We start from the raw sequence: 138462 nt of genomic DNA, 5'->3' as shown, positions 1-138462 counted from the left end.
CCCGTATCTTCCTCATTGCGCTTAGCCCTTGCAGCGGTAGACACCTCAGGCAGATAGAGAGATGCCGCATGAGGGCCGGGAGACAGGAGCGGAGAGGAGGAACGGGGAACCAGGAGGAGTCAAAGAAGGCATTTACTGCCGTTCCTCGGACTTACACTTGTATATATGATGCGTAGCTTTACATCCCTCGATCAGTAACTCCACCAAACCGCATTAATGGATCTTCAATTCTTTTGCTTGCGTGCAGAGAATTGAAGGAGGCGAATAGAACAACAGGGACCCGACAACAAAAGGGTTATTGTATCGATTCCATTCCCGTTCCATTCTCTTCATCACAACAAAAGCCTGGGGACATTAAATTCCAGCTTGCAGGCGACAAGGGCTATAAGGCTGAGAAGCATAGGGTTTTGCTTGTGGGGGGAGGTCATCAGGGAGTTGAAGAGGAGACAGAGGAGGAGCAAAGAGAGCCCTTGAGCTTGTTCGTGTAAGGAGGGACAAAGCCACTGCAGGAGAGGATGCTTTCGAGTTCTGCAATCGTTGTTTCTCTTCCTGAGTGTACTGCTTTCGGCAACAACGATATTATTCCCAACGGTGGTAACTATACTGTCGGTGAACGTAATGCGCAACTCGGCGTTACGTTTACAACACTGAATCCTAAGCTAAATCTCACCGGCGGTGAACGGACTTCTCGGCCCGCCATTCATACTGACCGCATCGCACCATCATCAGTTCGAACGCGTCCTCCGAGAGTTTCCCTCCATCGCTTCGTCTTCTCTCCACCCCACAAACCCTAGCTTTTTCGCCGATTCCCTCATTCCTCTTATGCCCTGCTTCCGATCCCTCTTCCGCCACTGGAACCCAAATCCATCCCCAGGGTAAAATTCGCTCATGGCAGCAGCCCTTCTCGCCCATCGCCGCCTGAATGGAGGCCCCCCTTCCTCAGGTTTCTTGATCTCGATTTCCTTGTGCAATATGCGTGATGAATACTTGGAATCTAGCGATGGTCAATCAGATCGTCGTTGGGTAACCGTTGTAGTATCCCGATTTTCTTGTCTCTGTTGCCGCCACTGTCGCTCGTCGGCAGATGCCACCAATGTACCCATCCGAAGACGATGATGGGTTCAACTGTGGTGTTGGGTGGGCTTAGAAGTGCATCATTAGTGTGAAGAAGCACAAATCGATTGTATATGCTCACCGATCACTGCCTTAGGAGGAGGTCTCCGTTTGTGATTCGCGTGAGAGGGTGAATATGGTATTAGATGTAATGGTTTTCCATTTTAACTTAAAATTCGTGATGCAATAGATAGAAAAAACCCAGAAGCGTACTTGGAGACGGAAGATGATCTTCTGTACCTTTAGTAGTGGACACACCAATTTCAGCACTCTAATGAGGCAGCGACTGTCTAATTTGATGTATGCTGAATCGAGATCTACTTTTTCAGGGTTCTCAAAATCACTGGCAATGAATTTATCTGAGTCAGAATCAGGAAACGGTTCTTACTCATAGCTTTTACAATAATTCTGAAAACAACAGTATGTACTTATTCACCGTGTAAATCCCATGATAAATTATATATATTAGGAAGGAGTCAGAATTAGTTTTCTTCCCAAACCGACCACCAAAAGTGTGTAGATCAAAACCGATACTCTAACTGGTCTCATCAACTGCTTATTTGCACATGAATGTTCTGGTGTGGATTGCAACTATTTTGGTCCTTACAATATTTATAATTGTCATCTAGTATTTCACTTTTAATCACCATGGCAATGTTGCAACTATCTTGTGGTATGATTTATGCTGCTCATATTGTCTTTAACTTCAGGACCATAATAGCCTTGGAAATAGTTAACATAGCTCCAATAACTATGGAAACAAGTTTTATACACTATAGATGCTTTCTTCCAAAATAAACTTTATTGTTATCCATATTTTTTCAGGTGGCAGGAATAGTGTCCTTTCGGGAGACAACTTATTACATCAGTGAAGGAAAAAACTAAAATTTATCATATTAGTTCTTCTCTTCACCTATAGAAACTTCAGCTTTCCATGTCATGTTTAGTTATCAACCAAAAAATCTATGACTAACATACCCTCTCTATTTTTTTTTCAGTTTTCATGTAATTTTGATGCTTTTAAGTCAAAATGCTTTAGTCGTAATGAGAATTATCTGAGGGCATCAATCTTCTGCTAAGGCAAGCAAGTCTTCTCTTACAATGAGCCAGATGGTTAGCAAATTGATTGGCAACAGAGAAGAATAAGTAGGATAATATTTATGTATGTTTCCAAGTTCAATTAATATTCATGGGCATTGATCTAAATTGGTGTTTCAGAAAGCTTGTGAGCATAAGTTGGCATGACTTCAGCTTGTACTTTACCGTAACTTTAAGAGAACTTATAACTTTTTAATCAAGTGATAGAGATTTGCTTTATGGAAGAAACGAGTTATATACGAGATGTCTTCTTTTAGGTCCAGTTAGCAGCATGTTTATTAAAAGAAGTACACTAAAGTATTTTCTCAACTTGTTACTAAGGGCAAATGCATTTGTCCTATTGCCTTTTGGTTAATGCATACACAGTCAGAAAGGATTTTTTGTGTATCATAGCCTCTGAATTGATTTAATTGTGTAATTTCTCTTTTTTTCCATGGTTGTAAACTGCCTATGTGAACTTTGATTTTAAGTTTATGTATTATTACAAGTATCATAAACTCTTGGTTTTGTGGTAGTTATATCCGGTTATCCCATTGCCCTATGCACTTAGCTTTAGGTAACTGATTAATAATCATCATGTTTTAGTTATCACAGCTTTTTAGATGTTCTACTAAGCTTCACTTTCATGCAACCAGTGATTTTCTTTTTTTCAGAATAACAGGACAGAGAAGAAACAGCAAGATCATTAATTTACATGGCTGTATCTTGCGGATTTCATCAGCTGGATGGGAGGCTGTCTTTGCAATTCCTTAGTCACCAAATATTGGTGAGTGAATATTGATTACCTAAATTTAATAAAACTAATGTTGAGCATGCTTACATGGATAAATATCAAAAGTTTGACGCATCTACACATTTCGGAGTAGTAAAAAAACCACTGCAGAAGTTTGCGTGAAAGATATTTACTATTTCATAACTTCGATGAATATGTGTTTAAATAAATGCAATGTCTCTTATTTCTAATATACTAGATTGGTGAATAAACAGGATGGATAGGCAATTGTTTAGAGTTCCCTTTTATCTTTGTACTTGGGACTAATATTATGTTTTTGCTGGTTTTTTATGAGTATATTATGTACTCTATCTATCAAGTTCATCACTGTCTTTCACTTGCTGTTTTCCTGAATCCACAACTTTTTGAAACAATAGAAACGCTGTCTAGGAGAAGGAGCTCTTTTAGGGCCAACTTTTGTTGGTGCATTTCCCTGCTGCTTTACTGAGGGATTCTTCAGGTAGCGACTCTTCCATATAGCATTAGCACAGACATCGAGTGTTTTCATGTGGGCTTTAGTTTACTTTGATTGACAGTGCAAGACATCTTCTCCAGTTCAGGTATGCTGTATACACAATTTCTTAGTGGGCGTTACACTAGAGACACTCTCAAGCTTGCTTTCTCTGCACGAAGAAGAAATGACGACTTTAAGGATTTTCTACGCTAACTATAGCATTCTGCGATGATTTGGTGCAGCTATTTGTGGACTAATTTACAAAAGAATTCAAATTTTGGTTATTCTCAGGCATCATATTTAAGTTTCACCAGTTACATGATAATGTCAAAACCAATCAATAAAACCTATGGACGGGATAACCAGGCTTCAAATCGTCATCCTAAGAATTAAGGCTTAGGCATGGTTAGATGCCAAATTCTTCAGCTATTTGCATGAGTAATTATCTTCTCTTAGCTAGATTTCAAATTATGTTCTTGCACTGTGTTGTTTGCTGCTTGATGATGACTGTTTTCACGCAAATAGGAACAAAAACTAAATCGATACAAAGTAAAACGTTTGTGTTATAATTTACCTTAAATCTCATAGTGGTATCAATTTAGATCGAGTATCTTGACTATTAACAAACAACTGATGGATGCAGACAAAATGAACGAAAGAATGGATCTGGTCGTGTTTCTGGTATCCTCTTCAAGCTATGGAGCACTCCGGAGGCAGGCCCTGAGGAAACCGCTTGACGTCGTTGCAGTAGTTGTAGATCATGTAGTTCTTCTGCACCCATCTCATCCTCGCATGGCTCGCGGAATCCAGCTCTTGGTTCCACCAGCCACTTTTGGCGGAGTCGCAGCGTGACCTACCGGAAGCCGGAACACATGCGTCGGCGTTGAAGTTTCTGTAAGAGGCAACGAAGGGTGCCTTCGTCCAGTCGGTCTTGACGAGCCCGCCTCTGGTGGCCCAATCATCGGCGTTCCAGAGGCTGGAGTAGATCCTCATGGGTTGGTTCTTGGGGAAGGCAACGCCCCTCGATTCCAGGTTCTTGAAGTCTCTGATAGGAGTTCCATCGACCATGAAGCTGAAACCATCATAGACAAAACCATGGTAAGATACGATTTCTACCCCGCTCGTGGTTAAGTTCATACTTACGCACATACAACTCGACTACTTACATGATGTGCCCTGGGTTCCAGAGGATGGAGTAGGTGTGGAACTGCTTGGTGGGATCAAACCAGAGCTTGAACTGCATCTCCCTGTTCCCCTTCCCCTGTGCGAACACATTGGTGTGCAGAGTGTACGGGTCTCCGCTGAGGTTCCCCAGAAACTCGAAGTCGATCTCATCATGAGCCGGTCCTTCGGAAGATAGCTGCAAGGACGAACCATATAGCTCAAGACATCAGCTTCCCACAACTACAGCCACGAAGAGATGAGAGAATCAAATGCACAGCGAACTCACGTAGTAGGCGGTGACAGTGCCGGCGGAGTTCCCGGGGACGAGCTTGATCTGCATGTCGATCTTGCCGAAGAGGTACTCATCCTTGGACTGGAAGCCGGCGCCCGAGGCCTTGTCGAGGGAGAGCGTGAGGAGCTGGCCATTGTCGAGGAACTTGGCATGGCCCTCGCCCCAGGTGATGTCAAAGTTCTGGTGGAAGCCAGCCGAGGCAATGGCCACCATGGAGGAAACCAGCAACAAAAACCTTAATGCCATGGCGCGTGACGGCAGAGGAGATGGAGGAGAAGACGAGGTCGGTAATGGAAGATGTGATGAGAGTGAGGAAGACGGGATGGGGTTGGGGCCGTTATATAGGAGAGGAGATGGCAGAAGCTTTTGGGGGCGGTTCTATCTTCTAATTAACAATCTATGGGTTGGCGTTGTGCTGGAGACACGGGGTGGCGGACGCGGCTATCATACTGTTGTTTTCAGAGGTGGAGCGGCCTCGGAGGAAGGCGCCGACCGGCTTTCCTTTCGAGTTTGGCCGGCCAGCTTGTGATGATAGTGCACCAAATCGGGCGGCTCCTCCTCCGACTGATTGCCACCGACCAGGTGGCCTCACCAGGTACGACGCGATCCTCACGCAACTCTTTTTTTTTATTTGCATTACACCGAAGCCCCATTAATACGTTGCCCGCCTGTCCACGTTCGACGTGAAAGCATGCGGGCCCCCCCATTCGTTCGTTCCTATAATCACAAACGGCCGGGTGAGGCGAAAGGTTGACGGTTAGATGGGTGGGGGAAAACTTCGTGGCGTGTTACAGGGTGAGCGAATGGAGGGTCTCTCCACGTGACGGTGTGGGTGGGCTTTACAGCTGTTCTTAGATTGTCCTCAGAGATGGACTTTGACAAGCACGCGTTGTCGTAGTGTCGTTGTCTGTGACTGGGAAGCGACGAGCCCGGATCCCTCGCGAGAAAAGAATTGCCTCCATATAGAGGAAATGTTAGTACGTTGCCACGTATCCAATGACCGTAATTGTTATTTCCTATCGAAAAAAAGTTATCTGGTCAACCATCAAGCAACTAAGTCAGTCAAACCGTCGGATTTTACTAGTATAAATTATTTTATATATTAAAATATGTTAAAAAATTTATAACAAAGAAACCGTTGTACAGTTCCTCATCTTCATAGAATGAATTGGAGAAACTTGATGATTATAAGATAAAAGTTAAACCTTTTTGCGTTGAAGGACAATAGTATGTACTGTGAATTAACGAGAGGAAAGAAATGTGATGATGAGAAAACAGAATTATTATGAAAAGAACAGGGATGAGAGAGAGTGGGAGAACAAGAAAAAACAACAATAAAGAAAGCATAAACTAGGAAAGAAGATGTAACAAGGGTAGGGAAAAAAGAAAATGATTGAAGATAATTACAGTTATATATATGAGTCACTACTGGCAAAAGAAGGTATATATAGAGTAATTATTGAGGCATTAATGGAAAATATATATAAGGTATATAAAATAAAAAAAAAGTTTCCAAAAGATGTTTTTATTGCCAAAGAAATAGAACTCAAGTTTAATTTTGAGCTTCGTGATAAGGTGATCATCTTGTGTTATTTTAGGTTTCTTCACAAAGATCGACCTTAAATTGTTTGTTTTTATTTTTATGTATAAGATCCAATTCTTTAGAACCTATATCACCTTTAACTGATCCACCAAGCACCTCTAGATGCGGGATTTTAGTTTTCAGGTGGCCAGGAACACTTGATAGCTATCCCCTAATATAGAAAGTAGTCAACTGTTACGTGTAGCCCTTCTCTCGTATGTGACTTAACTCGCAATTCAAATGGTGAGTTTGCCGACACCAGAGAGAGGTTATGCATTAGTGAGTTCCACAGTTTGTTTAATAAGATCCATATTATGCTAGATTCAATTCAGTAAGTCAACAAGGACAATAAGAGAGTACCGGAGTCTAGCGTTAGGAGTTCAAGAAACAAAGGGCGGGCTTCGGTATTGAAAGAGAGTTAAGCCAAAAGATCCATGGAGGGCAATGGATCCAGTGAGCTCTTAATCCCCCACTAGGAGATTTGTTGATAATATATTGATCAAAACCTTATTTTTCCTAGGTGTTTTTTCGATTTCCTGCTCCGTCTTCCCACATCCAAGACACTCCACCAGCGTATGCTCCCACGTCCTGCAGACCATACGGGCTGAACCCGTGTCTGTGTGGATGACATGGCCCAGGGAACTAGTCGAGAGTGGGCCAGCCCTAATCAAGACATAAACGGGGGCTAGGCTTTGAGTGGCCCAACATCCACATCAGCTGCGAACCACCTACGGAATTCTTGTCTACAGTTGTTTCCTTACCATCATCAAGTCCGAATCATGGGACACTTAAATGTAGCATCAACAAAAAGAAAACACCTTACGAACTGGAAACCCATGTATGCTGTGTTCCCGTCACATAAGCCGCAGCCGAACACGACAAGTCACCGCCATGAGTTGTCCAAAAGTTAGCAGTTGAAATAACTCTTGCAGCCAGTACGACCTTACCCTGGTACTTTCAATCAATCAACTTGTTAAGGTGTATAAATGCAAAACACTGCAACAATAAAGAGTTCTGCTGTTTGGTCTCACCGCGGACGTGACGCATCACTTCACTCGATGATTGAAAACTAAACGTATATGTTTGTACATGTACGAATTAAATGCTTCGGGAACTATGATGCGCTAATTTACGTCGGCACAACGCTGCACCGACGGATAACGCCTCACGCGTACGACCTACTTACTCGCATGGTTTCGTACGGGATTTTTATGTCGAGCATCGGAGGCGCATCCGAGACTTCATAATTATTTTCCTTCGCAGGATAGCCGTCGTGGTGACATGCGATACAGTGACAATTTTGTTCCTTTATCATCAGCCTCAGTCCGTCCTTAGAAAGCTGTGTATCCCTCTCTCTGATTGAAGAGAGCTTATGACATCTACAGTATGCAGATTGTTTATGCCTTGTCTTTCTGGGATTAATTAATTCTATCACCTTGGAAAAGGTGGCCCCGTCGGTTCTTACTTTGTCTCTCTCCATGCTCTGCCAACTCCAGAACCGACCCGAGTTGATCTAATGATCTGCCGATTTCCCATCTTACTTTGATTTGGCTTGATCTTAACACCTTGCACTTTTGCACGTAGCATGCTGTGGCGTTGACAGAGGCAGCAATCACCGGGGAAGTATGGGATTCCTTGCCACTGTTTCCGTTCATCATCCTGTGCACAGATGAATGAAATGAACCCTCAGCTCGGATCAAGTCATGATTCATTTTTCTTTCCTTCACTTCCATCCACATTTCACAAATCTGTATTTAATTGTCCAATCTGATTGATGAATGGACCGGGTCGAAGTATGAACCGGATCGGAGTGACGCGGGTCTAAGGACAAAAGCAGTTATCCCATCATAGACCCGAACCCTTCAACGCCGTTTCCGTGCTCGAAACACGGGCCAAGTCCTGCTCCCCTCCCAGATGGCAGATTCCCGACATTAGTGGTGCGCTCACCGGTTTCCCAGTGCTACACCAGCCCGCCCTGCCACGAGCGCTTCGAGTGGCGACGCGTCGGTCCCATACTCTCACCATCGGTATACGAAAGCAAGACGGGACCCATTCAGTTATGAGATTGAGTAGCTGATGCCTTTGTCGTCCTTTGTTCCTCGTTCTCTCTCCTCACCCACGGAGTCAGTCCCGTCACCGGCCTTGCTAGATATAACTCCATCCGTCCTCGCCTCCCCTCGAAGCCGAGGGAGATCATGACGCTCCACCACCGCCAATTGGCACTCGTCTCCCACCTACAACCTCGTCTCCTCCTCGAGGCAGCGGGTGATGACGCCGGCGCCGCCCCTAGCCCCTGGCCCTCTGCCCGGCCTTCCTCCTTCGCTGTCCCGCTCCGTCCTGGCATCGCTATCATCGTCGGAGTCGTTACTATCATCTTTTGCCTTACCTTCCTCCTCCTCCTCTACGCCCGGCATTGCAAGCTCAGCACCGCCTCCTATGGCAGGGGCCGCAGCGCCACCGGGGGGCCCCTGACCTCCGCATCTGAGAGGCGGCATTCCGGGGTGGATCACGCGGTGGTGGAGTCGCTCCCAGTCTTCCGGTTCGGATCGCTGCAGGGGCAGAAGGAGGGCCTGGAGTGCGCGGTGTGCTTGAGCCGGTTCGAGCCCGCAGAGGTGCTCCGTTTGCTGCCCAAGTGCCGCCACAGCTTCCACGTCGAGTGCGTCGACACATGGCTCGACGCCCACTCCACCTGCCCGCTCTGCCGCGTCCGCGTGGACCCAGAGGACGTCCTCCTCTTTCCTCTACAGGAACCGGAGCCGCACGGCGGCGGGGAGAAGGCCGAGGTCAAGGGGCGCGGTGATGCGACCGCCACGGCCGTGCCGAACCCATTCGGGCGCAGGATCTCCGGGCGGCACTCCTCGGCCGGAGAGAGGACGAGCGAGCCGCTCGAGATCGTGGTGCACCCAGCCGAACCGAGACGGAGGCGCTCGGTGGATTGCCCCGGCTGCGCCACCGCCGCCCATGCCCCGACGGTTCGGAAGGACGCGCTCCTCCTGGCGGAGGCGGCGGAGGACAGCGAGGCATTCGAGTGGCGGCACAGCCATCGCATCGTGGTTTCGGACGCCGACGTGCGCGTGGACCGATGGAGCGACCTCCGACCGACGGATATGCTTTTCCTGCGGAGGGAGATGATCATCACGGAGGGCGGACGGTTCTCAGCGTCCAAGGCGGTTCGCGCCCTGTCGTCTCCTGCCGCCGTTGTCGACGAGGAGTTAGACGCTTCCAGATGCGCGTCGGGGATCGCGGGGGTGGGCCGGGTGCCCAGCTGCGGGGCGACCGGCGGGGCGAGGCGGTTGGCGGAGGAGGAGCGGACGCTGAGACGGTGGCTGGGCTTCGTGGCCATGCGGACGGCGGTGCGGTGGCTGTGGAAGCGGGAGAGCGGGAACCGCGTCGAAACCTAAATCAACGATGGCACTCTTGGATATACCCTTATTTACGGACGGATGCGACGGACATTCCCGTTAAGTGGGCGGCCCGCGAAGCACCAGATAGAGAGTGGGGCGCAGAGATGCGGTGTCACGTGAGCCATGGGTGGCGACGCGGTCATTGTAACTCGAGTCACGGGACTCGCATGTATGCTGGGTGGACTACGGGAGCGTCTCGAGTCCTCGTGATGGCGGACGGGGCGTCTCGGACGGCGGTGATACGTCGCTCGGAGGGAACGAGATCGGACGGCCAAGGATATGGCTACGTGGGGTTTTGTCCACCTTGCTGTGGTAGTTAGATGTGAGTGGTGTAACAGATGGCGGTGGATACGCAAGTGCTTCGTGTTAGATCGCCTGCGACCGGAGAAGAGGCTTGTGACCAGTGACATAATTGGTTTTAAGATAATTTATCACTATAAAAGGATTAATCCAATACATAAAAGAGCTATCAACATACATAATGATGAAGATTTCTTTAATGAATAAAAATGTTTAGTTTCATATCGGTTGAATATCAAGGAAAATATTCACATCGATTGATTGATTGAATAGTAAGAGAAATAAAATGAGCATCAAAGTCATATGAGAATATGCTTTGAGTAGAAAAACAAAATATTTAGAGGTGGTTGTGGGGTCCATCTAAATTGAATAATTTCTTATCAACCATCGCATGGACCAATAAAGATAAATAAGGATTGATTAAATGGCATTTCAAGTAGGGATCAAGTGATCTTGACTTTCCTATAAGCACTTAAGAGCAGGAAATTAAGGACTTAGAAACATTAGAATTATCTATCTTAGAGGTGTTTTTTGAGGTCCATCTCTATAGGGCAAAATCATAAGGGATCTTATCCCAAAGGGCCAAAACTATATGGGGTTCACTCAAAATAATTTTTTTTTTAAAAGTCTTTGTGCTTAGACTAATAAAGATAAATGATGACTAATCATATTTCAATAGACTTACCATTTATTGTTTGGGCAAATAGTATGATAGTCATATATAAGTTAGGGGCAATTAATTGTCTACGATCTCCTCGGAGTCCCATTAATTTAGCTAAATGCAACATGGAGCTCTTCGATTGGTCTACTAAAGACAACCATAAAGAAATTATCATGATCATTATAAATCGAATCAAATCAGATTAAATGCTATAATCACTATGGTAACTTTCATAAAACTAAAGTGATCATAGTGGATCATGAGAAGATCCAAACTATCACAATGCATGTTACTATGGTCGAAATCCAAAGTAATAAAAATAAATAATAGATATGACACATCAAACGATGAGATCGATGATAATGAATCACACGGAGTGTATTTGAATTCCTATAGTGCTCGCTACGCAAGTTAGAATCAAAGTGACAAATGGCACAAGTGGCGTATGGAATAATAAGGCATGGTAACTCGATTATAATATGATTGAATCTAATCATAAAACATCACTAGATGATGTGCCAAACCCGACCATGAAGTATCCTTCAACAACGATGTAATCAAATCTAGTGGAGTAACGCTTGATGATTATACGATCTAATTTGGCTATATAGTGTCTTCTGACAATGATGCAATTAAATTTAGCTATGAAATAGCTATCAACGATGAGAGGATTGAATTTGATCAAAAAGCATTCTTCGACAATAGGGTGATCGAATTCAGCCATAAAGTGGGCTATGATGATGATGTCATCAAATTGGATCACGAAGCATCGCTCGATAATTATGTGATCAAATTAGCTACTAAGCATTCTCCGATGACAATGTAATCAAGTTCAACTCTAATAATAATATAGTTAAGTTTGACCACAAAGCATGGTTGAACAATAATATTATTGAATTTGGCCATAAAGTACCCAACGATAATAATATGATTTAATCTAACTATAAAGAGTTGCTCAATATGACATAGTCAAAGTTGACCATCAAGCATCTTTTGAATGATCCAAAACTAATAAATCTAGATAGGGAACAAATGACACAGTTAAATAATCCATTGAATAAGATATCATATTTGGATCCGTTTATGTTGAAATACAATGAGTAGTATAAGGGGATTCAACATGTAGGTAACCCAATGACATGTTATTAGTTGAATATCTTGTCAACGTGGCATGTTTGCTAGATCACTATCATACAGGGATGATGACTCTGATATTGGCATGGAGGTCTACTCGCCCTTACACAATGAGTGATAGTCTTCATCATCGTGAGTCGTTACCTCATGATTATAACATTTGACTTAGTGTATGACTCCATGGTTTAATAATGATCGATCATTCCACATAATTATTCCATTAGTTAATTTTCATCACCAATGGTTACTAGTACGTTATAAACAAACTCACCAGCTATGTCTATAGGGCAATAGCCTCGAGCATCTATTTTACAAGGTCATCTATCAAGTTTCATTGTCTTCCTGACACTCAACATATGATAGGCTAAGACATTGAACATAGATTTGATTCAAGCGCTTACATACAAAATAAAATCTAACTTATTCATATTGAATGATTTTTTTAACATTATATACACAGAGTGTTATAGTCCTTTGTGTCAGTGACTCAAAAATCGATACGGTTTAGTTCAATCTCGATCGTGCGAGGGCATCAAATTTGGTGAGAGAGATGGTCTTTTGGATTCCTCCTAAAAGGAGGATAACACTATTCATGATCTCTTACTACACTTATGAGAGAGATGATCTTTTGGATTCATCCTAAAAGGAGGACAATAGTTTTCATGATCTCTCACTACAATGCTGAGAGAGATGGTCTTTTAGATTCACCCTAAAAGGAGGATAACACCATCTCTTACTACACTGATGAGAAAGATGATCTTTTGGATTCATCCTAAGAGGACAACACCGTGATACATCTCAGAACAGATTTCACATCAAGACTAAAATTTACATCCTGTTTGCATGTGAGCTGCATCTTCATTGAATGAAGCCCCTCTGGAGGACGGGAGTGGATATCACGTGCAAATGTGTTCTGAAAGCCCACAGCCAAACTATTAAACAGCTCTTATGAGCTCATCAACATGATCTATATATATAAATAGTTCTGACACCGGCAGAAACCCCAACAAACATGCAGAACACAACAAGGAGGCAACACAAACACATCATCATCTCTCAGATTAGGCCATCAGGAGTCGAGACCCAGATTCTTCCTAGTCTTTTCCACAAACAGGTCCTTGGACTTGATCCGCCCCGGCAGGCACCCGATCACCGTGCCGAACGGGAACTGCCCCACGCCTTCTTTTCGACCCAGAGACACAATGGTCGTGGCAGAAGCGGCCTTATACTTCACCAGTTTGCTCTCCTTCCCTCCCTTCATCAGCAGCTGCAAGTTCTTCGACACCACCGCAGAATGTTTTTGAGCAATGTATCCTTCTTTGATCTCCTGCAAATGAAAACCACACATACATTACCAAAGAGAGAAGGTTTTTATCATGCGCTGTCTCGATGAGATAAATAATCCGTTAACCGAATTAGCCTGGAACTAAATCGAAATATTATAATCTACATCTACTGAGGCATTTCTTCTTCACTAATTCATCTTTCTTGTCAATATAATTGAGAGTGAGTTCATTCTAAGAAGACTACGACTTACAGGAACATCGGTGATGTCTCCAATGGCAAAGATGTTGCTTCGACCTCTGACCCTGAAGCACTCATCAACCATCAACCTGCCTTTCTCGTTCAAGCAATCCTTGAGAACAGAATTCTGAAGCCATGATGATCCCAGTGGCTTGCCAATACAGACAAAATGGCAATCAGCTGCAATCTTTTCTCCGGCTGAAGTCATGTATGCTCCATCAGCTTCTGAAATGGAGTTCAAGTCAACTGACTGCCCTAAGAGCACATCTACTTTCTTCGATGTCAGCCAATGCAATGCCTTTTTAGAAGCTTTGGGCCCTAGGAATTCCAGCAGCCTTGACCCTTTGTGGACTATGGTCACCTTCTTCTCTGGATAGTCAACTGCAATCTCTCCAGCAAGTTCAACACCAGTTGGACCCCCTCCAACAATTAAAATAGACTGGGAATATTTTATCTTCTGGCTGTCTGAATATAAAACAAAAGGTAGCCATCAATAGAGTGCAACACGACACGATTGCTGTATAATACTAAATATGTCATTATCTCATCGGATCTAGATACAGGAAAGAAGTCCAGGATAAAGACATGTATACTTCTAACTCTTTGCAAGAGAATGTATCACAGATAATTAACATGTATTGTTTTTCTAACTCAAACAGAACAGTGTGTGCAGATCTCAAGTAGGGAAATGATCATCAAAATAGTTGAAAACCTGAAACCTATGTTGTACTCAACTGCCTTTTTATGCAAAGAAGACACTGAAATGGAAACGAATTGACACACATAATCCGTTCTGACATGACTTCTGAAGCCAGAGAGGAAACTACAAATTTGTGAACATCTAAAAGTTGCAGATCATGTGCTAATTACCCAGGACTTAGATCTTGCAAGTATAACTGAAGTGTCAAAATGTTACCAGTGTGGATCTTTCGAGGTCAACAGAAGCAATTAAGCATAGTGTATGTCTCTATGAGCAGTGCAAGATAATTGATTCCATCAGTATCCATAACCAAACCTGTTGGCTAAAGATGCAGATCTAAGGTAAATAAACAGACATAAAGCTGAGATGATAAGTATATATCTATTAAGCTATATGTATCTAATAAATAATCAAATGGCAATATCAACTGGTTGTTCTGGTTTTAACAAAGAACTTTGCTAATTGCTTTTACTCAGGATGACCAAATATTGGTAAAGCCAATGTTTAGCTACTTCAAATGTTTGAATCAGATAAAACATGATAAGGAAAATTTCAGTTATCTATCAGCACGAAGAAACATAACACTGAAACATAAAGATAGTTCCAATTTTGTCCTGAAACTTCACACTGCAGACAAGGAAAGAATGCTGAATGCTTACCTTGTTCAAACTGCTCAAGCCTGCGATCTCTGCTTTTAGGAGTTGAGTATGCATGACCAGTGGCAATTACAAGATAATCAAAAGTAATTGAATCTCCATCTGCTGTCAACACCTGGTCTTCAGTGATACCGACTGCTGAAGATGTTATAATTCTTGCATTACTAAGGTAATCAGTGTGTTTAATCAGTGTTCTGCCAGAAAATGAAGGCTCCACCATTGATCTTAATTCTGTCCAGGGCATCTCAAAATATTCCTTCCTGATATCATAGGTCAAAGGAAACATATAAGGAAAGCACAAACAGCTAGAGAATTTATTGGATGATTGGAACAAGCAGCATCCAAATATGAGAGATGCATCGATACACCTATTTTGGATGATTGAAAAGAAACATTTTTATTCATGAAGAGACCTACAAATGCGGTGGTTAGAAGAGATGAAATGATTAATATTAGTGGTACGATGAGATATAGAAAAAGACCTAAAAAAACTTTGTTAGAAACTGTAAATAGAAACTTAAGTATTCTAAATTTAACTAAACATATAGATTTTTGCATATCTCAATTACGACAAAAGATCCATGTAGCAGACCCAAATAGTTGAAACTAACAGTTTTGATGTTGTTGTATCATAATGTCACCTAAATCTTTTATGCATAAGATTCTTCATAACATGAGGATGTCATGGCCTTTTTTGGGGTCTTGTTTGGTTAGGCGATGATGATTAAACAATTACAGGCATTCAACTATAGGAGTCATTACATAAGCCACCTAAAATAAGTATCAATGAAAATTCACTTGTATGCCTAGCAAATTTCACATGAGAAGGTCAAGACATTTTTTTGGTCCTATTTGGTTAGTCGATTATGATCAAACAACTAAAGGCGTGCAACCAAAGGAATCATTGCTCAAGTCCCTACAATACCCAAGAACCCTAAAATTTGCAATTGTAAGGAAATAATTTCCTAAAGTACTAAACAGAATTTACTTGCATGCATATCAAATTCCAATATCGTCGTGTTTATTTCTTGTATTGTCTTATATACTTAGGCGATGGTGATGATCGAACAATTACAAGCACGCTAACAAAAGAGTCAGCGGTTATGTCCCTGAAATACATAAAAACCCTAACATTTGCAATTGTGAGGATACAAACTTCAATAGCGTCATCCCACATTCACTTGAACGCTAAGCATATTTTTAGGACACCATCTACTTGGTGAATCTATACCCCACAAAGAGCACACCGCTCAACCGAAAACCCCCCTTTCCGGTAAAATTTACATCAAAATCGTTCCAATCCAGAAAAAGGGAGATAAGGTGGGATATAAACACCATCAAAAAGAGTGATCTCCACAAGTAGAATAGCTCGTCGCCAAGACGAAATCTAACCGAGCAACCAGGGAAAAGAAGGCGCAGGGTGGAGAGAAGACAAGGAGGAGGGAGAGAAACATACGAGTCGATGACGACAACGTCGGCGACAAACTGCAAAGGCTTCGCGAGGAACGCCCCGGCGACTCCTCCACCGACCACAACCACCCTGCTCCTGGAGCTCACATCGCCTGCGACTCCTCCCATGGCTGCTGCCTTCCAAGTCGTCGAGTTGGAGCCTCGAGGCTGCCTCCCGCTTCTATTTATATGAATATATTCATTGCCGTTACGGGTTGGCGCCCGCTACAGAGTGGATTAGTATATGCGGTTGTTTGCATGTAAACATATATGCAACCGTCTTGATCCACCGTTGATTGTGACGGGAACAGATCTTGATCGTCTAAAAGTATGACCGCGTAGGATGTATTACGATGGAGATGATTCGGGAGGACGGGAGGACGGGAGGAGAAGTGCCTTGTTCTGCAAGACGTTGCACGAATCAGACGGCCGGAGTCAAGCGTTGGCGGCTTCTAAGACAGGAGGCCCCACCGCGTGTTCCGAACCTTGGGTCTTGAATTTTACTCGAGCAATCGAAGAATAAATAGAAGAAAGTTGGTGGATTTTCAAACGGAAAGGATTGGATTATTAATCGAGATTCTCCCATTTGAAACTGCCCATCGCAATCATCTAGAACTTCTTGACTTGTCGCATTAACGGAGGGTTGGGATACGAGGATGTAGAAATGGAGGATGGAGAATTAATTGGAAGCTTCAAATTTGCTACCCAACCGCTGACGGCTTGACCAATAAAGTAGGGAGATAATGCTTGGCATCTAAGAAAGAAAAAGGAGATGTTGGTCCACGTCATGACTTCCATTAGATTGTGGCATCACGACGATATTACTATAATAAAACGACTTTGAATATGTCCGTGTTTTGATGAGGAGTAAAAAGATTAATGTACATTTCAGAGTGGTGAATGTAGCCGGGAGAATTTAGGTGTCACGATTACAAGATTAATTACAACTCGCTTTAACTTGAGGGCTTTCCCTCATCTAGGCTTTTTTCCACCTACAGCCTCCTCTGTTACCGGCTATCCTGGTCTTTAGTCGACCATTGTTTCCACCGTCGCGAAAAGGAGGGCAAGATGCATGCTTCAATATTTGTATTCCATCAATCCCATGATCCAAGTTAAGATGTAGAGATTGATTAACAAATGAGCTTTAGATTTGAAAACTGCATATGAACCACTTCCAAATTTGATATTATCATATTATATATCCCCCCTCTACTCCCTGGTGACATTTCGGTTAGTGTCAACAACTCTTTTATTGAACATATCAAGAAATATTTGTATCCATGTTAGATACGGACACTTGCTAAATATATAATAGCCATGTATATCTAAACTTTAAGCCAACAAGATTGATGAAACTGCATCAATCAGCAACTCAGAGGGTGCCAAAGGCCTTCTTATCACAAGACTCAAAAATTTTGATTTTATGACAGTATACAGAAGCAAAGCACAAGTCAGACTTATTGAGCATTCTACAATCCCCGTTGTATGTTTTGAAACATATCCAGCATTACCCTATCACAGGTCTGCTTGAGCCCACCTTACATACAAAAGACAGGTGGAAAAAAAAAAGAAAAAAAAAAGAGATGAACAAAGATTTTAACTTACCGCCAACAGACAGGGCAGAGCTTGACAGAGCTTTAACTTGATGCCAAGCATCCGACAAAGAAGTGTGCCTGCAAATCTGATAATTACAAAGATGCACCATGTCAGCGAGCATGTAGACCAGATCTATTGTTTCTTATGAGGGAGAACTGGCAAAGACAAACTAGGTTATAAAAACATTTTTCAAAGGTCATGATTATAATAGCATACCAAATATACGAAAATTACAGGAATACATAAACCTCACGAGAAAGAATATCCTAAAAGATATGGGATGCTATCAAGCTAAAACTAAAAAATATTCCTTAAACCAATAATTTCAACATAATTATTGTTGATAAATGATATAAACAAGGTCTGATTAAGAGAGTTTGATATCTCAGTTATAACAAATGACCCATAGGAGAACGCATAAAGAGCAGACAAACAAGGTTAAATGAAAACTTGTTCTTACACAATCCATGCTATAATTAGTCGTGTGGCTCAACTAAAGTAGCACTAGACGACAACAAAAACAAGGCATAAGGTCCCAGCCACTAGGTGTAGAATGCATGGCTATTTCACTTCCATTGAGCTCAGTCGAGGGGGTATCTTTGTGAATCAACTCAAGTAGATGATATACTATAGTTGCAAGTTACAGTAGTAAGCTTGTGTGTTCTAACCATAGATGTCACAAATGTCTACAATCTTTGCACTAATCCTTAAAACAAATTAAGATTCAATCAAACAACTATGAGTAAGGTCCTATCACATTAAGTGATGATCGTCTATACTCTATAGTACTCCTAGCACCTCAAAACTGAATTACCCAGATCCTGTATACACTACCATCAGTGTCCATACTTATACCTCTTTGTGCATGATAAATGATAAAAGCTACAGATTGAAAAGCTTACCATAAAGCATAATGGTTTTCATCCTTGAAGCACCCTTTGAGGATCCAGCTGCCCACTGCGGTAACTGGAAGGAACAGTAGATAGCTCCAGCCTTCCCTTCCATTCCTCGCCAGGTTTCAGAGTGATGGGCTTCTCAATAGCTGCAGCCTCCACACATAGCACATGCTTGTATTCATCATCGCCAAAATCCGCCATGGATTTGGCCTTCTTCTCCCAAGGATTCCATACCACTGACAAAAAAAAAAACAATAATATGTTAGTAAAATAGCCAGGTCATAGGATCCAAAAGGTTAGCTTCTTTTATTAAAACACCATCAAAGAAAGCTACAATAAAGAGACAGCAAAGGACAATGTGAACTTGCCTGCATCTGGAAGCCCATCTTTCCGCAAGACAAAGGTTCGTTTTTTTTCATGATCTAGAATTGCTATTTTGCTCGGTGTCCCCAAATAGATCTTGTCCACCTGTCATAAAGATAATTTAGCATCAAAATGGTTATGAATCAACAAATGATCATCTCATGTACTTACTTCAGACTCAAAAGTAATTGCATCTCCTTGTTCTGTGAAACGTTCCTTGGCTTTTAGGTTGTCAAGGTAATCAAGCGTCTCCAGCCCTTCAACTCGAACTTCACTGAAATATTCGTTTGATGTTGAAGCACAAAAAAAATTTTGGTAACAGCACAAAATTATAAAAAATTGCATCCTCCATTATTTAAAAATGATATATTTCATCAACCAATAAAATTCACAAGACATTTCAGATGTTCTCGATATCAGAGAAAATGTCACTAAAATATCAGCAGCATAGCACAAGAACATTTAAAGCTAAGCAGATACCAGTGAGTTATATTACCTGATATCAGAAACAGAAAAATAAGTGTGGTAGGCAAATGTGAAGGAGAATGGCTTTCCATCAGTATTTCTAATGCGTGACGTCAGCATTAGATCTCCTCCAGGCCCTAGTGTAATCCTTAAACGGAATTCATAACTGCACAAAAAGAAGATATGAGCATCAAAGTTTTCAGGAGTCATCCAAGCTTAAAAGTTTACTAAAGATTTATTGCAATGATAAAAATATAAATAAACAAAAGACCTTGCTATACATCATTACAGCTCAAATAGAATAAATAATTGGTGCCAATACTTATTTTACCTATGAGGCCATAACTTAAGATCATCTTCACTAGGTTTAAAGATCAAATCAATGAAAGCTTTATTGGAGCTAACTGTAGGAAAAGGAGGAGGATCAGAATCGATACTCCAAAGCCTATTCCTTGCAAAGCCATGCTGTTCAAGATTTCCATGGCTCCCAAACTGCATATTTATTACATTGAGTGAGAAATGTAATAGATCCAAAAATAAAAAGATATAATAACTATAGTCAAAAGAACGTCATACTTGAGGAAAGCATATCGGAATGCCTCCGCGTATAGCTTTTGGAGGCTTGAAAATGGCCTAGAAGAAAAACAAAAAACAAATATGACAGCCCATGTGATCATGAAGAAGATGAAAACACATCAGTTACACATGTTAAAATGATAAAGTAAGATAATAAAACTCAGTGACCACTTTTGAATTAAGAAAAAAGGATTTACGAAAGTAATTGATGCACCTTGATCACAAATCATTAATTGTAGAAAGTAGAAACAAGATGAGAAAGATTGACAGTGGACAAGCAACTAGCTATAGCAAGTAAAAGAAGACAAGGAACCCGAGCCAGACTAACTAAATATAATCATCCTCATATCTAGAAATTGTAATAGATAGATCCTACTATCATGCTTTAGTGATTATCATGATGTTCTCGAAGTTCTATTCACAAGTCTTATATAAGTGACATATGACTTACATAACGGATGATGAGAATAAGTCAGAATTTTCATCCATGTTTTGCAATCAAACAGTGATCTGGCATAGTATCAAACACTGCCAAATGAGTTTCAAATATATAGAACAGCAAAAAGTGAGCTAGTTGTTATGGACTTGAAACAGAATTTACGTATGAAATAAGGTCCCAGATTTATTAGAATATGATGCTGGATATTACAGATTCAAGACAAGTTCTGTCAAAACCTGATGTTGACTGAGCAGCCAGCAATCAACAGAACAACAAACCATAATGTCGCAAATCTTTTTCCATCATTGAGCTCTGAACAGAGCAAAATCCTTAAGCAATGAACAAAACCATGAATAACTTTTTTTCCAAATATCTGAAAATCATTTTAGAAACTTGTAATTCAAGCTACAATTGAAGATCCTGTTTCCAAAGAGAATTAAGATCCTTCAATGACATCCCTAGGTCTAAGTAAATTGAGTAGTTCACTTTACATATGTATACCTTGTTACAAAGGTCATGGATGCAAACGCAAGATCAGCCTCAAATGGGCACTGAGATCAGAACAATTATTGTAAGCAAACCCTTGACTCATTTTTTAATCACAAACAACCAATGCCTACAGCCTCTTTGTGGTATCAACGAAAACAAAAAAGAAAAGTGAGCAAGAGGATGGCTACTTAACATGTTCCGAGATAATTATTAACTATCTAAGAGCTTAAAATAAGTTCATATAAATTTCAACATGGCCCCAATTGTACAACACTAAAGTTAGGAAAACAATTACTTCCTAAAATAGGTGAAATTTACACAAACAAAAAACACAAACTGGGTAAAACTTATTGAGACACTTCAATCTAGCATCTGGTAACCAAACAGATTAGCTGCTGCAATCGAATTCCATGAGCCTGTTTCGCTGGATGCAAGTGGTAAAAATTTATAGGACTATAGTTTCATAAAGTGATGATTGGCAAACAGTAGCTTCCAAGACAATGACTTCCAAGTGCTTGTAAATGTAGAAGCCACAAGAAATGAACTTGTTCTGGTGGCATTTAAATATTTGTTTCAATGTAAGCAGAACCAAGAATTCAGGTTAGTATTGGGATGGTCAAATGAAATTCAGTTAGCTTTTGGGACATGAGAGTTAACTTCATGAGTTGAACAATGTGACACAACTAGTAAGGTCCATTAAGATTGCTATGAAGTGGATGGATTAAGGTTGTGTTAGTTTGCATAACATCTTGTTTGGTCTGATCCAACAAGACCAAGCAAGACCTTCGAATGAGAATTCCTATAAATTTGGAGGCCCAGGGGACAAAATTTGTAACATAGGAAATAGAGTTTCATGCTTCTAGCTGACTTAGACAAGCATTATGAAGTAACAGCCTTTATGCTAACTGGAACCAAAAAATCCTGCAAGGTGCATTCATTACAAGAAAAGAGGTTTAAACTTGATATATACCTCATCTCATTTGTTAAATCAAAAATAAGGAAATATTTTTTAATGATCTAAATTAATATACTCTAGATTGCTGGTATGTTCTTTTGTTATTGCTTAGCATCCTTTTCTTTATTTTTTTCTTTAGTATTATAAAAAGCAAATGGATGGTCGAGGATCTAGCCTTATTGCTCTATTATTTAACAACCTGGAATCCCATTAGAGACACTAGTCCATCATGTGAGAGCACCATAAGCAAATGAAAGCTTGCAGAATAGGTTATTTTTCCAGCTCCTAGTTCACAGGTTGGAAGGTAATTATTTAACCATATTCTAGGCATAAATATGCTTATATATAAGTTTACCATTGCTCAACTGAGAGGTCTAACCAACTTTATGACTAAACTCCTATCAAACACTGAAAATATAGTTCTGATACCTTAGTGCTGAGAAAGAGCAACTCCTCCCCATGGTCATTTTTCCAAGAAGTCACATGACCACCATACAAATACACCTGCAAGAAACAGGATGATGTAAATTGCATAACGATAATAAAAAACTAATATCACTATTAATTTGCTATGTAAAGCAATCAATAACCACCGTATTCCTCCCTTGGAAGTTACAATGTATCAACCACTACTGTTAGTGAAAAGGCTCATCCGGTGCATGTTAGTGAACCAGATGTTTCCCAAGTAACTTATTCCAGTTGTCTGCTAAGAAGAAGTAGAAGAAGTAGAGAGGAGCAAGTTCCAAAGACTATAGGATGGCCACGTGACAAGGAAATAAGCATGGAGAAATTTGGTCATATGACAGATGACCACCATGAGTACACGGATTAAATGATGGTCATGCATGGATCAAGGATCAAGACTGGAAAAACAGCACTAGCCAACCTACACCTTCCAAGTCCTTTTGCCACTTCCTCCTACATGTTGTGAATGAGAAAATTGAGGAACAACCATCCAACTTTACCAGGACAAACACTAGAAGAATAAAATCTCACAGAGACTTATTCTCCACCCTTTTTCTTGTCTTTGTTTGGCACAACACAACAAATAAAGTCATTACAAAGTGTTTTGTGTGACTTTTTTAGGGAAAAAAAATCAAAATGCAACTCTAGCTGTGGTAGAACAAAATATATCTGGCAAAACATAAATAATATAGACTTGCTGCAATCAACATCAACTGAATAGAGTCTGATGATTTATTTGTCCAACTGTCCCATTCAAGAAATCCCATTGCTAATAAATTAGCATTATTTTTATGAGTCAAATGTGAGGACGTCAAAGACTGCCAAGCAGCTAGTGTTGGCTCGACCAAGTTATCAAAGAGAGGAAAAAACTGAAGGTCATTAAACTGCAGAAACCCACTAATATGTAACAGATTCAGAACAATGCATAAAACAATGATGAAAAATTGTCTAACTAGCAGAACATGGGATCAGGACTAGTAGTAGTAAATTATGCCTATTTCTATCGAAAGTAGAAAGGAACATAGCATGGATGGAGAGAAATTATTCACAATAAAAAGGACAAGTGGCCAAACATGATCAAAAGGAAGATGGAAGGACAGACGAGGTTGCCTCAAATAAAGTTCTCATGACATCATAAGTTGCATCCCTATGAAACTAGTGATACATTAGCAAGGGTCGCAAGCAAGGAAGACTTCATGATCATGTACCAAAAAGACCAGTTCATTAGAATTTACCACTAATCTGCAAAACCTGTATTTCTGTTTTTGTATACATATCTCTGAAATAGGTGCATGATATATACCTTACTAAATTGATTTTGTACTAGTGCCAATCGAAGCAAGGAATCAAACTATGCTATAGGCCATTGCACAGGGGGATGCATACTGGTCCACCCCTGTCCTGGTAAGCAGACCTGGGTGTACCACTTGATTTCATATAATCACATGAAAGACAATATTTATTTAAATTAATATGCACTAAGAACCAAAGATTAGCTTTCTAGTCTCTATCTTACACAACAAGTAATTAGGCTAGAAACGTTGTACCAATCTCTATCTTGTAAACAAATGAGCAGGCAAAAAAAAATTTGTACCAAGAGTACTTGAAAATTATAAAGGCAGTGTAGGTCAATTTCAGACAGGCTAGCCGAGTGCACAAGGTTTTCGCTAATGCAGGGTTTGGAGAAAGGTCAACATAAGCATTCTTACTCTTTGTTTTCATGACTCAAACAATGACATTTTGGGTTGTTACACCCCAAGTATTATACAAATGCCACAACTCGGGGAATAACAACACCCATATGGTGTCATCAATGCAATTAATATAAAATTTATTACATTGTCTTCAAACTTATTTAATTCAAATGTTCAACATTATTCAATGGATTGGCAATTCGGAAGCTAACAAAATAAATATAATCATGGACTACCTGCTCAGAGATGATGTTCCTCCTACTATTGTACACTAATTTCCCAAGTCTCTAAAAGATTTTGTAACAACGTAGCACTGAATGAGATTATGATGTTCCTCCCGCTATTGTATGCTTATATCTCGTGTGTCTGGAAAATTTTGTAACACCACCTCTGAACAACATTTCAATTATGCTAAGAGTTGTTGCAAAATTTTTTGAGAGGCATAAGAGGGCAACAACACAGGAACATCACAAGTGCGCTCAATTCAAGTACCTCTGCAATTTAGAATTATATATATTTTGTTAGCTTACAGAACTACTATTGAGTAATATTAAACATCTCAATAGAATATGTTTGAAAATAATGTAATAATTTATATATTAATTGTGTGATGATGTCGTTTGGATTTTGTTATTTCTTGAGTTTTGACATTTGTGATATACTTGGGGCATAACAATTTTTATGGTAGCAGAAAGCATCATAAGGAGCTCGAGTAGAAATGGGCTATCCAATAATCAGTGGACAAAACTAGAAGACACATCATAACGTGAAGTCATCGCTAGTCTAGGCCTCACTTGCTCATATTAGGATTTGATTTTATATTAGATTTGTCCTTGACAAAGATGTCAAGCCATTAAGTAGGAAAGATTTTAATTCTCTAATTTAGTCCAACATCTGGGAGAAGATATAAATGGAAGAACTCCAGTTTCACTTCCAACATCAAAATGATGATGATTATAGAGCTAAAGATAGAAATGCATTCATCATGTTCCAGAAATACTTGAGATACCTCTATGAGGTCAAGGAGCAGATCCACCAAAGCTAAAAATGCAAAAAAAAATTGCAGTTACCAATTAATATAAAGAGAGTTGGTGATTTAACGGTAGCAAAACCAATGATGTTTGCGGCAGACTTTGGCAAAAATAAACAGCCTAAGAAATTTTAAGGTCTCATGAACATCATCCAACAGCAAGTATCACATCTCATTAAACAATTATTCAGACAAAATCAGAACAACTTCACTCAGTGTAGAAAGAAGTTACCTGAACATCACAATTGCATGAGAGGGTGATAGGCACAGACAAATTTGATCCACAAATATTTTACTAGCAGACTACCGCAATGGCCTAAAATTGTAAATCATATGGCCCCTTCTAGTATTTCTCAGAACTGTGCATGCACTACAATTAGTTCCTAGAAAAGAATTTAAGGTAAATTGTATCCTCATGGAAAAGCCTCCTATCTGTGGTGCATAATTCACTCAGCAAATCTCAAAATCTAGTTTCCTGACATATCCCAGATGGACTTCCTGCACTATATTTTATAGAGAGGACAGTTTTCGCCTGCTTCCAGATGACAAACCACCTTAGGCAACATTATCCTTCTAACTTACCAAGACAAGCAAATTTGAAAAAGAAGACAGTATTATCAGAAAGTATCTCTGTATATAATCTTCTTGCAACGCTTTGGAAAGATAGATGATGAATCATGTCAAGATTGTCTACAAGAGAACTAAAAATTGCTTTCGAGAAATAAGATTTCACGAGGTGTTTCTGAAGAGAAGAACCAAACACGAAATGCATCACCACCACCATTACAATATAATTACACCTCTAGTTAATATTTATAAATTGGATGATCTAATCCGCTAAACAAGACAGCTGCAAAACCCCGCAAAATTACTAGTATCACTGGATCACCAACAGAGCTTGCATGTAAATGTCTACGTGCACATAAAAACACGGGCAGTGTGTCCGACTTCTCAAGCAACTGCGTTATCCAAAACTAGTTTCCTGAGATCGGCAGGAATTGACCGAGTCCTTAGAGATCCAGATCATTCCAATCAAATCAATTGACCAAAGAAAAGTTCACAAACGGCAAAAAAGGCATCAGATCCAGCACTATCGAATCGGATCCAACCAGCGCACAAAGAACCCAGAGGCAACGATCTCGAATCGAATTCGTCTCGCAAATTTCAACAGCAACACGAACCAAAAAAAGAGCGACTACCAAAAAAGAAGAGGGAGATGAATCGGACCTCGGCCGAGCTCCCGCGGACCTCCCTGAGCACGACCTTCTCGAGGCCATTCACGCCTTTGCAGAACTCTACCGGTGGCTTCTCGCCCGACATCGGCCAAATCCCATAACCCGAAACCCTAACGCCTTCTCCTTCGATCGATCTCCCGCGTGCTTCCTTCCTGTCTCGTCCTCCTCCTCCAAGCCCTCGAGGAAGCGATACTGGCGATGGCTTCTTCGGTATCAGCAAGAGAGGTGGGGAATGATCGGGGAGAGAATTTATAGGCAGGAGAGAGAGCGTGGGTCAGGTCAGATGTGCCTCCTCTTCTTGCAGCGGGGCCGTTACGGTGAGGCACCGATAACTTTATCTTAAAGGACTCACACGATGAGTGTTATGCGGGACTAACGCCGACCGCCCATGTGCTTCGGGGCACGCTTGGAGGGCGGTGCCGCTGGCTCGCATGTGATGTACACGGGCGCCTCGGGGAGATCGATGTGGTGGTTATGCCTCGAATACTACGGCCCCGGAACCCATACCAGATTACCGGGCCCCGCGGGACCCACGTACAAAGCGTGTGGGATTTGTGGAAAGGGGCAAAAAATAAATAAATAAATAAATAAATTGATTTTGAGCAATTATTATATTTCTTCGTGGAGTGATTCGGGTTCTGTCTGGTTGTTACTGTAGTCGTGGTCCAAATCGAGAGGGCTGGTCTGGTGCGACCCACGGAATCGGGCGCGCACAGCGAATCGAGCTCGATTGGTCTGGTCAGCGCGGCCCAGCTCATTAGCTTAGCCCGTTGGATCATCCATTGTGGCTTCGCTCGTTGACCCAGTAATTGCGGCTCAGCCCGTCGGACAAAGGTCTTCAATCTTAGCTTTGCAAGGACCCTTTCATATCTCCATCTCTATCTCTTCAACCTTTTCATCTTTATTATCGTCTTCCTTGAAAAGCCCCTCGAAATATAATATGGTCTATTTTGTGCTTTGGTCGATTGCTTCTATAGCCATCCCTCATCTTTTATCTGTATTCCCAGTCTCTATCATGACAAGCACCTAACTTGGACAATAGCCTCTCCACATTGAGCATTGATGAACAGTGATTCTTGGATAAATCTTTGGGTGGATAAGACTTTTACCTCATCCAAACATTTTGTTTGATCCATAAGACATGCCCATGTTTAACTGTAGGAGTTCTAGGATGCAGTGTTCCTGCCAATGGGAGCAAAGAAAACAGAGAGCTCTCGGAGTTTTTCGAAGAGAACAAGAAGGGAAACTGCTTGTCTTCTCCATCAATGACATGAGGATGAGTCCTTTTGTTGCTTGTCATCCATGTATGGGATGTGGATGGACAGAGAACAACATCAGGCAGCTCTCCCAGCTTTTGCTGCATGAACACAGGGAATAGTTGGTGAGATAATGTTGGTGGGTGGTGAGTCAATTACATCACCATGGATTGGCTTGTGGAAAAGCTTCCTAGCAGTCTGTACTCAGCTTGTTGCCAATGCCAGCAGCTGTTGGCTTCGCACTGTCCCACTGCAATTGGGATGTACTGTTAGTAGACATCAGATTGCTCATCAAGAGTTCAACATTGCTGTGCTCATTTTCACAGCTTTACCTGATCATATTAGAATCTCTGCTGAACAACAAGGACAAGATTTGGTTGAGAAGACAGATTCTCGGGAAAAGATCTATGAAACCCCAATAGCAACAAAATCATCTGAGGAATAAGATTTATTTGAATGACAAAAAATTCATGTACGAAAATGATGTTTAAGAGAGATGATCTTCTGTATCTCAAGATCTTACTAAAATGAAAATATAGAGAGAGAAAAAAAAAACATTTTTTGCAATACAATTTTTGGATCGACTCGAAAGACAATTTTATTCCTTGTATTTGATTATTCTCACGCGTTGAAGGATTTGATTTTTGTTTACAGAAATCAATAAGATTATTTTTATATTATATTTTATTGTTGATCTTTGAATTTTAGAGCTGAGGTATTGTTCTCCTCCTCAACATTCTATAGAAAAAAAGCTCATTATCCATCTACCTAACATAGAATAGGATTCGTTGTATGGATGGAATTGACTGTGGAAAAGCATTGTCATGCACATTACTTTATATAAAGCAGATCATACTTATCCCAAACATACGACTATAGAATTTTTCTTCCTTTTTCTTTCACTTATGAACTACATATTTATTGTTGCTTTACAGGTCCTTTCCAATGACCTGATAAGAACCATGTAGATGTGGAGGGTGTAGGAAATGGCAGAGAGGACAAAGAATGTGTGATGCTCGGATGCTCTTCTTGAATCATCATTCACCTTTGGCGCATGCCCTGTATGGGACCATGAGCTCAGTGCTTGATTGAAGTCTCAGATTCAACACTTGAGTCCCTGTGAAATGTTGCTACTGCTAGTGGACAAAGCAAAGCATTTGATATCAATGCAGACCAAGTACCAGAGTGCGATGCTGTATCATGCCCACATGCCTTGTCTTATCCCATCAGGGGAACATGTTAGAGCTTCTGTTGGTTCCACAGATGCACTGATCATGGAGGAATCAGGGATCATTCAATTTAGCTTCGTTCTGCGGTAAAATATGTTGGTAGATCTGCTGCTTGAATCGTCTCCTTCCTGAATAAAAGGGAAGCGTACAGTCCATCAACGACAGGGTAAGATATATTAAGATGCACAGCTTGATTCTTTGTTCTGGAGTCAGAGCACCAGCTCTCCACCACCCATTTAGATTCTGCCTCGTGAGAACACGAGAGGCTTTGGGTTTCTTTAAGAGTCGAGAGACTTGGATGACAGATGTGTTGTGTTCTGTCGGCTTTCGGAGGAAAGTGGAAGGAAGTGTTGCTCCACTTCTTCTTCTTCTTGTTCATCTTTGCTCTCCTACACCTCTTTTATTGGCATCCATTTAACGGTGTCGAAAGTTGAAGCCTTTCTTTGGTAAAAGCTAAGTTTTACTGTGCAGGAGGGCTTCCATGTCAATCCAACAAAAGGAATCCAATCGCTGGGATCGATTAAAGAAGTGCACCTATCTTAGTGGATGATCACGCGACTTAGCTGTGTGAATGAAATGGGAGGAAACATGGGTATCTCAAGACTTCTAAAAGGACAGGAATAAGAACATGAAATGATTGCATTTGGTTCAGAGAGAGAGAGAGAGAGAGAGAAGGATAAGCCCACCTTAGCATCTCTGAATCTTTCCTACACATGCTTGCGTAGACAAGTGAGATTGGGATCATTTTATAATGTTGTTCTGATTGCCAACTCCTTTAGATCCTCCTGCCTTGTGGATATGACACAAAACAGTGCTCGGTCGCAGAGTAGGCTTTTCACCTTCTTTCTCTCTTCTTCCCCGACCACCACAACCTGCTGAGCTCCCATCTTGCAAGCAACTGCCACGGTGATGGCATCGTCATCGGAATGAGTAGAGGAGGTGATAGGAGAGATGGCTGAAGGCTTCATCGGGTAGTGGAATTGCAGCTTGCAGGTGAAATCTGTCTTCCAAGTGTTCTCCGCTTACATTTTTTATGCTTGAAATCTTACAAGGCAGTATGGATGCACAACGAATGACTAACATTTGACTGGAAATCGCTCGACATCCATCCTCTGACCTGTGTTTGCACCTCCACTTTCAGCTTGATGAGTCTGACACCAATGTTCTTCTTGCCATTCTGCATAATTTAGTTCTCTTGAATTCTCCGAGGAAAGTTGACATGCACTCGTCGTCATCTTTCGTGTTCTTTTTACCTTCCTTTCAATCACATCAGTTTAATGGTTTTCCCTGGATTGCTCACATCTGTGTGCTATTTATAAGCTTCTGTTGTATGATCTTCTCTTTTTAGTCTCTCTGGAGGGAGGTTGTAAGCCTAATTTCCAAGAACAGGATCATCTTTTCTTTAATCTTGAAACATCAGCATCGAGATGCCAAGGCAAGATTTTGGAAAGATGATGAGCCAGAAACAAGATAAGAACAGAGGATTTGGCTCATCAATGACTCCTTGTTATAAGATCTCATGATTCCTTCATGAGATATATAAATCTGTCAAATTGGTCTCCGGATAGCAATCTCTCTCTCTGTCTCTCTCTCGATCGATCGATCGACTTGATGCAGTTGTTTATCCAACATCACCATAAGGCGATGATAATGGAATTACAAGTTCTAAGAACCTTATTATATGTCAGCCTAATGGACTGATGTTTTCAGGTTCATCTCTTTACTGCAAACCTTTTGTCTATATGCTCTTGATTCCACAGGAATGGGCACAAAGCTGCATCAGATCAATAGCCTCTTCACCACCTTGCAGCGGCAGAACTCCATCGTAGTCTCTGACAACAGACCACCGAAGGCAACAATGTGTGCTTGGTGAAGTGGTAGATGGAGAGACTCGCTGAATGCGACAGCAGAGATGCTGTCAGGAATACGATGTTGAAGCATGAAGAAATCTTCAAGCAACAGGTAGAAGCACTCCCTGTTCACTGCAAACGATCTCAAGAGTACTCATTTAGATTGGATGCATGCAGGTGTACGAACTCCATCGCCTGTACAAAGATCAGAAGCTGCGGATGGCTGAGCTGCGAAACAACGAGTTCACGGATACCGGGAGCAGAATCTGGAGCAGTGCCTCTTCCACCTCCAACACCAGCTATAATTTGCAGCTGTGTGCAGCTCGATCGAACGCAGAAGGCAGAGCGCATGTCAAGGGATTCGATCTCGAACAGCCAGCCGAAGAGTGCAGTTCAAAGGGAGCAACGAGCATCGACGAGGAGACCACAGTGGATGAAGTTGAGTTGACACTCAGCATAGGATGCACTGCAGAGACGAAAAAGAAGAAGAAGACGAAGAAGAAGAAGAAGAAGAAGAAGAAACGAGCACATTGGATGGACCCAAGAAATGCTTACACGCGCTGCTGCTCGGAAGCAGCTCCAAGTGGAGGAATCGGGTGACTCCTCCTCTGCTGGTTCTTCTTCCTTCTCTTCTGTCATCGGGAACTGAAGTGATCCGATGATCACAGTGCATGAGCTTCCCATCTAACACATTATCGAAATCGAATTGAAATCAGTTTTAGTTCGTATAAAGAATTGAAACCTAAATAGATTTATGGTAAAATAAATAATTTTTTTTAATGTTGAATATTCTCTCATGAAAAATACAGAAATATTACTTTAAAAAATTATAATAAATTTTAATTTTAATATTAATACTAACTTGAGCATCGAAGGGAACGGAACAATCTACCAAACTGGAGGACCGCTAAATATTTAGTGGCTTGGCCATGTCAAGAGGTCGCTACCTCAAAGGAAGAGAGGTCATGGCCTCAAAGACGCGACATTAAAACGCCATCTACCCATGCAACCATTGTCGAAGCCACCGTCTCTCCCCGCAACAAGGATGGCCAAGGTTTTCATCGTTCTGGCCCTCCTCCTCCTCCTCCTGTCCGGCCTCAACCTGAGCTCTCCACCCGCGGCAGCCGCGACGATGACGGCCAAGCCGAGAGGTTCGGCCCACCGAGGCCACAAGACTACACGGGCGTCCGCCACGTACAAGCTCGCCGTTCCCTTGTTCCGGCACAGAGAACGCCCCGGTGTGCTGACATCGGAGACGAAGCTGAAAGCCAAGCGATCGCTCTCATCGCCGCACCGAAGCCATGCTCTTTGTGGTCGCAATTGGTCGTGCAACGGGTGACACCCACGAAAGCCTTCGTGTCGGAACTCAGCGTGCACTTATCCTTTTTTAGGAATATATGAATCTTATCTTGGAACGAATGCATCGACTCCCTTCCCTTAAAGGTTCCTTTTTTTGTTTCCATGTAGACATATGAGGGCCTTATTATGGGTAACTTGAGAATTATTGTTGAGCTACCTTGTTATTTTTAATATTAAAAATAATAAATAATGGACTTATATAAATTTATTCTTGTGTTTAATTAATTATATTGAGCTTTCATGATTTGACACCAAATATTTCTCAAAAAAAAAAAAAAAACAAAGATTTGGGCTTTTTTAAACTAGACAAGAATGTGTTGGATTGGCCCATTGGGCATGTAAACTACTTAGAGAGAGAAAAATGTGTGTTCATATATATAAATATACACTTCACTTTAAAGTGCTAATGAGTTAGGTTGGATCATGATTTTATATATATGTAGCTTAATATTGAGATTAAAGATGTAAATGTGGGGTAGGATGGACTCTTTTTTTATTTTAATTATTTAATAATTTTGTATAAATATTTAGGAGTTATTGGTGTCATCACACATCTTTATTATTTCACCTCAAAGTAGGGGGAGTAAATTGGCATCCCCCATCAAACCTATCACCTCACATGGGGCACATGCACTGCCCTTGACCTCCCACTACATGACATCCCTTGTGGGCTCACCCTTGAAGATCCAAAGCCATTCATGTGCTCTCCAAAATGCTTCCATGTGCCATGCTCTCTTCCCCCCTACACAAATGATATCCCCCCCATCCCTCTCCAAAGCATCCAAAGACACACACAAGAAACCCAAGTGACATATCCTAAACAACAAGGAGACACCCCTCCCCATGGCACTTCATGTGAGGGCCTCTGAGGTAACTCGAAGTAGCTCTCATCTGTTGATGTTCCCACCATGGCAGTGCAAGCATTGTGATGTCACTTGCCATGAGCCCCACAACCCATAAGCTCATCTACATGACTTGAGTTCTTTGTATCTGATATGAAAAGACAGGGAAGAGAGAGAGAGAGAGAGAGAGAGAGAGAGCGAGAGAGAGGCCAACAACACATGGGGCAGGCGCTGAGGACTTGCATTGCCCCACCAATTGGCCATGTCATTGTATAATATTACACCAAGCTTTCTTTTTGGGCCTCTTTGTGTACTTGATGGGCCCACTTGCCATTTCTTTATCATGGTCGGCCCGTGATCGTCGGAGTCGTTTATCTATCATCAATCAATTCGATTCTATGCATGGACGACGAATATACGCATGTAATACGGAGAAGAGAATAAATAATATAAAAATAATATTTTTATTCATCATTCGAGCTCCCTTGACATGAATGCTTTTTATGTTATGTGTTGTCATCAATAAGGGCATATTAGCTTAAGTAAATTATTTCTTTTGTCAATAAAAACCATTTCCCTGAATGCTTTGATTTTCTATAAATCATATGATTAAGTACAGGAATCAAAAGTTACTGAAATCACCATAGGAATTTTAGTAGTAAGATCTGAGGCATAATAATTAGTAAGTGCTTTAAGATTGAAGCTTGATGTCGGCTCATGGGCCCTTAATGGGCTGCTTGTACCAAAGGGGCAGTTGTGTCTCCTCCCGCAGAGGCTTTATATGCGAAGGCAGTCACTCCCCATACTACAAATAGGATCACCTGCCTACATCTCTCTCTCTCTCTCTCTCTCTCTCTCTCTCTCTCTCTCTCTCTCCTCTCTCTCTCACGCACACACACACACGCAGCTGCTCACATTGGACAGACATGCCAAGACTACAAAGATTCAGAGGGGTTAGGCAAAGGCACTGGGGCTCGTGGGTCTCCGAGATCAGGCACCCCGTTCTGTAACGTCTCCTACCTTCTCACAGTGTTGTTGTGTTGTTGCGAACACCAGTAGCGCTCCTACATGTTTGTGCTAATGCTTGCTTCGACCACAGGAAGACCAGGATCTGGTTAGGCACCTTCGGCACCGCTGAGGACGCCGCGAGGGCCTACGACGAGGCGGCGCGGCTCATGTGCGGATCCAAGGCCCGCACCAACTTCCCCGTCGACCCCAACTGCTCGATCCCGGCGCCGGCCTTGTCCCCGGGCCTCATGGCGAAGCTGGAGAAGTGCTGCTCGGCGTCCCGGGAGGAGGGCAAGAGAGTTGAGGTGGTCGCGCCGGTCGGAAGGGAGGAGGAGGCGGAGGTCACGCGCGTGGATGATGAGTACATAGAGGAGATGATCGAGGAGCTCATATACAATGGTTCTCTGGAGATATCGACTTCTTCTTCTTCTTCTTCTTCTTCTTCTTCTTCATCTTCTTATCTGTGACTGTAGCCGGCAGTCCGTCGTCACCTGTCACATACACATGAAAACGTGAGAGTCTGGGTTAGACCTAGTCATGTAAAGGGTACCAGTCCCCTTCGGTAATAATACTATCTGCTGTGTGCCATGCACTAAAAGCATGAGTTCTTGATCTGAGATGCCTCGAGATGGTTGACTGAGCCGACTCGGCCTGGGGATCAAGTAGGTCAAAGATGATCTAAGATGCCTCGATGCCGAGGCCTCAACAACCTACTTGGTTGACCCCTCAGTTTATTCTCCTGACAACATCTATCGATGTTTTTTTTTTCTCTCTTGCTGGCTGGCTCAGAGAAAATTAAGATGCCACACCACATTACCTCCTATACAGTATACACTATACTAATATTTGATTTCTCTGTGATCTAATCAATTCATGCAGGTGAAAGTTTACCTGTCTCGAGTAACTTATGATCCAGTCTTTTGGTACCTATGTTGCCTCTCTTATGCATCAACTTGCATTCATGCATAGAAAGCACAGAGCATTGAGTTGTTGGGCATAGACGCTGGAGAACCACGTCTGTCCAAGAACATACTGAACGAACCGAAGCTTAGAAAACGGCAAGAGGACAGCACGAGAGATGACCAAGACCACTATTCAGTATGATAATTAAGCTGCCGAAAGAGTAACAAACCAAGATGTTTCATGTGATTTGTGGGTGTTGAAGGCGATCGACCATAAAATATTACAGACGCAAAGATGAGATCCGACGACAGATCTAACTCTTGACTTAAGCTGATGAAAGTGGAAATGAGATGACAGCACATTACGTGGATACAGGCACCTACCCTGGGAATGGATGCCAAACAACTTGTTGTTTTGGTGTGACAAAGCATCCGACGACAGGGCCCGCTATTGCGGGTTGTCACTTGAACCACGTCCACGCCCCCGACCCCGACCCCGACCCCGACTCCGCCTCCGCCCCCACCCTCGCCCTCGCCCTCGCCCTCTTCCTCTTCCTCTTCCTCTTCCTCCCTTTACTGTTGTATGGCTGCTAGGTTCAGGCTCACGTTCAATTAGGACTCTCTCGACTGATCTCATCCTCGTACCGTTTTCAGATTTGCCTATGATACTGTCCATATCATGAGCAGCCTCCTTGTTGATAGCAGCTTCACTTGGAAGCTCACAGGTTTCTTCAGAATTGCCTGTTGTCTCCTCCCCATTGCTAAGGTGGATACAACTTTGAACTTCCTCACAAAAGGACTGTGAGGCGGGATTTAACTCGGCAGATCCGCTGAATAAAAAAAAAGCTGTTATACTGATGTGAATCGAGTAAAACAGCAGGATCACCATGAAAATAAGATATTTTCATCTGCAGTTACCCATTGGTTGAGAATTCATTCGTCAATCCTTTTGCCTCATGTTCTGAATAAATATCTCCATCCTGCGGCTTTGTATCTGCAAAGTATAAGATATTCAATGCATGTAAACATATATTCCTATTGATACAAATGCTAAACCACAATCACATGTTATGCTCAAAAAATTCATACATAAACCCACAAAAATAGGCACATCAAAATAACAAGAAGCAAGCATCTTTAACACAATTTAGTTCAGCAGATTCCCCTGCCAAGCACTAGTTATAAACGCACAAACCACTAAAGCACTAACAACACTGATAGTCAAAACCGTATTGTTCCAAAGAATTTGCTACCGTGAACTCATTCTTTACAAAGTGTTTGTTTCCCACACCTTGGATCATAGACTTTCAAGTCTAATGCATGGGTGACAATTCCTCACATGAACCGGACAGCCCACACAATATCATAAACTGGGTCTAGGTGAGATCATCTGTCATTTGATCATGTTAGAATTACCCGATGTCAATGCAAAACTATCTTGGATGAGTTCAGGGTTGTCTCCTGAATCAGTGGGTCAGTAAGATTAAAAAGATACGACACAATCTCCTTCAGACACTTAAATGTAGCTACAGCTAAGTCAGTCATAATTTATTAAATTAATCCAAAAATATCATCAAAAAGTAGTATGACTTCGTTTACTTCTCTCTGCACTTTCCAGTGGTCCCACACGTCAACCACTGAAACACTGATGTCCCTGCGGTGAATTGGTACTTCAATTATGTCATCATCAAACCTTGAAAGTTATCTGATGTTTCCTGACTTGGAAAATAGGTATTAGAAACATTTGGTTGATTCTTTTTCATAATATTCTAATTCTTTAGTTTTTTTTATTGTTTTCAACCCAAACCCAAAACCAAAACTGAAATAAAAAGCTGGGCATGGATTGAGATATCTTAACCCAATTATGGATGGATCAGTTCTGGGAGGATACTTTGGTCAACTACACATAAACCCAACTTGAACCTGATTCAATCTACCAGATTGCCACAATTAGTCTGGTGTAAACACCATCAACTAAAGGTTTCAATGAATCCCAATCAGCCCATTACCCAATTAAATTGCCTTCCAATTTTTTAAAGGATGGAGCCTTAGAATAAGTTAACATATCTGGTATATGGACCCCTAATAATATATCTAATAGCTAGTCAGATTAAGATTTAAATCTAGATCGAGCCACATGTGAGGCCTAACAATAGAATACATCAACAGAAATATTTATGTGCAAGAATATATTAATATTATGTTTGTTTTATGATAATTTAGTGGCAAATGGTGTAATATAAGCTAAAGAAGAGTCATTCACAATTTAGATGGTATTTCAAGTCTATTATATCAAGTAAGTCTCCCAACACGTACAAGTTAGAAAAGGCCAAATATTAACTTTAGAACCCAATATCCAAGATAATATCTAGATAGCTAATGGATGCACCCAGTTATCAAAATTGGCGTCGAGTTCCGTTTTAGGTACTTTGAACCCCTATGTTTCAGACATTATTCTGGAATTCATCCAACCCAAAAACCAACTATTATCTAATGAATTAACATGAGCTCAGCAAGACAAACCGTATCAGATAGAAATAATGAGCAATACAGCTAAACCTGGCAGATAAATAAGCAAAGCATTATGTTCTACTGAGCAACAAAATAATTAAGAGCCTGAAACTAACAACAAAAGAGTTGAGAATGTGAAACCTGAATCTAGATTCAATTCTTCAGTGTTGTTGGCCTCCAGAATGCCAGAAACTGTAGGAATTGTGTTTGTGATGCAAGTTTGAACATTATTGTCAAGATTGGCGATATCATCAGCATAACTGGGTTCAAGAGTAGAGAAACTAATATTAGTTAGTGCTTGTTAAAAATTACATTAAGTAAAAGGTCATATCACGAAGAAAACCCTTCAGATTTCACAAAACATCATACAGGTACAAAAATTCTCCAAGAGTCAAAAGGCAAGACAACAAATAAAAGAAGCCTCAAAATAAGTTCCGTGTTCAGAAATTGAATTTATTTTAACATTATTAACTCCAGTCATGCTTTTCGTCATGTCCTTTAAAGATGATTTTCTGAATGAATGAAGCACAAACTTTCAAGGAGAGAGGAAAAACAGAGGCTTGCACATCCTAAAATTACAGGTCTACATTAATGTACTTCACCTATAAAGCTTTAGGATCCATCAATGTCTTATGCACCTAGATCCTCCAAGTACTAATTTCATTGACAAAAGCAAGTATAGTATCTCCCAAGAGAGACAATTAGCATTGGTAATGCAAGGAGAGATAGAGGAGACATAAGAAGACTTCATTAGAAACTATGAAAAGAGATTTAAATGCTTCCTAAGTAACTAAAGATATTGCCTTGTACAGAGCTGAATCACTTGTAAAAATCCATATAACCAAATAGTCAGGACATTATGGCTTGTTATTGTTTTTGTCATTTCTGTATGATAGGGTGATATTTAAATCCTTGGACAGAAGATCAATTAGACGTAGAGGTATGAATCATAATGTGAATGCTTTTGCATAGAAGACCAGAATTTACAATCATCATATTGAGTTTATGATACTCCCACTACATCTGCAAGAATTGAACACATCTTCCAAAAGGTGATCCGAAGAATTCACTGAATAATGTAAATAAGCTGAGAATTCAAGTTTGCAGTCAAATAATTGTAAGAGCACAACAATCCATCTATTGACACCATTGCTCTGCACTCATAACATGGCAGTCTATTAGTAATCTTAGAGCTATTAGTGAGGACCAACGTATTGCCTTAAATTGCATCATCATTGACATCAATTTGCCAGAAAGAATTAATTATTTCAGGTCTAAACTCAATCAAAATGAAGCTAATTCTACAGTTATCATAGGTCTGAGTCTTCTGACCATATCTTGACAGAGGGGGGGTCACAACCAATGAAGGGAAAAAAGTGAAGTCAATAACCACAAGGCACCAACTAATTAAAATCTGCGACATTCAGAAAACTAAGACCCACAACAAAGGTTAGAAAAAGCTATAAATTATGGATCAATAGACATAAAGTCAGAATATGTTAAAGACGAAACAATAGAAATTTTGAATTTAAAAAAGTAGTGTAAAGTATCCAAATGATGTGCAAAAGAACCTGGTTCTCACATATGGAATCTACTAACCTCAAAGATGATAAGCTGTTGATGCAAAATTCTCTCATCATCCATGATGATATATCTGTCTTAATTAGTTGCCAGAGTCACAGTTGTATTCTTATTCAGATTTAAATTAATAGGTTTATTAAGTGATTTCAGTCCATCTGTTGAGTTTAATATGAGTTACATTAGAGTCAGTTTAAGGCCTTGTTTATCTATCAGTTTTCATTAAAGTTTTGAATCGCACTCAGACTCCTCTGGACAAGCAGTTTGAACTGGTTAATATGGCAGGGTATTGATTGGTTATATCTTTCCTTTTCTGTATTTAATAAAAGTTATGGTAGTAGGCAACCCCACAATGGCAAGAGGCTTGTACATCGGGCTGCCTTTTCTCTGGCTGCGAACCATACCTCTCTCTCTCTCTCTCTCTCCTCTTCCCTGCTTTCACTCAATTTCTTTTTTTTCCTTTCTCTTATTTCCCTTTCTTCTCTATGTTTCTGCTACTCTACAATATAGTAAAAGGACAATAAATCAAACAAATTAAGCATGCCCTACGATAAGCACCTACTATTATGATAACAAAGGAAAATAATACTGAAGGCATAGACTAGAAACATCCATGCATGAAATGACTAACCCCAATGTTGTGGAATCGATGCCCTCTTGTACCTCTACTTTTTCAGGTATCAGGGCTCCTGAATTATACAAAATTCTAGGTCAACAAATCATTTTTTAACTCATGGTAGCAATGGAAATTCAATCTCAACTTCCAATGAGAACTTACCACCATACTCCATTGGTGTGGAAGCTGAAATAAGAGATTCACGAGCAATGTCACTGTCAACAATGTCTTCTAGCTCTTTGGTCTGCGAAGCCTCTATGACATCCTGACGAGACAAGGTTTTTCAAACAGATGATCACAAGTATTCTATTCATATATGAGAGAAGTGACTCAATACTAACAATGGAATAAGAAACAGAAAAATGCAGAGTTCAGAGAAAAGCACAATCACCTTAGTAGAATAAGCAATGCAAACGCTGATTACCTTATCTTCATTGAAAGCAAGAGGTAAACTTGGTTCACCCTCTATCTTGGTTTCACTGCGATCTGAAGGACTGATAGTTGGACATGCAGTTTCCTTGGTTGATTCTACAGCTTCAATTGCCTCTTCAGGCTCTGAAGCTATGATCACGGAAGGGGAATTGTCTGTTGATGTTTGATGGCTTGATTTGACAGTTTTTCCATCTGGTAATTGGGGAGCATCCTCTGAACATTGATATTCAACAAGCAAATCCACAGATGACTTAGCAGGAGCACTGGAAATTTCCGCAGCTTGTAATGTACACGAAAAAATTTTCGCTCCTAAAACATCTCGACTTCCCTCATCTACTGCTGATGTGAACTTTGAAGTTTCATTTTGATATATATTTTTCAGCAAATCAATATGTCTGGGCCCTTGACTCTCCAGCATCTTTTCTGTCAGTTTCAGACGGACTCTACGGTTGTCATTCGGACTTCCCCACAATCTGGTAGAGCAATACTTCCTCTTAAAATCCTTCACATAGGCATCATTAGATTGTAGAAAAAGAAAAAAATAAGCATCAGAAAGGAACACAGAAGTACATTTTAACATGTATACTAAGAGAAAAGAGCAGCACATCATTAACAGAATTTTAAAATAAAAGTCAAGTGAATCAACCAGTTGTGCTCTATAAATCGTGTGCACATTCTGACTATTAAATGAGTTGGTAACGTTAAAACTTAAAAGTGCTCAATTTTTTAAAATCTTCTGTTTCATATGTTCTCTTCAAAAGCAAGGAAAAGACCAAAAGAAAACTGTCTGTCATCCTTTGTATGCTAAATCATAAAGCACTAGCTGGACCATTGTCAATATTATTGAAACAAACAAAGAAAATTTTAAATGATGGCACATATTACGAAAAAAAAAATTTTAAAAAAAGGCAGCATAAACAATATCATTTGGAGAATCATTTTGTTGCTTGGCCTTCAGTCAATAAGTTCACTGACATCACAAGACTAAAAAGAAAAGTCAAGGGAAAGTATATCATATCCTCTAAGTCTTGTTTATACATCTGCATTAATATGACACAAATCAAAATCATGACAGTTATGCTCCCCACTAAGTTAGACTAAAGGAGCTGGCAAATGGAAACCCAAAGGAAACACGATTCTTAAAGAGGTGCTTCCAATTGAAGCTGAAAAAAGAAGCACAGATTTCTTTGATGCAAGTTTAGGTAGATTTCCAGCAAGTTTAAAACAAATATGAATAAATGACTCGGCTCGTGTCAGCCATAGCATCCAATGTTATGAGTTCCATTTTGAATTTTAAATTTTTGACTGAATAATTATAGTGAACTAACACCAACCAGTTTCATCAAAATTCTGACCAAGTTAATTTGATAAAGGAAAAAATAGCTTACTAACTTTTCACAGAATCAGTCAATTTAATCTTGTTGGCATAACAAAAACTTTCACCAACATATCATTACTTTCATTTTTTCCATAATTATTTGACCCATAACAAGTACCTTGAATGGGGGCAAAGAATGGCTGGTTGTTGTGTGGGGGATGTCATCCATGCCAAAATCGACCTTGCTAGGAACTGGCAACTTGAGACCACTACTAACAGAACATGGAGATTGCCAAAAAGGAAGGGATCTCATGTACGTTTTAGCCAAATCCACTGGCGAGACAACTTTATCATGGACATCCTGTAGAATGCATCAATAAACTGAATCTTTAAATTTCTAAAGAACATCAATTCAGAATGGATTACAAAACCTATTTTAGACAGATGCAATCAGATTAGTCAAAACACTTTCTCTAAAGCTGGCATTTCTTTTTCGTCATAAACATGCCTAAACAGATGTCCCTTATTCATATTGTAATTCCACATCAAAGATCTCCTAACTGCACAGCATGATGCACATATGCCAGTGAGTTGGGAGCATTACACATAGGTGCATACCTTTACATGCAGGTCTGTGTCAGTGCATGTTTGTCAGTGGTGTTCTCATGCCAAGCAGGGAGGCAGAAAACTGATTCATTTGCCCTTGACATGCTTGCCACATGATCAAGCATGTTAGGCTGTGGTCAGTACAATATATTAAACTGTGCCAACTATGTCCGGCATAGCCGGTGGTCACAGATACCTTAATCACTGCAAAGCCTTTATAAATGGTCAAACCAGGATAAGTCAGAAATAAGTTCCATCAAGCGAATGAAAAGTAGGAAAATGTCTAGGCAAAGGGGGGAAAAAAAGGAAATATCTTAAAGAGGTGAAACATAAGCCCAAAAAATAATCTAACATGCCAAAAGATACATACTCTTTGAAGAAGAAATTTTACATTCTGTTTTCATTAAAAATATCAAGGCAAAGCAAAAAAGTCACTCCATCTCACATTAACGAGGAATTTCAAATTTCAACACATAATAGAACTAAAAAGTGCATTTGCATATATGTATGAATTGAGCTCATATTCACCAAAATAATTAATCCTTCCATCACTAACACAGCAATATGATAAGGTAGGATCACCAAATTTAAGAAACAGAAAATCAAAAAATTCATGTAACAGGACTCGCTGTTATGAAAGGAAATTCCACATGGACCATCTATAGTTGTTTCCACATGAAAATAATGTACTTGGCAAAGTGCTGCCACATTATCTTTAGAAAAGAGTTTGACCCATGGTACTGCTGACACTTCGAATGAACATATATTGCATGACTTGTTCAAATATAATTGCTAAAATAATCTCCAGCAAACTAACAGCATACTCGTTGCCAACCCAGACGGTACAGAGCTTAAGGTTCATATCAATGACCCACAATGAACCTAAAAAATGCATAGCTAACCAAAAAAAGCCAAATTATCTTCACTGTATCTCTTGCAATTTCTGAAGAGGTAATTCCACAGTTTCATCCTCTATTACCCTTCTTTGTACCTTTTTCTCTCTCATAACAGCAAGCAAGATGCTATCTCCTTAAGGTTGCAAACCTACATCTGCTACTTCTTCTATCTGAACTGTCTCAAAGTGCTCACATGTGGAACATTTCTTTCCCTTCGTACCACATCACATTGTTGTGCTGCATCAAAGAGTACTAGAGAGAATCCTTCATCCATCAGAGATAATGGCCATCCAACATCCTATTTCAATGGTGGAAATGATGCATTGATATCATTGCAAGCTTGCTTACAGTTGTCAAAGTTGCAACTGTCAGCTACACAAAAGAATGGGAAACCATGACCAAATATGTAACCATATTTGTTCAGAAAAGACATACAAATCAAAGATACAACGGATGCATATTCAAAATGGATATAAGGCATACATGCATGGAATATGCATAAATCCTTATGTTACCAGAATATAAGGAAAAGATGTTCAAATCTATCAATGCTGTTTCTAAAATATAAATATTTAACAGCAAGACAATAATATAAGAATTAGCGTGAGAAAAGAATGTATTTTAGAAAACTAATCAAATGACATATGCTTAAGATAGAGCAATGATATGAAATTGAAACAATAGTTTCATATAATGGGTAATGATTACAGCAAAGAACGAGAACACAAGCCGAAATAATATCCAAAAAAAGACAATTAAGTGAGAAGAAAATTCAAAGTGGGTCCTTACATAAGGAAGCATATCAGTGCCTGAAGTGCAAGGTCCACACACAGGATCAACTTTGGTGCTTGGTAACAGTTTTTTATCATCTAACCATTTCTTGGCCTCCATAACTGCTGCACTGTGGATATCAGGTGTGCACTTTCTAAAAGTGGGAGTCCTAGGGGAAAGAGAACTCAGAACAGGAGAGCAATGAAATGATTCAGGTAATTCCATATACTGCTTCAAAGATCGCCAATCTCCCAAAGAGTCCGCGTCCTTGCTGCCTCTTTCAGCACCTTCCTGAACAAGTTCTGATGGGGATTCGATAACTTGTGATTTTATCAACTTTATCAGTCTGTCGCATTCATACCTAGAAGCAAAATAGTAAAGTTTTACTCAAAACATTATAGCTTCAATAAATTCTGGATAATAGAGAACATATTTGGTGTATCCGTTCTGTGCTCTTTCTGTAAAAATCATCCAAAACAGGTTAGACAATTCAAACCAATCTTACCAATCACCCGCACCAAAATTCAAATGTTTACCTGGGTACCCACATGTGTTTGGTTACATGGACAATTTGATGGCAAATTATACCCAGAAAAAAATCTTCTTCCATGTTTGGTAGAAAAGATTTCTTGAAAATGCTGGTTTTTGGTTCCCATTTTTCTTTGAAAATCTAAATAAAAACTTTAATAATTCATTTCTTTCCATTTGTTTGGTTAAATTTCCTAAAAAAAGACTAAGATTTAAGATTTCCTGCAACTTAGAGCACAAAAGAAAAGGAAACCATCTTCCTTTTTCCACACCAATTCATGTTTACTTTTCATCAAAAATTTAAAAAAGAAACCTTTTCCATCATGTTTCTTGGAAAAGAAAACTATGTAGTACCACAAAAGAATACTCACTACTATAATATCATATAATAGAGCATACAAGTGATTGAAACTTCACATAGTAATCACATCACCGATATTTCAAACTCAAATTTTATTTTTTCTAATTATAAGATTGTTCAGAATTTGAAAAGTCATACTTAGAACTTTTTGCCGAACCTGCTACCATAATCCACATAGTCCAATCCAACAGACCTGATCCTATTGTAATTATTCTTGTAATTATTTCTGAATAGATAGAAAATAAGGTGAATGATCAGGATGATAACAAAGATAAACCATAACATCCAATAATATCACTTTATAGAGCATACAAGACATTATGTTATTTCACAAAGCAATCACCACAAAATTTTCAAAATAATAATTAAATGTTCTAGAATAATTAGTTTCAGTATCATTTTTTTTTATTTTTTCAATTATAAAATAAGAATATTTGAAAACTTCAAAGATAATAAGTGAAATATTTTGTCAAAAAGTGTGTCGATAAGATGAGAATATTAATATGAATGTGTGTAGCTACTGTGAAAGATAGAAAAGGAAATGTTTTCATTTATGAACAATATAGTTTTGATAAAGAATAAAATGACAAAGAATCATTTATAATGGTATCTTTGACATGTGCCAAGAGCTATATAGATGTTGTAGTTAGAAGATGCAAAACATAATATTGGTAGTATGAGGAGAGGAAGAAGTAGACCTAAGAAGATTTTGCTAGAATATATATATATATATATATATATATAAAGATTTAAATGTTCTTAATTTAACTACAAATATTGTTTTTTACATAGCTCAATGGCAATGACATATTGTATAGTGGACTCTAAATATTTGGGATATTATTGCTTCATGTTGTTTAGACAAAATTGTATCCTAAAATCCACATCGTCGAAGCCAACCAAACTGATGTGATCCTAATTATTTTTCTAGTCATTTCTGATTAGAAAAAAAATAAGGTGAACAATCAGACTGTGCAGGAATTACTCAGAATTACATAGCATCTAAACTGTCCTATTTACTAATATAATGATAACATTTCATCATTTGTCACATTATAAATCATTCCATGTATTCTATACAAAGGGAAAGTGCTATCTGGTGCATACACAGAGGGAATATATGCACACATGCAAAAGTGAAAAGACAAAACTCTTGTCGGAAAGGAGGGTGCCAAGAAAAACAGACAACCCTAGAACAAAGGGGACAATGAGAAATGAAGTCAACTACCTCGAGAAAGTCTCCTGCCTAAGCAACTTCTCAATGGCAAGTTTGGTTTTACTTGTTCCGACAACTGCACAAGATCCTTCCGTGTAGTCAGTAATCAACTCTGGTTTCTTCAGGTCCTGATCATATAGAAACCCATATTCTTCATTCATTTCCAAGAATGTTAGACTCTGATTTAGAAAAGGGAAAAAAACACAACCTAGGCTTTGCTAAGCTGATATCAAAAGCAAGCAAGTTTTTGCAAAACAAGCAAGGCCATATGCTCTGAAATGCTTACTTCTCATGGCCAACATAAACTGATACACCAAGGCCACATATAGCCAAGAAAAAGGAAAAACATAACAACTAATTACTTGATTCAATCCATGAAGTTCTTTAGGCATATCAATATCCTCCGGTTCATCTGAAAAAGTTAATAAAAATCATCAGATAAGCTCCATGTAAGAATTAAAATTATGAGAACAAACAAAAGTTCATCCTGGACCAAGTAAACAAACATATCCAATATTCACTGCAAAGCGAGAACATGCCAGCCATGTTTCTCTTGGCATATAATGACAAGGGTGGATACCAGCAAGAAAAATAAAAGAAAAAAAATCCTGAGGAATGGCCACTGTGATCACTCCAGTGATGTTTTTACTCTTTATCAAGAAAGCTATGAGCATGTACGATATAAATTGCCCCAGAAATCTCCAATGCTCCATTCTTAGAATGATGAGGAAGTGTGATCACAACAGCACATCTTCTAATTGTTGGATTATATATGTACTGCCAAACCGTGAAAGCACAATTAAAAGAATGGAAATGCAACACAAACATGCAAAATATAACATCTGTGTGCTACATGCAACTCTTGGAACAAACCTCTTAGGATTGTGTTATAAAAAGATGTTACACTCTGGAAATTTACTGGATATTCTATTCTATTCTATTCTGTTGCATATCTCCGGTTTCTAGTAAAGTTTGTGGCCACAAAAAGATAAAAGACATCATTTTAGTCACTAGTGCTAAGGTTTCGACGGCCTTCATAGTAACTTTTAATCTACTACCAATGGAGGAAAGATAAGTTCGCATAAAATGAAAAAGGGAGGCATGTAAGCGTGAGTAGTACATCTACTGCATGGAAGAAGAAATAGTTAAAGGAGATAGTTTCTAAGTGAATAATATAGAAGAAAGTAGTGTGCTTCACAAACAAAGAGTTTCCAAACGAACATAATGTAACCACAACTATCTCAGCTTATTCATTAATGACAAATTCTAAAACAAAAACTCTCTTCTTGAGACAATTTCCTGTCACTGTTCCAGTAAACCCAGATCGATTTCAATGCCAACGAAAATAGGAGTCGTTTTTAAGCAAAGTATGATTGCATAGAAATGTATGGTTGCACTAGAACAGGACTACAACATGGTTTAATATATTCTATCACATAGATATCCCACAGCACATACCATGCTACAAACTTCCAATAAGTGTACAATTTAACCTTAATTCGTCAAAAAAGAGAAACCCAATACAAGAACCCTAAAATTCAGTTCACCGATACAAAGAGAACACAAAAAAGAAAACTAACTGCAAGCACCAAGAAGTTCAACACCCCACAACTAATCGAGAACAATGCAACCCTAACAGAGAAAATGAAACGACTCACTGAATCGTGGACTGCAGTCTTCATACGAGGAGTGATCTGAAGAAGAGGAGGAGGAGGGTGAGCTGCCATCGGAGCGAAACACGGAGGAGATGAACTTGCCAGCGCCAGAGATGAGGCCGAGGAGCCACCTCGGGCTGCCCGTGGAAGCGGGGGGAGGAGGAGGGGGAGGGCGCGCGTAGGGGGCGGACCGTGGGGGTGATCGTCGACGGACGCGGAGGATCTTCCCGCCAGACCCCCGCTCCTCCGCCTGGCGACCAGCTCTAAAGAGAGAGGCCATGGCGGAATGAGGGCAAGGGGAAGAACGGCGAGTGGAGAGGAAAGAGTCGGGCTCCTCGATTGACGTAGAGAAGGGGGGGTTGCTGTGGAGAGGGAAGGAGGAGAAGCCGTGGTTTGACTACCAACAGAGATTTCGTCGCCGGGCAGATAGCCAAGAAAGGATCGAGGGCTGCGTTGGAAGTCGGCGCGGGTCGCGTGCGGCAAGACACGGACCGGCGGTCTTTTAAGACGACGACCATGACGGCGCCTCCACAACCGCTGACGTCACGACTAAAGCTACGCATTACTCCCCGCCGTTAAGAGAAGTCGCAATTTAACATTTCATGTGATCTTTAATTAATTTTAAAGCAAATATTTTTCGAAAAAAAAACTATGACAAAAAAAAAATAAATTATCGAGCTTTGTTTCTCACCATAATACTTTCAAAAAGGATCACTCCATATTTGTTTCCACTTCGATGTTCAAGAAGTTTGAGTTATATTATTTGATTCAAGAGATGATAGATATAAATTTGAATAATTATGTTATTTTTTATGAAATCTTATAGCTAACATGATACGATCAATTTTGATTATTAATCTGACATAATAAAATTGATTTGATTATTTGTATCATGTATATTATTTCGTTTCATTTCAAGATTTGGATTATTGTTACTTGCACTTAAAATAATTATACAACGATGTTTTAGTTATTTTTTATTTTAAATGGATGTATAAAAGAGAAATATATATACATTAATCATGTTATGCATATGATATGGTTGTCTAAGATGTTTTAGATGTGTTTTTGTCTTAGGTTAATATGCACAAAAAATATTATACTCATGTTGGACATGTTAGATTATTTTTTATTTTGGGGTCCTAATTTGATGTCTTGTAAAAGAAAGGATGTTTCAGTTGTGTTGAGTTTCATAAATGTTTTTTATATTAGACAGATGAGTTATATCCAAAGAAAAATGTTTTAATCAACTAAGATCAATAATGAATATTTTTTATAAATTATGTGTGAATTTGATAATGTTGGTTGCTTTCAATATTTTTTTATTTTTTTAATAGAATATTTAATCTTATATAAATAGATTAGTCTAAAAGGAGCTAAAAAAAACTTTTTATTTTTTTTTTAAGAGAGGCATGAGCTCAACTTGTTCGAGTCGACTTAATAATTAGGTATGAGACTTAGCTATAATTTTATTAAATTATTATAAATTTAACAATCTGAAAAATTAGGATTCTATATAAGACATGTGATTTTATAAAGTGAGCATTACACATAGCTGATCATATTTTTCTTACCTTTCTTTCCTCTTCGTTAACTGCCTCTTAGAGCAGTACAAGTTGTATTGGGATGTGAACTGAGTGTTACAGGATTTTTTATTTAAAATTATATTAAATAAAAATTAAAATTAGGAAGTGAATAGAGTTGCCTTAAGTTATGCTAATTATATATTACCCAGTAGTGAGTTAACTTTAGTTTTACGATTTTAATATGTTAAGAAATTATATTGACATCCATATAATTATAAAAAAAATATTTAAATCTATTTATCATAACATCTTTAGTAGTAGATGATGTATAGTAAATGCTTGTGAATTGAGTTGTTATAGGAATTTTGGTTTAAGATTATATTAAATAAATTTTAAAATCTATGAATGAATATAGTTGTTACATAAGGAGCTAATTATATATTACTTTTTATATTTAGATTCAGCATCGCAATCTCTATAAATAAAAAATTTATATTAGGATCTCTATACTTTTAAAAATAAAATAAATATAATTTTAATATATTTAAAAATGATAGATAAAAAGTTAATTTTAATATTCATTCCATTTCTAACGATTTAATCGATAAAAAAATAATAAATAAAAAATATTAAAATTATATTTTTTTACTTATTACTTTTATGTTGATTAAATATGTGGTATCATGTGTGTTTTTTTTTGTCAATACTAAAATTATTTATTTTATTTTAATATTATAATAATATTAATAGGACGGAGATAATATATAATTAGTCCCTCTGTTAGCGCTCGACACGTGACTATGGCTTCGTCACGTGGCTGTGGGCGCCCCCTCCGTCTTAGTCGTCGTCGGGTTGTGTGCCGCCCACCACCACCGCTCCTCCAGTGGACCCAATACAAACCGAGGCGGCCTCTTGCTGTCTGCAAACAGTAGTCATCGCTCGTCAGATCTACCCACACTAGTTTTATCCAAGTGAAAGGGAATAGCACGCATGCCGTGCCTCAGAGAGAGAGCCAATGCATAAAAAATCGTGCTTTAGATCAGTGATTCTTGGGGAACAGGGCCTCGTGGTTGAACTCTGTCTCTTTGCACGTCCATGTCATGTTATATATATATATGATCTGTGCATCTTCTTGTCTCAAGTTTAAGTTATCGACAAGGCATAACGCCTCCTTCGTGTCCTATTCGTGAGTTACTCCGTAGCTGTATCCCAATGCATTCTCCTAAACGCCAGGTCGGATCTTCATCTTCCTGTCTTGTTCAGCCAGGGTGCACGAGTTGTTCCGTCGCCAAAGAGCGGTGGGCTCCACGGTCCCGGGGTTGATGCGAGGAACCTTAGCGATGAGGGAAGGTGTCCCACGGCTGGAATGAGGCAGGCGATCCGAATCAATATCCCTCGGTGTGAAACCCCGAATTTACCACACAGCACCGCACTCAGTGGCATTTTCGTTATTTAGCCGAAAAAGACCGATGGATTACGAGAACAAATAATAATGTTGGATAAAAAGGCACGAATTCTGCCGCTTGCGCTTTTAGAGAGGGAGAGAGAGACTCAGCGTCGGCAAAAAGCTCCCACCACTTTCTTCCTTCTCTAATGGCGAATCTCGCAGCCTAGCTTTCACACGAGCCACTTCTCACACCCTCTCCTCCCCACTCTACTGAGCCCAAACTGTAAACCCTCGCTTCTCCCGTGCCTTCGATCTCTACTTGCTGGTCTTCGTCCGCAGTCATGGCCGCAGAGAGGACACCGCCGCCGGTGATTGGGAAGGCCGGGAGCTACACCGTCTTCATCACCCCGCCTCCGAACCCGACGCCATCCGAGGGCCCAAGATCCCCCATTGCGAGCCCTACGCCGAGCATTAGTGCCAGCACCCCTGAAAAGGAGGCTCCTTTGCCGGCGAAGGCTTCTCCTCCTCCGCCGCCGCCGCCGGTTCAGGTACCACCCCGGCAGTTCGAGAAGCCTGCCGCCAAGTCTTCTGGATCCGTATTCGGCTTCTTCTGGGACGCCATCGTCAAAGTCCAAAATGGTATCTTATTCAAATTCTTGAAATTTGGGGGTACTGTGGGATCTTTTCTTTTCTCATATTTTTGGTTTTGGCTAACAGCGCATTCGAGCTTGGACGAGTACTTGGCGGATTGGTTTGGATTGAACCAGTCCAGGTACCAGTGGGCGTTGAATGATTACTACGAGAGCAGTGAAAAGGTTACTGTTCTTTTCGCTTTGGTCGTGAAGTTTCGTAATGTTCTTTTGGTCGGCGATGGCTTGAAGGTTACTCTGGATTTGGAATATGGAATTGAACTACCGAGTTTTCGTCATTGCTTTTTTCTTTCTTCGATATGCTGATTTATGATTAGTTATGCTATTCAATGATTTCGATTATCACCTGGAATTTGCTTGATCTTTTAGCATTGGTGATAGCTTGAGGGTCACTCTGGACTTGGAATATGTGGTTGAACTACTGAATCTTCGTCACTCTTTATGATTTGCTATTTTTTTGAGTGACTTTGTTTTTTCACTTGGAATTGTTTCCTAGAGCACTTTGCTTGATCTATCTTCACTTTCGAATTTTTACAAAGAGATGTTTTTTCTCAGTTTTCTCTACCGGACCATGTGTTCAAATGTCTTGACTATGAGCATTTGAGGTACCTTCAACCACTTACAGCTATCTTTTGATTTATCATGACACTGTGTAAAAAAGATATCATAGGATTGAGAATGACCTGAATCAAATAGTTAAATTTTGATACTAAAAAAGAAGGTCGATTGCTTGGAAGAAGAACAACAATCGGGTTAATTTTTGGAGGGCTGTGGCTGCCGAGGAAGGGGGTTTATTAACTCCTGGTGGCTAATGAGCTGATCTATGCTGATGAGAAAACATCTTATGCAATTACATATATACGCAAATATATACGTGCGACACTGTGTGTCCTCTTTGTATTGTTGATGTGTTTTGCCTGGAGATATGTCAAGATATATGAAGCAGGATCAGAGTGTATAAACATCTTGACTTATGAATTTATATGTGTGAAAGTTGGACAAATGCAAGGACATGTCTGTGTGATTTGTTTTTTATTAGTTTAACTAGGGGAGTTTGATTTTTCTTGTCATTTATGTAAAATTGTACGATTTACATAAGGTATTTAGCATGGCATAATAGTCTGTATTGGAGGAAGAAACTTTTAATTGAATTTGAATGCTTTAGCAAAGGTTTTCAAGAACATCTCAAAAAATTATTAATTGTCTATTTTGATGCTTTAAATGTCATTTAAAAGTAATATGGAAATATTGGAATTTCATGCTTTTTTATATGACAAATGTAGCATGTTTCCATATGCTAAACCCAGTGAGTCTAAGCGCCATATGACGGTCTTTTAGCCTAAGTTCTTGATTTCCCATCTAGATCTATTATCTGGTCTCTGAATCAACCAAGGTGTCTGCATTTGCATAATTCATTCTGCTCCATCAACTATAAACTGATCTAGATAGTTATCTCCTCATATTGGCTTTTCATGATTTCTCGTGCTTTGTGTTTGCAATTCGGACATGTTTCCCGGTTCCTAATACTGTGCAGCCTGATAAGCATGAGAATTTTGAGGTCTCTAGATGAGAGTGCTCTGGCAGCAAATGATGTTCAACTTTTCCTTTTACCAAGTTTTCATGGTCTTTGAGGATAAATGGGTGCTAATGTCTGATTCTCAACTGTTTATTTTGGGTTTTATTGTACTTGTAAGACTTCTCTTGTTTAATCCATGCATTGGTCTTCTATTAAATTTGCCTAATTCTTGGAATAAAAACAAGTTTTATAGGAATCTGTACTGCTTGATGGCTTGAGAATGTGAATTGAATTTCTAAATATTTTTCATTGCAGGAAAAGGAAAGTGGTAAAGTTAGTAAACCAAAAGAGCTTTCCAGCAAAGTACAAGCTGTCTAAAAAGTTTTTAAAGAGGTAAAACATCGTCTCCGTTTCTTATGTCCATATGCTTATTTCTGACTCTGCTATCATGTTCTTGTCATGCAGTAAACTTCAACATTGGCATGTGGGTCCTGAAGTTAAAAACATGTCTGATGAAATGCTGTTTATGCTTTGTATATCAATGATCTAAAGCGGTCTCGACGTATTACAGACCAAATGATCCTATGTCAGCTCTTGTGTCATCATGCGGCTGATCGCAGTTAGTTCAATCGAGGAGGCAGGAATCCGTGATCAATGATTTCCTTTCAAATGTTTTTCCTATGTTAGCATTCTCAGATTACTTCTTGAAATCAGTTGTCTTTGAACATTTTATGAAATCATCTGTCCAAAAGCAATCAAAACGGTTGTTATTTCCTCCTTGTATGACAATAATAGCTTTTTCTATGGTTTTTTTTTTTTCAAAATAGCTCTTAATTATTACTTCGAAATGTATGGCTGGCTCAAAGAGTAATTGATCTCCTTCCATTGTTGTCTTAGCATCATCATTTAAGCTGAATAGCAAGTTACTTGGGCTATCAATCATGGTTGCACTGGTGACAAAATGAACTTATTGTTGATTTTCAACATGAAGATTCAGCTTTTTTACAAGTATTTTACTGATGACATTCTTCTATAAGAAAAGCAAAGCATGATGGGGATGAATCTTAAGTTATAATGATTGTAATAATTTGATAGATGGTGATTCAAGAATTGAATTTTTTGATGGCTTCAAAATATTGAAGAAGGGATTGAATGTGTTGTGCATGAATTAAAAGGATCTCTTTTATAGTATGCTAAGAAAGAGTGAAGGGATTGGTTGGATCTAAGAGTCTTTATGTTGGGTTTCTGATCATTTGCAAATCTATATGAAAGAACTGAGTTTATCTATATAAATAATATTATTTTTTCAAAAAAAAAAATACTTTGAAAATATTCCTTAGAATTAGTTGATTGACTTTTTTTGTTTATGATTATTATGATTGATGCGGATATGGTTTTTCTCGTATCAGACCCGCATCCGACCCGTTTCCGGTTCTTTCGGGCCGGTGGTTTTAGGTTTTGGCGCACCGTCGATGCGATGAATGAAGCAGTTTTTATGCCTCTCCACAGCTCAAGAAGCTTCGGGCTCGCGTGAGAAGGATGTCGGAGAGGCGGAGAGAAAAGGATAAGCTTCGAGACCGCGAGAGAGAGCGAGACCGCGAGAGGGATCGGGACCGCGGTCGCGACCGAGACCGGGATCGAGATCGAGATCGAGAGAGAGACAGGGATCGGAACAGAGATCGAGACCACCGGAAGCGGTCGCGTTCCAGGTCCCCGTCGAGGTCCCGTTCCCTGTCGGCTGAGCGCCACCGCCGCCGCCACGGCCACCACCGGCGCTCCCCCTCCCCTGACTCCGTCCGCCGCAAGCGACGCCGGGAAGGCAGCGACGACGATCGCGACCGCCGCCGCTCCTCCGCCTCGGAGATCGCGGATAGCGGCGCCAAGGAGCAGAAGAAGCAGGCCGGTGACGCTCCTAGGGGCGGGGAGGTGCCGGCGCCCACGGACGCGGACCCGGACGAGCTGGAGATGATGAAGATGCTGGGGATTCCGATAGGGTTCGATTCCACCAAAGGGAAGCCGGTGGAGGGAAATGACATGAGCGGGGTGAGGGTGGTTACGAAGCGGCAGCCTCGGCAGTACATGAATAGGAGGGGAGGGTTTAATCGGCCTTTGCCTCCGGAGCGGAACCGCTAGAATCTTGATTACAGCCTGAAAGGTTAGGGTTTTTCGTTCATGCCCTAGCTTTTACATAGAACTTTTAGCTTTGTTTTTATTACATCGAATCATTTTTTTTCTTGCTATATAACTAGTTTTTGCCGTAGAACTATTGAAATTGTATAACTTATTCTTTCTTAAAAAGCAATTATGTGAATGGACTCAAGACATGAAAGGTATTCTCCAAGTTGGATTTGGATTAGAAATGAGGCTTGATGTGCTTTTACATTCAAGTTTCACTTGTTCAAGAAACTGTATAGTGATACAGTTTCCCAAAACTTCACACTTGGTTGGATTGTCTTGTTCCATCCACTATTACGCATTGCGAATGCCAATTGGGTTTATGCATATTAATCACATAGCATGTGATTGGCAATATTGCTGGTATTGTGTGACACGTACATTGAAACCCAGTTAGATACTTCCCAATATTTCTAGACAAGATTCTGACAATAGGAAATGGAAGTTAGTAACTCCAACTCAGGGATCAGCACTCGCTTTTGAGTTCCTTAGAGATATAGAATAATTAAATTGATTGAGTTCACAACATATTACAAGCAAATTGAGAATGTTCTAGGGAGAAAGTATCTTAGTAATGCTTTGGACAACACCATATGTAAATTATTGTCTGCTTCAAACATCCTTGAGAGAGGAATTTGGTTTCCATGTGATGCAGACTGTCATGGAACATCTACCATATGGGGAAGATTAATTGCAAAACTAAAATGTTATGCGAGGCATGGGGTGTTCAATTGCACCATCTTATATAGTAACATGTGCAAATGGAAAAGAGTAGTTCACCAGTACACAATGATCGGTACTCTTCGAGCCTACAACTTTATGTTCTCACCAGTACACATAAATGCTGGTACATTTATGTTCTCCCCTTGTTCCTTATCTTTGGATTAATATAAGGCATCTGCTGTTCCTTCTGTCACAACCTTTAAGCTTGGCCTACCTTCACTGAATCATTAAACTAGCGTCTGTGTTCTTTCCTCACTTTTACAGAGGAGTTGTGTTGTGTTATGCTTATAATGAAAAGTATTGATTTTATTTTTTTTGCTTGTCTTTTGAACTTGTATAAGCTTTATCTTTCTTTCTATCCTCGACAACCTTAACCATGGCAATATGATACAGGGCAGAAATTTTGCCATTTGTTGGATTTAATGGCCCAGTATAATTCTTCAAAATTTTCTGTTGGCGGGTCATTTTTAGAAAATGAATCTTGACATGAAGTATATCTTAAGGTCAATAGAAGTCCTAGTTGATGTTAAGTGACAGTTTTTTAAGGATAGAAGTTTGTGCTTAGTTAACTTGTCATTCCACGCGATATCTGAGAATAGTTTTAGCAGAACAATGTTGCTTAAAACTACTCATCTTTAGTTGGTGGTTGGTAAATGACCAAATATTTTTTCATCTCATCGAAGGAACATATATGATTGTGAGATTATGCATTTGACCAACAATAAAAAAAGCCACCACTACCAATAAGAATCTCCAGTAGTATTTTATAGACTAATTTAGATTTGAATTTGAAATTTTAGTTCTGATTTAGGCTATGGCCAGAGTGGAGTTTTACATGTCTTTCATGGTTAGATAGTCATCAATATTTTTTCCTGTATCAGTAGTTTTGAGACAGGTTTTGCTTCCATTATCAACATTAAAACAAAAAAATAAGAAATATAACTTAGAATAAGAGTTCAGACCAGGTAGTAAGAAAATAAGAATGAGGGTCCAATGCACCAAGCTTGCTGCCAAGGTTTTGGGAAGGTCAAAAGTGTATGAGTGTACACTTCTGTAATAAAAAAAATATTAGGTGATATAAATTAGTATTACATGCAATTTATGACATATGACAAAAGTGTATTAGTGTTCCTTCCACTGTGTTCATTTCATCATTTATGTCCTTGATTGCTATGTGAGCTTGTTCAGGCATAGTGGAAATGCAAGGTTTGCCCGAGATATCATTTCCACAACAATGAAATGAAATTTTTTATTGTATTAGCATTCTGTCCTCCACATAAGCATGTTAATCACTTTTTCAGTACAGCTACTTGTTTCTTACCCTTCTTTTACCATTGTTCGTAGTGTTCTATTAATGAATAAAAGGATGTAACTAGGGGAACTTTATCATCAAAGTACTTAGTTTTGCTTCATTAATCAAATGCTCAAAGGTCAAGTCAAACTTATTGCACCTTGCTTTTAACATGTTTTCCTTGCTACCTAAAGGGAAATTGTTCATAATTTTATTGATCTTAGATTTCTATTATCCCAGGGTTCTGAAACCAAGCAAGTTGTGATAAGCTGCAAGTCTTCACTTCCCGAATCCAGTCCAGGGCTGTGGTTAGTCATCATAGTATGAGATTCTCTTCTACCCATCATGTATAACATTTACCGCTCGCCTTAGACATTGGTTGTTGAAACATTAATCAGATACTAGATTAAGAGTACTGCTTCATTTCTTCTGTGCACTGCCGGCCTCCCAGGACTGCTGATACGCTCTCAACTTTATTGAAACTATTGGTTATGATGCCAGTTGCTACAAATATCTTGGTGAGCCCCAAGAAATTGTTGGATATGGCTTTGCCCTTAATTTCAAATGCTAACTTTCTACTTTGTCTTTCCAGTATGTGTTGTGCAGAAACCCTGGCCCTAGTGGTAAGGAGCTGATACCCACTCAATGTCTTTTTCTTATTAATCAACAGGTGCAGTGGAAACATCTGGGATTTCTTCAGCTGGAGATAGGTCTTTGTTAATGTTCTTGCCTATTTGAAGGCATGTTCCTGGAAATTTTTTTTGTTAACCTAATGGTTAATATGAAATGGTATATCTGATATGCTGCACATCATTTTCAAACTGACCCATGTATAGATATCACAGCTCGTCAATACCCAACTGACTCATGCTTCATGGCTTTTAGACACACCAAGTTGAACTTGGGAGATGCGTTTCATCAGATGCAATGGTCATTTGATTAGGGCTTGTGTGAAAAAACCAGTCTTATATTTTGATAGGAACACATGGAACGTACAAAGTAGCAAAATGTTAAAAAAGGAGCGTGCGCAGTTCTTAGGAAATGTTAATGTTTCTCAATACCACTCAGAATACAGATTAACATAGAAGTTTTTGTTCATCTGTCAGACCTTTGGAGGGTGTATGCAAGACATCCATCTCTCTGTGCACTCACATGAGAACTGTGTTGGAGGACTCCGAGAACTGTCACTGGGGTAACTTTCTGTAGCGGGTCAGCTTAACACGTCGTTTTTGTGGGGGTAATGCTTGTTCCTATAGGCCTTTGAAAACTGCACCACTCTTCTCTTTGGTCCTTTTTAAGAGCCCTGCATACTCCTATGCTAATAATTTGTTCAAAGATGGCAGGATGACTGCACCTTGCTTGACCCATCACCACCTGTTAGATCCACGCTTTGATCGTGGCCGATACCGCTGCGATTGGCCCATGCCTGCTCATCTCCCTTCCTCGCCTCCATCGATCGAGCGAGCACCACCACGTTCGCTCCTGCCGGAAGAACTTTCCACCTGGATTTACTGCGATCTCAGGATCAGGTGCGCTTCCTGAACAAGTTGTGGCCCATACTTCTGATTCGTATGCTTCTTTTGATGCCGATAGTGTTCTTTTTTCTTTGATGGTTTCCGTCTTCCAATTCGTCTTTTTGCTATGGACGACGATGATTTAGATGTCACAACAATCGAGCACGGTGCTCGTTCAACAAACATCATCGTTCTTCTTCCGGCATACGATTGCCGCCTAGCCTTTTTCGTTCAGAACTCTTATCAAACATCTCGGAAGCAAAGCTCTATCCTTTGACGAGCGCATCGAGATCGAACCCAAACTGGCCATGGGGCTGAGAGAGCATTTTTCTTTCAGAACTCTTATCAAACATCTCGGAAGCAAAGCTCTATCCTTTGACGAGCGCATCGAGATCGAACCCAAACTGGCCATGGGGCTGAGAGAGCAGAGAGGCACCCGCGTACGCCCCCGATCGCCGCTGTTGTGAGGTCGGGCGGCGTGTGAGGACCCAATCGACGGATCACGTCGGGGCATTCGGACGAGCACCTGGTAGGCTCAAGGCATGTCGTTAGAGGGCGCGGATTCATCCGGCTGTTGATGGTGGTGTAGCGACCATAGACCGAGGGGGCAATGGGATGGACTACATCTGCATTGTTAGCGGGATGATTTGCACAACAGTCAAATCACCTTAAGATTGTTATGTCAATCAGTGTAACCAAACTAATAATCTAAATCGCGTACGTAAAGATTTCAATTAATGTTGTTAGTATATGGCAATTCAAATATAAGAACACAATACTCGATTCAAGTGAAAACTTTTAAGGCAGCTCAATGAAGATCCAGCTGAGGTATGCAGGAAAACAACGTTAAACGAGAAGATCAAATCCAAAACAAAAAAGAAATAGGAATCAAGGAGGCTTCCCAGTTATGCTTAACCATGCAAAAAAGATACACCCAAGAGATCTCAATCAAAGTAATCATCCCAAAAAACGATACCCTTTGTCTATTTATTACTAAAAAAATAGAACTTACCCAGAGAAATTGTAAAGTACAACATAATAATCTTTTCACTTGAAAAAAGTGCTTGTATCAGCATAGGGAACCTTTAAACTAGTGTAAAGATGAAGAGGAGTGCCACAAGACTAAAAGAGCATTAAGAACTAAGTAGTTCTGTTAATGAAAACTAGTTTTCAACTACATATAAAAGTGTGATTGTCAATGAGCAACAATAGGAATTGACCTGAAATTTGCTGATCCATGAACACATAATTGATGAAGAATTAATGCCACAAATCTGCATGTAAATAATTGTCTCGTAGAATACCGAGAAGAATGGCTCCCCGAGTCTCAATGCCAGAGCTTAGCACAGAAGCCAGTCGGCACTCGGGGTGGTCTCTTGCTGCAGACGGTTTCTGAGAAGGTATCCACCAACTGCCCCGCAAGGCTCACAGGATCATCTATTAGAGTATCGACATACACATTAACGATCCTTCTCTCCTGTGGGGTTGCTCGTAAGCTGAACCATGTCAAGAACTTCACCCTGAAGTTGGTTTCGATGTGCCTCTCACATTCCAGCCATCTGATCACCTTCACGCAATACTCGTATGCATTTTCCAGTGATCCATCTTTGACATTTACACCCTCAAGATTCCCCCCACATCTTTTCTTTGATGAACTCCCAGGTTCCATGCCTGGCTTCATCAAGCCATCTTCAAATTTATTGACACTAGGTTTTCCTTTGCTGCACCTCTCAGAACCTTCTGTTCCAGCTTCCACCCTGCAAGGAGTGGCAGGAAGGGTGGAGTTGGATTGCACAAATGGTACAATCACCATCTCGTTGACAACAGGAGCGTTAGATTCATTCTCTGATCTTGGGATGTCAGATGTTTGGTTATTCTCCATAGAGTTAGTGGAATCTGTCCGAATCGTTGAGTTTGGTTCCTCATCTAATACAGAATCAGAGCGCCCAGGTGATTCATCTCGTTCAGGAACTTCTGCTCTGCTTGTACTGCCCTTGCATTCACTCTTTTGGTGGCCAGCATCTTTCTGGGCATGATCCGTTGATTTTTCTGTCTCAAGGATCTCAGGCTTCTCACATTCATCAAATTCTATTTCTGGCAACTTGTTCAAGTCAGCACAAGCGGTACTGTTAGTATTAGATTCGTCACCCTCTGAGGGATTAGACAAGCCACTACTGTTTGTTTTAGGGCTTTGACAATGTGGTTCTAATACAGCTGTCTGCGGTGCCAAGCCCATAGAGTTGTCCAGTGAGATGCCTTTGGTTTTTGTTCCAACTTCACATGTATCAAGGTCCCCTGTATCGCCGAAGGCAACCACCTTGAACATATATTCTGTAGCTGGAGCTAGTTCTGTTACTAGAAACCTTCTCTTTGGATTTAATAGAGAAAATGAGGCTTTCTTGGGGTATTCTGGGGTGTCAGCCTTTCGGTGCCACACGGTAAAGCCAGCTACCTCTTGACCTAATGACGAATTATTCTCCAAATCCAAAACCACAGTAAGAGATGTTTGCGATATCTGTTCAAATTTGATAAAGCTGGAGGATACTGAACCAGTTTCTGCAGGTGACAAAAATTCATGAAGGAATGATGAATGCATCAAAAAGGTACCAGAAATTTTAAGAAACTTGGAGCTTAGACGAGCTTACGCTGAACTTGAGCAGTGGCTGATAAACCACCTAAGCGCATTGTATCTAGTAAATCTACTGCACAGGCACACAGTTTCTGGACTTCAGCACCAACAGAAAGTCGGTTGACGATTCCTCGTGCCATGTTTGGTAAATCATCGATAGACCCAACCTCAGCCTCCAGTTTCTTCTGTGCTGTCTCAACTATTTCATGCAAACTTCCATACCTCTCTGTTAAGTTGAGAAGTTTATGACTAAGAGAAATCCGATAACACAATACATCGACTCGTCGTGCATCCTTTGCAATCATGAGCTGCTTTTTCCAACACCTGCAGAAACAAAAAGTAAAAAAATGTTATAAGTGAATCACTTGTGGGAGCAACTGCGGTTTGATGTGTGACCACCAAAGGAATTTCTCTTCCACAATATGTTTCAGTTGTGAAGTGAGAACAGATCTAGACAATCTAGAACTGATTTACTTCAAAATAACTGTTCATGCCAAAATCTAATGTGTAACACCTAGAACTTAACAAGCCAACCTAAAACCTAAAGGGAAATCCAGTAGGAAGGATCAATGAGAATCTCTCAGGACCAAATAATTGATATGTACAATAATATGGACAAGAATAAGCATTTGAGGGGTACAGAAAATTCACTAAAATAGATGTTATAGTCATCCATGAATTTCATGACAAATGCATACCTGTTTCTGTCCTTGCAGGAAAAAAGTCAGGCAGGTTGGACACAAGGACAAATTGCCCTGTTCAAGTAATTTCAGGAGAGAGAACATTACGGTCCCCTGGCTGTTCTCAGAGTAACATTAAGTTTGCATAATTTTCCTTATGAAAGAGACATTTAGCAGTTACATAAACTTTCATAAAAAATCTACTCAGGATCCAAAGAGAAATGGAGATAATGGAACCATTTAAATTACCAATTACCATCTGTCTTATCTTTCTAAGTGCAATGGTTAACACTGTACCAGCTAATTGAAATTGGAGAAAAGAGATTCTATTAAAAGAAACACATCAGCTCATGGTCTTCCAGAACCCTTTTTCATAATCATTTTTTGCCGTCATTTTCCTGTCCATTTTGCCATAATGGCAATCATGTCTTTCTCCACCTGATGAGAATATACATCCATATCTTTCATGTCTTTTCTTCACCAAATTATCTTTCCAATCAACAATTATACCTTGATGTTACTCTACTGTTCTAAGCCCTCCCACAAGCAAAGAGGTCAAGTCTCTACATTTACATTCATGATCCACACTTCCAAACCCTCTGTGCTTATGAATAGAAATACAAAGACAAGCTATCTTATGCTCACTTCTGAAGCTCTTATCTCCTAGCACACAAAGAATGATGCAAGAACGATGCACCATGGACCTCATATGTTGTCTTAGCTCCTATTATGGTATTTTAAGCTATCTAACAAACTCAATGCGGAGTGTCTTGCTAGTAGTATGGAGCTATAAAATTTGGTATAACAACCAACAAGTAATACAATTGACAAGATTAACTGATGTAGGATGTGTATAACAAAGGTTAAGTTAAGTCATGCCGCATTCAGGCAACATGTTCTATATGTTTTTATATACATTAGTACCTATTTACGATGATATTTAAGTTTGAAATTTACTTGAAGTCAAATTGGTAGCCATAAAGTTTGTGAGTCGATAGAGTTTTGTTCAGTAGGAAAAATGAAAAAAACTATGGTCTCTGTTCTCCACTTATTCTCTCATTTTTAATTCAATGTATTGACAAATAACCACTGTTTGACATTTGCATATGATTAAATTCAGTTAGAATCTGGATTTTTTTTTTCACCTACTGAGGTTTTCTCATACCAGCACCTACTACCTCTTGCTGTAATATCATAACCGCGGCCTCCCTGCACCTGCCGTTATATCACAACAGCAGTTTCTCAGTCAGTTTCTCGTAATTTATCATTGTTCTCCATGGAATTCTTAATTAAATAAAAAAGAACTGGTTTTGCATTTCTCTCATATTCTGATATAGATTACTTCTTAGCTTCTGTGTAAAAACTATGCATACTTTAACGATAAGAAACATATGTCTAAACAAGATAAAAGCAAACATGTAAACAAACTTTCACTAAATAAGGAAGGTTGCATATTATTGAATCCATACAAGTAATATACAAGGACAAACGGGTTTCATTATTCTTTTAAGTTGAAATGAAGTGGCTATAAAAAGTGATACTGAATTACAGGTATTGACCGTTTTGCTTGATGAAGAATTTTCTTTTCTTGTTGCAAAATACAGTAACAATCCCTCTCTTATTCTGTTACTGTTGTTTCTATCCGCACCCAATCATTCCCATTATTCTAAAGGCCATGAGAAATCAACTGCTTCCATCACAAGCATTCCAAAAGCCATAAATCAGCACTTAGGTTTCTATAATAAAGTCCTCCACTGCAACTTTCCGTCAGCACTTGTTTCTTCCAAGTCATTCAAATAAAGCATTCTAACTTTAAATGCTATATCTGCTAGTTCCATTCATATTATGTTCATGTTAATCTCAAGAGCCAGTTTATCCTTTATTGAAGCATTCAACATTAGCCGAGTTATGAATCTTAAGAAACATAGATATGACTACTCTTTGGCCTACTAAACAAACACCAACAGAGAAATTTCGCTATTAGATTGTGTCGATGAAGTCTAATTGCTTATCACATTTAAAGAAAAAAAACAAAATTGAGCTCATCAAACTCATCAAAAAAATTATCCGCTCCTAACACTAGCAGACTAAACACTTAATGATGTTGAACCATCACAATTCTTTTAACCTGAAGTAATTCAGGATTGGTAAGACAAGACAATTAATTAGGTTATTGCACAAGATAAAGTAGATTAGGTGCTAAAGATAAATGGATCAGATATAGACTAAAAGTTTGACGACTGAAAGCTGTAATGAGCAGTTAAATAAAAATGGATGAACATATACTAAGGGGATTATTGAAAACAATTTAACATTATGTTGAAGAAATTACCCTAGCAAGTCATTAACTTTTCCGCAATATATGCAGTAATAGCCCCCATCCAATCTTGTGCACTGCCCACTCTTCATGACACCTCCTTTTTCATGCTTAAGAACACACTCAAGATGAGAAGACAGGCCACATGAGTCACCTTGAGAAAGGTTCTCTGAGCCACAAAACAGCCAAAGACTAGGGTCTTTATTATCATCATATTTGTGACATATACAACATGAGCACCGCTTACAGAACGCATCTTCTATGTTAAGAGTCGCCCGGCAGGCTGAATTCTTGCAGTATCTAATGTTGTCCGAAGCTTCTTCAACATCACCCGACTGCAGATTGTCCGTAGTGATGGGCAAACGTGAAGGATGGTCATTCTTTCTCTGTCTCTTAGCTGGGGTTTGAGGGCTGTGTGTACACAGGTCCTGAGCAGAGTCCCTGTCTTTGGTATGTTCTCCAGATTTTTTATCAGAAACAACTCTGAAAAGGTATTCTATCATCTTTTGTTTTGTTAAGCTAGTGTATTTCCTCTCCTTCCCTATCTCTGCACAAAGGATCTCTAAAATGTCACGTCGGCTCCATGTCTGCAGCTTCTCAGGAGCGCTCTCTGGCCACTTCGACAATTCACGGACGAGCTCTCTCTTCTCCTCGATGCTCAACTTACTACATTTAGATGGGTCAAGTACGAGCCCTGAAGAGCAAACTATATCATAATTACTAAAAAAAAAAAAGTTAAAAAACATACAATGATTGAAGAAGATGCCTCACTGTACAAGATTCCTCTAATGTGGGTCTGGAGAAGGTCAAACTTATGACACCTCACCCCTACTCCTACATTCATAGAGCTATTTCCACAACTCAAATCTGTGACACATGGCCTGCAGTAAGGCACTGGTGCTAAGGCTCACCCTCACAAAGAGTAAGTTGATATGACATTAGGGTTCATCTATGTGCCAGCCAACGACTCAGAAACTACTGTTCTTTGGACACCTGATGTAGCAGGTAAGCTGGAGTCCCAAGTACTAACATTTAGTAACTTCTAACATATAGCATTCTCCTGGCTAACTATTTGAGTGCAGGTTTTTCCTGTGGTAAACAGAAAGGTTCCAGAACTACAGTACAAGAGGCAGAGTATCACACTGAACAAGAAACCTCTGAGCAAAAAATGACCTCTGTAAAATCAGCAAACTATTTGAAGCAAAAGAAAGCAATTTTAGCTCATTGCAATCGAAGATAATGATAGTTCAACAAGTAAATCCTAAGTTTGTGATTGAGAACGACATGGGGATGCAGCTTGAACCCACAGGACCGACGCTTTACCAGCAACCCTCTAAGCTTTAGCATCGACCATAGAATTCCAGAATTCTTCAAGCTGAGGAAAGCCAAAATGTGATCAAGAAAAGAACTCCTTATGGATCATACCACATTTTCCGGTTGAAATAATTAAGAGTTCCGTTTCAGTGGACTTTTACTTTTCTTAGACATAGGAGAATTCCTAGCCATCACAATTCGCTGATGAAATCAGCATTTCAATCCGAGGCGTGAAAAAGGAAGCTCGAGATGAGTGGGGGGGGGGCAAAAGGAAAATTCATCTTCCTCAGCATATGCTAAGCCAAAATTTGGGGGAAAAGAATGCCAACTGCCCCAAACTTGGTCATCCGCTGCACATCACCCACAAATGCAAGGAAGGAGCGGATTACACAAAGAGGTGAGAGAAGGAAATCGGAGAAACCCGCGGAAACCCTACAAAAACCCGATCTTCATCACGCCAAACTCCTACAGATCGAAGAAAACCACCGAGCCCCTTGGGTGCTCCAACTTTGTCGAACCAGGGACCACATCGAACCCGAATCATGCGTTCCCCCTCGGAATCCACTTCAGCGAGCAGATCGAGATCTCCCCAGGCATCAATTGCCAAAACCGCAACGAAGAAGCCACAAACAGTGACGAAAAGGACGAGAAGCGCACCTGAGAAATTCGGATCCATAGCGGGCGGCCTCCGCGCTACCCCCCTTCACATTGCCACCCTCAAGGCTGACCCTTTTTCCGCCCCCTGCACCGCCGCACGCGGATCCAAACCGAAGGAGAGCAATAATCCCATTAAAATGACCGACTTCTTTAATGCCTCTACGGTTACGACGCCCAACCGAGCGAGAGAGAGAGAGAGAGAGAGAGAGAGCGAGAGAGAGAGAGGGGAATACCAAGAAAGGAATCCGTGGCTGACCGGGTCTCATCATCTTCACCTCTTGTCCTCCTCCTCCTCCTCCTTGCTTTTAGATTCGGACGCCGCGGTGTGATCAATCTTCAACCCTAACAAAGCAAAGCATTTACAATAAACCCTACCATCTTCTTTTTTAGGGCTTTTTTTCCCCTCTCTCTTTTGTCTGTTTTCTTTGCACTCCATATTTAAGTATTACATCGTCTTTGACCGTACGGAATAGTATTACAATCATATATTTTCTGTCTATTATTTATTAAATAATATTATTCATAAAAATATCAATTATCATAAGTTTACCCTTCATATAAATGATGATATAATATCGTCCATCCATTTCATCATCACTATTATCTTTTATATGTATCAATTTATTGATACTAAAACATAGAACTCAATATCGTTTATTATAGTCGGTATCAAAAATAGATTCTCGATGATTATGAAATATCCTTCGAAATAGGGTTTTTACTATAATAATCAATAATTAGTAAATTATTATGTGACGAATAATTCCAATTGCCTTTTGTGGTGGTTTCATAAGTTAATTATTATTTATAAATAATGAATGCAATTAATGAATGTATATGATTGAGCTCGAGATGGATTCTATATAGATTGAATCGAACTCTAGCGTTGACCAAATCTTTATAATTGCTTCAAATTAATTGAAGTTTGTGCTGACAACAACCACTTGCGTGGTTGCTATGGAAGTCGATGCTCCCACGCTTTGTTTCATGGCAGCTATTGACTTGGAATAACAATCGGTAAGACATTAGATCCATTATTTGTTGAATGATCCGATAGAATCTTTGATGAGTTTTACTAATATAGTTTTGTTCTTAATTATCGTACTTTATATTTGAGTTGAAGTTAGTAGGACAAATTTACTTTAGATGAATTTTATTTCGACATGAAATTTAATATGATCAACTTTTAATCGTCAACCTAACACACCGAGTGTTATTATATTTGAAAGAGGGAAAGATAATTTTTCAAAGGATGAGAATCACGCGATTAAACGAAAAAAAAAATTTCTCTCGAAGACAAAAATGTTTATATCTCAGTGTCGATCTGATTTTATAATAGACTATATACACCGAGCATGTGCCCGATAATATTCATTCGATAATCAAATTAAAGTTTGTTCATTACAAATATCTAAAATATGTAAGTGAATTTAATAGGATCTTTAATTTTTCTGAAAATAGACATGACATAGCGAGAGAAGATAATTGGTCTTGATTAAATCCACAAATGTACTTATATAATCTCAAATATTATCACGACGCTTGTTATCTAAATTCACGAGAAAAAAATCATATGGTTTAGCTTGCAAATATCATACGATTTTATATATTAAACTAACACTACATTCCTACTATTTAAAAAAAATACTAAGATATTTACAATCTCTTTTTGCACTTCATTTTTATTGTGGTAAAGTAAGAATACTTTTCCCTAACCTAAAGGAGAGATGAGAGAGAATGTAATTGTATCGATGAAGATGGCCAATATCTAATAAAATTAAATTCTCTTATGTGGGACATCGTCTCCAATTATAAACCATATAGAATATATTATATTTCATGCATCTTTCCAACACAAACGATACAATCGACAATGACCACAAATATTTCTATGTCATCCCTCCATCGACGTGTCTTAATCATCTATTAATCCAAGTTTGGAGCATCAAGAAACAACACGTTGTATGACAATGACAAATGCCAACCATTACTTGGTATTTGGTAATCTCACTGCCTATATATGGAGCCTTTCACCTTGTCACCATCCCAAGAAGACTCTTCCAACTCATGGCACCATGTTTAATCATTTGCAATCAATCCTCTTCCTTGTCCTTTTGTTGAGGGAATAAAAATCTCGAAAGAGTGGTGGCCACTCGTTCGACCGAGTTACATGAGTCATGAGTCATTCAAACCCATTGATGGAGGTTGGAAGTCCACTTGAACAAGTTAGGAGGATGAAGATGATAAGGTTCAATTGATGGCAAAAACAGTGGGTTCAATCAATGCTCTTTGGCTCCTTTAGTTGCTACTCCCACATGTGTTTGTGTGGCTAGAAAAAGGGAATAAGAAGGGAAGATGTGTGATGTGTTGTATCAATTTAAGCATTGTTCTAATCCTTAGCACAATCTTTTCACAAAGATAAAATAATTATGTGTGTATGTATGTTGATTTTTTTTTTTTTTTTATCAATAGTCGCGACTACCCAATCTACTTAAATTAGTTAGATTATGGTACTTATAAGTAAATAAGAGATATATCTATATCTTTAATGGTTAATCGATTTAGAAATTCATTCTTCCAAAATTCTAAAAATTGTATTATTCATATAATCTTGTGCCCATTCCATCCTCTTATATCTAATTATGATATTTATTAAATGAATTTTGAAATTAGGTATATTGTGAACCCCACACCCAATAGCTAAACCTACATGCTCACCACAAGATCAATCCTACATGTCTATTTACAATTACTCCTTTGCTTGATGAGAATTAATAATATTGTAGTCATAATATTACTTTCTCATTGTCAAATTGCTTGTTATTGATTTATAAAATTTTAAATGATAAAGGCCAGGTTTATCGTTTTAAATAATATATGTATGTATGTATGTATGTATGTATGTATGTATGTATGTATGTATGTATGTAGAGAGAGAGAGAGAGAGAGAGAGTTGTTTTAGATATCAAGGGGACTGAGGAGGCTAGTGATAAATGCATGTGATCTCATAATATATGCATGTTAAGCTGTTAAACCATAATGATCTCATAATGGGCCCAAAATAGGTGGGCTGGATACAAAATAAAAGTAATACTTGGGCTGAACAATATTATGTTCTGTTTGAAACACATGTTAAGACCACAGGTATATGCTGTACAAAGCTTTCACAATATGATTCCTCCAACTTTTTTAATGTGTTTGATGCATTCTGAAATATGTGATTCAATGGATTTAATCATGCTTTAGAGAAGTTTCTATGTGTGTTGATTGACTAACCAAATAGGGTAGAATTAATAATATTTGTTGGAGATGGTGTGGGTTATGATAGTGTAAGTTAATAGCCATTAGAGAGAAACTAGCATCAAATGGTGCATGTTCATGTAATGAAAGTCTTCTTCTTTCTGAATCCAGTGGGCCCATCGCTCAGTAGAAGATGACAGCATTTGGTGAGTTTACATGAGATGTTGTCTCCCACACTTTATGATCTTAGAGAGAGAGAGAGAGAGAGAGAGTCAAAGAACAGTCTCCTTCATTCACTCAATGGCCTCTTGGCATTGTGAGAAGCCCTAATTAATGGTCTTAGTGGCAAATATAAAAGAGTTTTTATCTCCTCAAGTGATATTAGTATAAGCCTCTCTTCTTTCTCTACCATGTTAAAGCACAAACTCACAATGGCAGACAGAATTTATACTTTAGAGAGAGAGAGAGAGAGAGAGAGAGAGAGAGAGAGAGTCTATGTGATTCATATGGCTTGGTCAGCAGGCTAAAAACTACAAGGGTTCATGATGTCACCAATATGCTTTGTGTTCTCATGCTTTTCCTCTAGCTTGATTGGTTGACAGCTTGGATTATGGGGTGATGCCTTTGACCTCCAATGACAGACGCAAGAATCGATGTAATTGACGTGTTAAGAGTATAATTAATGATTGAATTGCCCTTTTAGCTGTACCCAACTACTAGCAATGAACTAGTTTGCATCAGGAGTCACTGGACATGCATCATGAACTAAGTGTGCATGAAAAGATTTCAGCAACACCACAGTCTAAACTCGCACCAAAACCCAAATCATCACTCTTAAATAACTTAGCCTTCCAGTAAGCAACATGTGAGGAGTGTCATCCCACAGCCAACAACAAGAATCTCTAATAGACATGCTTTAATGACTCGAAGCAGGGCATCCTATGCAAGTTCAAGGTTTGATTAGCCCAGTCAAATGTCTCGATGGAGATTGCAGTCATCTGATACTGAACACACAACCCTAGGAACGCAGCTTGACATGGTTTCTACGCTTGCCCAGCGGTAAGCTAGAAAAGGAGAAAGATAAAGCTACAAAAGGTACTTGTTTCCGTCGAGACTGAAGAAGAAGATGATGATGGCAGTGCGGAATCATGTCAGTAAAAGAAGAAGAAGAAAGCAAAAGAAGGTTTGAGCATGACCACGAGCAAAACTTTGAATCTCTTGTTAGTCTTCTGTCAGTCCTCCCATTCCCTCCTTTGTGTAAGTGTGTCAGTTGATATCAGCTTCATAGGTCTCCCTAACTTTGACTGTCTATCGCATAAGCAGCTGCTGTGAGTTTGTCGTCTCGCTTCCTCCCCATTCGCATCATTCCATCCCAAAGATGGCAGACTGAAAGGCCGCCACATGTTGCTTGGAAGCCGGCTGTTGGTAGGACGAAGGCGGTGCAGCCCAACCCCCCATGATGTTGGAACCCTCGTAACTATGACCACCTCCGCACGCAACATAGGTGGCATAAGGAACGGGAGAGCAGCTACTGCTCTGAGATTGTTCCTGCTGGTGCTCTAACATCCCCTTGCTGGAAGTAGCAGTAGCGAAGTCCATAGTATCGCCGGAGGAAAACAGACCAAAGCCTGAGGGTTGATGGTGGAGAGCAAGGAGGGACCAGTAGTCATGGTCCTGCTTCATGGGGATGGTGGCAAGCCCGAAAGAGGCCGAAGGGTCCTGATGGTGCAGCTGATGCTTCATATCGACGCTCATGCAATCCGAAGAAGATGACGGCGACGACTCCGAGGCCTTCGACGGCCTTCCGGAGAGTCCACCTATGGGGAGATCATTGTTCACGATACTATTGATGTCGTAGCGGCTCATGTCGAAGTTGGTCACCGCATTGAGGCCCCTGAACTTGATCGCCGCGATGTCGTACGCCTCCGCCGCTTCTTCCTGCGTACCTGAATGCACCAAAATCCAATCCATTCTTCATCCACCACCCGTTCAGGTGCTTAACGTCTTCTTATACCAAGCCGTGCAGCTGCAGTACTTACTGAAGGTTCCAAGGTAAAGGTCCTTGTTGCCCGCCACTCTTCCAATCCTCGCTTGCCATCGGCCATGCTGATGGTGTCTGTAAACACATCAACAACCATTTGTAGTCTGATATATGGATTGATGTATTCGATCAAGTCTAATACCTACAGAAACAGACCTGGTGACCCCTCTGTAGATGGAGGCGCCCCTGGAGAACCCACTGCTCTTCCTGCAACAACAACAACCACCAAGAATCAGCATCAAGTATACAAACAAGCAATCAGCATTGTGGCCACCTTCGGAGGGAGGCGACGAACTCTTGGCGAGTCATGTTCTTCATCCCCTCCAGTTCCTTCTCGTAGTTGGAGATCTACCACAGATACAACACGGTCACGCACATCGGACGTACGTATTGCAGAGAACACTAGGGTTCCGGTTAGCTTACGGGGAAGTTGGTGGTGGTCGTCGGACCCCAGTATTTGAGAGCTGCGAGATCGTACGCCCTTGCCGCCTTCTCCTCCTTGTCGTACCCACCTTCGCGACAATACCAAAAAGATCATGACTATAAATACGTTGAACGTTACATCTATTTGCGGGAAAATTAAAGCATGGAGGAGAACAAAAAGGACTGCACCTAAGTAGACTGCGAAGGGGCAGCAAGAAGACAAAAGCACGGCCAGCCCGAGACGTCGAGCAACAGCGACGTGGAATGGGGCGCATGTTAGCAGGTAGGAGTGGTGAGAAATCTAAAGTGTACTAGAGGTTCACGTTAGCGTTGCGCCGGCGTACCTTGTCGGCCCTTGCGGCTCTGCCCTTCCCGGCGGCAGCTGTTGTCCCACAGGTGCGCCTCGTACCTCCCAGTCCACCGGTGCCTGCCCAAAATACCCGTCCGGGTGTCAACAAAGAAACTTTGCCTTCCCATATCGCCCAGTGCAGCGACTTCTCGCGGCTTTTACCTGGTGACGCCGCGGTAGATGGAGGTCCGCTGGCCGAAGGTGTCCGCCGTGGTCTTCCTCGACTCCACCTTCGGCGCAGCCTCCTTCGCCGAGTGGGGCTCCTTCTGCTCCACCGGGAGGCCGCGCAGGAACCCGGCCGCGATGGTCTTCAGGTCGGAGTCGTAGACGCCTTCGGCGGGGGAGGCAGCGTCTTCAGCGCTGGAGTAACGCCCCATCGGGCCCCCGAGGAAGTCCTCCAGCTTCGGCCCCATGCTCGCCAGCGCCACCAGCTCCGTCGCCGCGCTGGTTTCCTCTTCCGCCCCCTCGATTCCACCTGAAACCAAGTCGCTCCTTTATGCAACGGATATAAGAAATATAGAGGAACAGAGAGGTGCGGAGAACAAAAGAAACCATGGTGGTGAGGAGGAGCGGCGACCGAAGAGAAGGCTTCGAGGAAACAGGGTTGCTGAGAGAGGGAGAAGACGAGCCAGTTGTGTGTAGCATCCATGTCCATGGCTTCAAATACAAGCGTTGTTATCGGAAGACTGAGAAGATGGTTGCTTTGAAGAACGAAAGAAGGGTACCAAAAGCTGGAGGCTGACACCGAGGAGGGGGAGGAAGAGGAAGATGATGAGGCTCAGAGTGAGAACACGAGGAACGAGGACTGCTGTTATCCTACTAATTTATGATGGGATTGAAATGTAAAGAAAGCAAAGATAAAAAGGTCGGGGGGGCAAGTGGAAGGCTTTCACGGGCCGTTTCGGCGGTCTTCTTGACCGCCTCTTCAGCAAATAGCTGGCGTGCGTATGCTGTTCGTAGATCTGTTGCCAATCAATGGTGACGTTATAGGGTCGGATCCGCAGTCAATTCAAATCCAAACTATATCCTATGGAACTCCATTTGATTTTAGCCCTGTGATCAATCCGACTTCGCATCAAAATAACTCGATCCGAACCCGATTCCATACCAATCATCCGAATCCGGTTGGCGGATCTCGGCGCCACTCGTCTTCAGCGAGAATACGAAGAAAGAATTGTGTGCATGTTGCGGAGGAAGCAATCAGGGAGAAGAGGGGACACGATGCGCGCTCTCTCTCTCTCTCTCTCTCTCTCTCTCATGCCGTGTCGTACGCGATGCTCTATCGTGTCTCCCTTGCCTCGTGGCGCTCCCACATCCGGCCACGTTAACGTCGGCGCCTCCCTCGCCCATTCCCCTCCTTTAGTCCTCACCCGGTGTCCGTCACCGCCCCTTGCCACGTAGATGTTCAAGACGACGACGGGACTACTTTGCTGTCCTCGTGGTCGCACAACAAGAAAAAGAAAAGGGGAAAGAGGTCGTGGAACCCACGCTCGACAGCGTCTGATCGGAATCACACGGCGATGAGTGGCACCAAATTGAGCCCCACTAAGGATCACGGTCCAAAAGAGCAATCTGACGGTCGTGCGTCGTCCGTCGTCCGTCAACTGAAATCGGCGTACGATCGCAAAGCGAATGAGTGCAGGTCCAGCGTACCACGGCCGCATGCCATCATGAACGAATCCTACCGTTCGTGGACTGGCCCCATTCATCTGACGGTCGAAGAAGGGCCGCATCCTATCACCCCCACGGAAGGCTTACGAGACTTCTAATGCTGACGCGAACGAGGGAGAACCGGGCATCTCATTAGTGTTCGACCGTCGTACACTCCACAATGGGTAGATGGCACAGGTGAGACGCTAGCGGTGGCACGCGTCGTACGCTGCTGCATGTTGACACCCAGAGGCTAGGTGGACCGTGTCGGGAAGCACGAGACCGTGCTCGGGCCGCGTGGCATAAGGAGCACGTAAGCCGGGCGCCCAGTCTCGGCGCCGGTCTCGCACGTGCTTGCATCGTCATGTGCTTGTCGAGTGTGGTGTTTGCTCTTCAGGACACCGTTATATGATCCAATAAAGGAAGCAAAGCTTGATGTACGTGGTAATTGGACTTAAAGAGAAATCCGTAGAAGATATACTTGCCATCTTAATTGAAGGCAACTCGTAAATCAAATCAAAATTGGGTGGAATTGGTCAACGAAAACGTCGACCTGGCACCATCTCCCTCTCCACCATACAACAACACAAGACATGCGACTTGGTCAAACTCCACCCTCCAGAGATCCATGATCGCGGGCGAACACATCCAAAGTTGGCAACGTCCTGGGAGCGTCTATCTCTCTATCCATATATATACCCTTCACGCCTCGTCTGTTCAATCGGACGACATCCCGAAGCCCTCCGAGGTGAAGACACGGCCAAGGCCGCTGTTCTCGATAAAATGGCCTCGAAACCCTTACCCTTCCTTCTTCTCCTCGTCGCCTCGGCTGCGGCCTTCGACGTCAAGGAGATCCTTGACCCCTTACCCAATTACTCTGCCTTCACCAAGTACCTCACCGACCTGAAGCTCGTCGACGTGATCAACAGCCGCCAGACCGTCACCGTCCTCGTCGTTGACAACACCGCCATCTCCCCCATCTCATCCCTCCCCGCCGACAAGATCAAGACCGCCATCTCCGCCCACATCCTCCTCGACTACTACGACCCCTACATCTTCGACAAAAACCTCAACAAGTCCGCCCTCCTCCCCACCCTCGCCGGCGGCTCCGTGAACTTCACCGAGCTACCCGGCGAGCAGATGGTGTTCGGGTGGGCCGCGCCCGGCGCTCCCCTCAACTCCAACCTGATCAACGTCATCGGGGCGAGGCCGTACAACCTGTCGGTGCTCCAGATCAGCAGCGCCATCCTGCCGTCCGGAGCCGGGAGCGCAGCGCCGGCGACAACAAAGCCGGCCGCCGCCTCCCCGAAAGCGTCGGCTGCGCCACCGACGACGAAGCCATCGGACGACATCCCAGAGGCAACGGCTACAGCGAACACGACTACTCCCGCCGCCCCTGTGGCAGCTCCAAAGGCTGCTCCGACCACCCAGGCGGAGGCCCCGAAAACGAGCCCCGCCGCTCCCGCGACACCTCCAAAGTCCTCGAGCACCACCACAGCTGCCTTGGCACCGAAGTCGAGCTCCGCAACCGCACCAGCTCCAACGAGCGGCGGCGCCACCCCTACCCCTTCGGCGGCTCCAAAGAGAAGCTCTGCCGCACCCGCCACGACCGCAAAGGCTCCCAAAGCTAGCTCCACCACTCCAGTCGGAACTCCGAAGGCTTCTACGCCGGCCTCCTCTGCTGCTCCAAAGGCCAGCGCCGCATCCCCCGTCGAGGGTCCAGGTGCGAGCGCCGCGGTCGACGCTCCCAAGGGAAGCGCAGGTGCACCAGCTGCAAGCGTCGCATCAGCTTCCTCGCCCACGGCAGAATCAGAAGAAACTTCTGGTCCGGCCGCGGAGACGACGACACCAAGCTCTTCAGCAGGGCGGGTCGTGGCAGGCGCGGCACTTGGGCTCCTCATGGGTGCTGCTGTGCTTGGTGCCATTTGAACGTCGGAGGTTTGGAAGGCAAAGGTCATATTGGTTCACCCTTGTCGTCTTTCTTTGGTCCCCTTCATGCGCCTGCCTGTATGGTAGGAGGCATGTTATCCATTGTGTCTGCGAGGAAGGCTGCTGAACAAGGAAATATATATACAGGGTTTGGTTGATCGATGGATCATATGGATGATATTTTACTTCACCTCTATCTGTCACACAGGTCGATACAATATAATTCGGATTGATTAAGTAGTAAGTGAGAGAGATTCATACAGTTCGATTAGCACTTCTTCCATCAATACCATAAGAATGGGCCAACACATTTGACAAAATCACTTCTTGCACATGTTTTCATCGTATCAAAACATCAATATCAATATTAAAACTATAAATATTTTCTGTAATTATTTAGATTTGAAGAATCTTCAACATAATGCTATAATTATTTTATTATTTATGTTAAAATAAAACTTATGAAAATTCATCACTATTCTAATCATGATCGAAACTTAGGTCTTATTTAATACTCGATTTAATCTCATGAATCAAAATTTAGATTGATAAAAATATAATGAGTGCAATATTATTAATTTTGATTTAAATATTTTAAAAGTTTCAATAAGGTTAATAAATCAATTTTCGCACTAAGTCCGAAATTAGTAATGGGCATAGTAAAAGGCTCGACAAACAATACTATAATTATTTTGTTATTATTATGATAATAAAACCTCTTGATAATATAAAGAAAATTTTGAAGTTCATCATCATTCTAATCCTAATGTCTCTCGGTTATAATCCTAATATAAAGAGAGGTTTTCTATTGCTCTCAGTTTAGCTTCCAAAGTAAATTTAAATTTAAATTGACATATAAGAATATGGTGAATATAATATTATTAATTTTTTATTTAAATTATAATATTTTGATTAGTTTTACGTTAGAAGTAGACAAAACTAAATTTAGCTCATAAAGATCTGACGAGCATATTATTATCAATCTTAATATTTTTAACTAATAGTTTAGGTCAAATAAAGTTGATGGGTTAGTTATTCTATTAGGTCGGGTCATAACATTTAATATCAGAATCAACTTAGTATTAAGATAAAATGAGAGAACTAAGATAGGAAAGAACTACCCATGAAAAAAGTGAAATAGCTTATCATATTGTAAAGCTAGATATTATAATCCTATTAGCCCAACAGACTAATATTGACTTATAAGGGTGATATGTGTATTATAATAAAGCCCAAGTCATGACATAAATATTTTAAAAGTTTTAAAAAAATTAATAAATCAATTATCATATTAGGTTATGTTGTGACGATTAAAATCAGAATCAACTAATAATATTAAACTTATTTTATTATTACTGTAAAAATGAAACTCTTGATAATACAAAAGAGGAGTTGGAATTCATCGCCGTTCTAATTCTAATATGTCGATCATAGTATATTAAAGTTTATAAACTCTAATAAAATTGTAATACTTTATTACAATATCATTTTAGTACTTTTGATCTAGAAAGTAAGTTAAAATGTCGATCCGCTTATAAAAATATAATTAATGTAATATTATTAATTTTAATTTAACAAAGTTAACATTTCACAAATCAATTATCCCATTAGATTAGGTTACTATGATTCAAAATCAATCTAATATTAGACATAGTAAAAGGCTCGACCAATAATACTATAATTATTTTATTATTAAATTGAAAATGATAAAATTCATCACCATTTTAATCCTAATTGGTTTGTCATAGTCTATTCGAGTTTATAAACTCTAATAAAACTCTAATACTTTATTATGATATTATTTTACTTTGATGATTGAAGAGATATTGTAATACTCTTGATTTAGTCTCATTTTGAAAGGAAATTTATGATGAGTATAGTTTTATTAACTTTAACTTAATTATTTTAAATTTTTAAATAAAATTAATAAAATAATGATCTCATTAGGTTAGGTTATGATGAGTAGAATCAGAATCAACTTAATATTACGTATGTATAGTATAAGGCTCGACCTAAAGATCATTATCTCATTAGATTAAGTTGTCATGTATGCCATGTTATCCTTTGATTTCGAACAAAATTGGCCCTAAACAAGGGAGATCGTAACACCTATCTAAGTGGATTTAACTTGTAAGTTTGATTTGCAGCTGGGTCAACATTTTCCGAAGGACCGCAACAATACGTTGACCGGTCTCCCTCCAAATTTGGCGGGACGAGAGATCCAAATATAGATCGCATTCCAACTGCCCCAACTGAAATCCTCCTCGACTTCTATAAATCTTCCTCATCTCCCCCCCTTCTTCCTGTGAAGTCACCCAAATACTCCTCCTCCTCCTCCGCCTCCCACAATGGCTTCGAGGCCCCAACTCTCCCTCCTCCTCGTCTTCGTCTCCTTCCTCGTCCTGCTCTCCTCCGCCACCGCCCACAACATCACCCGCCTCCTCTCCCAATTCCCCGACTTCTCCAACTTCAACTCTCTCCTCAGCCAGGCCGACATCGCCTCTGAGGTCAACCGCCGCCAGACCATCACCGTCCTCGCGGTCGACAACTCCGCGGCCTCCTCCCTCTCCAGCCTCGACTCCGACACGCTCAAGCAGGTCCTCTCCATCCACGTCATCCTCGACTACTACGACAAAGAGAAGATCCACAACCTCAAGCGCCGGTCCACCCTGTTCACCACCCTATTCCAGACCACCGGCGTCGCCGCCAACCGCATGGGGTTCCTCAACGCCACCAAGCTGTCGGACGGGCGGCTTGCCTTCGGGTCGGGGGTACCCGGGTCGCCGCTAGTGGCCACCTACGTCAAGTCCGTCGCCGCCAAGCCGTACAACCTCTCGGTTCTCCAAATCAGCGCCGTCATCGTCCCGCAAGGCATCAACGGCACGCCGCTGGCGCCTTTCGGCGCTCCAATAACAGCGCCACCGGAGGTGCCGGTGCCTGCACCGGCGCCCGTGGACGATTCGACGGCTGACAGTCCGGCGGAGGCCCCCGAGGCGAGCGCCCCTGAGCCAGCGGCAGACGCACCGGAAGCAGACGCACCGGATGCGGATTCGCCGGCTGCCGGACCTGCAGCAGACGGAGATGCACCGTCTCCTGCGGGGGGGGAGGAGGATCAGAAATCGGCAGCAGTTCCGGTGGCGGGTTGCATCAGCGTGGGACTCACCGTGGCGGGCGCCCTATTCTTTGCCGTATGAATGGTTGGCTACTTGGGAGGACGTCAGGGGTTATAAGCTAAATGGTCTGCTGCAGGGTTTGAAGGAATCCATTGCTTTCTTGCTTCATTCTAACTGTAATAATTGGGTTTGGAGGAGTATATTTATCATTATCTTCATCTCTATATGGTTTCATGTTATATATATATATATATATATATATATATATATATATATATATATATATATATATATATATATATATATATAAAACAAATAAATAATAAAATTACACCATAAAATAACATAAGGTAGTGCGCATCCGGGGAATCGAACCCCGGTCAGTACCGTGGGAGGGTACTATGATACCACTACACCAGATGCGCTTGTTGGTGATCAGTTTTATATGTCTATACTATATGTATTTTCCATATGGTTCTATGACTCCACGATCCGCGAGAGGTGTTTGATTTTGTTTCAAACCGTTGGATAAGGTGACCAAGCGTTCGATCGGTTGCGTGCTTGCTTATCTCAAAGATATTTGGGCCTATATAAGCATTAATACGGCCTAATTTTACTGGGCTGAGTAAGGCCCAATATGATACCCTCATCAACACCTCTGCGAACCATTCCTCGACGGAGAAGGCGGAGTCGTCATGCTACCTGGAATCGAACCCTTAAACCCCCTCCCCCTCCTTCCGGCCCAGAAGCTCACCCTCGGCTGCCCCGTCCTCGACCGGCTCCTCCGCGGCGGCCTCCCCGTCGGTTCCGTCACCGAGATCGCCGGCGAGAGTGCCGCCGGCAAGACCCAACTCTGCCTCCAGCTCCTCCTCGCAGCCCTCCTCCCCCCCTCCCGCGGCGGCCTCTCCGCCGCCTCCCTCTTCATCCACTCCGAGTTCCCGTTCCCGATTCGCCGCCTCCACGCCCTCTCCTCGTCGTCCTCGGCCGCCGACCCTCTCGACCACATCTTCGTCGCCGCCGCCCACTCCCCCGACGACCTCCTCTCCCTCCTCGCCGCCGTCGACGGCCTTCTCGCTCGTCCCCCCACCCACCTCCCCGTCAGGCTCATCGTGGTCGACTCCATCGCTGCCCTCTTCCGCTCCGACTTCGATAACAACCCCAAAGACCTAAAGAAGCGATCTTTCCTGTTCTTCAAGATCGCAGCCAAGCTCAAGGAGCAAGCAAGGCGATTCGGGTCGGTGGTGGTCGTGACCAACCAGGTCGTCGACGTCGTCGGCTCCGAGGAAGGAGCCAATGGGCAGAGGGTGGGGAATTACGCTTCTCTGTGGTCTTCGGGGAGGCGGGTTTGCCCGGCTTTAGGGCTCTCTTGGGCGAATTGCGTAAATACTAGACTCTTCTTGTCGAGGAAGGACGACGTTGCGGACGACGCTGGCTCATCGAGAACTAGGAGGTGGATGCAGGTTGTGTTTGCGCCACACTTGCCCGAGGCTTCTTGCGAGTTTGTGATCGTCAGAGAAGGGGTGTCTGGTATCGAGCCGCAAAGGTGAGATCTTTTGTGATAGATACTATGGCATTAGCTTTGGTAATTTAAAGTTGGTTTTTGATTCCTCTGTTAGTATATCCTTCTTTATCTTGAACAGTCCTTTCATCTATATTGCCAATATCGGTATTGATGTTCTTCGTACTATTCATTGATTCTTTCCAGATGGTAGAGGGAGATATAGTTTATCAAATTAATGAAATCTAATTAACTTTTTTTTTTCTAGGTTTTTTATTGTAGTCATACCAATGGTCATCTACTTGATGCTTGTAATTGTATAACCTTAAAGCTCAAAGCACATTCTACAACTTAGTTCCTATCATGGTTTCTGGAGTTGAATAAATTTTGGTAGCATTGATACACTTTTATTGGTTCTGTTACGTTAAGTAACCTTTTGTTTTTTTAGCCGTGACCTCTGTGTCGACGCGGCTGGTTCAGGGCTCCAAATGGCTGGGATCAGACGTGGCTTCCTCGGGGGTGCTGTGGTGACTGATGTGGGGGATTTGACTGGAAAGTTCCACGGCGTCAAGTGGGTTCGGCGGCGGTCGAGTACCTGCACACAGGTCGGGTCGGTGGTTCGGCCCGACCCCTCCGACGATCAAGTCAGTGATGGTGGAGAGGAGTTTTTGAGTGAGATCGTCCCCCTCCTGTTGGGAGCCAGAGGGTATTTATAAGTGGGTTTGATGTTACCTGATGTGCCATTCTGCCGGGGCAGGGTCGTACCTCTGATGGCGTTTGTCGTCGTGGTCGTTGCGTGGAAGGCCGAGCTGCCGCAGGGTATGGGGGATGTCAGTCAGCGCCATCCCCTGCCTCGGCTGGCTATGAGGGGTCAGCCGAGGAGGTTGTTTGGGTATGGCGGGTGTGGGTGCACGTCGTGTCATTGTTAATGCACGTTCTGGGGCAGTGTGCCGCACAGGGTGTCCGACGTGGGGGTGCATCACGTCAAATTCGGGGTGTTATGTCAAATCAGTTTTTTACCCCTATCATATGCCCCACCCGAAAGGAGCTATGCGTCGGTTTTGCAGGCAGGGAGCCCGATGCATGACTTTCTGCTTCAAGCGGGCTGTTCAGGCGGGTCTGAGGGGCGCGCCGCAGACGGGTCGGTCGCGTGAATGCATCTCGAGCAGTGCTAGGCCGAGGCGCGCAACTCAGTCGGGAGGCTGAGGAGGATTGGACTCGGGGGCAATGGAGCCGATGAGGGTCGAGGAGCGCAACGCAGGCGGGGTGACCGCGCACGTGTGTCTCGGGAGGCGAAAAACCGAGGGTCGAGGAGCACAACGCATGCGGGGTGACCGCGCAGGTGTGTCTCGGGAGGCGGAATGCCGAGGGCCGAGGAGCACAACGCAGGCGGGGTGACCGCGCAGGTGTGTCTCGGGAGGCGAAAAGCTGAGGGCCGAGGAGCACAACGCAGGCGGGGTGACCACGCAGGTGTGTCTCGGGAGGCGAAAAACCGAGAGCCGAGGAGGCCTCGGGTATTATGCGACCGAGGTTGCGGGCTCGGCAAGAGCGGAGCCGAGGCATTCAGCGCAGGCAGGCTGCGACCGAGGTGGTACTTGGTTCTTTGGCCGTTTGATGGGTCGTCTGACTGCGCGCGGGCGCGGGAGGCCGGGTTGCTTTTTCCCTGGGGAAGGTACAGGGCTGCCCCTTTTTGGTAGTCGCCAGTTCTCGAAGCTGGTATGATTGGGTGCCCCAGTACTTCGCACCACGCTGCCGCTGGCCGCCACGTCAGGCCCTCATTAATGCGGAGCGCCCTTGGGGGTCTCCCGATGCGACGTGACGGTCGCGGGTGAGTGGGCTGCCGCCCGTCCTTGGGAAGCGAAGGGGCGCTGGTTCTGACGAGTCATCCCCTTTAAATGGCGGAGGCTTGACTCCGCCTCTATCTTTTGCCGCCGTACTTTCTCTTTCGAGCTATGCTGTTGCCTCCCCGGTCCCCTTCCGTCTTCCGCGTACTCTTCCTCTCTTCTTAAGGTCAGTCGGGATGTCGTCTCCTTCTTCTCCTCCTTCCTCTCCATCCTCTTCTTCTCTTCGTGTCCTCGGAACCGGGGAGGGAAGTCCCCCTCCGTCTCCCGCTGCGTCCTCCGACGGAGAAGCGGCACGAGCCCTTGAGGCTCTGATGTGGCCGCACGACATTGATTCCACCGTGAGCGGGGCCTTGCTGGAGGAACTCCGGGCGCGCTATAGCATCCCGGAGGACCATATCCTCAGTGCTCCCGAGCCGGGTCAACGGGCGTATGACCCAGTCCCGAAGGGCTTCGCCCTGACCCTCGACGCCCTGGAGGCGGGCTTGCGTTTTCCTCTTCACCCCCTCATAGCATCCAGCCTGTCTCTCTGGCGGATTTCGCCATCTCAGGTGGCGCCAAACTCTTGGCGTTACCTGGTGGTATTCCTGGGGGAATGCCATTATGCCAACATCACCCCCACTCTTTCTTTCCTGCTACCGCCTCTGCAAGGGTTCGTGGGGCTATTTTTTGTCAGCCCGGATGGGTTTTCGAGTTGGTGGTGCCCCTTCCAGTAACAAGGGATGGAAGGGGAGGTTTTTTTATGTCAGCCGTGCGCAGGACTGGGGTTTCGGGGTTCGGTGGTCCGCGAGGGCGATCGATAACACCACCCCATGTCTGGGCGAGGCAGAGCGCCAAGCTCTGGTGAGGCTCAAGGAGATTCTCCCTAGGTCGCAGGCCATCCGTACCATGACCGAGTAATGGCTGGTCGAGGCGGGCCTCAGCCCGACGCCTATGGGTATGTTTAGTTACGTTTCGTCCGGGCGTTTTGCGTGGTTGGCTCTGGGTACTAACTTCTTTTGTTTCTTGTAGATATGGTGAACCTGCGCTCGCTCCTGGGGGGTCAGGGTTCAGAGCCCCCCCTTCCAGCTTCGCCAACCGATCCGCAACCTCCTACTCCCGCTCCGTCGACCGACCCGCAACCCGGCTCGGCGGGCGCCCCGTTGGAGGTCGAGGCTGGGCGCCCTTCGAAGAAGGCGAAGACAACCCCGTCGAAGGGGCCCGAGGCGAGCTCTCATCGTGGAGGGGCAGTCCCTAGTCGTCGGACGGCCGGGAAGGGTCTTCGCCCTGTCTCCGTGCGCGACCTCTGCCGGCTTCCTGCCAGAGACGGGGAGCCGTACCTGACGCGGCTAGCGAGCGAGATCCTGCCTGGTGAGCTCAGCGACCCCTTGGTTCCCCGCTGGGAGGGTTTGTCCCGGGGGTCTAAGGTGTGGGCCGGAGGGGATCCCTCCGCGACGTTCCTCCGAGGCGCGCTCCATCCCGATATGGCTCGGGACTTGTATGTCCTGCCCTCGGAGGCGTTGCTCAACAAGTTGGCCCAGTCACTGACCTGGGTAAGCGTGTTCCTGCTTTCCCGGTTCATCTGTCCGACGCCGGCCTCCTTGACCTGTTTCCTTCTATGCAGGGTCTCCACTACGCGGTGGCCCTGATGGACAAGGTGCGCGACGCCGGCCGGGTCATCGGGGGCCTGGCCAGTCGCAACGCTGAACTCGTCCGCCAGGTTGAAGAGGTTCGAGCCGGAGCTGGTCCGGAGGCCGTGGCGGCTGCCGAGCAGAGTGCGTTGGACCTGGAGGCGGAGGCGGCGCGCCTCCGGTCGGAGCTCGAGGTTTCTAAGAAGGCGAACGAGGGACTCCAGAAAACAATAAGGGTGGAGCGGACTGAGCTCCGCCTGGTGAAGACGGAGGCGAGCGCCCTCAACAAAAAGCTGGAGGAGGCGAAGGCTGAGGCGAAGACGGCCTCGCAGGCGCTGGCGGAGGAGGCCCGTCTCCGACCCGCGAGAGACAAGGAGCTCCTTGAGGCCTACAAGAGGTCGGAGGGGTTCGAGCTCGGGCTGACGCGGACGGGGCGGGTATCCTTTGAATATGGATACCGTATCGCTACGTCCCGTTTCCGTGCTCGTCACCCGGGTCTCGAGGTGGAGGAGGACCCTTTTACCCCTCACCCCGAGGACCGGGGGGTGGATATGCCTGAGGAAGTCCCCTTCGACGATCGCCTAGAGGTCCCCCAAAAATAAAGGGGTTTTGTATTTGTTTTTTTTGGCCGGGTTTTGTAAGTCGGGTCCTGTATTTTGGTTTGCTGTCTTCAATAAAAGGAAAGACTTTTCTCCATCCGCTTTATTGTTCCCTTCTTTTCCTAGGCAAAAGCTTCTTCCTTCGGGAGAGAGTTCTTCCTCTTTAAACGGAAAAGGTTTCTTCGTTTCAAACGAAAAACTTCTTAAGGTTTCCGACGTTCCAGGTTCTCGGCAAAGGAGAACCGTCCATCGACGTGAGGCGGTAAGCACCCGGTCGGACTACCTTGACGACCCGATAAGGTCCCTCCCACTTGGGGGCCAGCTTTCCCCTTGCTCGGGTCGGGTCGCTAACCTCGACCCTTCGTAGGACTAGATCGCCTAACTTGATCGGTCGGGGTCGTACCTTTTTGTTGTAGACCCTTGCGACGGCTCTCTGGTAAGAGAGGGCTTTCAAGTGCGCGTCAGCGCGTCGCTCCTCGAGCACGTCGAGGCTGGCACGAAGTCCTTCGTTCGAGACTTCCTCGTCATAGCTCTTTGTCCGAAGGGTGGCGACAGCCATCTCGGGTGGCAAGACGGCTTCGGTCCCGAACATCAATCTGTACGGGGATTCTCCGGTCGCGGCCTTAGGAGTGGTGCGCAGTGACCATAGTACGCTGGGGAGCTCGTCTGCCCAGGCTGACTGGGCTGCGGACACTCTTCTTTTGAGTCCGTCCAAGATGGATCGGTTGGTTACCTCTGCCAGCCCGTTCGTCTGGGGGTGAGCCACCGAGCTGAACCTCAGTTGAATGCCATGATTGGCGCAGAATTCCTGGAACCTTCTGCCGGCGAACTGAGGTCCGTTGTCCGTGATAATGGCCTTGGGCAACCCGAACCAAGTTACCAGGTTCTTCCACACGAACTTCTCCATTTGATGTTCCGTGATCGTCGCCAACGGCTCGGCCTCGACCCACTTTGTGAAGTAGTCCACTCCTATAATTATGTACTTCCGCTGTCCAGAAGCCGGTGGGAAGGGTCCGAGGAGGTCCAAACCCCACTGCGCGAATGGCCATGCGCAGTCGATGGGGCTGAGCGGGACCGCGGGTTGTCGGGGAGCACGGGCGTGCTGTTGGCACGAGCTGCACCGCTGTACGTAAGCTTTCGCGTCCCGGCACATGGTCGGCCAGTAGTAGCCTTGGCGAAGTATTTTGTGCGCCAAGGTTCGCCCGCCGATGTGCTCGCCGTAGACCCCCTTGTGGGTTTCGGCTAGGACCGCCTGGGCTTCGTCAGGCTCGAAGCATCGCAGGAGGGGATAGGTGAAGGACCGTTGTAAAGTCGGCCGCTCTCCTCGGTGTACCATACGTGTGTACGACGTAGGCGCCAAGCCGCGGCTTTGTCGAGGGGAAGGGTTCCGTCCCGCTTGAAGCGTAGTAGCTCCTGCACCCACGTGATCGGGGCGTTGCCTGAGGCCGTAGTCGCCACTTCAATGGCGCGAGCAGGGAGCTCCTCAACCTCCGGCCGTGCCTCGGAGGTCGGTTTTGACGCCAGCTTAGGTAGGGCGTCGGCTCGTTCGTTTTTCTTCCTCGGAACATTGGATAAGGTAAAGTAGCGAAACTTGGGGGTCAGGTCCCTTACCCGTGCCAGGTATTTCGCCATGGTCGCGTCCCGAGCTTCGTATCCGCCGTTGAGCTGCTCGGCCACAAGTTGTGAGTCGGTGAGGACGCGTATCGCGGCCACCTGCATCTCGAGGGCCAGCCTTAGTCCCGCTAAGAGCGCCTCGTACTCCGCCTCGTTGTTGGTGGCTTTGAACCCGAAGCGAAGGGATCGCTCGAACGAGCGTCCGTCAGGGGCGAGGAGGACCAGCCCTGCGCCTGCGCCCTTTGAGTTGGCCGAGCCGTCGATGTGTAGGGTCCAAGCTTCGGGAGCCCGCTTGAGATTTGCGTCCTCTAGTTGCGTCAGCTCCGTAATGAAGTCGGCTACCACTTGGGCCTTGACGGCGGTCCTGGGCGAGTACCTTATGTCATGTTCGCCGAGCTCCACCGCCCATTTGAGGAGCCGTCCTGCAACATCAAATTTCGTTAAGACCTGCCGAAGGGGTTGGTCGGTGACGACCTCCACCGGGTGTGCCTGGAAGTAGGGGCGCAACTTCCGAGCTGAGAGCACTAGGGCGAGCGCGAGCTTCTCTATCGGCGGGTAACGCTCCTCAGGTCCACTCAGGACGTGGCTGACGTAGTAGATCGGGAGTTGTTGGCCGGAGCTTTCCTTGACCAGGACAGAGCTGACCGCATGCTGGGAAGCCGCCAAGTAGAGACCCAGCCTCTCGCCCGGAGAGACGGAGGCGAGCCGGGGAAGGCTGGCCAAGTGCTGTTTCATTTGTTTGAAAGCTTCCTCGCATTCTGACGTCCACTGGAAGTTCTTCGGGCTTTTGAGCGCTTTGAAGAATGGGAGGCAGCGATCGCCCGATCGGGCAAGGAAGCGAGACAGGGCGACAAGTCTCCCGTTAAGTCGCTGCAGGTCTTTGATCGTCCGGGGAGACTGCATATTGATTATCGCTTGAACCTTCTCCGGGTTGGCGTCGATTCCTCTCTCGTGCACAATGAATCCAAGGAACTTCCCGGAGGTGACGCCGAAGGCGCACTTCGCGGGGTTGAGCCGCATGCCGAACTTGCGTAGCGTGGAGAAGGCTTCGGCTAGGTCGGCGAGGTGTGTTCCAGCCTCTTGGCTCTTCACGATCATGTCGTCCACGTAGACTTCCATGTTCCTTCCGATTTGATGGGCGAACATCTTGTTTACCGTCCTCTGGTATGTGGCCCCGGCATTTTTCAGCCCGAACGGCAAGACTTTGTAGAAGTACACGCCTTGATCGGTGAGGAAGGCTGTGTGCTCTCTGTCGCCGGGCGCCATCCTAATCTGGTTATACCCTGAGTAGGCGTCCATGAAAGAGAGTCGCGCGTGACCGGCTGTTGCGTCGACCAGCTGGTCGATCTTTGGGAGGGGGTAGCAGTCTTTAGGGCATGCATCGTTGAGACTGGTGTAGTCAACACACATCCTCCAGCTTCCATTGTGTTTCTTCACGAGGACTACATTGGATAGCCACTGAGGATATTTGGCTTCTTTTATGAAGCCCGCGGCCAGGAGCCGGTCCACCTCCTCTTGTATCGCACGTTGTCGATCAGGGGCCTGGCGCCGGGCCTTTTGTTTCACCGGGCGAGCGTCAGGTGGGATGTTGAGATGGTGCTCTGCGACCTCGGGGTCGACGCCCGTCATGTCCGATGGGGACCATGCGAAGACGTCGGCATTTTCCCGTAGGAGATCGACGAGCTGCTCCCGTTCCCGCTCTGGTAGTTCCGATCCGATCTTCACGGTCTGGTCCGACCGAGCTTCTTGCAAAGGAATGTCAACGGTGGACCTCGTCGGCTCGGGATGGGGAGTCAATTTCTTCTTTTCCCGCGGATCTTCCAGGGGCGATTCGGTCCTGGCTCTCTTGCCCAATGATACGGCGGTAAGGTAGCACCGCCTGGATTCTCGAGGGCTTCCCGTAGCCTCCCCGACTCCAGCGTGAGTTGGGAATGTAATGGTCTGGTAGTAGGTCGAGACGACCGCTCTGACCTTGTTGAGGGTCGGCCGACCGAGTATGGCATTGTAGGCGGTAGGAAGGTCGACCACCAGAAAAGTGGCCATCACAGTCTTCGACTTCGGTGGGGTCCCCAAAGTCAGGGGTAAAGTAATGGCCCCCAGGGGTGATATTGAATCTCCCGTGAAACCGGTGAGCGCCGAGCACATCGGGCTCAGATTCTCCCTGACCAGGCCCAGCTTTTGAAAGGCGTCGAAGTAGAGTATGTTGGCCGAGCTCCCCGTGTCGACCATGATCCTCCTCATTTGTGCGTTGGCTGCCCTGGCTGATATTACCAAAGCGTCGTTGTGGTCGGGTCGCTCGGTAGCTCCGGTTGGGAAGGTGATCTCGGGCTCCGGCTCGTGCCCCGAGGCTTTGTCAGGCGCGGCTCGGGCATACGCCTTCCTGCCCGACATGGAACCTCCCCCTGATGCGGGGCCCCCGGCTATCACATCGATGTGCCGCTCGACGGGACCTTCTGGGCGAGGCGACTGCTCTTTGTTCGGCCGGAGGTACCGGTCAAGGTGACCTCTGAGGATAAGCTCCTCGATTTGCCTCTTCAGCTCGTAGCATTGCTTAGTGTCGTGCCCGTGCTGCCGATGAAATCGACAATATCTCGATCGGTCCGCGAGCTCCCGCGGGTTCCTCATCGGGCGAGGGTCCTTGAGCAGTCCTTTCCCCTTTTCGTGTAGGAATATTTCAGTCCGGGACGAATTCAAGGCGGGAAGAGGAGGCCTCGGGTCAGGTCTGTCCAACTTTCGCCGGGAGGCGGCGGGTTGTTGCTGTCGGGGCGGTTCTGACTTGACCTTTTTGTGTTCCTCCCGCCTTCCAGACATCCAAGTCTCCGCGGCGATGAACTGACTGGCACGCTGGAGCATCTCGGGGACCGCGACGGGGGGTCGCTCTACGAGCGACCAAAAGAACCTGGAGGGGTGCAGGCCTGTCATGAATGCCTGCATCAAGAAAGAGGGGTGAGCATCCGACAATCCACGGATTTGGGTTGTAAATCAGTTCACAAAGTGGGAGAGGGGCTCGTCCTCCCTCTGATTGAGCCCGAGGAGTAATGCCATGGACGGTTTAGGTCGGGCGTATGCCACGAAGTTAAGCTCGAAATCCTTGGCGAGCTGGTCGAAGGAGGCGATGGTCCCCGGCTTCAGGCCGCCGTACTACGTGCGGGCCCGGCCCGCGCAGAGTCGTTGGGAATGCCCTGCACATCAGGGCGTCGAAAGTTCCGAATAGCGCCATCTGGGCGCGGAAAGCGGCCACGTGGTCTGCCGGGTTGGTGGCGTCGTCATACGCATCCAAAGAGGGGAGGCGGAAGTGCGGCGGGATCGCCTGATTTTGTATCTCGGGGGTGAACGGAGATCCTTGGCGTCCGTCTGCCCCGAGCTCTCCCTTTGACTTGCGGACTTCCTGTTGTACCTCGTCAAGCCTTTGACTGACAAGGCGTAGCTGAGCCCGTAGGGCATTAGTCGAGTCGGCGGTCGGAACCTCGGGGTCGGGTCGGCTTGCCGTGTCTTCTGCTTCTCGGCTCCCGGGCCGAGCTGCGGGGTTTTGAGGTGAGATGGGGAGCTCAGGAAGTGGTACGTGATTCTGGACAGGGGTCTCCTGTTGTGGCGAGGGCCGGGTCGCGTGCGGAGGGGTCCGTTGGGAGACGATCGGGATGATGGTCTGGACCATGCTTGTCAGGTTCCGGACTTGGTGGACGAGGTCGTGAAAAGCCTCGGGTGATACCAACGACGGGCCGGCAGGCGCGCCGTCGGGGGGTGATAAGCCTGGGTCATTGAACAGTCGCCAGTAGCTCTCCGATACCGCCGCGGGGCGGTCGTCGTGGGTTTCATTATGCGGGGGATGCTCCCCCAAGGCGGGGAGCTCGGTAGTTGAGGATCCGCCGAGGCGGATTCGCTGATTGCCTGACATTTGGACGGCCCTCCTTCTAGCGCCAATCTGTTACGGTAAGTAACCTTTTTTTTTTTAGCCGTGACCTCTGTGTCGACGCGGCTGGTTCAAGGCTCCAAATGGCTGGGATCAGACGTGGCTTCCCCGGGGGTGCTGTGGTGACTGATGTGGGGGATCTGACTGGAAAGTTCCACGGCGTCAAGTGGGTTCGGCGGCGGTCGAGTACCTGCACACAGGTCGGGTCGGTGGTTCGGCCCGACCCCTCCGACGATCAAGTCAGTGATGGTGGAGAGGAGTTTTTGAGTGAGATCGTCCCCTCCTGTTGGGAGCCAGAGGGTATTTATAAGTGGGTTTGATGTTACCTGATGTGCCATCCTGTCGGGGCAGGGTCGTACCTCTGATGGCGCCTGTCGTCGTGGTCGTTGCGTGGAAGGCCGAGCTGCCGCAGGGTATGGGGGGTGTCAGTCAGCGCCATCCCCTGCCTCGGCCGGCTATGAGGGGTCAGCCGAGGAGGTTGTTTGGGTATGGCGGGTGTGGGTGCACGTCGTGTCGTTGTTAATGCACGTTCTGGGGCAGTGTGCCGCACAGGGTGTCCGACGTGGGGGTGCATCACGTCAAATCCGGGGTGTTATGTCAAATCAGTTTTTTACCCCTATCAGGTTCCTTCTTTTGATTTTAGAGCATTGAATGAAAAAGAGATCCAAGACCAGGAATTGAATGGCAATGTTTAAAATTGAACAATCTATGTCAGAATAAACTCAAATAACTGGAGAAATTTGAATCAAAATGGCAATATCTTAATATTTCTATCAATGCCTGGTTCGACCTAGTTTTAATTTGGTCGTAAGTTTTCACTGATGTTTGAGCAAGATATGGATTAATGCAAACATGATGAATTTATGTGCATGTCTGAGTGAATAGAAAATTAGATTTTCCGAGTCGAGTGTTTCAAAATTTAAACTTTGTTGATAGTTTAGTGAGTATATACTGCTTAGTGGTTCTCAAGCCGGCTTACTTACTGGTTAAAGGACATAATAACATCTTTAATGCAAACGATGGATAGTGCTAGTAAATTACCTGAAGCACAAGACAGTTTGAGGGATTATCTCACAGTGTAGTTTAAGTTTCTTCTGTGTATTGATGTTATAAGGCCGTGGTCTCAAATATGTAGTTTAGACAATTTGATTATTTTGATAAATGACAAATATCCATCGACTCTACAATTTTGGTTCAGTTTGGATGATTTTATATTGTGCGAAACCAAACTCAACCGTTCCAGAAGCTATTTCGTTTAAACAAGACTTAAGAAAACCAGCATAAACTTGTGATCATTTTATGAAAAGAATCTTGCTGCATGGTCTTATGTTGGTCTAAAATGTAGAATGCAACATTTAAATTTCCATATCTATCTATATAAAATGCAAGCATCCATCTCTGTTTTCAATGAAGTTTCTCTGTCTACAAAATGTTACAACTTATTTCCTTTTTCTTTGTAAAGTTATGTTTCATTTATGAAACACATCCTAGTTTTGCCTCCAACTGCTTGTATGGTTGCCGACATTGATGTACCATATAAGATCTTTACTGCTTCCAAAGGGCCGCTCCTCTTATCGTAAATCATCATGGTTCCCAAGTCATCAAATACATTATTGGTAGGAAACTTATTTTTGTCTTCTTTCTTTAACTGGCCTTAGATCTTCCACAAATGTGAGCAATATGCTATACTTGTCTTATAAAATATCATGGAGGGCACTCATTTATTTTACCTAGGGGGCAGTTTGGACTACTGATTTGGTAGCCAACCTAGCTAGGGAGGAGTATTTATCTCAAAAGGTTTTAGTTTGCCTTTTATGAAGTACATATGTAGTTGCATTCTTTTCATTTTGCAAATAAGAAACAAAAATATGTTCTATATTACTTGTTGATAATATATTTGCACTGGATTATTTAGCCTTGAATATCTCAAACATTGCTTGGGCCACGCTAATGCACTTGTGGGTTAAGGCATATGTTATTTATACTGCTAAAATATCTGCTCTTAGTCTGTAAACATTTGATTTTGTTAGAACAAATTGGCCTAAATTTGTGTTGCTGATCTAAATGATCCCCAGACAATCATTGAGCAAATACTCTGTTTTTTGATAATTTGAGTTGGTTTGTAAGGATTATAATTATTAACCTGAGGTCGGACTGTATGATTTTAGGTTTGTCAAGTTGATGGTTGAATTATGATATCAGACTGACCTATCATTAAACATAGTGAGGAAAAGATTTGTAGGCACATCATAATGGGGAGGACTACTCAAGTGAGGAAAATTATGACATATTGGTCCATATCAAAGGTGGAAGAAGAATTTTATGAGAAATTGCTATGTGTATTAGCATTAATGTGATTAATTATATTGAAGTAGTCGATGACATCGTTCTGCAAGAAAGATAGAAGTCATATTTACTCTAGTTGTGATTAATTAAATGAAGATTCTATGATTCCAAAAATCCATTGAGGCCACTCGATAGATCCTCAACCACCTCTGCTCTCCTACTAAATTAATCCTGGTTTTACAGAGTCGCCGGACGATGATAGCCGGACATGCCACCAGCAAAAGGCTTGCCATGACATCTCTGGATCTGACCTCCATCGCATTATAAGGATTTGGCAGTGCGTTAGGTCCTCCCCAACTCCATGAGAGGACGATGACTGGAACGCCTTGTACGTCTCTCTTAGTAGTCAGAACTCAGAAAGGTATACCCATCGAAGACTGCAGCAAAGACCTAACCAATTTGGAATGCTGCTGCTAATTACACTCCTCAGCGTTTTTGTAGGGGAAAGCTAATCCGTCTGCCAACTGGTCGGTGAATAAGTTCGGCAGCATTCCCTTCTCCAAGTGATGTTTGTCCCAACGCCAACCATATATACATATAGGGGCAGTCGAACCTTTGTAGATCCGTTGGGCTTCCACGGCAAGCCATGACGAAGCCATCCCTGCATACTTGTTCCTCCAACATCTCCTTCGTCCTCCTCTCGGCAGCCATGATATCTCTCGTCTTCTTCGTCATCTACCCCAATGAGTTCCGGCTCCAGTCCATGGTCACTTCCCGGCCCTCCTCGCTAACAAACTTCATGGAGACCGTGTCCCTGAAGCCTGACTTCCGTCTCCTCATCGGCATCCTCACCCTACCGGACAGCTACGAGCGGCGGCACCTCGTCCGCCACGCTTATGCCCTCCAGTCCAACGTCTCCGATGCCCGAATCGATGTTCGTTTTGTCTTCTGCAACCTCACCAAGGAGGAGCAGCGAGTGCTGGTGGCCATGGAGATCATGCTCTATGATGATATCATCATCCTCAACTGCACCGAGAACATGGACAACGGCAAGACCTACACCTACTTCTCCAGCCTCCCGAAGATCCTCGAGGGCATCAACGGCATTGAGCGGCCGTACGACTACGTCATGAAGACGGACGACGACACCTACTTCCGGCTTCAGAACTTGGCGGAATCGTTAAGGAGGCTGCCGAGGGAGGACATGTACTACGGCTTTTTAACTCCCTGCCATGACCGGCGAGCTCCGAACAGCTACATGTCGGGAATGGGATATGTCTTGTCGTGGGATTTGGTGGAGTGGATTGCGACGTCGGAGATGCCGAGGGATCATCAGGTTGGGCCGGAGGACTTGGTGACGGGGTCGTGGCTGAGAGCCGGAGGTCGGGGGAAGAACAGGTTCGACATCAAGTTGGCGATGTACGACTACATGGAGGAGCCACGACTGTGCTCTCGGCATGAGTTCGTGCCGGACACCATCGCCGTGCACAAGCTCAAGAACAACTTGAGGTGGGCGACGACCCTCAAGTACTTCAACGCCACTGAGGGGCTGAAGCCTTCTAAGCTGTATCATTTATAGACCTTCCAAGGTTTTTCCCCTCTCTGTGTTGTCTTACGCATGACCGAAGCAATGGTAGGAACAAGCGGGTGTACAGAGACTGGTCTGCTCCATCCATCCCATATGGACGGATGATCTATATCTGTTGAGGTGAACCTGTGTCATCATCAACAATGTATTTGTGGGTTTCTTTTCCCATGGAATTAAGAGGCTTAGTTAATTCGTAGGGGCTTTTACAAGGAAGATGTAGCATGGTTTCATCTGCAAGCAACAATATAGCCTCGAGTGCACTGCAAACATCTCTCTCTCTCTCTCTCTCTCTCTCTCTCGTATTGGAAACGATTCGGTTTGTTGCCACCATCGTACATAATTGGACCAAAGAAAGTCCAAGTGATTAAGCCTTCAGATCTGACATAGTGTTCCGTGTCACATTTCGTCTGCTCTCTCACTGAAACTTCGCCTTCTTCTCCGCCTTGGATTCACGCGTTTTGCGGGATACTGACGAATGACCAATGTGCGCAAAGGTCAGCTGTGCCTTTGCACCAAACCTGAGACCTCTGCTTCATGTCCTTCTCCTCACGTAGAAGTCCGAGTCTATGTGCTGTACTTGTTCTCTTTGCCGACTAGTGCAGCTTTAAGTCTCCGCCTACTCGCTGCAGCCATGAAAGCCACCCTGCACAAGCCGCCTCCTGCCGCTGTTGGACTCGTCTGCCTCGCCGTCGTCCTGCTAGCCTTCGTCTACCTCGTCATCTACCCGAAGGAGTTCGAGCTGCAGTCGTTCGTCACCGCCTGCCGCCCCTCCTCCTCCGCGGCTGCGGTCAGCTTCACCGAGCCCGTCACTGTGGAACCCGACTTCCGCCTCCTCCTCGGCGTCCTCACCCGCGCCGACCTGTACGAGCGCCGCCACCTCCTCCGCCTCGTTTACTCGCTCCAGACCAACCTCACCGCCCACGTCGACGTCCGCTTCGTCCCCTGCAACCTGACCAAGGAGGAGCAGCGGGTGCTGGTGGCCATGGAGATCATGCGCTACGACGACATCATCATCCTCAACTGCACCGAGAACATGAACGAGGGCAAGACCTACGCGTATTTTGCCAGCCTCCCGAAGCTGTTCGACGGGGACCGGCCGCCTTAGGACTTCGTGGTCAAGGCGGACGACGACATCTACTTCCGGCTCCCCAAACTGATCGAGTCGCTGAAGAAGATGCCGAGGGAGGACCTGTACTACGGCTTCGTGATCCCCTGCGACAGCATGGATCCATTCTACGAGTACATGCCGGGGATGGGGTACCTGCTCTCATGGGACTTGGTGGAGTGATCTCGATGGATTTATGAGCTTAAAAAAAACACCTTTAGGATAAAAGAGATCCGATGGATTTATGAGTTCTTGGTTCTCCTACTCCTCAAACAATACGAGACTAAATGATTTTATTATGATATGAAAATAGTAACGTAAAAATAACAATGTAATCAATATGAAAATAGTGATGAAAGAATGCACTCCATAACGCATGCTTATCCCAAGATACATTCATTTATACACATCAGACAATCTACGAAGCCATAAGTTATAATCGAAGGAGGGAAAGGTCACATTGCTTAGCCACTTGGAACAGTTAAATTAGATTTTTAAGCTATAATTTCAAGTGACCCCCACCATATAAAAAAGGATTAGATCAGCTTCCTGTTGAATGAGAATGAGTTTAATGTATGAATCTTTTGGCCTCTTGTTGGAGAAACATTAATATTAATATCCAATAATAAACATTAATATTAATGGATCATGTTGGGCCAATATAATTTAAAATGTAATTCCAAATATACCCTATGTGCTTATTACAATTTGCTTATATTTTCTTTCTGGAAGAGACTAATTAATTGATGATTATTTGTCAAGATGAAGTCCCAAATGTCCTCTTTTAAGTGAGATTTTTCTCTTGAACTAATACAATAAATGTTTGCAATTAATTGGATTCTCTTTTGAACTTTGATCCTAAAGAACTTTGGACTGAGATTTGCAAGCTTTTATTCTTGACATTGACTTGGCAATCCTCATAGCCACAGGTGCTAATCCTCTCTCTCTCTCTCTCTCTCTCTCTCTCTCTCTCCATTATTGAAGTAGTCAAAGAAGAATAAAAGGACCATTTGCAAACATGTCATTCTATAGATTGATTCCTTGGACATGGTTCACATCACCAAGAACCAAATAAAGATATCTCTCTCTCTCTCTCTCTTTCTCTGAGACATAGTTCACAAATGATTACTTATTTTAGTAATTTAAAGGAAAACAAATAACCTAAAGGATTTCCTTGCAAACAAATTTAAAGAAAAATCATCCAAAAGGACAAAAGAATGGTGCATGAACAAGCAATGCACAATGTTCCACAAAGTTTTCAGTCGTCAAGTGGAGTTAAGAGCCTTCATATATGCCATGCACACATATCAACAAATTGGTGCTGCTTTTGACTGGAATCGGTAGAACAAAGAAAGGAAGGGAGAAACAAATTCCAGGTCTAGAAGTCTTAGACAAAGTGGTGAGTACTACTTGACTTCCTTCTGCATGGCTTTTGACACTGTGTATGACGTTACTTGTGCTTTTTTGAGGGTGGAAGTTTTCCAAGATCCTACACTCTCGAGGGTTTGAAATCTACTCCACCTCTTAGTCGTCTAAGGAAAGAGACATTGGATTACCAACGCACCATGGCTTCATTTGGAGCTCAAGCAATGCTCTGCGATAGCTTTGTCTTTATTCTTATACATGCTTCTTCGTACATGGTTTTACCTTTCGGTAGCCAAATTCTTATATGACTTACATTTTTATCGGACCTTAATATAATATATTTATGAATATTTCTTTTCTACTTGAGTTTATCGTTATACTCACAATAGCTCACGATATAATTATGACATCATCAATTGCTATATATATATATATATATATATATATATATATATACTCAGATCCTTCATCATATCCAATAGTTACCAAGTTATGATTCACTTCCAACCCCATCAATGTATATTGGACAGTATCATTTCTAATAGTAGATCGATATTATCATTTATCATGACGACGAGATAAATAAGTCAGCAACTTGAGCTTAAATCATTGATTCAAAATATCTAAAATTAACAATAATAGATTCACGTAATTATAATTTTTCTCCATGTCCATTAAATAATAATAATAATAATAATAATAATAATAATAATAATAATAATAATAATAATAATAATAATAAAATAGAATAGAATGCATGTGACTACCTCGACTTAAGGTTATCAAAGTGCGCAATCCACTGAGATGAGGATATAATTCCTTATTATTTTGCCACGTGGAGTGGTGTAAGTTTCTACCTTGTACCTTAGCAGTGCACACCGAAACCCTTGAATGCTTCAAATGCTAGAAGCCAATCAGGTCCGTCAAACCTCATCTCCTTGATTCCCCTCCATATTTCCAGTTCACTCTCTTCTGGTCTCCCTTGTGCTTATCCCCACAGCCCCTTCTGAAGCCCCGAGAGCTCTCATTGCTCGTGCCAAAGTTATCTGTCTCAGATTCCAAACACTGGGCGAAGACAAGGGAGAAATCCCCGCATCCACTTCCCCTTTACGCTGCCTACTCACATCTAATCCTCCCCACTTGACATAATTAATCCTACCACCATCAAAGTGAGGACTGCCTTTTGGGGTGTCCAACTTTATCTTTTGGAAAGGTGTTACCGCTCTTTCTTGCTCCCTCCTCAATGTCAAAAGCACAAATGGAGGTCAATGCGAGGCTTTCTCTTGCTGCCTTGTTGTTAATCTCCTGCTACCATCCCCATCCACTTGTCCAACATAGAGATAGAGACAGCATTTCTACTGCTACCAGAATACTGAGGACTTGTGGGGTGGGGGGGGGGGGGAGTCTTCGGCGGCCTGTCTTATCCTTTCGATTAGCTAGTTTCCATGTAGTCTTTGAAATCAATGCTCGGGATTAGATTAGATAGTTGGATAATTGGCTAATTATGAGGGGTTGTTGAGGATCATTGTGAGTGGGAGACAGTCCTTTTGTTGACCTTCATTTCAAGCTATTACTGTGGAAAGTGAACACATAAAGTTGTGTGGTGGGGTTAGGGCCTTCATTTCAAGCTATTACTGTGGAAAGTGAACACATAAAGTTGTGTGGTGGGGTTAGGGTATCTTGAATCAGTTGTCCCTGTACACATTTCTTCCTTGATGGGATCCTATCAAACATGAAAACATTTCAATGATCATAACCAAAAGCTGGCCTGCAACAATGATTCTTAACCAATGGGGTACCATATATGTGCAGGTATATGTGCATGTAGTGTGAATAAACAGACCAAGCTGAATGCATATGTAGAATTGATGTACATCTTCATTATACAAGTGTATGATGCATATGCACACTGTATGTAAACTGAGACATAGCAGTGACTATGTATCTCCATGATCAAAGCTGGTGGGAAATCCAAGTCTTTCAGGTCTTCCTTTTGACCTCGTGACACAATGACTGCTTCTCGAGATTAGGCTGTGATGGCAGGCCAAGTCAAGTCAAATATTTGTTGCTAGAGAATAAGCAGTGTAATGCTCCTATGACGGACTTTGTCGATCTTACAAAGATTTGGAATATCCAGAGTTCTATCAGCAAAAGATATCTAAGCCTATGGAAGAGAGGCCACGCATTGAAAAGAGATCTATAAGAGTGGCTAAAAGCAGTCAGTAAAGTAAAACCTAGACAAGAGTTCAACAGCAGCCTTGTCGTATAATAAGCATCACCATCAAATCAGTCCATCTTTCTCTCCCGGTGTCTTCCTATATAGCTCGGTCTCCTCTCCCTTGGCTGTTCTCCACCTAAGACGAGGACCTCAAGGCCTGTTGTTTGGGTTATTGTCTACAGATAGAGATAGATAGAGAGAGAGAGAGAGAGAGAGATGGGGAGGGCTCCGTGCTGCGACAAAGCTAACGTGAAGAAGGGACCATGGTCGCCGGAGGAGGATACGATACTCAAGGCTTATATTGAAGAGCATGGAACTGGTGGTAACTGGATTGCGTTGCCTCATAAGATCGGTTAGTCCTCGATTCAAGCTCTTCCGGATCATTTATTTGCTGCTTAGATACATGTGTTTTCTTCTTTGTTGAACTCCGGAAGAAGATTCTGCCTGGATCTTCTTCTAAGATGGTTCAGGAGAAGGTTCAAACGTACATCTTGCAGGGATGTTCTCTATAGAGAGATTACTAGGTTACGTTCAGGAGTCTTGGGGAATAGGAGCTGAGATTAAGGAGCTACGTATGGATAAACGTTGCTGAAAATTATTAGAGTTGTAGCTGATCGAGTGTTGGTGTTTGTGGCAGGGCTGAAGAGGTGTGGGAAGAGTTGCAGGCTGAGATGGCTGAATTATCTGAGGCCTAACATCAAACATGGCGACTTCTCTGAAGAGGAAGACCTCATCATTTGTAGTCTCTACATAAGCATTGGGAGCAGGTAAATCTTACCCCTCTCTCTCTCTCTCTCTCCCCAGTGTAACCAATCTCCATCACATCTTATCCTAACAAGTATTGCCATGCACAGGTGGTCAATAATAGCAGCTCAATTACCAGGGAGAACGGACAATGACATTAAGAACCACTGGAACACAAAGCTCAAGAAGAAACTGCTGGGCAAGAAAAGAGAACCATTGCAGCATCGACGCGTGCTTGCTACTCAACAGCCAAGCAATGACAAACCTCCGCCAGCAGTGACTTCATCTGCCCTCGAAAGAATTCAGCTCCACATGCATCTCCAAAGTCTCCACAACCCCTTTTCCTTCTACCACAACCCTGCACAGTGGCCTGACTACCATGCTCTGGGAGAGAGCAACTTCCAGAGCCACAACATGGATGACATGGCCAAAGCTCAGGCTCTGGGCGACATGGCTGCATACCAAGCTAAACTCGACGTGCATAACACAGCCATCCAAGAAGAAATGGACTGCTCAACGTTAGGGTTTCGTTCACCTCCGGACAGCATCGGTGCTCCGAGCACGGATCGTTCCAGCTCAAGCTCTAATCCATTAGAACCGGCGACCGGGTGCAAGCTATACGGATCGTGTGACTACAACCAGACGACTGTGGAAGCAGAGATCATGGATTCGTGGGACTGTAATGGCTTCTCCGAGGACACGTCCGGACTTTGGGACTTGACTGCTGTCATCCATGCAGATTCCATGCTTCAAGAGTACATGAAAGGGAGGCAATGATGAGTAGTTTGATGTATCGATATTGTTGATACTTTGGACTTCATCTTGTTCTAATACCTGTTGGAGTACATTTGTTAGTACTCCTTTGTGTAGTGTTCTTGCATTACATCACGCCAAACTTTGCACTTGATTTGTTCTTAGATTGTTGGGTGAAGGTTATGAACGATGAGTGTCATGGAGTAAGATTAGCAACCAAAAAGATAAAAGCAAAGATCAAAGGAAAGAGGAGCTTCTTCATGCATGCCGTCATGCACACCAAATGCCCACATATTACTACTTACATTCTTTGAATTCAACGTTGGCGTACAATGTGGACTTTTACCCACACATGAAAGATAAGAGCATACACTTTTGACCACAAGTTACAGCAGCCAACCATCTACATGTGAGAACTAATGGATGTTTGTGATCCACATAGTTTGGGACCTTATTAATCATCTAATCTACCTAAACAGCAAATTCCTAACTGAAAAATATCCTGTGTGAATTGGTGGGAGAAATTTTGAATGGATTAATATCCCTTTACCTTCTTGTACTGAGAAATTGAGCTGTGGATTGATACCATTCAATTTCTTAAACCATGGCCTCATCAATCATCACTCACTTGTGGTTGAGTTCATCAGGTTTTGTGTGACAATGATAGCAAAATTAAACTTAATGATAAGGTAGAAGATGTATTTAAAAGGTTTAGTTAAGATAGAAGTCTTTGTTTAGTTGAGATGCAAGTCCTGATTTCAAGCCTACTATAGATAGAGGTAATTATAATGCATTACCATACAAGAAGAAAGAGGAAAGATACAATATCTTTAGTGAATTAGTGAATCTTTCCGTGATGTTAAAAAAGATGTGAACATAATTTAAATCACTAAAAATAAAAGTAAAAAAATATTCACATATGTTAGATATAAGAAGATAGATTAAAAAGATTGTCACGACCCAAGTTTGATAGGTTAACGGGCCAATAACTCCGTTTGATCTAATACATTTATCAAAATACTTAAGTTAAAATTAATGTAATACACTCATCATATCTTTATAAGTCAAACTTAGTCTTCGTCCACCTCCGACGTGGGATTGATTGGAGTATCACAAAGATAATCTAGATGAGGAAGAATTAGAGTTGGATTACATATTCTAACTATGGTTCACAAACTTCAAAAACTAGAGTTTTCTGGAGTAAATTGACATGAACTTGATTTATAAACATGATTGGTGTTCTTCTTGGACTTTAAGATAGATCTCGTGGCCCCTTGTCTTGGCCTTCGTTTGCTACTGCATGCCAACCTCATTGTTCTTGGACTTCAAATGCAGATCTTGTGACCTCATTGTTCTTGGACTGCATACCTTGTCTTGGCCTTTGTCTGCTTCCGTCATCCATCCGAATGCCAGTTGCTGCAACATACATAGACTTTTTTGTTCTTGAACTTCTTTCCTCACCATCAAAATTTCTTTTTTGCTTGGTGGTTTCTTTCTTTCTTCTTCTTATAAACCTTATTTTCTCACCATCAAAATTTCTTTTTTGCTTGGCGGCTCCTTCTTTTCTCACCATTAAGCTTTCTTTGTCGGTGGTGTTTCTTCTTCTTGCAAACCTCCTCTTCTCATCATCAGGATTTCTTGCTTGGTGGTTAAGTAGTCACTCGCTAAAATGCCTAGCAGAATCTTCAAAGAAAAACCTCGTCGACAGCAAAGAATCATACCCCAAAAGTAACACATGTCGAGATTGTTTGTCAGAGAAGAAACAAAACAAAGAGAAGGATGATAGTCAATACAAGAGGGGCAGACTGATTTCAGCTCAATCCTATTCATAGTCGATATCCACGTACCCGGACGCGTTGACGTTGACCGACACAGCAGAATTCATGTCCGCACTGAAAGGCTGCCATTCGTACACGTGTTCGCCGACGTGGGTGTGGAGCCACGCGAAACATGCTTGCCTCGTGCAGAAGCATTCGGAATGGCGACCGGCCGAAGCAAAAGAGCAGTTCAACGGTTCGCGACGGCGCCAAAAGCGCAACACAAGTTACCGCTTACTTCCCTCGTGGCCGCGGCGGGCGTTGCAGCATAAAAATGACAAGTGAAACGTGGAAAATAAGGAGGGAAAAAAAGAGAGAGAGAGAGAACACTCCACACCATTTAGGCATCCGTCACAGCTCTCTCCCTCGCCACTCGCTCTCGACGTCGCTCCAACCCCCTCCTTCACCCTTCTTTCCTTTTTATCCCTTTTGCGATCGCCGGAATCCCTCCCCCCTCCGCCTCGGCGACGGATGCTCGCCGCCGACTCGATGCTCCGGACGCCTTGGCTCCGATTGGGGATCCCCGGTGTCAGCTGGATCCGCTGCCCCAGGGCGGTCGATTTCGTGAGATTAGGGTTCCGCCCACGATCCGCCACTCTGGAACCGACGACCGAAGCTCGGAAGGCGGATTCGCTCCGGTGGATAGCCTGCTTCAAGGAGCCCGTGGCCAAGGGGAAGAAGGTGGAGGCGGAGTACGTCCGCGGCGGCGAGGACCTCTGGGACGCCGCGTCGGCGTCGCAGCAGGGGGGTTACCCCGAGCATCTCGTTGTAATGGTTAATGGACTGGTCGGGAGGTAACTCGATTTCTTCTCGGAGTTGATTGCTGCGTCTTCCCGGTGTATTTTGCAGCAATTTGATTCTCTCTTTCTTCTGCTTGGCTGTAGTGCTGAAGATTGGAGGTTTGCTGCAGAACAATTTGTCAGAAGACTTCCGGATAAAGTTCTTGTCCACCGTGAGTTTTGCTCTCGAGGCCGATGCCTTCTTTTGATCTTAGTTTCCATAGCAAACTGCTTTCCCCCTTTTCATGGGTGTGTTTCCTTGTAGGTTTTGAATTCCTAGTAAGCTGTTGAATCATGAACAATTTGAATTGGTAGAACAAGTAGTCTCTGAATCACGGAAAGACGTCAACAAAATCGGTAACCTGTGAATTGCATAAATAGATTACGGATTAGAACTTGTAGTTAACAGAACGAACTTGTAACCTGTGAGTTTTCTTTTAGTTTTATCCAACTGCTTTCCTTCCATTACGACAAAAGGTTTGCATGAAAGGGAGATGTTTCCAAGATAGGTAGAACATAAAAACAACGCCCTGAAATGACATTGCAAAATCTTTTAACTAATTGAATTACAACTTAGTGAAAGAATAATTCACTTCAGCATATTTTTAATTCATACTGCCTTTCATGTTCCTAATACCTTTTACAGTATTCATTTCAACCAGCTCGTTGGCTTATTTCCTATGATTATAATGATGTTGCAAGAATTGTTCTGTCACAAATATTCTCTAGATATGATGAATTTCTTCTTTAACAAAAAGTTTAGTGCACATACTTCTTGCATGATTTCCTTATTAGTCATCAATATTTCTACTTTAGATCATTTTCTATCCAATTCAATTGGTTATTCTCCAAAAATAAACTATCATATGTATTTGCTCAGCTTATTTGGATGTTGATAGTTCTTATTGGACATCAGTAGAATGTTACAGAATTTTTCTTAAGTCATGGATCAGAGCAAGAAATGGTCTCTAGAAGCTTGCATGAACATGAAATTATCTCTTGATAGCAGCTTATAGCAAGGAAATTATTTCCAACTCCCCCGATGGAACATAAATTATGTTGATTTCATATTAGGGACATCAACAATAGAATTTGATGATTGCAAAAGATGAGAGTTTCACCTTTCCTAGTTAATGTCCTATCCATATTGGTATTTACATGTATGCTCACATGCATACATATATCTTAAGGAGACAGACCTGGTCAAACTTGATTGGACCCAGGAGGATATGCATAGAAGATGATGTTCTTTAGTAATCTTTTGAACATTTGAGTGTTTTGTTTTAAGGTACATTCCAGTAAAATAAGAAGCATTATTTATGGTAATGTTGCTAAATTATCAAAACTTGAAGATTTTCCTAGGAATGTTGGGAAGCTGAATGCTTAGAATGCTTTGTTAGTGTTTTTTTTTTGGGCTGCAGCAATGTGACTGTAGTGGCTTCTTTTACTTGTATTTGTAAACGTGAATGCAATACTGTCATGTTATTTGTAAACGTGAATGCTTTGTTAGTGTTTATATTTTGGTTGCTGCAATATGACTGTAGTGGCTTCTTTTACTTGTACTTGTAAACGTGAATGCAGTACTGTCATGTTATATGTCTATCGAGAAAACTAGTGGATTGGCATATTATATAGCTGTGCCATCAACTTTCTTGCTGCATTACTTTATTTTCCAGCAAAAAATGTTATAAATTTTTCTTTTTGAGCAGGCAGTGAATGCAATTCTTTGACACTAACATTTGATGGGGTTGATTTGATGGGCGAGAGGCTAGCTGAAGAGGTAGTTCTGTCAATGAGAAATTTTATCTTCTCTTTTATGTTGAGATTATTTCTTTGTTCTCAAAGTTCATCTGTTCATTGATCGTCATGGTGTGGTCTATACTCGAGCAGTGAAATGTTTGAGGGAGTGGATTCCATATAAGTAATGTGTGTTTACACATGATGTTCTTGTTGTAGGTTTTATCAGTTGTTAAGCGAAGAAAGGGCATTCGTAAGATTTCATTTGTTGCTCACTCCTTGGGTGGCTTGGTAGCCAGATATGCTGTAGGAAGGCTCTATGAACCTATCACCACAATGGAGTCATCTCTTGACACTGAAAGCCGCACAGACAAAAGCATCAGCATGGAAGGTAGAATAGCTGGGTTGGAACCGATGAACTTCATAACATTTGCCTCACCCCATTTAGGTTCAAGAGGGCACAAACAGGTAAAAAGTATTCTACTCTTGTAAATTTAATGGCATCTGTGTGATTCTTGTCTATATTTGGGATGACATCCTAAATCCTGAGAAAGAGGGTAGTTTTATATAATATGTGAGGTCTGGTGTATTTCATATATGCTTATCTGCCATTGATTATTTCTAAGTTGGAATATGAAGTGACTTGGAAATAACTATGAGAAGGAATACTAACTAGAGAAGCAAGACATTTATGCTGATAACATTCATATGGTGAATTGATGGATAGAAAAATCCCCTGAAAAGAAAAATCAGATATCATGACAATATTAAACTTATATCCCCTGTTAAGAAAAATTGGATAAACCTCTATGCTTTTATGCTTCCAAATTGATGAAAAGGATCCAATTCATATGGTGAATGTTCAATGTTGTCTGCTTGATATTATCACAGTATCAGCATAGCATGCATTGCAGATCAAGAATTTATACTAGTACAAGCTTTTGCTTTTTCAAATTCTGGCTTTCATCATTTCTAGAGCCTTGAAAACATTTAAGTCAGTGACTGTATTATAGATGTCATCTTTTCCCTTGGAATTGTTTATTCCACTAAAGCTTCATAATCTTTTTATATAAATTATATCTTTTAAGAAACTCTCTGTTGTGCCAACCAATGAGCTTCGCTTCTGTTTCTATGTTCTGCATGTTGTTAAGAGATTTGCACATCACTTGACAGGAAAAAATTAGGAGTTGTTTAGTTTATCGGATCTTATGTAACTGTTAATTTTCAGCTTCCTTTTCTCTGTGGACTTCCATTTCTGGAAAGAAGGGCATCTGAAACTGCACACTTTATTGTTGGGAGGACTGGAAAACATCTATTCCTGACAGATAATGATGATGGAAAGCCTCCACTTCTCCTGCGAATGGTTGATGACTGTGATGATATAAAATTCCGGTTTGGCTGCCTTATTCTATCTTAGTGACTAGTAATTTTCTGAAAGGTGTATATATGCTGACATATTGCTCTTGCTCTTGGTTTCTCGTGCAGATCAGCTTTGCGCTCTTTCAAGCGCCGAGTTGCATATGCCAATGCAAATTTTGATCGTATCCTGTTCTTGCTCATTAGCTTCTGTCATCCTGTTTCACCATTTGCCTTCTTCCTTTGTCTTAGTGGTGATTAGTGTATCCCCGTTTAACTCATTAAGATATGGTCGGATGGAGAACATCATCAATACGGCGTCAACGTGAACTACCAAAAGTACTTACTACTGATAATCTCTTGATATGTGACATTGTGCTTTCAACTATTTTTAATTTATTTTATAATTGACAAATCTCTCATTCATCTGCCCCTTCAGCATCATCTTCTTTTAGATGACAATAAGTATCCACACATTGTTTTTGTGGATAAAGGTGATAAGATAAACAATCATAATGAAACATCCACAGTAGCAGAGGCTATAAAAGATGAACTGGAAGGTACAATAACACTCATGTGGTTTATGTATGATATTTTTGTTTAAATTTCTCATTTGCTGCCTGCATCTAGATATTTTAGTTATTTTTCAATTGCTGAATTCTATGATGATTATGCTTTATAAGCTATTAGATTCTGCTTTTGTGGAGGTTAAAGTGGCTACCAACTTTGCTCATTGGGAGAATATGTTAGTCCATACCTCTACTTTTCTCTGGTAGTTGTAGACATATTAGTATCTAATATGTAATTTAGCATCAGATTTTGGCTTCAGATATTGTATTCAGAAAGCTGATTGCCAAATAGTTCACCAGATACATGTGAAGTTCTATTAAAACAACAACAAATTTGGGTTGAGCTTGTTTGTTTGTTTTCTAAGGACAAGCCATTGTTGGAAGGTCTATATGATTGCCTGCTGCCAATCAGAAACACCAGGGTAATGGCAAAAGTTTAATGGTACTAGACTGTTTTTCACCTAGCATAATTTCTAGTACTGCGAATAATTTTTTCCAACCTAGGAATTGTCCTTTGTTAGCTTGTTGTCTCTTTGAGATGAAGATTGTTCATCTTATCAAAGCTTGTAAATTCCCTTCTTCTAGACTCATATCAAACCTTGGAGAATTTGAGAGGACACTTCTAGTTTCATTTGCTAAAAATACAACTTATTGGACCTTTCCTACTGTGAGCTGTCCTTTTAGTTTCTTAGTTTCTTGGTTTCATGCAGCCTTGACTTTACGTATTTGGCACCAATTTTAAAGGGTTGACATCATCTGGTTACAGTCATGAAAGAAAAAATCTTTCATGACATTTAGAACAAGTAATTAGATGACATATGACTATGAAATCAGTGGTCAATTTTTTTAGTTTCAAAGGGTTACCGAGCCTATGCTATAAGGCGGAAAACAAATTTTGCCGAAGTTAAGCAACTTCCTAGATTGTTTATTTGATGTGCAGTGTGTAATAAAATGTTGCTATTCTTATGATTGATATGCACTTCTATCTTTTGTTTTTCTTTTGATGCAGAAAAGATGATCAGAGGCCTTACACAAGTATCTTGGGAGCGTGTCGATGTAAGCTTTCAAAAAAGTAGACAAAGATACATAGCACACAACACAATCCAGGCAAGGATTCTTAGAAAACTTGTTTCTCCATTAGCTTTGGAAAATAATCATTAATCGTTAAATTTCCTGATACAAGAATGTGTATTTTGGACTTATCGTTGTAGTTCTAGTTGAATAAAAAAGCAAGGACTTTGCTTATGTTAGTTTAGCAATTCGAGCAGAGTACAAGTTCACTATATATTTACAAAACCATTGGACTTTTGGAAAATATGTCAGAGAATCATAATCTTTTTTGTCACATGTACATTTATTGGTTGTAGTGACCATAGTCTCAGAAACTTTTTACTATTGTAATTCCAACTTGACACTAGTTTGTTTGACAGACTATAGTGACTACTGACACACTTGTTACTTCCACAAGTTATGATTTGTCATCTTTTTCTTATTTATAGGAGATTTTGCATTATTGTTGTGAAATATTACTGTCTATTTAATTGTTCAAGTTAATGTGTACTTTTGTTTCTCCTTCTGAAGAGTTGCTTCTGTATACTTAAGTGGATGATGCTGTGTATGTTTCTTGTTTGAAGCATTCACTCGATGACTTCTAAGCTTAAAGTTAACCAGTGACTAGAGTGTACTTTTGCTTGCTTTGCCCGTTATGACATGACCTCATATGGCAACTTTAGTTTTCTAATTTTCAGTACATCCATATTTATCACTTTGGATCATCATTTAGATACCGGACAAGGATGCACAATTTACATCTTACAACGGACGCCCAACATCCTATCTTTCACTGCTTTATTTTAATATTCTTATACATTCTTAAAAATCCAGGTCAAGAGCTACTGGTTGAACTCAGATGGTGCGGATGTGATCTTCCATATGATAGACAACTTTATCATCTAGCTCCTCGGCAATTTTGATGGTATTCCTTTCACCGGTTAAATGATCCAATCTTGTACAGTCATTTCATGATGATTGACCCTATCTATGTGTAGTTCTATTGTGTTGCATCGCCAAAGCTCCCTCCATTGCATTGCGGTACTTGCTTAATGTTTTCTGTTGCATTTCAAAGTTATTTTTCCTCTTCACATAATTGCATCAGCAGTAGATCCTGCTTCACAGTACGACTTTTCCTTGCTTGGCATAGCCGCTCGCAGACCAAAAAAAATTGTCGCTGTTTATGCTTTACAAGAACGCGAGGCGACTTGAGCCTCTTTAAGTTTTTTGTCCACACTCTATTGTTTTGTCATTTTGGTGTGTTCGTTCTTATTGATACCTGTACATTGCAAGGACAATGAGTTGTTTGCCGCTCAAAAGATTGCTACATCCGTGAATGTGACACACACACACACACACACACACACAGAAAACATACTTCATCCGCTGACCAGCATGTGCATGCCGTATTTTACTCTTTCGAATGCTACATCATTTGAAGCCTTACAATGCCTTATTGTCCTGTTTCATGTGTGTGCAGGTACCGTTGCTCTGTTACGTTGAGTTATAATAGACTACTACTATTTGATATTGTTCCTGGTCCTTTTTTTTTTTTACATTGATCTATCAAAGCCATTCAAAACAAATTGCACCTTGAATGGTTCATATGTTTTCCTTTTTACTTTATTATTCTTCGACAAAATCATCTATTTCTGTCATCTCAAATGTTAATCTGTAGCAATTAACCACTTCTTGCATCCCTGTAGATCTAATTTCAGCACAAGTGCCAACTTGTAATCTCTCCAAGTCCCGGATCGCTGAATTGAAATGCAAGATGGGCTCTACTCTTCCTGGTGAGTGATTCAGCATTAGACTTCCTTGATTTAGAGAAATTAATATATGGTTGAGTTCGTAATTATCAAATACAATATGATTTAAAAACTTGCAATTCGCATTACATTGTTTGAGCACTGAATAGGATGAACTTCGGATATGGTCATCACCAATTATTGTAATCTTACTTTAGTTTTTCCGACCTAAAAAGCACAATTTCTTCATCATTTTTGTCCTCGCCAAACATTTAAGAGAGTGGCAACTCTACATTGGGAGGCAGCTGCACGCAAGCTCACGTACAAATATAGCTTACGGAGTTTTGTCTTTTCACTGTTTCAAGAATCTGTGGCCTATCATCAGTAGCATGTCAGAGTAGAGGAAATGGCCTCCGTTCCCTGCTCTACCAAAACCATTTCCATCAGAAACATGGAACAGATGCCTCCTTTTGCATCATGGGCAGCAGCATTACACATGCAAAGCTCGCCAGGCCCACTTGCATGCGTCGAACATCTCTCACACACACATCATTTCCGCCAGTGGAATATGGCCATGCATGCCCCTCATCATCAAACTAACCATCACGTGTATCCCACTGGGACTGGGAACCATTGCACGATTCAGCTCCCCGCCCGCCCATCACGTGTCCCCATTAATTGTGGCCACCACCTTTTGATGCACGCCTCTTCCTCGTCGAAGCGATTGCGCCCTCCCACCCACGACATGTGTCGTTCTTGAACCAGTCCTCCTTTCCCTTCCCCCCTTTCTCCGGTGTGCCCACTCATTTATTCTCGGCGACAAGGTGATCCAAGCGGACCGCAACGGCCAAATCCACGCGGCCGGCTATAAAAGGAGAGGAGGAAAGAGCCAGTGCCCCATATCCAAACACATCGGAGTACACATGATGAAGATATCAAAAACAAGAAATAGAACCACCCAGTCTGATCTAAACAGAGCTATGAACTTTTTGGTGTGCAATCCATGTCTTACGAACTCACGATCAAGGAAAAATGTCTGGCTTTAGATTGAAAACAGCATAAAAATCACACCTTTCTCATATCCCAACCGTCAAGGTTGCTCCTTTTGATCTCCAGTCCGATCAAACTGCGAGGACGGTCGGGTAAAAATGGCACCTTTTACATTGCCCACCCGCTTCTTGTATCCCATGTTGGATCATGGGTGGGTGGAGGATGTCAAGGAAGGGTGGTTGTTGGTGATGAACGGGTGCTGGAGGAGCTGCACCGCGGGGAGGCGCCGCGCCGGATCCTTCTGCAGGCAGCAGGAGATGAAGCTCCGGAACTCGCGGGAGGCGGTGGGTGGCGCCTCCGGTGGATCGGCGTAGCAGATGGCGCACATGAGCGATGCCCAATCCCCCTGCCGGCCGATGTTGTCGCCGAAGGGGAAGCGGCCGAGGCAGAACTCGAGGATGCTGAGGCCGAAGCTCCAGATGTCGCCGGCGTAGCCGTCGTAGAGCCCGTGATTGAGATCGGTGTTGATCCGCTCGGGGCTCATGTACGCGATGGTGCCGACGGAGGAGTTGCAGGGGTCCATGGTCTGCGCCAGGATCCGGCTGACGCCGAAGTCGGCGATCTTGACGCGGCCGCCGGAGTCGATGAGGAGGTTGGAGGGCTTGATGTCGCGGTGCACGATCTTCCTGCGGTGGAGATAGGCGAGCCCCGCGAGGACCTGGCGGGCGACGTCGGCGAGGAAGGGCTCGGAGGTGATGCGGCGGCCCTCGAGGGAGCCGCCGTCCATGAACTCGAGCAGGATCTGGATCTCGCCGCCGTCGTCGTACATCGCGTGGCACCGGACCACGAAGGGGTTGTCGGCCGTGCGGAGGATCTCGATCTCACGCAGGATCTGGCGCCGGACGGCGTCCTCGTGGTTGCCGTAGATGACCTTGAGGGCGTAGTGCCGGCCGGTGGTTCGGTGGCGGACCAACCACACGGTGCCGCCGCTGCCGCTGCCAATGCGTCGTACCCGCTCGAGGTCGGACAAGCTCGGCGGCTGGGACGACGATGATGAGGAGGTGGTAGTGAAAGAGGGTGGCCCAATCGATGGTCCCGCCGAAGGGGCGCCCATGGTGGACGGGGCGGACGGCGGTGGGAGGGGGAGGGGAACGGCGATGGCGGGGTCCCTCTGTGGAAGAGGAAGCGTTAGGTCGGGCCGGCGGCGTGCCCGGCTCGAGACGCCGTGCTGACCTGGCCGCAACGGGACCGTCCCGGGTCTCATGGCCGCTTCAAAGTAGGAGGAGGAGGAGGAGGAGGAAAGGAAGCTTTATAGTAACAGAAGAATCATATAGCAAAAGATAGAGGAGGCGGCGGCGGATGATATGAAGCGGGGTGGGGAGATGAGGAGGAAGAGGAGGGGAGGGAATGATTGAGGGGTGGAGAGAGAGAAGAGAGAGAGAGAGAGAGCGAGGTGCGTTGTTATGTCTGCTTTGTTATGGTATTGTATTATTAGGAGGAGAGAATGGGAACCGAAGAGAAGGGCTGTCTTTTTATGATTAAGACGGGGGAGGAGGACAAAAGAAGGGAAGGTTGGGCTTAAAAGGTGATTTAGGTTTCATTAATGAATTGGGGAGATGGTATATTATAAGGATAGGAGAAATATAGGCATCTGGAGAAAGTGAAGGGGAGTCAATACACATGGGTTGAGCTCAACCTATCATAATACATATATATTTTTTATTTTTTTAAATTCAATTTTAAAATTATTTAAGAATAAAATAAAATGGGTCAACCTCATATGCCCCTAAGTTTGTCAAAGTTCGGTAAACTATAGCTAGTCATATTAATATTTATCATGAGTTACTATACGAGAATAATTTTTATGACATTATTGATCATCGAACGAGGGATCGATCGTATCAATCATATGATTTATTGAACCGACGAGTAATGTAAATTAGGTTAATGATGATGTGGGTTCATACGCCTGAATAAGTTTAATCTCTCGGTAAATAATTTCAATATTAATTTATCTATTAATTTTTTAATAAATCAAGAACAAGAACAAAGGAATAGATAGATATATATATATATATATTTATCTATAATAAACATGATTCACATGACAAATAAAAAAAAATCAAAGCATGGTCACCATACTGGTGATTTCTGATAATTTGCATATAAATTAGGAGACAGAATTGACCTTGGAGATGAAGGTCAACCGATCCTCCATAATCCAATCATTAAATGGCCTGTATTCCTTTGCCAAGCATCAATGCACAGTGTTCTTGCTGCTGCATGAAAGGAAGACATCAGAGATAGAACAGTCGGTTCGAATGGATCCAAGAGGAACCTAATGCATCACATTGCAGCTTAGAAGAATCGGGCAAAATGGCACCAAAGTCCATAGAGAAGGCATGCATGTAGAAAATTATCATTCAGATAAATCTTAATAGTAAACCAAAACTATTATTCAGATTTAATTAAAATAAAGATGTCAGAAAACAAACCATGAGAAAGCTTCTCAATGATCTGTCTTATAATTCTTGGTGTCAAAAATCATATATTTCTCCTCCTCAATTGATTTTTTATTATTAATACATTTGATTAGATAGATGATAAAATGATAAAAATCAGTTAAGTCGACACCTACATTTTATCAGTTAAGATTACTATTGATATAAAAAATAATAGAGAAGATATAAAATAGCAATAATAATAACTATATAATTTTTTACCCATCTCAATAGTGATAGAAAATATATTTAACCAATAAAAGATAGTAGTATTTTTTTTTCAAGTTTATTTGCTTAGTCTCACTTTAGATGATTTTTTTTTTGGCTCCCATGAAAAGAAACACTTTTGAGGTACGATGACCATCTCAACAAGTGAGGAAATGAGACTCCAGAGAAAAATACCCAAAATTTTGACTTTTGCCCCTTGTCAGAAGGAAGGATTCTGCCTGATGTCAACGGCCAACAAGCAAACACCATTAATGACTTAGGAGCAACAAAGAGAATTTGGCGTACCGTTGACCGACTCTCTCGCTTTCATCAATAAGTGGTCGGAGTAAATGGTGTTTGATGGATTTTGTGAAATCCAATGAACATTACTGCAACAGTTAGCAAAGGAGCCAAATTTCTGCCTATCTATCTATTATTCACAGAGAATATATATATATATATATATATATATAAACAATCATCTTATTATTCATAATTTGTAGTAAATTTTTATTTTAAAATTTATATTATATAATATTAAATGTTTTTAACCAAGAAAAGAATCATATCTTTTTTAGTAGTATCACTAATGATGGAAAAAGTCTTCTGCATGCATCTCTTAGATCAATTACAAAGTGATAAATTCCTTTAAAAATAAATATAGAATAAAAACACATTAACAACTACTTAAGAATCTCCAAAAAAAATATAAAAAAATTAATATTCACGATATATATTAATAATTAATAATTTAATGATTTAATATGAAATAATAATATTAGAAAAAGAATCATAATTCTTATATAGTAAATATAATCATACATCAGTCATATGTAATACATCTCGATTATATACATAACAATTAGATAATAAACACATATATCTTTGATAATGTACTCTCCTAATATAAGATAAAAGAACATATATCGAACTCTCCTAATATAAGATAAAGTATATCTCTTACCTACTTAAGAATAATTAGTAGTATCACTAATGATGGAAAAAGTCTTCTGCATGCATCTCATCAATTACAAAGTCATAAATTCCTTTAAAAATAAATATAGAATAAAAACACATTAACAACTACTTAAGAATCTCCAAAAAAATATAAAAAAATTAATATTCACGATATATATTAATAATTAATAATTTAATATGAAATAATAATATTAGAAGTACTTAATTAACTAGAACCATAATTGAAATAGCTCAATTAATTTGAACCAAACTTAATTCAATTAGGACATAATGGAATCGACGTTAGATCCTTATACAACTAATCTATAATCATCATAAACTTATCTAATTTAGATTTGATTAATTTTAATTTTATTAAGTGAGCTTGAACATATCAAGTTGGTCTAAGATTACCCTAAACCACCTTAAATCAATTGAACATTTAGTTAACTAATGAGTTTAAACTAATAAATGAAGAGAAAATTAGACTGTTTCATAGCGTTATCCTATACCAAACCAACTCACCCGAGCTTTGGATGGTTCACATGTGCCACATATTATTGTCCCAAATAGTAGGTTGGACTAAGGTTCAATGGATTAGATAGAGGGACAATAATATATCTAATGTCATTTATATAGTTGGACAGACAAAACTTCGTGGGCTAGGTTGAGCTTTATTATTGAACTAGGTCATGCCTCCTCGCACAGTTGGGTCATGTCTAGTCACATGGTTGGGGCATGCCTGACTATATGTGCTATGTTGTGCTTGGCTACATGAGTTGAACAGTATCTGATCACATGAGTTATAAGATACATAGTTACATGGGCTGGGTTATGCTTGACAATATGGCTTAGACTATACTTGATCACATGAGTCGGGTTGGTCATATGAACTAAACTATATACTGTCATATGGGCTAGGTCATGTTTGACCACATGGGCTGAGTTGTACCTGGCTACATGGGTTGGGTTATACTAACCACATGGGCTGGGTTATATCTAATTATATGAGTTTGATCATACCTAAACACAAGTGCTAGGTTATGCTTGACTATATGACATGGGTCATACTTGACCACATAGGCTAGTTTAGTCAATAAACTTAATTAAGGTCAGACCCAAATTTGATCTCTCTTATTAAATTAGATTTTAATATTTTAGAAGTACTTAAAAATATTATAATATAATAATTCACCTCATATTTATTTTTCTTTATAAAATAACTAATTTATATTTAAAACTAATTAAATCATAGAAGTTTACTTATAATTCCTTAAAACATAAATATGTCTAATTAAATAAATTATAACTATTATTAACATTAAATTAATTAATCATTCTAGCATCATAATTCAATAATCATTATTTATTAATTATAAAAGTAAAATATTATTATGTATCATATAAATTATAATAACTCTAATATTAAAGATTTAAAAATATGAATAAAAACTGATAATAAAAGAATAGAGGATCGTATATCTCATACATGATCCTCTCCTTGTGAATCCTCTACCTAATCCTCCCATTACTTGGTGAGAAATAAGGGAGAAAAGTATGAGCTCTTTTCAAAAGGTAAATAATAATTAAATTTTTATTTTTATATTATTTTCACATATAAATGATATAATTATAATATTTATTTCTTATAGTTCAGATACAAAATAAAATTTAAACTATTTACTTTCTAAAAATTATATTATTTTCTTAACCATATTATACAAACAAGGAAGTTAACAATTTAAATAAAATAATATATTATTTATGATAATTTAATTTATGTTAAAGGAGAAAAAAAAAACATCGATGATTACACTTAGTTAACGTCCTAACTTTTAGTTGCCCCCACCTCGTCTTTTTTAATGATGACATTACCCTTGTTAGTCATCTCTCCGTCTAGTATCGTGTGTATTGTTGAATATCGTTGGCTCCAATCTGACGTATCGTGCCACTCCATTATTGTTCTCGAATGTGACATAGGTGGTCGTTGACCCCATCACCCTAACTCCCCTCCCTTATACGCTTCGCCCTCTTCGTCTTTGCTCGCAACATAAGTAGCCAACGATAGAGGTGAAGGTAAATGTGAAGGACGTTATCGGTTAGATGCGGCAAATGAGGAGAGAGTTACGGATTCCAAGATCAATGGGGTCCACTGTGGTAAATGTAGTGCAAAGAGGTGATAATGGCGGGAGGGAAATGCTCTATAAGAAATTTTAAAAACAAATCTCAAAATTAGTAATTTTTAATAAAAATTCACTTATTTTAATTTACAATATTTAATTTTCAAATCTTTGGATTATAGTAAGTTAAGTATCAAATTAATATTTGTTTGATACACATTTGTTATAATTTTATAGGATCATGTATCGAACTCTCCTGACTTTTGACATCCTACTTGCAGAAAACTTATGTTGCTAGATCTATATTTTTACCTTGAACTCCTAGTACGTCGAAAAATCAAAATCTATAAGAAAATACATTAAATTAGCTTCAGACCCCAAACACATTACATTGACTTATCAAATAATCATTATCATGAAGAAGGTGATATTGTATCATCATCTGTTTGCAATGTTAAAGTAAAAGAAAAAAACAAAAACAAAAAAGCAGTGGGAACAAGATGATTCCAGCTGGGGATGATGAGGGCTGCTGGAAAGCTAAAGAGAAGGCAGAGAATCCCATACTCTCTCTCTCTCTCTCTCTCGTCATGCCTTCAGTGGCTGGAACTGATCCATGATGTACCCCAAGGTTGGATTCCACGAACTATGCGTATGCACACGAACTCCTTTCGCCTTTGACGGAAAGGATTAGCTGAAGTTGACCGTAAGCTTGCAGAAGACCCAATAAACCAATCTCGTATCTCAAATCCATTCGATTTGTCGATCAAATTTGAGGATAACACCGCAATCATTCTTCTCCATCCCCCTTTAATTCACTCGGTCTTTCCATTGTTGGTGAAAGAAACCTAAGCAAAAAAGACTCCACATCGGACTTCTTCTAAGCATCAACGTTGACGCAAATGAAAGGGACTCCCCCAAATATTCTCCGGGCGGCTTAGTTAGGCTGTCAAGCTAACCAAGTCCACGTCTGTGGGGGTCCACAGGAAGAGCCATATGACTTGGAAAGCTACATCAGTTTTACTTCAACTTCGTCAGATGATCTAAGGAAAAGAACAGAAGACTGACTCATCTCATGCTATTAAATTTCCCTTACTAATCAAATCTTTGCTCAAAATTTGACACATACATATAGCCCTCTATATATATATATATATATATATATATATATATATATATATATATATATATATATATATATATATATATATATATATATATATATATATATATGCGCGCGAGCGAGAGAGCCTCCATCAATGCAATCAATTATGGAGGCCCAAATTGGGGCCCAATTAAAGGCCTATTAGATCCTTGGGTTTGGGTCGACGATGAGCCCAACCTTCCTTAAACCTTTTACCATCGCGAAGCATCGGGTTTCGTCTCCCGACTTCGCAGACCGCGCGCCTCCCTCTCGCTTTTCTCTGCTCCATGGCGAAGCCCTCCTCGTCCTCGTCCTCCGCCTCCGCCTCCGCTGCATCTCTCTTCCCTCATCGAGCACACCGGATCCCCGAAGACACCGTCTTCTACGCCGTCTACCCCGACCTCCCCGCCGCCCTACCCCCCTCCGAGTCCCTCTCCGTCCTCCGCTCCCTCCACCTCCACCTCGTATCCCTCCTCTCCCCCCTTTGCCGCGACTACATCTGGCAGCACGAGCCCTTCGCCATCTCCATCCCCTCCTCCCTCGACGGCCCTTGCCCTCTCTGCCGCTCGCCCCCCCTCCCCCACCTCCACGGAAAACTCCGCTTCGGCGACGCCCTCGACGACGAGTGGCTCGTCGCTGCCCTCCTCTTCGCCGCTTCCTCCGCCGTGCCCTCCATCACCGCCCGCGCCTGGGACTCCGATGGCGATTTCCTGCTCATCGAGGCCGCCTTCGCCCTACCTCGCTGGCTCGAACCCGACACTGCTGCCAACCGAGTGTTTATCCGGGGCGGCCAGCTGCACATCGTTCCCAAACGGGTCTTCCCGGATACCCCCTCCCTCGAAGACGCCCTCGCATCGGTTCGGAGCGAGGAGGTCGATACCAGAGCCTCCGACAAGGTCCAAGCTGCGATCTTAAGGAAGATTTCCGGGTATCCTGACAAGGCCATGGCCAATATGCAGAGAGTCAGGGTCAGAGTTCCACTGCCAGTGGCGCAGGTCCTGAAGGAGGAGCCTTTCTTGATCTCTCTGGCGGTAGAGGGGTTCTATGACCGAGATGTTGATACCATGAAGCACGCAGCCAGAATGGAGAGGTTTTTGAGGGGCAGCGATGGGGATATCGAGATGGTCAGGGTCTCAGTTCGGATGTCGAGGGCCATGTACGCTCAGCTGGTGCAGCAGAAGTTTCAGGCGCCAACGGGCTACCTGATGCCGTCTAGGGAGGAGGGGCCTGCTGCTTTTATGGAGGCGGAATTGGGCATGAAGATAGCTTGTGGGTTCGAAATGATGTATCAGGAGAGGAGGCAAGCTGGGGAGGAAGGGAAGGGTAGCACTTGGGAAGCTTTCAAGCAGAGTTTGGAAAGTAGTGGGTGCGTCACTGGGCTTCTTCCTGGATCTAAGGAGTACCAGAGGATTATGGATAGTGCATTAGAGTACTATAAGAACAGTTCTCTGTATTCCCGAACAAGGTAAAGCTACATTCTTGTGGTTCTTGAGTTTGATCATTTGAAGATTCAGGTGCTATACTAGCATTGTCATGTTCTTATCCAAGTTATATAGGCTCAGACCTCTTGTGAAGCTATTATATGGAAAATTATCTGATTTGTATAGTATTGCAAAAATCATTAGTTTTGTTTGAGTTTTGTAATGGAACTTTACATTTTGTAGGGAGGTTCTGAATGCTCCTGTTCGACGGATAGATGAAATACTCTCCATGTCCTATTCTGTCCGTGGCTTCAAGGGCATTGAGCTTCCTCCTAATGATGATGATTCCTGGATGTATGATGGGGAAGAGGAGTTGAACACTGCTATTATGGAGAGACAGAAAGAAATGGAAGACTACGAAGCTGAAAGGAAGCAGAGGAAGCAGCAGAAGAGCACTGGAAAGGCTTCTAGCTCACTACCTGATGATTTCAATCTTAAAGATATAACAGAAACTATGCAAGCATTTGTCCAAAAGCTCTCGAGTTTTGAAGGGGCAGAGGTTCCTGAGAACAGGTTCTTGTCTGTGATAGCCAGTTTTATCACGTGAACTTTATCACTTGTTCTGCAAAATATGCTTGTCAAGTTTGATTCTTTGCTCTCCTTTAATGAATCTTAGTTAAACTATATAGTGAAAAAAAATTATATGTTGTCTTTGTACTGAGTAGAAGCTAAATGATGCTGTTGGGTGAAGAGTAATCTTTGGCCATCTTAACCAGATCATCATGCTTTCATTGGAGGGCACAATTTGTTTTGGTACATTAGCAGAAGGGAGAAGGGATGATGGTTTTTGCAATGATGTGCTACTGACTCTGTTGGAAGTGTACCATGGTGATAAAAAGATGAAAGGGATTAGGCACATTTATAGGTAGGAGAAGAAGAAAGGATGAGGTTATTAGTCATTGGTCTGGGCAGTTGCTTATGGTTGTAAAACCTGGGCAGAAAAATCAAAGAGAGGAAGCAAGAAATGACCAAAATTAACTTAAAGGCTATTTAATCATAGATATTTCTTGTATTTGATGTACAATTTTTGTCCACTCTTATGAGGAGGAGCCTTTTTGTCATGGTAAGGTTGCTTTTTTGGAATGTGAATGACTGGGGGTTTTAGTCACTGACACAACTACTTCAATACTTGTAGGGTTAATGGTGCATGTTTTAACTTGGTCTACCCTGCATTGTTGGCATGACTTTTTTGAAGTTCCTGAAAATCTAAATTGGACAAACACATGCCCACAAATCTTGTCCTTAGGGTAAATTCCATGTGCAATGATATCTGAAGTCTATTTATTTTTATTTTGTGGAATTGGGTATTTATGAACATATTGTTGGGTACTTCAGTTTTCCAACACTTACTGATGAGTCTTTAGTTAATGACTTGCCATCTGATCTAACTTGTTGACTAAAACAGGAATTCAAAGTCAGTGGAACTTGATGCTGATCAATTCATGAAAGCTATGGAATCAGTGTTAGGGGAGGTCTCATGTGAAGGAGTTGGATCAGATGAGGATCTTGAAGGACATACCTCATCATCGGATATGGAATTTGGTATTTTTACCTATTATTTGTAATAAATCAAAATTCATGCCTTGTTTGTCATCTCCTTTGATTCTTCTCTGGGAAAAGCTCTAGCGTAGAATCAAAGAGCATGGTTTTCAAGATTAGCACTGTTAGCATATGGAGGTGTCAATCTCTATTCATTTTTTGTTGCTGTGTAGTCAAGTTAAAGAAAACAAAAGAAATAAAAAGAAGAAACATAAGAAAAACAAGGCAGTATCATTTTAGTGGAAGCCCTGACAGTGATTTTGGGAATGGGCGAGGTGATTGTTTAAGGCTACCTATTCTGAGACATTAATTGCTTATCATGTTCACTTTTCTTAGTTTGTAATGTATTCTCACAACTCATTTTCAGTGGCTATTTTGAAAAGAGCAGTACTCTTATTTAAGCTTTGTTTGTTGCAGATGATTCTGAATATGAAGGTGATCTTGCAGAAGAACTGGAAGACGACAACTCAGAGGAAGGTTTCATGCAGTTGTATTCTGATACTTTAAACGAAGAACTTAATGCAACTATTCTGAAGAAAAGCTTCATTCGTGCACACCAGCAGTCCAACAATGTCACTGAGGTAATATTTGATTCTGTTTCTTAATTTTTTTTTCAGTTATTTTTCTTTTTCTGCTGAATTTTCAATTAAATGACATGTATTCATTGCATACTTTTTTATCTTTCTTCCGTTAATTGATATTATTTGAAAATTGAAATACATATTGCTAGCACGAATTATTTGAAAATTGGAATCTACTGTATTCCGTTGTCAGTATTTTTTTAGTGTTGTTGCCATCTTTTTGTATTTATGTTGTAGCTTTGGCATACATATTGCTAGCATGAAACCTGTGCAATGCCCTAATTAATGTATTTGGTCTTGTCATTGCTTGGAGATGGATTAGTAAATTTTATTGATTTTAATATGGTTGAACATCTGGCAATCCTCAATTGGTAAAATCAAATGATACTTACATATTCAAATTTAAAATTATGTTGAAATTAATGACAAAAGATCTATTGGAACTTGAGTGTGAAATAATCATCAAACCTTAATATTTCTTTACAGATTATTGAGGAGCAAAAGTGAATTTTCTTCGATGATAATCTACTCCATTTTTATTTACTCTATTGAAATTCTCTAGGTCCATTTATTCAGTGTTGATAGTTATCCTCAGTTGTTGGAACTTCCAATGATATTTCCTCATTATCTGAAACAACAATGTATGAAATTGTTTTGAATAATGGGAGAATGCTCCTAATTCCTAAGCATTCCATTATGATGAAGTAAGATGAAAGAGAAGAAGATACAAAATAGAATGAGATACAAGAAAAGAGAGAGAGAAGATATACGGGGAAGCTTTTCAATAGGACTATCTAGGAGCCTCAAATAAACAATTGAACTTTGTTTTTGAATATTTAAAGTAATGATCAAACATTAGAACGAGAACCTTGGTTAGAAATTTTGAATCTTACGGCATTCTACCTAAACATCTGTCTTTTAAAAATATAAATATTAGTAAGTGACTCCTCAATCAAATATCAACCAACCAGAGGATTGATTAAAAAACCTTTACACATTAGTATGCAAAAGCTAATTCTGGAGAGGAAAACAATGATTTCTTGCAAAAATGAGCTGTAGCTGATAATATGGGAGAACCGGTCGAAATAACTATAAGTTTGAGCACTACTGGGGAAGCTAACTCTGATATTTTGAGTTAGGTCAAGTTTTTGAGCACTAAGCAAATGCTTATGGGCTTTTTACTAGAAGGTTAAGTTTCCCTGGAGTTTTTCTCAATTGATTTTTGTTATACTAATTTGCAATATGGCATTATCCAGGAACCATCAAATGCTACAACATCCAATGCTGCAAATGATATGAACGAGGAGTTAACCCCTGTTGATGTGGATGTCAACCTCGTTAAAAGTCTTCTTGATTCATTTTCTTCTCAACAAGGCCTTCCAGGTCCAACTTCGAATCTGCTTGGACTCATGGGAGTAAAAGTCCCTCCTGATACAAAGAAGCCATAGTTCATTCCCATGGGGATGTACATTGGTGCTGCTACTGAAGTGTTGTACCATCTGATTATTGAAAACTGGTGGATAGGCAAGTTAATTTTCCCTCAAGGGAATGTTCTATTTTCATGATTGTATATATTTCACCTTTCTTCCTCCTGTCGGGATTATACATGCTAAGTTCTTTGTTCTGAGTCAGCATAGCTTTTTTCTTTCACATGCAGGCAAGCAGCTATGATTGAGCAAAAAAGATTATATATATATATATATATATATATATATATATATATATATATGGCTTTGGCATCTTAGATCTTTTTAACATACTTGTCAGATTAATGGTTTAGTTATTCTCCACAGATTTGAGAAGACAATACAATGTCAGTTCACAGCATAGGAAAGCCTGTTTAGTTTTCAAAGATGCAATCTATACAGCAAGATTGTTACTGAGTTGTGTTCTATCAAGTAAGATTTGTCATGAATGTCATCTGGTATTTGCCATAATCAAAATAATAGCTCAATCAAGAAGATGAACCAAACTACAACAGGAGCTTGAACTCAAAAGAGTTGATGGAGATGAGGTGTCCACCTAGTAGCATTTTGTTGATGATGCACATCATTTTCCAAATCAATTCCTTTCATACTAATCAAAGTCATCGAGGCAACTATTATACTCTGAGCTCATCATAGTGCTTGGATTAAATCTGAGTTTGACAAAGTAAGCCATCTTATTATGATTAGACTTGTTTCAGCTTCTCAGAAATCCATGGCAAGTCAATGCCATTGAGGGAAGATGCTATAGCTTCTGTGTTTTCTCTTATAATCCATCTCTTGCCCTCCAAGATTGCAATGATGTGCTCTACATGTGCATATGGAATTATTCTTTTATGAACAGTACCCTAAGCTCTGTTTCCTTTCGATTGGAAGTATGCTGATGAGAAACTTCCCATGCCTTCAATCTGTTTGAATCTTTCTACTCTCCTATTTGTTTAGAGCTGAGATTTTTCCACCCACTTCCCTGTACCTGTAGTAATGAGGCATGAGTGTATTATTTAGTTCATATGTATAGCACAGCATAATTCTCTTAGAAAAAAGATTCTGGTTGACTTAATCAAGGTATCTACCATTGAGCATCTTAAAGAATCACAACTACTTCATGGCTTTGTGAATGAACTAGCAGCTTCAGATGAGTTACCAGCAGCTATTATGTGCATTAGAGAGAAGCCATGGAAGTTGTGTGCAAAACAAGAATCTTGACCTTGAAGAGAAGTACAACATGAGAAGCTACTTTGTGTTGTGGAATGAGATGAGTTAGAAGTCTTGAGGAAGACTTGGCAAAGGCTGCTCACGGCAGAGATCGCATGCAGAAGAAGACTTCATGCTGAACTGTTGTACTCTCATCTCATCATAATAAATGGCATACTGACTTTGTCAAAGGAAACTATCTTGCAATAATCTGACTTCTTTTAGCTTCCTAAGAGATCTTATAAAAGGCAAATCGGCACAATCATTGAGCAAACAGTCTGTAGCTCAAAATGGAGAAACCTACTGGTGTCATTGTCTTCCTGTTCATGTTCATTCTCTTTGCAGCAGCACAGAGAAATGGCAGCAACATTATGGAAAATCCCTTTCATGTTGGAGTAATCCTTGACCTGACCACCTTGGTCGGAAAAATGGGGCAAACTAGCATATCGATGGCGATCGATGACTTCTACTCCATCAACAGCAACTACACCACGAGACTGGTTCTCCACACCAAAGATTCGGGTAACGATGTGGTGCAGGCGGCTTCTGCAGGTAGCTATCCAGTTATCTTTTGTTGTCTGATTAGTATCAGAATTTTTATGCCTTTGCAATTATTTCTGAAACAGAAAGATAACACAAACTTAGAAACATACAAAATCCAAGTCTAAGTGTGAAGGAAATGGATACATTCATGCATCCATCAATCTCGACGGTTAGCATAAGTTTGTGGACTTCATGTGATAGACTAATTGAGGCTTAAGTAGCAGTGTTGAAATGTATTGATAAGCAAACATACTACAGAAGTAGAAGAACATCTTTACTTTTTGACCACCTTTCTGAAAAAAAAAAAAAAAAAAAACAAAAAAATGAAAAGAAATAAGAAAATGGCATTCAATCTGCTTTTTGTCATTAGGAACTACAAATATCTGAAGCCATATGGAGATAAAAGCTCCACACCAGACTTCAAGTCTGACATGAATTTGTTCTGTCTAATAAGGTGTTAGCTGTCAGCATGTCTGTTTCTTATATTCGCCATTTTTTTTTTCTAGTTCAGGACAATAAGAACAGAAAGAAAAATTCAAGAACAATTAACAAAAGAAGAAAGCCCATTTTCTACCAATCTTGCCTTCTTATCTAGAAAAAGATGAGGTGGAAATTTACTAAAGAAAAATATAGTTCCAAAGGGTTTCCTAACCATAACTTTTGGCTTCATTCTTTGTTTTATCTTGAGGAAGAAAAAACTGAGAAAGTGCCTTCCACAAGGAAACCTACTAAAGAATAATTTCAGATAAGAAGATAACTCTTCACCCTCTGAGACTCCTAAACAGGTCCTTTCACTCCTTTTCAGCCAGATAAACCAGTACCACAGGAAGGCCAAATCTTTCATGATCTAATAATCTAATTCTCTTTAGATAGCAACTAAGCTTGATTTCCTAAACAACGCATAAAAATTACGAGGATGATCATTAAACTCACAATTGCAACTTTATACTTTCTACCCAAGTTTGGCAAAAGTACACCACATGAATAAATCATATTTACGCTGCAATGATGTTGTCAACTGACAATCTTTAAACATTAATAGCCCTTCTACCTTGATAAATTTTGCATGTAAACATTCTTTATAGCAACCAAGCAAAGAATTTGAACTTCACAGGAACCTTTGATATGGTTTGGAGTTTTTTGGTATAGTGAGCACATCACCTAGTATGTACCAGTCCAATCTGGTATTGGTACACCAGTACCATGGTAATAATTCTTCCCATCTTATATTGTTGTATCAGACCATACCAGTACAGTAACAACTAGTAAATAGCAGCCTTGACAGGCTACCAGTGTCCATACTGGTATTTTAAACCTTAGTTGTATTTTTACCCTTCCAGATGCTAGCAGATATAATATGTCAGTTTCTGTGCAGAAAGGTATATAGATGTTTTAGCTTAAAAAGAATCATCAGAAGTCCACCTCCAGACAATTTGATCTCTGATTTTTTTTTTTTTTTCTCAGGAAACATTATCAATGGATCTGTGTCTCTATCTGATACAGAAAATGCCAATCAAAGAATTCTATGTTGAATGTGAAAAGATAAAGAAAGTAGGTTACGACATCCAATGTATAGTTTGTCAACCCCTTCTCTTGAAATCCTTACAAGTTGAGAATGAATCTAAAACTGATCTATAAGCGGCCACCATGTCAGTTGGAGATTTGAGTAAAATTTGTAGGTAATAGATCAGTTGCTATGCTGATTTCATTCCAAATATTTGCTGCCCCCTCAACACAAGCGTCAAAACATATTGGCATCTTCCTTTAACATTAAATTAGTACTGTATGCTTGTCTGATATCTAAATGTTGATCGACAAATTTGGTGTTACAGTGTTTTATACTGACAACTACATTTTCTTTGCTTGCACACAGCTTTGGATCTTATAGAGAAGATAGAGGTGCAGGTCATTATAGGCCCTCAAAAATCCTCACAAGCAGCACTGGTCTCTTATGTCGGCAACAAATCTCATGTCCCTATTATCTCCTTCACGGCAACAAGTCCTTCCCTCTCATCCGCCCTAACACCGTATTTTGTACGGGCAGCATTTGATGATGCTGTTCAGGTGGATAGTATATCCTCCATTATCAGGGCTTATGGATGGAGGGAGGTTGTACCTGTCTATGAGGACTCCGACTATGGTCGGGGCATCATACCATACCTCATCGATTCCCTTGAACAGGTTGACTGCCGTGTCCCCTACCGCAGTGTGATTTCCTTAGTGGCAACTGATGACCAAATAATTGAAGAACTCTACAAACTGATGACCATGCAAACCAGGGTCTTCATCGTGCACATGTCAGTTCCCATGGGTTCTCGCCTCTTCAGGAAGGTCAATGAGGCCGGTTTGATGAGCCAAGGATATGCATGGATCATGACCGATGGACTAACAAGTCTTGTTGAGTCACTTGACCCATCTATCATTGCATCAATGCAAGGTACAATTGGTGTAAGACTATATGTTCCCAAGTCTAGAAAGCTCGATCATTTTGCCAGGAGATGGAGGAGGAGGTTTCAGCAGGAGAACCCTGATGATCAGCTTGCTGAACCTGGGATCTTCGCCTTGTGGGCTTATGATACAGTATGGACTGTGGCGATGGCAGCAGAAAATGTTAAGGGCATAAATTCTAGCTTTCTGAAGCTAGCAAATACCGGTAACTCAACAGGATCAGACAGGTTGGGGGTGTCTATTGCTGGTCCTCTACTGCTAAAATTGATATCTGAAAGCAGATTCAGAGGTATAAGTGGGGAATTTCTTTTTGCAGATGGGCAGTTGCAGTCCTCCACATTTCAGATTATCAATGTGGTTGGTAAAGGAGGGAGAGAAATTGGGTTCTGGACACCCCAGCATGGAATTATAAAACAACTTAAAAAGAACAGAACTAGAGAGTATTCAGCCTTGATGACTGATATGAATCCAGTGATCTGGCCAGGAGAATCAACTGTTGTTCCAAAGGGTTGGGAGATGCCATTAAGTGGGAAGAAGTTAAGGATTGGTGTTCCTTTGTTCGATGAAACTGATGAATTTGTGAAGGTGGAAAGGAATCCCATCACCAATGTGATCACTGTAAGTGGGTTCTGCATTGATGTCTTCGAAGCTGCATTGCAGACATTGCCTTATGCTCTTCCACATGAGTACATCCCTTTCGAGAATGAAAAAGGACTGTGTGCAGGGACATACAATGACCTTGTGGATCAGGTCTATTTCCAGGCAAGTACTAGTTATGATACTGAACTACAAGATAGATAATGAAGTGATCTTTTCTGTTTATCTAGTATAACCTTAGATGACTATATGAGTCAAAGACCAATTCCTATCTAAATCATAAAAACTACCTAGAAATTATTGATCATGATCAAACTTCTTCTGGAAATATTTAATGTATCAAACTTGCGTTACATTTGAAAAAGCTAAACCTGTTGCATCATCATGTCTAGAAGTGTTTGCAGGTTAACTTCAAATCTGAGATCTTGTATAATGAAACGGCTTTCTTAAGAATGTTTGAAGCTTAATTTGATGTATTTATACTATCATGATGTCTTTTTGAGTATTTTTGTCGCTTAAATGGTTTTTAGTTTACCATTTCCAGCATTATTTCATCATCTCCAAGCATACGATTTATACTAATTGATCTCTGTCAGCAGAAATATGACTCTGTGGTAGGGGATGTAACAATTAGAGAAAACCGATCTCGCTATGTGGACTTTACATTACCTTACACTGAATCAGGCATTGCAATGCTAGTACCAGTCAAGGACAGCATCAACAAGAATGCATGGATATTTTTGAAGCCACTGACCTTTGATTTGTGGTTGGGGAGCTTGGCTGCTTTCTTCTACACTGGATTTGTTGTGTGGGTGCTCGAACATCGCATCAACATGGAGTTTAGGGGTCCAGTTAGCCAGCAGCTTGGGACAATCTTCTACTTCTCTTTCTCGACGCTAGTTTTTGCCCACAGTTTCGTAACTGATTCCTCAAACACTTTCTCCTCATTTTAAGTAGAAAAATGCCTGTATGGGTTTCTAGCATGCATCATATGTTAATCAGTTAACTCATAGTGATATGTTTATAGACCGAATAATCCAGAAGACGAAATGACTTGCATCCTGACCTACTCATTGCCTTATATTGAAACAAGGAAAAAAGAAGATAGCATGAAAATTTAAATAAACACTTGCAACAAAACAAAGTACCAGAAAGTTAATAGTTATCTTTATATTTTGACCTGAAAGAACAATGAGCATGCAGTAAACTTTTGGATAACCATTCAAAATATTGGCACATATGCTTTTAGAATTCTGAAAAACATCTAGATTATCTTTTTCTGTAACATTGTAACTAAGATCGCCAAAGTTTACTTATGAATATACCACTTTTAATCCACTAGTATTTGCTCTACTTATGACATGTTTAATTGTAGAGTAATTTAAAATGAAATGAAATGATGGAAGCTCTCCCTTAAAACAGTCAGAAAAACATGATCTACCTCAAATATGCCACCTACAAGGAAGAAAGTCCAGTTAAGGACTCAAGAACTAGTAATGTCTTCTACATTATAAGGCTTGCTATTAGTTACTATCACTTTCATGCGTACCGAACATTGACATCCTACATACAGAATTCCAAGTGTGAGCCATGCTATTTTTGCTAAAGGGTTTTTCAAAAAATGTCTGCAGGGGAGAAGTTGGAGAATCTTCTGTCTAGAATTGTGGTGATTATATGGGTGTTTGTGGTGCTAATTCTTACATCCAGTTATACCGCTAGTTTAACCTCAATGCTTACAGTGCAACAGCTTCAGCCAACTGTCACTGACCTACATGAGCTTCAAAATAATGGGGAGTATGTAGGATATCCCGTCAATTCCTTTGTGAAAGGCCTATTGATGCAACTCAACTTCGATGAGAAAAGAATGAGGGGCTATTCTTACTCAAATGAGTATGTTGAGGCCCTGAAGAAAGGAAGCCACAGTGGTGGTGTTGCGGCCATTGTCCATGAAATCCCATATATCAAGCAATTCCTTTCAAAGTACTGTAAAGGTTACACGATGGTTGGACCAATTTACAAGACTGCAGGATTTGGATTTGTAAGTTCCATCAACCTTCTTCTAGCCATCTGCATGCAATTAATTGCATCGACAGAAATTGTTAAGAGTCCTTATATTAAAGGAAAATAGTATATCAACATCTACATCTAGCACAATAAACTTGCATATTGCCAAATTCGTAAGCTACTGCTTGCTGCAACAAAAAAGGATGCTTCAGATGTAACAGATCAAGGAAATCAAAATACTGCTTATAATTTTAAGGAACTTTAGTTTAATTTTCATGATGTAAGTTTTGTTATTGTTTTGGATGACATGGCCTGTTGTTGTTACTGCTGCCATGGCAAGTTTAAGGATGTGTTCTTAAGTTTCAAAGAACATAAGCAAATATCAATGGTAAATTTCCACTAGGAGTTTAGGCAGCTTCATCTTTCCTACCTTCTAAATCTGCATTTTTGATATTTTTCTCAGCCAAAAACTTCATATGTAGGAATCTTATACTTGAGACTCAAAAACTACAAGATAACACAAGTTCAAAGGTAGACCTTTGAAAATTACTGTTACATCATTTAAAAAATCAAGGTCTGTGTTGCTGAGTATGTCTTTAACTCTTAAGATGTTCCTAAATTGTGATGGAAACAGTTTCATATTTAATCGATCTTTCTATTCCTCCACAGGTATTCCCCAAAGGCTCTCCTGTGGTCCCTGACATATCAAGGGGAATCCTAAATGTAACTGAGGGTGACAGCATGATACAGATCGAGAAGAAGTGGTTCGGGGGTCGCGATTCTTGTCTAAAACAGGGTGACATTGTTGGCTCCGGTAGCCTCGGCTTTAACAGCTTCTGGGGGTTATTTCTTCTAAGTGGAGCCGTTTCGACTTGTGCCCTGGTGATATTTCTAGCATCCTTTGTCTGCAAGAATTGGCATGAAATGAGAGACATCGATCGTGATAAGTCCATTTCACAAAGGCTCATATCTTGGGTAAGATACTACAACAAGAAAGATTATAGTGCCAACACTTTCAGGAAGGATAACGGTGAAGACTCAGAACAAGATAACGACGGAACCCGCAGAAACTCAGGTGAAATTCCAGTGACACTAGACGATGATCCTTCAAACGGTCGAAGAAGCATATCCAACCTTTCTGATGTTTCCTGCCCTCCAGGAGAAAGCTCTTCTGCAGAGCTTGCAAGTCCATGTTCGGAAGCTGGACCGATCTCTATTATTGTAACCAACCGAAGGCATTAAGATCTATTATTACCAATATTAATACTGAAGCAATCAAACAGGAAATCTTGTATTTTCCATATTCAATCAGTCATTTAGCCAAAAGTTCAACCAGATTCCACCTGTGAACTAATGGAAGGAAACAACAGTATTAACATTTACAGGGTTACACAGGATATTGACTACTATATTAGTAATCCGCATCGTGTCATGATCCTATAAGCAGTCTACGAGGCTCCCGTCGATGAGGGATCTCGGGTGGATTATATAGGGTTCAATTCTTGGCTTCATCTTCTTTCATAAACAAGATCTGGCATTACCAACCACTGATTTCTCCTAGCATTGTGCAGCTGCAGTTGGCACATCCAAGGATCCAAAATTTCCACAAAATGTGGAGAAGGAATGAAATCATACTACTTGCCAATCACTATACCACTAAGGTTCAACCACAGATGAGGTACAATGTCATAATGTCTATCCAGAAGACTAAAAGCTATATGCAGAAGATAAACATCATGTACTCATAATCTTGTTGCTAATGAAAGCTTCATACCGAAATCAGAAACACCAGAAACCTACAAACATCAAATGTTTCAATACAAGTGACTTAGGACATGGATACATACTGAGATTCTTGGGAGATATGTCAAGGAATAAGAACATGATGATACATAAAGATGTTGCAGGCTTAAAACTCAAAGAACATGAGTGATTTAACTGCAGAAGAGGACCGAAACTTACTTCGCCCTCCGCCTCCTCTTCTACCCCTCCACCTGCTGTCCCTCCCTGCTTGGAATCTCTCGGTCCTTCCCTTCCCTACTGTCAAGAATAAGGAGAAGAAGAGGTGAGAGGAGGCAGCATGCTGAACTTGGTGGGATGTGAGGGTGAACCGCAAGAAACCTGGGAATCTACACTAGATTTTTGTGATCTTTCCAATCCCGCACGTGGCAATCTCTTATTTTACTGAAATATAAGACTATATATATGTATATATATATATATATATATGTATATATATATATATATGTATATGTATATGTATATATATATATGTATATGTATATGTTTATGCATATATATATATATATAAACGTAATACTACGCTTACAACTTTGAAGGCCACTTCTATATCCAACTGCAATGTCGATTGATTCTCAGTCAAAAATATAGTTTCTTTTTTATGATTTTTCTGACATAAATAGTAAGCATTATGGATAGAAAGAAATCTTGATTTGGATAATCTTCTGTCTTGGGTAGTTTTCTGACCTCTAGGCTGTGTCGATAATTTTGCATAATATATCTGTGCCAGGGGTGTCTCAACTAGACCCTACGATTGTTTAAGTTATGAAAGTAAAAAGAAGAGAAAGACAATAATGATTTAAGAGAGTAAAAAGTTTCTTTTGGTCTGTTTGTCAGATCTAAGGCATGACTTTTATACCTAAGTGTTAGGTAAAGTGAATTAGCTTTTGTCAAAGCCTCTCCTTACATAATGTGGCAGAAACATTTAATGTAGGTGGCTTGTTGGTGTGTGCTCCCAAGGGACTATCAGGATGATACTTCCGATCGGACTTCCTTACTTCTTTGAGTCGAGCAGCCCTTCGTCATTCGTTCAGAAGGGAAGGCTGGTAAAACCGACCATACCGCCAACTATTAATGTAAAGCTAGATTTATTTTTTTGATCGCAAGATAGTGAGGAGTGGTTGTTGCATGCTCATTTCGAAAAGTCAGACGACGTGACCTCATATTGATGATCTAAGTGATTCTAGACCTTTATTTAGGTGTTACTTATGTGTCGAGAAAAGATTAAGAGTATTAGGATTTATCCCTATCACTAATGATTATATGCTGCAGTATCAGATCCATTAAAGATAGTTAACAGGAGATTTAGATGCTGCCATTGTATTATTTATAATATGATGAATATTTTACACCAATCAAATTACCACAATGGACGTTAGTGTTAAATACATATTATTATTATTCTTCAAAATTTATATTATTATTCTTCAAATTTATATTATTATTCTTCAAGATGGCACTTAAAATTTATATTAGTATTTTTCAAAAGTGTTAAATACGTATTAAATGGGTCTAGAAATAAAACAAACCACGAAGACCTATCGAAAGTATCACAAAAGCAAACTATATTAGCAGGGTTTTGATCTTTGGAATCCAACATGGACAGTAAAAGAAACTTGGAAAAATCCCAATGGTGGTGATCTATCCAGTAGACACCATTCAACTCTTAAGTGGAAGGCCACTGGGAGGAAAGAGGAATTCATGAGTGGATGAGATCAGAGAAAATACAAACAGATGCATAGATACATACAGTAAACAACCAAACAGGAAAACAGTGGACTACTGGTGGCATCCTGACAAGGGTCAGTTCTTTGAGATCTATTGCCATCATGATGATCTATATTATCTGTCGAGCCTTTTTGTTTTCATTAAGAAAAGGTGGAGTTGTTTTGGAGGCATTTGGGTGCATTTTTGATTCTCATAAAATTATGCATCTTCGAAGGACATTAGATATTAGATATAGTCTGTGTAACACTAAATTTAATCTCATAATAAAGTGAATATAGATTTGAATTAGCTTATAAGACTTAATGGATGTATTATTATTAACTTAAATTGAAGTGTTTTGAGTCATGTGATTTTAGATCCATCAAATCAAATTAGTGGATCGATTATCCCATTAGGTTACGTGACAAATGCTATTAGAGCTGATCTAATACTAAGAATAAAGAATTGAATATGAATTGAGTTACAAATACATGATAGTTTATTGATGTTAACTTGAATTTAAACCCATCGAGTCACAGGATTTTAAGTTCATCAAGTTATTATATCGATCATCAAATAACGTAAGTTATAATTTACTATATGAATTTTTAATTATTTTATTTAAAAATATCGATTTAGGTTGAATCCAACTCAAACTAATTCTACACTTCGGTTTTGCTATAGGAATAGCAAATTAACATTTTTTTTTATAAAAATTAAAAGCATTTAAATTATAGTTTTTAGTTTCTCACCTTTTCAATACTAATTATCTTATTTCCATTAACTATAACATTTATAGATGTCTCCTTAGTATATGTTTAGTTTCTCGACGGTACAACACTTACTAGAGATTCACTCAATTGAGCACCAAAACATTTCCTATAAGTAGGGGCGTTAAACTGATCTGAATTGAATCGTTAATGTTAGAATCGAACCGAATCAAATTTATGATGTACCTTTCATGCTAGTTTTAAGTAATTAAGGGCTTAAGGCAACGAAGTCAATCGAACTGATATTTTTTAAATTAAAATCAATTCAATTCTATCTAAATCAATAAACCAAATTGAAGAATAGTATCATCCTGAAGTGAAATTATTTATTTTAGGAGAAAATATCGTTGATGTCTTAGTCGACCAGACATGGTCCAGACCTATGTATGCATGAATGTTTGAGGTAGAAGTATTGCACTCTCGAGGTGGAAGTATTGTGCTTACATGAAGATTAAGGTCAGGGAAGGGTTCTCGACACGATCACTTCGATGCTTAAGTTAGTAATTTGATATTTCTAAATATGAGCTTGAGTGATTTAAGAAAAGAGAGAGTTTTTTTTTTTTATTTTCCTATTTAGGATGTATATTTATTATTTAAAGGAGAGAAAGGAAGTTTGTAATAGCTTTCTTTTGTCATAAACAGAGAGAATAAGATTTAGGATTTCTTTCCTTCTCATGAAGGGAGAGAAGAAAGTTTATGATTACCTTCTTTACCATAATGAATAAGAAATAAGCTTATGTTTCTCTTATTTGAATCTTTATACACGTAAGTGGATGGAAGTTAACTTAGATCTCACAAGACAACCGTGCTGGTCATACGTGTCCTACAAGCCAATTATGTAAGTGATTACACGTGCGACATAGTATATATTCTTTTTGTTTATTATATTATTTGATATTTTATTACTTTATATATATTCATGGATCTATGCAATGGGAATTGGATCGTGATGAGATCACGATAATGAGACCGATTCACCTTTAAACACAAACTCTAAATAACCATAGTCATAGGTTATTGGAGAGGGACATCGAGATAATCGGATAGACTAGTGTGTTGTTACCTGTCCATATGATGGAGACAATTGATCTCATAACTGCTCTTGTGAGAACACTAGGGATACAATGCAAATGCTCATTGGAGAATGAGTTCACTGATTGATCCGCTCATGAAATATTGGATGGTTAATGATACCTTATTATCAAACAGCGATTCTATCATCCTAGTGGTATATCTGGTCCTTAGACTTGAAACACCAACGATGTCATGTATGAGTACTTCACTCTTTAATATTAGACTTATAGGCCTAAAAGTTTCAGATTTAGCACAACCGGTCATCAAGAGTGATAGCTAACCTTACGAGGACTATTGAGTGTTGATAGAGGATCATCCACTCTCGGTGTCATGAGAGGAATATCCCATGTGTTCTTACTCAGAAAAATCTCTAGCCAAGGTCATTTAGATTGAGAGAGAAATAGTTATCCAGAAGAATCCAATTAGAGTGAGACGAGTAAAAACTGTATGGGCCTGACAGTACTATGCGTGATATACAATCTTTGGGGTATTAGATGGATGAGGGACTATAGATACATGGTAACTGAGGACAGACATATCCAATGGATTGGATTCCCTTATATTGTCTGGGGACTACGCCTTAATGACCTAGTACATCCGTAGTCGATGAGTTGAGTAAATTATTATAGAGATAATAATTCATTGAGTTAGAAGGAGTTCTGATAGATATAACTCACGACCAACTCGATATTGGGCCTAGAGGGTCATACGCATATGTTAGGTGTTGCAACGAATAGAGGTTCAGATATGAGATATCCGTTGGAGCCCTATTTTATTAGAAATCCAATAATCTCCTAAATTATTAGATCCCATGGATGAGATCCAATAAAAGCTAATAAGAGATTATTGGGTAGAGACACACTAATCTAATAGGCTTGGGTAATTGAATGAAGATCCAGTACCCAATAGGGTAGGATCCATTATGGTTAAATTACTGGAGACCTCTATAAATAGTAGAAAACCAAAGGCCCATAAGCGAGAGGTTTTCTTGGTTGCCACCTCATATTATTCTCTCTCTTCTCCTCCTTAGATAGCAGGTGTAGAGTTTTGGGCAACGATTTGAGGAGCATTGTCAAAGCCCTACTGTATGGATCACCGCTAGAGAGGAGGATGCTTGACCCCCTTCATCCTCTCCTACAGATTTGTAGGGATTCAGAGAAATACAATCTCCTTAGGTAAAACATAACTATCTCACACGTGGATTTAAGTTTTATGGATTTTTATGTATCAATTTTTGTACGACGATGAACACCTTTGATCGCTACCGGCAAGGTGGCGACAATCGTAATGCAACAGGAAGGAGGGGATTAGGGATTTTTGGATAAATGATAGATTTGCCCTTCAAATTTTTTAAAAATTCAAATTCTATCCTTTTTGTCCAAATTATCAAAATACTCCTTATAATTCAAAAATTTCCTTACATGTCCCAAATTTTAAAAAATATTAATTAATTAAATAAGTTTAATTTATTATTATTATTATTATTATTATTATTATTATTATTATTATTATTATTATTAGGGTTTACGAGCCTCCATTTTATTTCTTGTTTATTGTCGGGCGTAGTGGAAGCGTGTAAGCGATAACGAGACCCACAATATCGAGACGGATGATCGTGACGCATGGATATATATTGAGATGTCGATAAAATCGACGAGGACGAGATAGACGATCACAATATATGGAGATACGCTACTGCACACATAGATCTTGATATGAGTGATTAGGCCCATTAGCTCAGGCCTGATCACATTAGGTTGTGATCCATGATCATCTGGTGTGATTACTCATATGATGTGTGATTACTTATACACCTACTAAATATGCATATATATTTGCATACGATGTAGATATATATTAAATTTGTATGTGTGTGACATGTCATATTAGAAGACCAAATCAAAATCATCTCTCGATAATATTAAGTCGGTAAACGTGAGACAATTAGATTGACCAACGTGACCTTCCATCATTATAGGTAGGGACCAATTCTCAATGTAGGTTGAGTTGGTCGAGTCTCTCGAGGCTCACCTATATCGCGATTTGTTATCTTACCTACGACATAGAGATGTTGCCGATGATCTGAGGACATAGTATGTTTCGTCAAGTCCCTCGAGGGTATATCATCGAATCAGACTCATTTTGTAATGATGGTGTTGACTTAACCGAACATCATGGTTAGTCGAGTCCCTCGAGACCATGATGGTTCGGAGGTTGAATAGGACAAGTCATAAGGAGTTGTGATTGGTCGAGTCCCTCGAGGTTACATTAATATGTCGATTGGATTCTGATCCTAGAGATCCGTCGGGAGACTTTGATTCACATACCAAAGGGAATTATGTATTTCGTGAGAAAATAGTAGGAGCAGATTAAGATATAAGTCTAAATCTTGATTGTTTATTTTTTAATAAAATCTGAATGTTATTTATTTCTACTGGATCTTTATTTTTAGAAAATATCGCTTTCAAATCTCTTATATGGCATACTTGATATCAACCGTCTCACTAGTCTGAATTATACGGATTAGCTCCACAACTTGAGAATTATTCTCACGGTGGAGAAAGTCACACACGTCATTTTTACAGTGATACCTACGCCCGAGAAAGGGGCAAGCGAGGATGAGATCGCTCGCTATATGAAGTACATAGATGACTCAAATCTTGCTTAGTGTTACATGTTGGGCTACATTACTCTTGAGTTATAGAGATAACATGAAAAGATGGATGTCAGATCCATTCTCTTACATATCCGTAAACTATTTGAGGAACAGGGAATGACTCAGCGATATGAGATATTCAGGAGTCTCTTCCGCGTTAGGATGATTGAGGGGACACTAGTTCAGAACCATGTATTGAAGATAATTGAGTAGATAGAGAAACTTACATGTCTAAGAATGATCCTAAAGGATAACTTATGTGTGGATCTTGTGCTTCAGTCCCTGCCAGATTTCTTTTCACAGTTCATAACGAATTTTAATATAAACAAGCTTGAGGCGACTCTCCCTAAGCTCCTCAATGTGTTAAGAGAATCAAAGAGTACTATTAAGAAAGAGAAACTAGTTCTCTATACTAGTGAGACTATAAAAAAAAAGAAGGCAAAAAATTCCCTTAAGAAGGGCTTGGCAAGGGCAGACCGGGTAAAACAAAGGTTGATAAGAAACATCCGACAAAGGATAAAGGTCACTGCTTCCACTACAGCAAAGATAAGCATTGGAAGAGAAACTACAAAGAGTATCTTGCAGAGAGGGCAAAACAAAAGCTTGGAGAAGCTTTAGATATATTCATGATCAGTCTTCATTTGTCAAACTCTTATGATAATACATAGGTATTGGATACCGGTAGTACTTATCATATTTATAATTCATTATAGCTTCTGACAAGACCTAGGAGATTGGCGAGAGGTGAGAGACGAGATGGATCTTAAGATGTGCTAGTCATAAGTGCCCAGCAAGCCAATCACGTGAGTGATGGCACGTGTGACTTGATACAGAATCTTTTTGCTTATTATATTTTTGGCGTATATCACTTTATAACTATTGCATAAATGCATATGTATAGTGATGTCCTTGGATTTGTGCAATGGGAATCGGATCGTGATGAGATCACGATAATGAGATCGATTCACCTTTAAACACATATCCTAAATAATCCCGGTCATAGGTTACTCAAGAGGGACATCGTGATAACCGGATAGACTGGTGTGCTGTATACCCGTCCATATGATGGATGCAGCTGGTCTCATAGCTGCTCGTGTAGGGACACTAGGGATACAGTACAGGTGCTCAATGGAGAATGAGTTCACTGATTGATCCGCTTACGGAATGCTGGATGGTTGATGATGCCTTATTGTCAGACAACGATTCCGTAGTCCTAGTGGTGTATCTGGTTCTTAGACTTGAGACACCAAGGATGTCCTGTATGAGTGCTCCACTCTTTGATACCAGACTTATAGGTTTGGCTGTTCCCAGATCTAGTACAGCTGGTCATTGGGAGTGGTAGTCGACCTTACGAGGGCTATTGAGTGTCGATAGAGGATCATCCACTCTCGGTATCATGAGAGGAATATCCCATGTGTTCTTGCTCAGACAAATCCCTGGCCAGGGTCATTCGGGTTGAGAGAGAAAGAGTTCTCCGGGAGAATCCGATTAGAGCGAGACTCAAGTAGAAACCGTATGGGTCTGACAGCACCATGCTCGATATACGGTCTCTGGGATATTAGATGGATGAGGGACTATAGGTACATGGTAACTGAGGACAGACAGGTCCAATGGATTGGATTCCCCTGTATCGTCTGGGGACTACGGCGTAGTGGCCTAGTACTTCCGTAGTCGATGAGTCGAGTGAATTATTACAGAGATAATAATTCACTTAGTTAGAAGGAGTTCTGACAGGTATGACTCACGGCCAGCTCGATATTGGGCCTAGAGGGTCACACACATATGGTAGGCATTGCAATGAGTAGAGGTTCGGATATGAGATATCCGACGGAGCCCTTGTCTTATTGGATGCAGATCCAATACCCACTAGGGAAAGGACCCATTAGGGTTTTGACACGGGATCTCTATAAATAGGAG

General features: G+C 41.6%; 20 protein-coding genes, 2 long non-coding RNA genes, 1 other non-coding gene and 1 pseudogene across 34 annotated transcripts; 15 read left to right on the top strand and 9 right to left on the bottom strand.

Annotated features, from left to right (window-relative positions):
* Positions 1-3980: 3980 nt before the first annotated feature.
* Positions 3981-5211, bottom strand: LOC135593061 (probable xyloglucan endotransglucosylase/hydrolase protein 23). The gene is made up of 3 exons (XM_065082869.1): positions 4888-5211; positions 4604-4797; positions 3981-4509 (listed from the first exon to the last, which is right to left on the bottom strand). The coding sequence occupies exons 1-3, from the start codon at positions 5137-5139 to the stop codon at positions 4128-4130; spliced, it is 828 nt and encodes a 275-aa protein (XP_064938941.1). The 5' UTR covers positions 5140-5211; the 3' UTR covers positions 3981-4127.
* A 2707-nt stretch (positions 5212-7918) lies between these two features.
* On the top strand, positions 7919-10335 carry LOC135594260 (RING-H2 finger protein ATL43-like). Its single transcript, XM_065084659.1, has one exon. The coding sequence runs from the start codon at positions 8671-8673 to the stop codon at positions 9874-9876; it is 1206 nt and encodes a 401-aa protein (XP_064940731.1). The 5' UTR covers positions 7919-8670; the 3' UTR covers positions 9877-10335.
* Positions 10336-12907: 2572 nt separating this feature from the next.
* On the bottom strand, positions 12908-16469 carry LOC135593060 (uncharacterized). The gene is made up of 4 exons (XM_065082868.1): positions 16311-16469; positions 14858-15114; positions 13512-13963; positions 12908-13301 (listed from the first exon to the last, which is right to left on the bottom strand). Exons 1-4 carry the CDS (start codon positions 16430-16432, stop codon positions 13044-13046), a joined length of 1089 nt encoding a protein of 362 aa, XP_064938940.1. The 5' UTR covers positions 16433-16469; the 3' UTR covers positions 12908-13043.
* A 1214-nt stretch (positions 16470-17683) lies between these two features.
* Positions 17684-26822, bottom strand: LOC135593059 (putative glucose-6-phosphate 1-epimerase). Its single transcript, XM_065082867.1, has 9 exons — positions 26499-26822; positions 22512-22586; positions 20200-20256; positions 19955-20115; positions 19655-19789; positions 19330-19432; positions 19164-19263; positions 18802-19031; positions 17684-17984 (listed from the first exon to the last, which is right to left on the bottom strand). Exons 1-8 carry the CDS (start codon positions 26589-26591, stop codon positions 18820-18822), a joined length of 936 nt encoding a protein of 311 aa, XP_064938939.1. The 5' UTR covers positions 26592-26822; the 3' UTR covers positions 17684-17984; positions 18802-18819.
* Positions 26823-29305: 2483 nt separating this feature from the next.
* LOC135593058 (uncharacterized) lies at positions 29306-31592 on the top strand. Its single transcript, XR_010479380.1, has 3 exons — positions 29306-29984; positions 30752-30953; positions 31019-31592. It is a non-coding gene; the product is annotated as an uncharacterized LOC135593058 (long non-coding RNA).
* A 2311-nt stretch (positions 31593-33903) lies between these two features.
* Positions 33904-34742, top strand: LOC135593057 (ethylene-responsive transcription factor ERF003-like). The gene is made up of 2 exons (XM_065082866.1): positions 33904-34048; positions 34142-34742. The coding sequence occupies exons 1-2, from the start codon at positions 33969-33971 to the stop codon at positions 34515-34517; spliced, it is 456 nt and encodes a 151-aa protein (XP_064938938.1). The 5' UTR covers positions 33904-33968; the 3' UTR covers positions 34518-34742.
* A 387-nt stretch (positions 34743-35129) lies between these two features.
* Positions 35130-47980, bottom strand: LOC135583423 (uncharacterized). 3 transcript variants are annotated; one of them, XM_065082863.1, is made up of 11 exons: positions 47444-47980; positions 46148-46197; positions 45798-45913; positions 43699-44041; positions 41586-41768; positions 40049-40591; positions 39820-39922; positions 39673-39730; positions 37605-37723; positions 35871-35946; positions 35130-35782 (listed from the first exon to the last, which is right to left on the bottom strand). In XM_065082863.1, exons 1-11 carry the CDS (start codon positions 47718-47720, stop codon positions 35401-35403), a joined length of 2250 nt encoding a protein of 749 aa, XP_064938935.1. In that variant the 5' UTR covers positions 47721-47980; the 3' UTR covers positions 35130-35400. The 3 variants fall into 3 exon arrangements, with proteins under 3 accessions (XP_064938935.1, XP_064938936.1, XP_064938937.1); XM_065082864.1 differs by having other exon boundaries at positions 40082-40591; XM_065082865.1 differs by lacking the exon at positions 46148-46197 and having other exon boundaries at positions 47444-47660.
* A 2511-nt stretch (positions 47981-50491) lies between these two features.
* Positions 50492-53335, top strand: LOC103997875 (anther-specific proline-rich protein APG). Its single transcript, XM_009419206.3, has 4 exons — positions 50492-50992; positions 51071-51168; positions 52835-52912; positions 52985-53335. The coding sequence occupies exons 1-3, from the start codon at positions 50695-50697 to the stop codon at positions 52895-52897; spliced, it is 459 nt and encodes a 152-aa protein (XP_009417481.2). The 5' UTR covers positions 50492-50694; the 3' UTR covers positions 52898-52912; positions 52985-53335.
* Positions 53336-53999: 664 nt separating this feature from the next.
* On the top strand, positions 54000-57219 carry LOC135593055 (uncharacterized). 2 transcript variants are annotated; one of them, XR_010479378.1, is made up of 3 exons: positions 54000-54674; positions 56949-57016; positions 57107-57219. XR_010479378.1 is itself a non-coding variant. In XM_065082862.1 (2 exons), the coding sequence occupies exon 1, from the start codon at positions 54059-54061 to the stop codon at positions 54650-54652; it is 594 nt and encodes a 197-aa protein (XP_064938934.1). In that variant the 5' UTR covers positions 54000-54058; the 3' UTR covers positions 54653-54674; positions 56949-57144. The 2 variants fall into 2 exon arrangements, 1 of the variants encoding a protein (XP_064938934.1); XM_065082862.1 differs by having other exon boundaries at positions 56949-57144.
* Positions 57220-59345: 2126 nt separating this feature from the next.
* LOC135593054 (VIN3-like protein 3) lies at positions 59346-65985 on the bottom strand. Of its 2 annotated transcripts, none has more exons than XM_065082860.1 (4): positions 65820-65985; positions 63864-64554; positions 60868-61175; positions 59346-60778 (listed from the first exon to the last, which is right to left on the bottom strand). In XM_065082860.1, exons 1-4 carry the CDS (start codon positions 65836-65838, stop codon positions 59550-59552), a joined length of 2247 nt encoding a protein of 748 aa, XP_064938932.1. In that variant the 5' UTR covers positions 65839-65985; the 3' UTR covers positions 59346-59549. The 2 variants fall into 2 exon arrangements, with proteins under 2 accessions (XP_064938932.1, XP_064938933.1); XM_065082861.1 differs by having other exon boundaries at positions 63864-64542.
* A 4161-nt stretch (positions 65986-70146) lies between these two features.
* On the bottom strand, positions 70147-72677 carry LOC135593053 (AP2-like ethylene-responsive transcription factor AIL5). Its single transcript, XM_065082859.1, has 8 exons — positions 72425-72677; positions 72035-72347; positions 71868-71950; positions 71524-71612; positions 71375-71448; positions 71257-71307; positions 71099-71175; positions 70147-71005 (listed from the first exon to the last, which is right to left on the bottom strand). The coding sequence occupies exons 1-8, from the start codon at positions 72525-72527 to the stop codon at positions 70422-70424; spliced, it is 1374 nt and encodes a 457-aa protein (XP_064938931.1). The 5' UTR covers positions 72528-72677; the 3' UTR covers positions 70147-70421.
* Positions 72678-74305: 1628 nt separating this feature from the next.
* On the top strand, positions 74306-75451 carry LOC135594521 (fasciclin-like arabinogalactan protein 3). Its single transcript, XM_065084890.1, has one exon. It carries the CDS (start codon positions 74306-74308, stop codon positions 75449-75451), a length of 1146 nt encoding a protein of 381 aa, XP_064940962.1.
* A 2315-nt stretch (positions 75452-77766) lies between these two features.
* LOC135593052 (fasciclin-like arabinogalactan protein 14) lies at positions 77767-78677 on the top strand. Its single transcript, XM_065082858.1, has one exon. The coding sequence runs from the start codon at positions 77800-77802 to the stop codon at positions 78643-78645; it is 846 nt and encodes a 281-aa protein (XP_064938930.1). The 5' UTR covers positions 77767-77799; the 3' UTR covers positions 78646-78677.
* Positions 78678-78918: 241 nt separating this feature from the next.
* TRNAG-CCC (transfer RNA glycine (anticodon CCC)) lies at positions 78919-78989 on the bottom strand. Its single transcript has one exon. It is a non-coding gene; the product is annotated as a tRNA-Gly (tRNA).
* A 219-nt stretch (positions 78990-79208) lies between these two features.
* LOC135593050 (DNA repair protein XRCC3 homolog) lies at positions 79209-92544 on the top strand. 2 transcript variants are annotated; one of them, XM_065082857.1, is made up of 2 exons: positions 79209-80107; positions 92166-92544. In XM_065082857.1, the coding sequence occupies exons 1-2, from the start codon at positions 79260-79262 to the stop codon at positions 92179-92181; spliced, it is 864 nt and encodes a 287-aa protein (XP_064938929.1). In that variant the 5' UTR covers positions 79209-79259; the 3' UTR covers positions 92182-92544. The 2 variants fall into 2 exon arrangements, with proteins under 2 accessions (XP_064938929.1, XP_064938928.1); XM_065082856.1 differs by lacking the exon at positions 92166-92544 and adding an exon at positions 80511-80991.
* Positions 82358-86441, top strand: LOC135593049 (uncharacterized). The gene is made up of 2 exons (XM_065082855.1): positions 82358-83435; positions 83507-86441. Exons 1-2 carry the CDS (start codon positions 82917-82919, stop codon positions 84113-84115), a joined length of 1128 nt encoding a protein of 375 aa, XP_064938927.1. The 5' UTR covers positions 82358-82916; the 3' UTR covers positions 84116-86441.
* Positions 92545-92566: 22 nt separating the features above from the next.
* Positions 92567-93719, top strand: LOC103997871 (beta-1,3-galactosyltransferase pvg3-like). The gene has a single exon (XM_009419200.3). It carries the CDS (start codon positions 92569-92571, stop codon positions 93499-93501), a length of 933 nt encoding a protein of 310 aa, XP_009417475.2. The 5' UTR covers positions 92567-92568; the 3' UTR covers positions 93502-93719.
* Positions 93720-93985: 266 nt separating this feature from the next.
* Positions 93986-94863, top strand: LOC135594520 (uncharacterized; annotated as a pseudogene).
* Positions 94864-98301: 3438 nt separating this feature from the next.
* LOC103997868 (transcription factor MYB36) lies at positions 98302-99871 on the top strand. The gene is made up of 3 exons (XM_009419198.3): positions 98302-98550; positions 98836-98965; positions 99053-99871. The coding sequence occupies exons 1-3, from the start codon at positions 98415-98417 to the stop codon at positions 99717-99719; spliced, it is 933 nt and encodes a 310-aa protein (XP_009417473.2). The 5' UTR covers positions 98302-98414; the 3' UTR covers positions 99720-99871.
* Positions 99872-101823: 1952 nt separating this feature from the next.
* LOC135586816 (putative lipase ROG1) lies at positions 101824-109000 on the top strand. 7 transcript variants are annotated; one of them, XM_065082851.1, is made up of 11 exons: positions 101824-102306; positions 102397-102464; positions 104001-104071; positions 104248-104496; positions 105257-105420; positions 105514-105569; positions 105671-105723; positions 105824-105944; positions 106963-107060; positions 107838-107928; positions 108484-108700. In XM_065082851.1, the coding sequence occupies exons 1-10, from the start codon at positions 101984-101986 to the stop codon at positions 107907-107909; spliced, it is 1275 nt and encodes a 424-aa protein (XP_064938923.1). In that variant the 5' UTR covers positions 101824-101983; the 3' UTR covers positions 107910-107928; positions 108484-108700. The 7 variants fall into 7 exon arrangements, 4 of the variants coding, with proteins under 4 accessions (XP_064938923.1, XP_064938924.1, XP_064938925.1 ...); XM_065082850.1 differs by lacking the exon at positions 108484-108700 and adding an exon at positions 108710-109000 and having other exon boundaries at positions 101825-102306; XR_010479373.1 differs by lacking the exons at positions 105824-105944; positions 108484-108700 and adding an exon at positions 108710-109000 and having other exon boundaries at positions 105687-105723.
* Positions 109001-109776: 776 nt separating this feature from the next.
* On the bottom strand, positions 109777-111201 carry LOC135593048 (mitogen-activated protein kinase kinase 5-like). Its single transcript, XM_065082854.1, has one exon. It carries the CDS (start codon positions 111003-111005, stop codon positions 109947-109949), a length of 1059 nt encoding a protein of 352 aa, XP_064938926.1. The 5' UTR covers positions 111006-111201; the 3' UTR covers positions 109777-109946.
* A 5688-nt stretch (positions 111202-116889) lies between these two features.
* LOC103997865 (protein ecdysoneless homolog) lies at positions 116890-121918 on the top strand. Its single transcript, XM_009419192.3, has 5 exons — positions 116890-118132; positions 118332-118661; positions 119554-119690; positions 120105-120268; positions 121525-121918. The coding sequence occupies exons 1-5, from the start codon at positions 116955-116957 to the stop codon at positions 121714-121716; spliced, it is 2001 nt and encodes a 666-aa protein (XP_009417467.2). The 5' UTR covers positions 116890-116954; the 3' UTR covers positions 121717-121918.
* A 113-nt stretch (positions 121919-122031) lies between these two features.
* Positions 122032-130690, bottom strand: LOC135593046 (uncharacterized). The gene is made up of 5 exons (XR_010479372.1): positions 130501-130690; positions 128417-128601; positions 127289-127511; positions 123251-123563; positions 122032-122725 (listed from the first exon to the last, which is right to left on the bottom strand). It is a non-coding gene; the product is annotated as an uncharacterized LOC135593046 (long non-coding RNA).
* On the top strand, positions 123237-129857 carry LOC103998122 (glutamate receptor 2.1-like). The gene is made up of 5 exons (XM_065082849.1): positions 123237-123498; positions 125363-126699; positions 127134-127446; positions 128166-128572; positions 129208-129857. The coding sequence occupies exons 1-5, from the start codon at positions 123237-123239 to the stop codon at positions 129778-129780; spliced, it is 2892 nt and encodes a 963-aa protein (XP_064938921.1). The 3' UTR covers positions 129781-129857.
* Positions 130691-138462: the final 7772 nt, after the last annotated feature.

This window comes from Musa acuminata, chromosome BXJ1-9 (genome assembly GCF_036884655.1).
Source record: "Musa acuminata AAA Group cultivar baxijiao chromosome BXJ1-9, Cavendish_Baxijiao_AAA, whole genome shotgun sequence".
Taxonomy (NCBI): Eukaryota; Viridiplantae; Streptophyta; class Magnoliopsida; order Zingiberales; family Musaceae; genus Musa; species Musa acuminata.
This window is presented reverse-complemented; position numbering and strand designations above follow the sequence as displayed.

Coding starts and splice junctions, on each gene's coding strand:
- LOC135593061 (XM_065082869.1), bottom strand. CDS start 5,139: ATGGCATTAAGGTTTTTGTTGCTGGTTTCCTCCATGGTGGCCATTGCC. Junction 4,798..4,887: donor GCACTGTCACCGCCTACTAC/GTGAGTTCGCTG, acceptor TCGTCCTTGCAG/CTATCTTCCGAAGGACCGGC. Junction 4,510..4,603: donor TGGAACCCAGGGCACATCAT/GTAAGTAGTCGA, acceptor TGATGGTTTCAG/CTTCATGGTCGATGGAACTC.
- LOC135594260 (XM_065084659.1), top strand. CDS start 8,671: ATGACGCTCCACCACCGCCAATTGGCACTCGTCTCCCACCTACAACCT.
- LOC135593060 (XM_065082868.1), bottom strand. CDS start 16,432: ATGGGAGGAGTCGCAGGCGATGTGAGCTCCAGGAGCAGGGTGGTTGTG. Junction 15,115..16,310: donor GACGTTGTCGTCATCGACTC/GTATGTTTCTCT, acceptor CTATGATATCAG/GAAGGAATATTTTGAGATGC. Junction 13,302..13,511: donor GAGACATCACCGATGTTCCT/GTAAGTCGTAGT, acceptor TTTCATTTGCAG/GAGATCAAAGAAGGATACAT.
- LOC135593059 (XM_065082867.1), bottom strand. CDS start 26,591: ATGTCGGGCGAGAAGCCACCGGTAGAGTTCTGCAAAGGCGTGAATGGC. Junction 19,433..19,654: donor TTTTCTGTTTCTGATATCAG/GTAATATAACTC, acceptor CGAATATTTCAG/TGAAGTTCGAGTTGAAGGGC. Junction 19,264..19,329: donor CAATTACTTTTGAGTCTGAA/GTAAGTACATGA, acceptor TCTTTATGACAG/GTGGACAAGATCTATTTGGG.
- LOC135593057 (XM_065082866.1), top strand. CDS start 33,969: ATGCCAAGACTACAAAGATTCAGAGGGGTTAGGCAAAGGCACTGGGGC. Junction 34,049..34,141: donor GAGATCAGGCACCCCGTTCT/GTAACGTCTCCT, acceptor CTTCGACCACAG/GAAGACCAGGATCTGGTTAG.
- LOC135583423 (XM_065082863.1), bottom strand. CDS start 47,720: ATGGCCTCTCTCTTTAGAGCTGGTCGCCAGGCGGAGGAGCGGGGGTCT. Junction 41,769..43,698: donor GCACTGATATGCTTCCTTAT/GTAAGGACCCAC, acceptor TGCATTCTACAG/GATGTCCATGATAAAGTTGT. Junction 35,947..37,604: donor AGAATTGAATCTAGATTCAG/GTTTCACATTCT, acceptor TATACTTTGCAG/ATACAAAGCCGCAGGATGGA.
- LOC103997875 (XM_009419206.3), top strand. CDS start 50,695: ATGGCCGCAGAGAGGACACCGCCGCCGGTGATTGGGAAGGCCGGGAGC. Junction 50,993..51,070: donor CATCGTCAAAGTCCAAAATG/GTATCTTATTCA, acceptor TTTGGCTAACAG/CGCATTCGAGCTTGGACGAG. Junction 51,169..52,834: donor ACTACGAGAGCAGTGAAAAG/GTTACTGTTCTT, acceptor TTTTCATTGCAG/GAAAAGGAAAGTGGTAAAGT.
- LOC135593055 (XM_065082862.1), top strand. CDS start 54,059: ATGTCGGAGAGGCGGAGAGAAAAGGATAAGCTTCGAGACCGCGAGAGA.
- LOC135593054 (XM_065082860.1), bottom strand. Junction 61,176..63,863: donor AAAGTTAATGACTTGCTAGG/GTAATTTCTTCA, acceptor TTGTTTCTGCAG/GTGTTGGAAAAAGCAGCTCA. Junction 60,779..60,867: donor AGCCACTGCTCAAGTTCAGC/GTAAGCTCGTCT, acceptor TGTCACCTGCAG/AAACTGGTTCAGTATCCTCC.
- LOC135593053 (XM_065082859.1), bottom strand. CDS start 72,527: ATGGACATGGATGCTACACACAACTGGCTCGTCTTCTCCCTCTCTCAG. Junction 71,613..71,867: donor GAGCCGCAAGGGCCGACAAG/GTACGCCGGCGC, acceptor ATTGTCGCGAAG/GTGGGTACGACAAGGAGGAG. Junction 71,449..71,523: donor CGACCACCACCAACTTCCCC/GTAAGCTAACCG, acceptor TATCTGTGGTAG/ATCTCCAACTACGAGAAGGA.
- LOC135594521 (XM_065084890.1), top strand. CDS start 74,306: ATGGCCTCGAAACCCTTACCCTTCCTTCTTCTCCTCGTCGCCTCGGCT.
- LOC135593052 (XM_065082858.1), top strand. CDS start 77,800: ATGGCTTCGAGGCCCCAACTCTCCCTCCTCCTCGTCTTCGTCTCCTTC.
- LOC135593050 (XM_065082856.1), top strand. CDS start 79,260: ATGCTACCTGGAATCGAACCCTTAAACCCCCTCCCCCTCCTTCCGGCC. Junction 80,108..80,510: donor TCTGGTATCGAGCCGCAAAG/GTGAGATCTTTT, acceptor TTGTTTTTTTAG/CCGTGACCTCTGTGTCGACG.
- LOC135593049 (XM_065082855.1), top strand. CDS start 82,917: ATGGTGAACCTGCGCTCGCTCCTGGGGGGTCAGGGTTCAGAGCCCCCC. Junction 83,436..83,506: donor TGGCCCAGTCACTGACCTGG/GTAAGCGTGTTC, acceptor CCTTCTATGCAG/GGTCTCCACTACGCGGTGGC.
- LOC103997871 (XM_009419200.3), top strand. CDS start 92,569: ATGACGAAGCCATCCCTGCATACTTGTTCCTCCAACATCTCCTTCGTC.
- LOC103997868 (XM_009419198.3), top strand. CDS start 98,415: ATGGGGAGGGCTCCGTGCTGCGACAAAGCTAACGTGAAGAAGGGACCA. Junction 98,551..98,835: donor TGCGTTGCCTCATAAGATCG/GTTAGTCCTCGA, acceptor TGTTTGTGGCAG/GGCTGAAGAGGTGTGGGAAG. Junction 98,966..99,052: donor TACATAAGCATTGGGAGCAG/GTAAATCTTACC, acceptor TGCCATGCACAG/GTGGTCAATAATAGCAGCTC.
- LOC135586816 (XM_065082850.1), top strand. CDS start 101,984: ATGCTCGCCGCCGACTCGATGCTCCGGACGCCTTGGCTCCGATTGGGG. Junction 105,724..105,823: donor GTCAACGTGAACTACCAAAA/GTACTTACTACT, acceptor CTGCCCCTTCAG/CATCATCTTCTTTTAGATGA. Junction 105,945..106,962: donor TATAAAAGATGAACTGGAAG/GTACAATAACAC, acceptor CTTTTGATGCAG/AAAAGATGATCAGAGGCCTT.
- LOC135593048 (XM_065082854.1), bottom strand. CDS start 111,005: ATGAGACCCGGGACGGTCCCGTTGCGGCCAGGTCAGCACGGCGTCTCG.
- LOC103997865 (XM_009419192.3), top strand. CDS start 116,955: ATGGCGAAGCCCTCCTCGTCCTCGTCCTCCGCCTCCGCCTCCGCTGCA. Junction 118,133..118,331: donor TCTCTGTATTCCCGAACAAG/GTAAAGCTACAT, acceptor TACATTTTGTAG/GGAGGTTCTGAATGCTCCTG. Junction 120,269..121,524: donor AGTCCAACAATGTCACTGAG/GTAATATTTGAT, acceptor GGCATTATCCAG/GAACCATCAAATGCTACAAC.
- LOC103998122 (XM_065082849.1), top strand. CDS start 123,237: ATGGAGAAACCTACTGGTGTCATTGTCTTCCTGTTCATGTTCATTCTC. Junction 127,447..128,165: donor GACGCTAGTTTTTGCCCACA/GTTTCGTAACTG, acceptor AAATGTCTGCAG/GGGAGAAGTTGGAGAATCTT. Junction 128,573..129,207: donor AGACTGCAGGATTTGGATTT/GTAAGTTCCATC, acceptor ATTCCTCCACAG/GTATTCCCCAAAGGCTCTCC.